Here is a 116,112-nt window from a genome sequence, read left to right as displayed (position 1 = left end):
TGACAACTGAGCTGAGGAGTGCGCTTGCACAGATGCCTCCTTGGCACCTGGCTTGCTAAGGAGGCACCTGAAGGAGGGTCAGCACCAGCAAGGGACTGCCAAAGAGGTAAGGGTAGGGTTGCCACCTCATCCCTTTAAAACCAAACACATATTAATTACACAGGTTCTGTGGCTGATTAAGGTGCTAATTAAACTCACTTGGTGCCTTGTCTGCAATAACTTCGCCTCATAATCTGTGTAATTAACGTGTTCAGCTTTAAAGGATAAGGTGGCAACTCTAGGTAAGGGATGGCTCTGTGTAATTTAATTGTACAGAGCAGGTAAGTATAACATCTTTCCTATTTTAACAAAATAAACAGCCTTTTATATCACTTTAACAGTTTTGAAATGCAAGTGATTTCTAATTTTAAGTGTCATATGGCCAACGGATATAGGAACAAGTCTTGGCATTATCAACAATGAGACTTGGAGACCGATACCCAGATGGAGGCTTGGTCCCTGTTGTCCACATCGAGGCTTGACGCCTATTGTCCAGATCGATGCTTGCCTCATGCTATCCAGATCGAGGCTTGACTCATACTGTCCAGATCGAGGCTTGGCTACTGTTATCCAGATCGAGGCTTGGTTCCTGTTCTTCATATCGAGGCTTGGTTTCTATTCTCCAGATCGAGGTTTGGTTCCTGTTCTCCAGATCGAGGTTTGGTTCCTGTTCTCCAGATCGAGGTTTGGTTCCTGTTCTCCAGATCGAGGTTTGGTTCCTGTTCTCCAGATCGAGGCTTGGTTTCTGTTCTCCAGATCGAGGCTTGGTTTCTGTTCTCCAGATCGAGGCTTGGTTTCTGTTCTCCAGATCGAGGCTTGGTTCCTGTTCTCCAGATTGAGGCTTGACACCTATTGTCCAGACCGAGGCTTGGCTACCGTTACCCACACCGAGGCTAGGCTGTTGCAGAGGAATAGCCCGTTGAGCGGGCTGAACGTTGGGAATGCGGGTGAAGCTCGTGGACTGTCTGTAGGCGGTGATGTTCTGAGGAGTCGGTCACAGAGGAGGTAGTGTGCTGTGTGTACTGTATGAAGCCGCCCGGGTCGGGTGGGATGTGTCTGGGATATTAGTGGGTGTCACGCGGCCGCCATCCATTGAATGCAATAGATCCGGATCAGTGATCTGGGACAGATCTCCTGGACTGTTCTGTCATCCCTGTATGCAGGATTTGTCTGTCCTCTCTGTGTGTGTGGACGTGTCCTGGGTGATGGCTGTGTGCCTCTCACAGATCAGCCCTTCTCTAACCTTGTACTGATGAGATCTGTGATCCCTGATCCAGGACTGCTCTGTACTGCACTGACTTTATAGATCTCCTAGTCTAATCCTGGGATCCAACTATCCTCCATTGTATCCTAAAGATATAGAGTAACCTATGTATAATGAAAGTAGAACTAAAGGCATTTTTGTTTTCGTTTTGTCCTTTTTCTTGCTATCTGTGTCCTTTTGGGGAGATTTCCCTTCACTTCCTGTCCTGTAGCCAAAACAGGAAGTAAGAGACACTGCTGGTTCACATTAGTGCAACTTCTAAAGCAGCTTGAGCTACACAGAATCACATGACAGGGTGAATCTGGGCAGCACAGTGGCTAAATGGTTAGCACTTCCGCCTGGCAGCACTAGGGTCGTTGGTTCGAATCCCAACCATGGCACCACCTGCCTGGAGTTTCAATGTTCTCCCTGTGCCTGTGTGGGTTTCCTCTGGGTACTCTGGTTTCCTCCCACACTCCAAAGACATACTGGTAGGTTAATTGATTCCTGTCTAAATTGTCCCTAGTATGTGTATGTATGAATGTGAGTTAGGGACTTTAGATTGTACACCCCTTGAGGGTTAGGGTCTGATGTGAATGTACAATATATATGTAAAGCGCTGTGTAAATTGACGGCGCTATATAAGTACCTGAAATAAAATAAATCAGATTATTGTCAATGGTGCCTGTAAACATCAATGTGATTCAGCACAGTGCGATTTTGGAAAAGGCTCCTGTGCGGCTTTGGTACAATATACAGTGCGACAAAGCCAAGTTGCATCACATAGATGCAGCAAAATGGCATTGCAGTAGTGTGAACCGAGCCGAAATCCTTCCAAAGTGAGGCAATCTGAGGGTGTCACCAGAACTAATGTCCCCACCAGAAGATTTCTCCATGATTCCTGTTTTAGTGACAACCCACAATTTGGGACTTTCTTTCACTTTGAGTGATAATGATAAACATGACGAATAGGGTGAATTTCCCTAACGGTCGCAGACAACCATACAAACTGACATGGCTTCTAATCGCTCTCCACTATACAAAACAAATGCCTTTAGTTGTGCTTCTAATCTGCCCCAAGAATGACTGGTAGATCTTCTAGTTCGCTCTATCATTTTGTGTTTTGGAGGTGTTGTGTTGGCATGTTACAAAACAATGTGCAGAACAGGGCCTAAAAGAGTAACTCCACAAAAAGCTATCCCCTCTATGCGATCAATGTACATTGCAAGGATTTGTTACAGATTTTTCTGCTGTGAAGAAATGGTTGTTCCACAATGTCTTTTGCATACGGATTCTGAATAGGAGCAACTAATTCACTGTAAGCAGCTGGTGCACTTCCAGTGTCCAAATGAGAAAAGCTACAGGGTCTGCATCCCTTTTTAAAGTAATTAAAGCAGCATCTCCATTGATGTCTATTGAGCCCAAAATTTAGTATTTTGTATCTCAGGTACTTATATAGCGCTGTCAATTTACGCAGTGCTTTACATATATATTGTACATTCACATCAGTCCCTAACCCTCAAGGGGTGTACAATCTAAGGTCCCTAACTTACATTCATACATACACATACTAGGACCAATTTAGACAGGATCCAATTCACCTACCAGCATGTCTGGAGTGTGGGAGGAAACCCAGACAGGCACAGAGAGAACGTGCAAACTCCAGGCAGGTGGTTGGGATTTGAGCCAATGATCCTCGTACTGCCGTGCGGGCTGCGTTTTCTGAAGAAGTTAAGGACTTCCTCCCTGTGTGTCCTGGGGCACAGGAGTCCATTCAAATGAATGGGCTCTCATGCCTGCGCAAAACGCGAACTGCAGCAACGCACATATGTGAACCAGGACTTAACCACTGTGCTGCCCTGCAATATTTTTGCATTTATAAAAGTCCCTGACCCTTTCCAAAAACACAGTGGCTCAAAAATCCATAGATGTTAACATGTCCCATAGGAAATCATGTTTAATGGACTTTAGTGCGTTTCTGCAAAACACACTAAAAAAAACGCATTGGTGTGAACCAGGCCTAAAACAACCCATTCAGTTTAAAATAAATGAAAGGTAAAACATTTGTGTATAGATAAAAAAAACTTTATAAATACCCTTTTCTCTTTTTATATAAGTGATCACATTCCCTCAAGGAGGAAAAACAGCAGCATACTGATCTTCCCAGTGAATGGCTGTGAGGGAGGGGGGAGTGCTAGGATAAGTCTAATCATTGGAAGCATGAGCAGGCTGAGTTCCTAGCACAGCTAGAGAACTGACCACGCTGTGCTGTCATGCCTAGTGTGGTCAGTTTGTAATAGGAAAGCAGAGGGACTGACAGCAACACCAGGGATTTCACACAGAGGAAGCAATACAAAGAGAACAGGATACTTTTCCATACAAATACTTGGTACAGCAGACACATATCAGGAATATGAAATGTTGGGTTTACTTATTCTTTAACCCTTAGGGTTCGCCACACAAGTGGGAATAAACATTTTTAGAGGGGTTCTGTGTACAGAAAGGTTGCCATATTGCATTTAACTTTACAGATAAATACCGCGCTGCAGATTGTAAAGGAATGGAAATTTTTAGTAACTTAAAAACTACAAAATAACTTGTGTTGCCATCCGTTACGGTTGTAAACCTCAGACACAAAATATGAACACAGCATATCCTTCTATAATGTGTACTTGTCTCAATTAGGGACACTAAGGGGTTTATTTACTAAAACTGGAGAGTGCAGAATCTGGTGCAGCTCTGCAAAGAAACCAATCAGCTTCCAGGTTTTATTGTCAAAGTTTAAAGTTCACCTTTTGGACAAAAATAATGAATGCACATTTTTTTTCAGGTAAAAAAATGTGCATTTATTATTTTTGTCCAGAGGAGTCTGGAAAGCATTGCACCAGCGATCAGTAGAGCACTGATGCCATGCAGGTCTCCTGCAGACCTGTCAGAATATCTGCTTGCTGTGCGGGATGTACCAGGAAGCGGATATACTAACAAAAAGCTTCAATGAACTACCATGGTGCTCCACAGCATCTGTAAGAGGTGGGGTGGGGGGGCGTGGCTGCAGCTATAGGAACATGTTACATGTTCCACCCTAAAAACAGGTGGAACGTGTTCCACAGGTGAACTTATCCTTTAATTGAACGAGCTGACGTTAACCCCCCCCCAGTCACACCAATCCCGACTTTGAAATCGTGCGACTTGCATTGAAGCCTCACGATTTCAGGTGCGATTTGCATAGACATCTGGCACAGATGTCTATGAAAATCACACCAAAAGTAGTGCATTCACTACTTCGGAAATCAGTGTGGCTCCGACCAAGTCGGAACTGCACCGATATGACTGCTGTAATTGCGGACAATGGGGTGCGACTTGCCATGCAATTTTCAAGTCTCAGGGCATGCAAATCACAAGCCAAATCGCACCCGATGTGACCGGGGTGTTAGGCTAGGTTCACAACTATCCAGGTTGCATTTTTACACCTCCATTTCTGCAGCGTTTTTGCTGCATTTTTTATGCGTTTTGTTATTTTTTTCGTTTTTTTTTTTTTTTTAACTTTTTCTTGTTGCTAGGCAGATTTAAAAAGCAGCAAAAATGCAATACATGCTTTCCTCCAGCATTTACATTGAAGTCTATAGAACCAAAAACGCTGCTTTTCGACCCTTTCCAAGAAACGCACCGAGTGGAAACACGGAGATGTGAACATGTCCCATAGGAAATCATGTTAAATGGACTGTACTGCATTTTTGAAAAACGCAAAATGCTGCAGAAAACGCTTAGGTGTGAACCTAGTGTAAAACCTGATTGGCTACCATGAACAGCTGCACCAGATTCTGAGTGAACCAGTTTTAGTAAATCAGCCCCTAAGCCCCCGGTCACACTGCCGCGATTTCAGGTGCGATTTGGGAATTGAAATCGTACCTGAAGTCGGATCTAATGAATGTGAATGTCTTAACATACGCGATTTGCTTCAGCGTGATTTCAAAAGTAGTTCTTGTATTTTTCTGCAGTTTGATGCAATTTCACATAGACTACAATAGAAATTTCACTGCAAAAAGCAAGAAATTTTTGGGAAATCTTCATAAAACTCGGCAAACAAAACTCACGATTTTAAATCGCATCCAGTGTGATTGGGGGCTAAGTGTCATTTCTGTCTGCTGCTTTGTTCCTCTGCTGTCAGCATGAATCACTTCTGACAAGTTTTCCTGACACCGAGAGATAAAATGGTGATGGGGGAGAAACCTCCAGCTGATTGACAGCCTCAGCTCTCTTCTAGTATTCTGTGTGGATGAGGGTGTGTCCTTTCCCACCAATCAGCTTTCAGAGGTCTCAATGAGCAGATTGTAACTTCAGCTCTCCGCCCCATTTTTTTCTGACAGCTCAGACAGGCTATATACATTTTGGATTTTGAATGGAAGAGAAGCTTGCAGTTAAACAGATACAACATATATAGGAGGATTTGTTTCATCTCGGTGTATCACCTGAGGCCAGTCACTTCACTGGGTATATGTAAGGGTTTACAACCACTTTAACTTTACCAGATTCATATTATAAAGCGACAGACGTAAACAATCCATTGTGTATTTGTCTCTAATCGGGCAGGCTCTCATACAACCTAGCAGTTGAGAGATCTAAAGATTATATCATCTGATGGTGCATCTAAAAGACATTGTAGCAATTCTGTTGCAATTCCTAAATGCCTCGGTGTGAATGGAGCCTCACGGAGCGGACACTGGAGCTGGCTGCTTAGCAGGCGATAGTACTGAGAACCCAAGTTCTTTAATGTGCAAGGGCAGGGTGGATTTGATTTGAATCACTAGTGAAAAGGTTTGATTTAAATCATAATTTTTAAAGAGCAACTGTCATCTCTGTCCTGCAGCGGCTCCTCCTCTGACCTGCTGTTGACTCACCGACCGTCCCATTCACTTTAATGAGACAGCTGGTGATGCAGCAGTGACACAACAAGGTGAGGGACGTGGCGGCTGCAGGGGAGTGGATACCCGCTAACAGGCGCTGCCATGATGGATCTAAAATGACAGGTGCTCTTTAAATGTAAGGAATCTGACTCATTCTTTCTGGTAGTTAGAATCTGTAATATTTGCAAACCAAATGAAGGTTTCCTTTTTAGAATAATAAGCTGTCAAGTTAGTAAAAAGGCGATATAACCGATTTTAGGTTAATCACACATAGTTGGAGAACTAATCAAATTCTTTTATTTCATATTTTTTCTCATGGTTACTGTGAAATTGTGAGAATGCATCAATGCAGTGCATGTTATCTGCAGAGTTTGGATTCATTGAATGAGTTTACCAAAAATGTAAATATTGCAGAATATACAGCCTCATCCTACTTGTCTAAGCTCCATTTCATGCTGAATAAACTAAATTATTAAATTATTAATGTATCTTAAATAGAAAACTATCTTTAGATAGATTTTTACTCAAAAAGCATTTTATTAAAATATATTTGATAAAAAAAAAAAAAAATCCGATTTAAATAAACTATTTTTTTTTAAATCATTGATTTTTATCCACCCTTTGTGAGGGTAACCTGAAGGAATAATTTTTTTTTCTCATTTGAGCCGGTGCCTCATTTACTTGATGCGCTTTTGCTGAGCGTTAAGAGTTCCTGACGAGCACCCAATTGGTGCTCAGTACACTGCAAGATCTCTCCCCTCCCTGCTAGTCCCCTGATGGCAGTGCTGGAGACAGGCAGGGCGGTGAGGAGATAAACAGCGCAATTTTAACATCTTATTTAACCACTTGCCCTCTAGAGGATTTACCCCCCTTCCTGACCAGGCCATTTTTTTGCAATAACCTCAGTGACACCAATACAGTGATCAGTGCTAATAAAAAGCACTGACACTGTACTAATGGCACTGGGCAGGAAGGGGTTAACATGTGGGGTGATCAAAGGGTTAACTGTGTGCTCTTTCACTGTGTGGTGTTTGTGTGTTTTCCACTGTAAGCACCCTGCTTTGTATAGCTCTTCTATGCAGAACCATACAAAGCAGTGTGCAAGAGCTGACAAACAACACAGATCTCTCCCCCATCGGAGATACTCGCCAATCACTGGCCAGGACCCGGTGATTGACAGCTGAGGCCGCAAATGGTGGCGCGGGTAGGGCACGCGTGCTCCTACCTGGAACTGCAAATTCAGGTATATACATGAATTAGCACACCTGTGCCGCCCTGTAGCAGTATTTCTGCTATAGGGTGGCGCAGAAGCAGTTAAATATGGTTTTGGTTAAAATTATTTATCTTTTTATCAGGATAAGTGAATTGGACCCTGATTTAGTCCCTTGGACAAGTAGTTTTTGTAATACAAATGTTCACACCCCTGTGTGTGGTTAGCTTTAGGATGTTTTCTCCTGTTGGCAGCTAAAGGGAGAGGCAGTGAAAAGAAGGAATGCTGCGTTTGTACCGCTGGTTAGGGGGGTAAATGTGAATCTGTTGCTTTGCCATGCATAGGCAAACATCTGTTTCTTCAGACCAGAGAAAGGGAAAGATCTGCAAAAACAATCGCTAGATTCCCAGCAGGCTATACGGTATATGGTACAGGCCAGTAGGAATGGGGAGGTTGGAAGGGCCAGAAGTGTCAGAATGGCCCACCATTTCACTATACCAATCCGGAGGTTACAGGCCTTGTATGTGCAAGAACCTCTAAGTGCCTGTACTTCATACCTGCAGAGTTTTTCATTATAATGGTGGAATCGAAGTACATTTTTGGTTACCTTCCTAGGCATTACAGAGACTATCCAGCTTTATAATCTTTAAGCTTCAGTGACAAGCCTCTTATAATACTAAAGTAATTAATTTGACTTGAAAAGGGATAATCCCGTACAGTACTCGCTGAGCCAAAGTCCACACCGAAAGGAGACTGGCGTTCCGCTGACAAAAGCCTTCTAGAACCCCTAGCTGGCATTCTTGGCAGCAAGAATCATTTAGGAAATAAGATGTCATTGTGAGATCTTGAATCATGTTTGTTGTCACGCCTGTGTGTCTAAAGCTGCCCTGTGCACATCAGTCAGCAGGATGTCCTGGTTGTCCGTGGATCTGCTGCTGCTTAATTCGAGCTGTCACATGGCAAGGGTCTGTTTTATTCTGAGCTGCATTGTGTGCGATGTGCGAGCAGCACGGGACGTGTGGGGCGTGGGTACAGGAGACATTTACATTGCGTGTTTTTTGGCAAGATCTGTTAAGATTGGCTTTTTCCTATTCCAGGAATTGCTGTACTTTCTCTCTTGAACATCTTAGGTTCTAAATTCTAAAGGTTTTTATTTTACCTTAAAGTGGTTCTAAAGGCAGAAGGTTTTTTACCTTACTGCATTCTATGCTTTAGGTAGGAAACCTTCTGCATGCAGCTTCCCCCACAACCCCCCCTAAATACATACCTGAGCGCGATCTCAATCCTGCGATGTGCACGAGAACTAAAGCCGTCTCAGTTCTCTTGCTCTTTATGGGCTTAGATACAGCAGCAGGACCCATTGGCTCCCACTGCTGTCAATCAGAGCCAGTGACATTTAGTGGGGGGCAGGCCCATACCCTGTTTTGTGTGTCTTATGGGTGTACAGAGCCGAGCTTGGGACTAAGTATGCATAAGTGTCCCCAGAGCAAGTCGCTTGCTCTGGGGGCACTTGGCGGGGGAGGTGGAGCCTCCCCTTTTTTTTTTTTTTTTTTTCTTTTTTGCGAAAATAACAAACCTTTAATATCTCTTTAATGCAGGGCTTGACGAATCCCAAGCATCTGGTCACCATGGTGACTAGAAAATTGTGGTCTGGTGCTTGGGCTTTTGTTAGCCCATTCACTGTTGGCACCAGGTGTGAGCAATTCCTGTTGCTCGACTCCCCGGATAAGCTGTTCCGGCTGCCAGGCAACTGATTGTTTTAACATCTAAAAACAAAAAAAAATAAAACTTTAGCTCTGCTGTTTACCTGCAGCAGGGCTAAAGTATTTTTTTTTCTTTTTCACATATTGGCAGTCTGGGCTGCTGTTTGTGGGGTGTCGATGCTCTTCGGAAACACACTGCTCCCCGCCTCCACCTCTCCATCATCCGCTTCGTGGGGGGGGGGGGTTACAGAGATGTGACAGGACAGCGGACACCAGGGATGGACAAGCCTGACTACTGGCTTCCAACTCCACCAGAGCTGCTCTGGGGCAAAGAGAGAAGATTGATGGCTCTGACCTCCCTCCACTCTCCTTGGAAGCCGTGCCTGGACGCCCATTTGGTTTTTGTTGTCACTTATTAGTTATCGGATCTGGCTCAGCGAGAGATGGGGGCGAGAGATGGGCAGGGTGTGGTGTCAGTCGATCTCGGGGTGTCAGGCTGTGTTGGAGATGTAAGTGAACCATTGACACCAAGAAAAGTCTGTAGTGGGGGTCGCTAAAAAAAATTGTCTTCTAACTTTTTTAGCTGGCTCCTAGATTCAAAGCAAATTTGTCAAGCCCTGCTTTAATGCCTTTTCTGCATTAATGTAATAAACTTTCCAAAGCTTGTTCCCCCCACCCCCTTCCTTAACACTTACCCAGTCCTGTATGGATCCAGCACTGTGTGTGTCCTGCTGTCAATCAAATCATTGGGGGGGGAGGTGTGACCAAGCTTTGGTGTGTGTGTGTGTGTGTGTGTGTGTGTGTGTGTTTATGAACACACACAGTACTGCTCGGGAGCATGCCAGTGTGTGTTCCCCCATAGTCAGCAACTTGCTAAGGGGGCACACGCAGAAGAGGAACACGGTGCTGGCAGGAGACCCAAGGAGTGGGGCTGCTCTGTGTAATGCTGAGCAGGTAAGTAGAACTACTTTTTTTTTTTTTATTGTAAAAACAAAAAAACAAAGGTTTACAATCGTCCTAAGCTGCAGGTAAAATAAATAATTGCAGGCTTTTATAGAAAGAACATATAAACTGATATAAATATATAGTTATCTGTAAATGCATATTGCATGTGATAGCATCACATTACTCTAGGGCCCATTCAGATCTATGTGTATGCATGGAAGTTAGTTTTGTTTGTAGCATATTTTCAATGCCTTTTTCAATGTAGACTTTGGAGCGGATAGGGTTAACAGCCATTAGCCAAAGCTTTTTAATACCTGTTGGCAGCTATGGATGAGATCAGGTGGGTTTGGATCCTGGTCTGAACCCATGTGAGCTATCTGTCAGAAAGCTGCCACTGCGTACCACCAATCATAGGATGCTGAGGCATTCCCTGCCCCGCAGCTACACCTGTACACACCCCTTGTGCACGTGTGTCTGCGGGGCGAGGAATGCCTTGGCTGCTTATGATTGGTGGTAGGCAGTGGCATTGGTGGGATAGTTCAGGCAGGTCCAGAGTAGGATCTGAACACTCCCAAGTTCATCCTTGTAAACACATGTAACATGCCCTACATGCATGTCACACTCTAGCTTGTAGAAACAATGTTTATCACAATTATCTGTGTTACCCATAGACACACAGTGTGCTTTTATTTCAGGGTAAACACTGAAACCTAAAACCTGATTGGTTGCCATGAGCAATGTAAAAGCTTTTCCTGTTGTACAGTTATTTCTTTTTATCTAGGAGGCTCATTAGGCATAAACTGTATTTCCTCTATTTTTGCCAGGACTGGTCTAGAATATATCAATCTGTAGTGTAGCAATCAGTCATTTGCTCTGGCTTTAATTGGCACTATCGATATTGGCGAGCCTTCTTCCATTTTTTTACATTATTCCTTTTGTTTTTAGATCTGTTAATCTGCCAACATTAGCATTTACAGGGGTTGGCCAAAAATATGGGAACACTACATGATTTGCAGGTGTGAAAGTGATGACATGTTTCTCATTGAAAGTGGAAGTGATGTAACATTGTTTTGCTTGTGCTGTGTGATTAGACACCTAGCTAACAAATGGGAAGCCTCACTTTTGTCATTCATTTTGTGCTCTGCTAGTAATATGGAGTCATGTCTGAGCATACTGAGCTTCAAAGAGGGCAAATTGTTGGTGCCTGCTTAGCTGGTGCCTCTGTGATTGAAGTTGCCAATTTGATACTGTATCTCATGACACCGCAAATAAAGGTTATGATAGCATATACAGTTTCTAGGAAAACGTCCTCTGATATACAGTTGCAAGAAAAACATGGCGGAGGGAGCATCATGGTTTGGGGATGCTTTGCTGCCTCAGGGCCTGGATGGATTGTTGTCATTGATGGGTAAATTAATTCCAGAGTTTATCAAGACATTTTGCAGGAAAACGTACGACCATCTGTCCGCCAACTGAAGCTCCGCAGAGGATGGGTGATGCAACAGGACAATGACCCAAAGCATACAAGTAAGTCAACAAAACAATGGCTGCAACAGCACAGAATACGCCTTCTGGAGTGGCCCAGTCAGAGTCCTGACCTCAACCCGATTGAAATGCTGTGGCATGACCTTAAGAGAGCGATTCACACCAGACATTCCAAGAATATTGCTACACTGAAACAGTTCTGTGAAGAGGAGTGGTCCAAAATTACTCCAGATCATTGTGCAGGTCTGATCTGCAATTACAGGAAACGTTTGGTTGAGGTTATTGCTGCCAAAGGAGGGTCAACCAGTTATTAAGTCCAAAGGTTCACATACTTTTTCCTCCCTGCACTGTGAATGTTTACATGTTATGTGCAATTAAACCATGGCAACATCTAATGTTTGTGTAGTATTATGTTCAACAGACTGTGTTCCTCTATTGTTGTGACTTAGATGACGTTCAGAGCACATTTTATGCCCAATTCATGCAAAACTCCACGTAATCCCAAGGGGTTCACATACTTTTTCTTGCAACTGTACATAAGCACGGTTGACATGGTCAACTGACCTAAAGAGAGAAAAGATTGTGACCTGGAGTGAGAAAACAACTGCTGCAAAAGTGACTGCAGAGCTCTTCCAAAGGCCGTGTCCACAAAAACTGTGCGGCGGGAACTCCACAAGCGGAATACTCATGGGTGAGCTGCAATTGCCAAACCACTAGTAACCGATCTTAATTCTCAGAAGAGGTGAGAATGGTGTAACACCCATAAATCATGGACTATCAATCAATGGAAGACTGTAATATGGTCCGATGAATTGACCTTTGCAATATTCCCAACGACCAGATGTATTTACGCATGGTAAACACTGTCCCAAGCTTACGACTAGCACTGTCTTGTGCCAACGGTAAAACATGGTCGCGGTGCAAAGATGGTTTGCGCAGCCATGTCTTGATATTCTGCAGGGCCCATCATCCCCTTGAAAGGTAGTCTTTGCCAGCGACTATGTACAAATTTTGGCCAACATTGTTAGCCAAAGACCGCACCATTTACCAAGATGATAATGCTCCAATTCACACAGCTTGTGTAGCATGCAGACGAAGTCTTCCACCCTCCATGGCCTCCAGTCACCAGACCTCAATATCATAGAGCCACTATGATCAATTTTGGAGAAGAAGGTTCAGGCTTGGCGTTAGATTCCATTATCCACCTTTCAAGACTTTTATATTTGTTAATTCCCAGGATAATTCACGCTGTCCTGGATGCCAAAGGTGGTCCAACACCATATACGGTAACAATTTCAGTCTTTTACCTGGTGTTTCCATAATTTTGTTCAACCCCTGTATATTGATCTTACCCTGACTGAATTATGCTTATCCTGCACATTAACCTCATCGCCATCATCCCATTGGATGGGACCTGTACATTAACGCTTTCACTGCCTCCTCTTTCTGTGTATGACCTATACTTTAATGATGAGCTGTATCTGGTGCACCATTACCAAGCTCCATGTTTTAACCCCCTCAATACCAGCATGTCTCTTCATTTCCAAAAAAAAGTGGCAATTTCCAGAAAGTGATCATTTTGGGGGTATTTGTAGTGTTTTGGTATCTTTCTTTTAACAGACAGTAAGGAAAACATTTATTTTTTCATTTTCCTATATATAGTAAACAGTAAACAGTGGTTATTAAATACCATCGAAATGAAGCTCTATATTTCTCAAATATATATTTGGGTACAGTGTTGGCATGGCTGAGTAATTGTGAGTTAAGCACTGAAAAATGGCCTAGTAATGAAGGGGTAATACAGGCCGGTAGTCAAGTGGTTAAATAGATCTGTGTGACTGTAGGAAGCTACATATGGTCTGTTTAGTATTCCGATTCCACCAGCTTCCAATCTGTAATGGCAGCTACAGCTGCTGCTGCAAGGACACAGCCAAGGGATGAGATGGCTGGAGGGAACACAACGGCATTAATACATCATGTGATTAATAATAGTCCCCGCTTTACTTCTATATCCAAGGGCATGTAAGGTCTACTGCAGCAAGTATGACACATCCTGTTCTAATGGTAAAGGATTTGCCTGTCCCAATGTTTAGAAATCTATTATATTTAAATTTGTTTAAAGGCAATTATTTTGAAGAAATTATTTAATTGGAATGTTTAGTGGTTTTGATTATATTTTATTTGTGCAGGACTAAACAATCAAATCTTAAAGCATTTTTTTTAGGAAATAATTGTTTATGCACATTTCATATGATATTTCCAGTGAGTAGATGGCTAGGCTGCTAATCATTACTGTATTGCTGAAAAAAGTCAGTTTACTCAACTGAATTGCTGAAACTCAAATTACTTTCAGAGCTCTATGAGTTAGAGGGGTGAGCTGTTTATCCTCTCACTGTGAACAGCACCTAAAGCAGCACTCCGCAGAGCTGAGTTTTGGCAGAGAACATGGCTGGAGGCAACTATTGCAGCAAGACTTGCATGTTGTTTTGAAAACGGCTGGGTGATTTTAGTAGTTTTTTTTTTTAATTAAACACCATAAACTAAAGAGATGCTAAGTGAAAAGAACAGCGTCTGCTGTCCTTTCCTTTGAAAACCCATAATGTTTTGTGACTCCAGCACCATGGATGGCCCAGTGTTAATGTTTAAAATTTTATATAAATTGTAAAATGAAGTAAAAAGTAAGTTTAAAAATGTATAAACTCGAAGGGGAATTCCAGGTATGGATATTTTTAAATAGGTACATCGATCTAGCTTGAACCAACTTTGCATATACCATCCCTGGTGGATGCGCCTGGAAGCTGGAAATTACAGACATTGTTACTTAGTGATCTCAATTAGTTTCCGGGTCCTGCTCCAAGCAGCTGCCCTGCTGCCTACTGAACACAGGAGATTGCTTGCTTGGCACAAGCTCCATTCAGGGAACCCTTTGCATTTTCTCAATTTCAGAGTTCTCTCATTGAATGGGGTGGAGAGGCAGGGTGGTGATGTCACTATCTCCACCTTATTCAATCAAGAGTACACTTTACATTCATTGAAAGAATCCTCAACTTTCTTTGAATGGCGCCTGTGCTAAGCATGCCACCGTGTTCATATTGCAGCAGGGCAGCTGCTCAGGACTGAGATAACTATGTAAAAATATCCATACCTGGAATTCATTTTTAAAAATAAAATTAAGCAAAGCTATTAGATTTCCCTTTTAAATGTATTCCATATTAGCTTGTGTATTTGTACAAGTATGTGTGTGTCATTTGGTTCTGTGATGTGTACTGTCGCTGCTTGCAAGATACAGAACAGGGGATTCCAAACTTTCTAAACAAAGGGCCATTTTACAGTTCTTCAGGTTTTAGGGGGGCCGGACTGTGCCTAGTGTGAGTAGAGAATGCCCTGGTGTTGGTGGGAGTAGACCAGCCTTTCTCAACCAGGGTGCCTTGAGGTTTCTTCAGGGCTGCCTTGGCAAAATGTCTACAAATTGCCCAAAACTTGTATACAAACCAGTGGGTGGAACAAGCCTACCTTTTAGTTACACACAGCCACAGGTTTTCATTGTGCACCATTACGACCTTCTAGCTGCCGGTGTCCTGACAACCAATGACATCAGTTGATAAGGATGATGTCAGCTGCCTGCACAGCATCCTAGTTTGACCCCCTGCCCATCTCCATCAGTGCTGGGGTCACTTTAGCTCAGTGTTGGAGAAAAACTGAGGGAGAAGAGAAACATTGGAATACTACTCAGTACCAGTGTACAAAAGTGTATTTGCTTTGGAAGAATAAATCAATGTTGGGTGTCCTACATGTATGGATGTTGCTGCATTATATAAAACTATTAGAATAGTTTTTCACATTTTAGAATGGGGTGCCTTTTTAAAATTGTGGACAGTCTTAAGGCACCCCATTTTAGAATGGGGTGCCTCAAGACTGCCCATAATTTAAAGGGTGCCTTGACTGAAAAAAGGTTGAGAAACACTGGAGTAGACACTGCCCCACCATTGGTTTTAGTGGGAGGAACAGTGCCTCATTGTTGGATTAGGGGGAAGAATAATGCCTCATCGATGGTGTCAGTGGCAGCAATGTTATTGGTGTAAGAGCAAGCAAAGGGCCACATCTGGCCCAGGACCACAGTTTGGAGACCACTGTTAGAGTTTTGCTGTCCGTGCCAAACCATTACATATCCTAAAATATGTGAAAGCAATTTGAACTGTTTTGAATGTGTGCCGGGTAACTTGTCCTAATTTGTCTTTAATTGCTTTGAGAATGTGATGACCTAAAAGGAGAAAGGTCTGTGGTCTCATAAGACACTAAAAGACACCAGCACGCGCAGTGGGCACCCGGCTGTGAAGCCGCAAGCTGTCACAGCCGGGTGCCCACACTAAAGATGCCGGCGCCAGGGAGAGAAGATGGCTGGTGAAACCAGCGGTGGTGAGGACACCGTTGGTCCAAGGAACAGGTAAGTGTCTGTATTTTAAGTCAGCAGCTAGTTTTTTTTGTAGCTGCTGACTTTTTTTTTCTCAGGTGGAACTCCACTTTAAACTCCTTGCAGCACAAGGAAGCAGCAATATAATTTCACTGGTTATGTGACTGTGCTTGGGCCTAGCAACTGGCTCCTGGGCCTGGGCCCTGTTACTGGGGAGCTGGTACCATGCTACCCCATAACCGGACGTTCCTGGTAATTTTTCTCAGCTGCAGGGAGCTACTTGGCAGCTCAGGTTAGGTGAGTACAAGGGGGTCAGGTAATGACCTTTCCTGAAAAATGGTCTCCTTGCCCTGCATGGGCTAGTTGACAGTGTCTCTTTAAAATTCACACATTTGTTTGTGTATCTTTTTTTTTTTTATTTTGTTTTTACATTTTTTCTGTTAATATAAACAGAATCTAAGTCTTTGCGTTTTCACAGTTGTTTGATGCAGAAATCTGAAGGGCAAATATGGTATGTGCTAACAAGGTTGAAATTCTCCACTTACAAAACTGTCAACACAATGGGATCTAGAAATAGATACATTATCTACACAGCATCCTGTGGCTGGCTGTCACTTCTGGCATGGTTCTGACATACTTCTTCTTAACCTTCATACCAGTGCTGATAGGTTAAGGTTAGTGTCATGCTATAAAGTAGTGATACATGCAATAAATTTGACCAGATCTAGTAGACATAATCAGCCAAAGGATGAGAGGGCTGGAGGGGACATTAAAGGATAAGTTTACCTTTTAACAAAAAATAATAAATGCACATTTTTTTGCGAGTAATAAAATGTGCATGTACTATTTTTTTGTTTCTGGAGCCTGTGAAGCATTGCACCAGAGATAAGCAGATTGCTGGCGTCATGCAGGACTCCTGCAGACCTGTCGGTGTATCTGTCTGCTCATACAGGCAAGCAGATACACACTGACAGGAAGAATCAATGAACTACCACAGTGCTCAGCAGCACCATGCTAGTTCATTGAGAACTCCAAGGAACTTGTAGTTTCCCCTTTCACAGAGTACTGTTACAATGGGGGAGGGGGGCAGGGAGTGGGGTCTGGTCCTTTTGTAACATGTTATACCCTGAATATTGATGTACCATGTTACAAAAGGTTAACCTATGCTTTATACAACAGGAATACATGTGAATGAACGAGCTTATCAAGCCTAGACAAACTACAGTGCTCTGGAGTGGTCTGATAAACAAGATGGTAATTGTAGTGAATCTACCAAATGGATGGATTATACAAAATGGATAAAAAAACTAAAAGTACCATATAAGTAATAAGGGATGAAAACTGTGGAAATGTATGATTGGTGAATGACAAGACTAATGATATGTACCAACAGTATTAAATGTTTGTGTAGAATAGCCCAGAAATGTGGAGCTACAGCTAAAGACCAGAGAGGGCGCTCACTTTCCAACCACTGGAAGAACAGCAGCAGCTCAATCCCAGCGTGTAGTAATACATCAGGATTACTAATAGTCCCTGCTTTACTTCTTTATCAGGTCTGTGGCAGCAAACATTAACTGTAAATTCAGCAGAATGTTGTTGCTATTCTTGAGAAATACTCCAATTAACAAAGACATCCTGACACATTCATAAAAGAAATTTATGGTTACAGCATGCACTTTAATTATATATCATCGGCATTCTCATAAAAATATAAACCATAGTTACTTTTGACAGTCAATATAGGCTTACTGAAAGATCTCCTTTTTTGTGTTGTCAGTTCGGCCCCTTTCACATAGGCAATTCGATCAGGTCCACCTACCAGTTTTTCAAGCAGACCTGATCATAAGGTCCATGCATTACTATGAACAGGTGGGTGTAAAAGGACTTGTCCGTTTATACCCACTTACCTCCAGGTCCTACTGTCCGCTAAAAAAAAAAACGGAAGGGGATTTGTTCTCCATTTAGGTGGATTGGATTGGAGGGTAGCTGGATGTAAACAGACAACTTGGTTTACTCCCAGCCACCCATAGAGCAGAGCGGGCTATGCCTATGTCCACTCTGCAAAAACTGAGCGGACGTGGGTATGTCATCTGCCCACTCTGCTCTGATCAGCAGGGGATCTGTGAGTTGATCCCCTGCTGCTCAGAACAGAATCTGCCTCCTATGAATAGGGCCTTCTGCCTGTCTGCTGGCCATATCTTTCCACAACTTCCTGGCTTTGCATCTTCTCTTCTGCTGTTTACATTCAATTTCTATGGGCTACATATCCCATGGTACCTTGCCTGCAAGCATCGATTCCTGTTCTGTCTCTGCCTCCTGAAACTCCTCCTCTCATCACCTCTGTAGTTCAGAAGGCAGGCTCTGTGAAACGTGTGACACAGCAGTGCCTACTCACAGGGCATAGTGCATATGTGTCACAGAATTCAAGGAAAGTAAATGTGTGTGGATCTCCACAAAGGAAGTTTCCAAACTTCACAATCATTCAGATTAATTGATATAGGCTAGAAATAAATGAAATGCAATGTGGAAATTAATATTTTACATTTTGACCATAGATATGCTATAAATCAAGCTTATATTTTAACACAGTTTTAATAAGGCTGTGACCATGTGTATATGCATACTGACCCCTAGCGCCTAAGCTTCATTCCGGTAACCAGGGGTGGACTGACAACTCATGGGGCCCCTGTGTCCTTGCCCAAACTCAAAAAAGCCAATGGAAAAGGTACCAGGGGCATCTCATGGGGCCCCCTACTGACCCCAGGCCCTCGGGCAGTGCCCGAGATTCCAAATGGTCAGTCCGCCCCTGCCGGTAACAGATGATTCCTAACTGGTTGTTATGGGTTAATACACTTTGTGCTTCTTTACACTATTGTACTATGTGTGTATTTTTTTTTTTTCATGTACTCAACCAGTTTTTGCAATTGTTCAAATGTTCCTTTTTAACATTTGAGAGAAAAGGGGAAGGGAAACAATGTTGTCTTGCAAGAGGAAATTAAATTTCAATGGGAAAAAGAAAACAATTAAAACTATTAATAAACTACTTTTGTTGAGACGTGTCGTATAAAAATATAATGTTGGGAGTAGATAAAAGGATAATCCAGTTATCAGTTTGGGCAGTTTCCATGCACTAGACACAGAGCTTTTGAGTCTATGATATCTATATTTATCTAAGCTTTCAACATGTTGTGTTTTTTTTTTTTTTTTAACCTTTTTTTATTTTTTTTAACCACTTGCTATCAGTAGCAATTTTACTGCTGGCCAGCGACTTTGTTATTCCCAGACAACATACTGGAATATTGTCCCGCTCATGCGCCTTCTGAGGTGTGCAGCGGCACAATCTCTGACCACTGGTCCACTGGACACAGCAGATCGTGGAGCTCGGTATTGGGCCTCTGTGATCAGCCTAGATACCACGTGATCGCTATGACCAATCACATGTCACCTAGTAAACAGCAGTCATGAATGAAATCCATTCATGACATTGTTGACTACTGTGTGTGATCTGTGATTGGTCACAGTGATCACATGGTACCTGGGCCACTTACCGTATTCCATACCGTGTGATAGCTGGGGTCATTCACAGCATCACAATAGTAAACAATGAGTCATGAATGAAAGCCATTCATGACAGCTCAAACTACTTCTGTTACAGTGATCATCGCTGTAACAAACAATCATAGTGTTAAAAAAAAAAAATCCTGATCATCTCCCCTCTCATCTAGTTACTATGGTAACACTACACTGCTCTGATCGCAGTATGTAAAAAAAATGTAAGAAGAGAAAAAAAGTCATTAAAATATTAAAAAAAAAAAAAATTTCTTACATACCGACACCAGCTCAAAAGCAGTGCAGCCACCTGGGGATTCTCTCACACGGCTGTGTCATTCACTCCGTTTTCCTGTGAATGCATGAGCTACAACTGCCATCAGCCATTGTGGCTGATGGTTGTTCGTTCCTAATGACCTGCAGATACGCTGATGAGCGCTCTTGTAGTTCATTCACCAGCCCTGCAGCTTGTGAACAGTCAGTCTGTGTGAACGTACAGGCTGAAAGCTGCAGGGCTTGTCCAGGGCTGTGGAAAGTTTTGAAAAAACTACTTGTCCAGGGATTAAATTGGGGTCCCAATCTACTTGTCCCTCATGACAATCTACTTGTCCATATAAAATTCATTTTGACCAAAACCGTATTTAAATTTCAGGTGCTTTTAGGAATGTCTGGGGCTTTTAAAAAGGGGCTTTATAGTGACTTAAACAGGGCAATGTTACAAATATTAAATGTTTATCTCCTCCTCACTTTCCTGCCTCTCTCCAACACTGCACCCGGGGACTAGCAGGGAGGAGAGAGACCTTGCAATACAATGAGCACTGATTGGGTGCTCATCAGGAAAGGGGAGTGTTGGGCGTTTTTTGCACAAGCTGAAAAAATAATTTTAGGCCTGAAGATTACACAAAATCCCCAAACATTTATTTTCTGAAAGCTGAGAGCCTAGAGAATAATATAGTGGTATTTTCAATTTTTTATGTCGCATGATATTAGCAATATTACCTCAAAATGTCAGTAAAAAATACACTTAAGTTCATTTTAGGGTACAAAAAAAGAAATAAATTGCCCTATTTTTAAAGAAAAAAGCATAGGTGCACAACCGTGTGCTTTTGTGTGTGTGTGTGTGTGTTTGTGTGTATATGGGGGTGGGGGACCCTTATTTTTATTTTTTGAGAGGATGTTATGTGCTTGGTTGTAACTTTAATTTTTTACAATTAAAAAAAAAAAAATTTCTTAATTTTTTTTTCAACACATAGGGGACAAAAAGTCCCCTATGTGATGATGTTTGGTGACAGGTTTTCTAAAAGACCCTGGATGTCTCCCCTGTGCTCCACTGTATGTAATGCAGTGCACATCATACTGCATTACATTCTTTCCTGGCCTCGATGGCTGGGAATTCTGTCAACGGGGACCCGGAAGTGAAGACATAATGTCATAACTTCCAGGTCTGCTCTCTCGTCCCTCCCCTCTACCCGACGGTACACGCTGAAGCGGTCCGGGTTAAAAAAAAACAAAAAACTACCTGCCCGGTGTCCAGAACTATATGTACCGGGCATTGGGCAACAATCCTTGTTTGTCTGCAGGAGTCTGACATTGCACTCCTGATACACTTATCACAGATGCACTGCATTCCAGGCTCCTTAGGGAAGAAAAAATAAATGCACATTTTATTCCTGAAAAAATACTGTATGTGCATTTAAATTTTTTTCCCAAAAGGTGAAGCCTTTAATTCCACCACATTTCTAATAAAATGATATACAACCCTGGCCAAAAGATTTGATAATGACACAAATATAAATTTTTACTAAGTCTGTTTTTATGATGGTAATTTTCATATACTCCAGAATCTTATGAAAAGTAATTGGATGAATTGCAATTAATTTCAAAGTCCTTCTTTGCCTTGCAAACGAACTTAATCCCCCAAAAAAACATTTCCACTACATTTCAACCCTGCCACAAAAAGACCATCTGACATCATGTCACAGATTCTCTCGTTAACACAGATGTCAGTGTTGACGAGGACAAAGCTGGATTTAGTTAGAATAACAGACTGGAAGCTTATAAAGGAAGGTGGTGCTTGAAATCATTGTTCTTCCTCTGCTAACCATGGTTATCTGCAAGGAAACACGTGCAGTCATCATTGCTTTGCTCAAAAAGAGATTCCCAGGCAAGGATATTGCTGCTACTAAGATTGCACCTAAATCAACCATTTATCGGATCATCAAGAACTTCAAGGAGATAGGTTCAATTGTGAAGAAAGCTTCAGGGTGTCCCGCAAGTGCAAAGACAGTCTCCTAAAGTTGATTCAGCTGCGGGATCAAGGCACCACCAGTGCAGAGCTTGCTCAGGAATACCAGCAGGCAGGTGTGAGTGCATTTGCATGCACAGTGAGGTCAAGACGTTTGGACAATGGCTTGGTGTCAAAGAGGGCAGCAAAGAAGCCACTTTTCTCCTGGAAGAACATCAGGGACAGACTGATATTCTGCAAAAGGTACAGGGATTGGACTACCGAGGACTGGGGGAGAGTCATTTTCAGATTCTTTGGGACATCCAGAAAAAACCTTGTCCGGAGAAGAAAATGTGAGCGCTACCGTCAGTCCTGTGTCATGCCAGCAGTAAAGCATCCTAAGACCATTCATTCTTCTCAGCTAAGGGAATGGTTTCACTCACAATTTTGCTTTAGAACACATCCATGAATCGTTGTCTTGAGGAACAAACCATTGAAATTTTGGGTCCATGGCCAGGAAACTCCTAGACCTCCCAGATCCCACTGAAAACTTGTGGTCAGTCCTCAAGAGCTGGGTGAACAAAAAAACTGTACAAATTCTGACAAACTCCAAACATTGATTATGCAAGAATGGGCCGCCATCAGTTAGGATGTGGCCCTGAAGTTGATTGACAGCATGCCAGGGCGAATTGCAGAGGTCTTGAAAAGAAGGGTCAACACTGCAAATAATGAGTCTGCATAAACGTAATATAATTGACGATAACAACCTTTGACACTTATGAAATGCTTGCAAATATTCACTATACCATAGTAACATCTGACAAAAAGATATAAAAACACTGAAGCAGCAGAGTTTGTAAAAATTTATATTTGTCATTCTCAAAACTTTTGGCCATGACTGTAAGAATTTACTTGTTTTATGTATGTTATTTACCTGCAAAACCTCCCTTGTGGGGATACCCTGATACTTCCGCTAGGCGTCGCCATCACCTGCAGGTTTTAGGTCGGTGACAGGGTCTCTTTTTGAGTGCCATTGAAAATCTCTATCCAATATCCCCGTGCTGCTTGATCTGATCATGAACACAAACATTTGGCTCAGCTGAATGTATGTTTGTCGTTAGAAGAGGTGAGGTAGGTTTATGGATTTTGTCAGTAAATGTTTATTGAAATACCAGCCTGCTTGGCTGAGCTGTATTCATTTTGGCTGTATATTTTTATGGGCAGTAGCATGAACTCTGCATACAAAAAACAATCTCCTGTCCCCTTAAACAGAGGAATTTTTATATGATATATGCAGCTTAATGATTGGTGAAATATGTAATGTTCAAACAGACATTAACGTTTCTATTATCTTTAATGGCTTAGATAATCCATTGTTTACTGCTGATGTCTGAAAGATAAGAAATACTCTGCTGTTTATGATTCGTTATAATAGGCACAGATGCTATATGCTGAACAATACACAAACATGGATAAGGCTGATTCATTTGGTTGGCCATGTCTTTGTACGTTTGCAATTTTCGGATGATGGATTGAACAGTGATCTGTGAGATGTTCAAAGTTTGGGATATTTTTTCATAACCTAACCCTGCTTTAAACTTCTCCACAACTTGATCCCTGACCTGTCTGGTGTGTTTCTTGGCTTTCATGATGCTGTTTGTTCACTAATGTTCCCTAACAAACCTCTGAGGACTTCACAGAACAGCTGTATTTATACTGTGGTTAAATTACACATGTGGACTCGTTAAGTGACTTCTGAAGGCAATTGGTACCACTAGATTTTAGTTAGGGCTATCAGAGTAAAGGGGGCTGAATACAAATGTACGCCACACTTTTCAGATATTTATTTGTAAGAAACGTTGAAAACCATTTATCATTTTCCTTTCACGTCACAATTATATGCCACTTTGTATTGGTCTATCACATAAAATCTCAATAAAATACATTTATGTTTTCGGTTGTAACATGACATGACAAAATGTGGAAAATTTCAAGGGGTATGAATACTTTTTCAAGGCACTGTATATCCGACAATGTACATGCTGCTGGATTTTAAGAAATCTTCACTGCAGGGCTGTCCTGTCCTCTTCCTGCTGCTGAACCTCAAATGTGGCTGAGCCCAGATACCCAAAGCTGTTAACCCCACCAAAGGTGATCTGATGGAGACACGACCCCTTCTGCCCTTTCTTCTTATGAGAAAATTTCTTTCACGGATCACGCTGCCTATAACATGATCTGTGAATGGAGGAGAGAATCTTGTGACTGGTCAGACTCTGCCCCATTCACAGATTATGTTACAAGTATTTTTAGGGAGAGAAGCAGTGTATACAGTGACTGGCTGTCACTATATGTCAGTGCCGGTTTTACATGTAATTACTGGCTTTTTTCTTCTTCACTATATCTCACAGAATGAGCTATCACTTTCCCCCCAGCGAAAAGAAACAAAGTTTCCTTTTAGTGCCTCTCCGGAGCTAAAAGAAACAATGTTTCAAATTGACAGCTCATTGAGCTATAATGAAGAAAAAAAAAAACAAGAAACGGCAATTGCATTTAAAAACTGGCACGGACATATAGTGGGAGCCTCTCTGTATACACTGCTCCCTCACTGTATACACTGCTCCTCTCCTGCTCCCTCCTTGCACACACTGCCCCCCACCCCCTCCCCCCTACAAAGATGGCCTGTCACTCATATGCTATCACATAGGGGACTATTGGTCCCCTATGTGATTAGCAACAAAATCATAAGTTAAAAAAAATAAATTTAAAAAAAAAAAAACATAAAAAAAAAATTGGAGCCTCCCCACTCCCACATACGCAGACATTTCAGTTTCGGTTTGGTTTTCGGCCACATGCATTCTGAATTTTCGGTATCGGTTTCTGCACCAGAATTTTCATTTCGGTGCACCACGAGTATTTTTGGCTGTAAAACTACTTGAAGTGGTTGTAAAGGCTGAAGGTTTTTTATATTCATGCATTCTATACATGAAGGTAAAAAACCTTCTGTGTGTAGCAGCCCACCCGGACACCTACCTCAGCCCCATCCTGATCCAGCAATGTCCACGAGAGACTCTCACTGCTTATTGGTTGAAGTAGCAGCGGGAGCCATTGACTAACAAGCCAATCAGAAGAGGGAGGGGGCAGGGAAAAGCAACTGCTCTGTGTATGAATGGTCATGCAAAGCCGCGGCTACTTGATGTAGGGGCACGCGATGGGAGGGGAGGTGCCAGGAGTGCCGGCATGGGACCCGAGAAGAGAAGGATCCAGGCTGCTCTGTGCAAAACCACTGTACAGAGCAGGTAAGTAAAACATGTTTGTTATTTTAAAAAAAAAAAAAAAAGAAGACTTTAGTGTCAATTTAACCAGTTCCCTACCGCACTATAGCCAAAGGGCAGCTACAGCACAGTTGTCTGGTTCTGGGACGATGTCCATGGACGTCATTCCAGAACACACCTCCTGTGTGCCCCAGCGGTGCTACAGACACAGCTGATCACAGGATACGGTAAATGGCCAATCATGGCGGCCTTTAACCATGTGATCAGCTGTGTCCAATGACACAGCAGATCACCGGGTAAATACAGTTGCCGGTTATCGGCTGCACTTTCCTCACGCTGTCATAGCACGAGGAAAGTACTGCTGATAACCGGAAATTGTCAGAGAAGTGATCGGCACCGATCATCAGGGCGCTGATGATCAGTGCCCAGAAGTGCCACCCACCTGTGCTGCCCAGCAGTACCACCTATCAGTGTGTCATCAGTGCTGCCTATCTGTGCCACCTCCTCAGTGCAGCTTCATCAACGGACATCAATAAAGGAGAAAAATGTACCGGTTTACAAAATTTTATAATAGAAACAAAGAAACTTTTTTTTTTCAAATTTTTTTGCTTTTTTTTGTATATAGCGCAAAAAATAAAACACCCAGCGGCGATTAACCACCAAAAGAAAGCTCTATTTGTGTCAAAAAAATTATTAAAATTTCATATGGATACAGTGTCGCATGACTGCGCAATTGTCATTCAAAAGTGCGACAGCACTGAAAGCTGAAAATTGGCCTGGTCAGGAAGGGGGTATAAGTGCCCGGTAGGCAAGTGGTTAAGGAGGTACTAAAGCCAAAACCAAAAGTGTAATATTGTGTATATTGAACCTAACCAATTAGATATAGTGGCTGCATTAGTTTTCTTTATTATGTTTTTTCCCCTCTGTTTTCACCTAGTGATCTGGCCAGAAATATACCTCCTGTATTAACAGTGCTCCCACTCTGGATGAAAGAGCACAGGGGACACCTTTGGACAGCAGCATTGTCTGTATGGGAGGAGGGGTTGTCGGATGTACTAGAGGATTTAACAACACGAACATACTGAAGCTATATTCCAGCTTTGTTTTCATTTAGGGATAAAGGTTTAACAAATCAATAAATAAAACTGATCATTGTAAGCACCCCTCTCAGTTTTTAATGGTTTGTCCCATCCCTGTAACTGATACATCTGCAAGAGAGCTTGTTTTTTTTAAAAACCACATACTTACTGGTTGGATCATGAAATTAAAACAAAAGAAGTGCAGAAAAAGAAAACTAATGCTGCCATTACATGTAAGAATTGGTAAGCTGCAATATAATAAATGTTTGCCTCTGGGGTTAATACCTTTTTAAAGCCCCTAGAACATAACATATTTTCTGAATTCAGAGGCCCTGCAGGATAAAAATATGATAGTTGCAAATTTTTATGTTGCACAACTGTTTATGAAATCTGTGTTTTCAGGAAAAATGAACTAAGATTAATTTTAGGGCACTCTTACACAATTTAATCTGCTTTTTTTTGTACAAAATAAAAGATGAAGTTGTGTCGAGTAAATAGATACCAAATATGTCAGGCTTCACTTCACTGCAGTCCTGAGCTTATTTTAACCAGTTCAGATGTTAATGTACTTGACACATCCAAAATGCTGAAGAGGTTAATGATATGAACAAAGAGGTTCCCTGTGAAGATAAGGAATATAGAGATTTTTTTTTTCTTCATTAAGAATACTGACTTGTTGAGGGAATTCTTTAACATGTTGTAAATAGTTATCTATGTAACAACATCATATGTTCTACACATATTTATATTGTACAGTGAGATTGTTGTCTCTGCTGTGAGCAGAGACCTATGTTGTAAAACAGTAATAATGCTTTGTGACAAACTGCAGTGCATATATGCATCCAATGGTTATTGTACACTAAAAGCAACCCGGTCACTGAATTATTTTTTAGTAAGTGCTGCTTTAAAAAAAAAGTTACTATCTACCTGTTCTGCTCCCCACTCCACCGATTTTTGCTCTGTTGCAGAGCTAAGCTGGCTGAAAAATCTTTTACATGTTACACATTTCTGGGTGTGTTGCATGCATGATCCCCCGCTGTGCTCTGTGAGTTCATCTTCTGACCCCTATGTCACTACTATGGCTGTGTAAAAATGTAGCAGCTGGCAGGTGAGAGCCCAGTGCACAAAGGGGACCAAGCTTTTGACACTCCTGGAAGTGTCAGGTGCTGAAAATTGTTTAGCCACCACAACTCGGCATTTGAGTAAATGGTAACAAGACCAGGGGAGGATGACCATATGGAAACTCGGGCGCTGCCCGAGGGCCCGGGATCAGTAGGGGGCCCCATAAGATGCCCCTGGTACCTTTTTTTTTTTTTTCATAGGCTTTTTTGGGCAAGGACACAGGGGCCCCATGATTCCCTATTGCCCGGGGGCCCCGTGAGTTGTCAGTCCGCCCCTGAACAAGACTGACAGGTATTCTTTTCTTTACAGGCAGCAATTAAAGTATAACTAAAGGTAAAACTTTTTTTAGTTTTTGATAGAGTTCAGAGAGAATAGAATGCCTGTCAGGTTTTTTTTGCTGTCTTTACCCTCAGAGATTCACCCTCTCTATTTGTCCTGTTTACCATTATTACTGAAAGTAAATTGCTGTACAGGCGATATAAAAAGTCTACACACCCCTGTTAAAATGTCGGGTTTCTGTGATGTAAAAAAATTAGACAAAGATAAATCATTTCAGAACTTTTTCCACCTTTTAATGTGACCTATAAACTGTACAACTCCATTGAAAAACAGACTGAAATCTTTTGGGGGGACGGACGGACATAAAAAACTAAAATAATGTGATTGCATAGGTGTGCACACCCTCTTATAACTGGGGATGTAGATGTGTTCAGAATTAAGCAATCACATTCAAAATCGTATTAAATAGGAGTCAGTACACACCTGTCTCCATTTAAAGTGCCTCTGATTAACTTCAAATAAAGTTCAGCTGTCCTAGTAGGTCTTTCCTGACATTTTTTTAGTCGCATCCTACAGCAAAAGCCATGGTCCTCAGAGAGCTTCCGAAGCATCAGAGGGATCTTATTGTAAAAAGGTATCATTCAGGAAAAGGGTTCAAAAGAATTTCTGAGGCATTAGATATACCATGGAACACAGTGAAGACAGTGACCCTCCTACATCACAGAAACCTGACATTTTAACAGGGGTGTGTAGACTATATCCACTGTATGTGTTCTCATGGTGAGAATATTGGACAAATGTTTTGCATACTAGTCCTATATCGAAAATGAATAGGTTACTAGAGTTATGAAAATTCTCATAAGACAGAATACATCTGCAATGATGCAATGTATTGTATTGATTTGTAATGTATTCTTTGGTTTCCGAGCATGCGCGGTCTTTGTTCCTCAGTACTGTACTGATTAAATAAAAATCGTTCCTTCTGTTATCTTACAAGACTTTTTGTGCTTGACCCTTTGGATAATGTCCTATGAACTGTTGTGGACGGCTCTCGAAAGTTGTGTACTAACGATCAATCATTCCGAAAGCAGCATTTTTCATCCGATTTTTATTTTTTTCATCGTGTGTATTAGGCTTTAGAGAGATTCACCCTCTCTATATGTTCTGTTTACCATTAACCACTTCCATACTGGGCACTTTTACCCTTTTTAAGATTTTTTTTTTTTCCATATTGCACTATGACCAAAGTAGTATAACGTTACTATAGTAACAAAGAATTACTTTGCTATAAGCAAGCATTTACCTGAATGAAATCGATTCATTCAGGGTTTTTTTTTGTGATTAGCTATGATTTGGCCATGGCTAATCACATGACACAGCTGGGCTGTGATTGGCCCAGCTTGTGCATGTCATCGTTGTGACCATTCACAGCTAGACACACTTGTATACAATGGATGGCATGAAAGGAAACCATCCATTGTATACAACTGTCATGTGACCTGCTGTGATTGGTCACAGCAGGTCACATGGTACTGGCAAAGGGGCCGGTACACAGATCGGTCATCGGCCGTGTCCGAGGTATACGGCCGGTGACGAATCCCGCCACAGCGCGGCCCTGCGGGCATGCGCAATGTGCATTCCGGAAAGGACGCCATATGGCATCCACCCGGAGGGATGAGCTGTTCGCCCGACTGCCATCTGGCTATAGGCCAGGTGGCAACTGGTTAACATTGAAAGTTAATGAAAATCCCTAATTTTGTGCTGTCCCCAGAAACATAATAGAGGGGAACTCTTCCAATGGGGACACTAGTTCTGGTGACCTGGGGTTCCCCAAGGAATCCCCTTAATTTGCAGGGATTTCCTCTCACTTCCTGGTTTGGCTATGGGACAGGAAGTGAAGAGCAATTTCCACAATGGGACACCGATGGCGTAAAAAAAATTTGATGGGTCATAACCCTCCCTTTGTCCTTGTTCACACTGAATGCGATTTTAAAAGTGATGCGATTTGGTCCCATTTAAAGCGCGATTTTTAAAGTCGTTCTAATATAGACACAGGTGCAATTTCAGTGCCACTTACCTTAGATTTTGTGAGTTAAATTGCAATTTAGTGGTGAAAAAGTAATGCAGGAACTGTTTTTCAAATTGTTCTACTTGAAATCACACCTATTTAGACCGTGCCATAGAAATATATTAGATGGAACTTTAGGTGCGATTTGTAAATCGCATGTCGCGCCTGTAGTTGCAGTGATATGAACCAGGACTTGATTGAAAATGAAAAAAAGTTTTGCCTATAGTTCTACTCTTTAAATAATTTCATCTAATCACAGACACTTTTAGGGCTAATTCACACTATGTGCAGTGGCAGACGTCTTACTGCATTGTAAAACGTCTGATTGCAAGGACACCAGAAAAGAGGAAACAATTCCTGTGTCCTATTCACACTGCAGCACAACGTATGGCTGTGCTAAAATGCAGACATGCTGTAGTTTATTGCAGCACACCGTGCCGAATCGCATAGGAATGTACATTGCTATGAATGAAGTTCATTTTCTACACTTCATTGCCATGGCTGTCCTCACCATTTTAATAGTTGAAATGCTAGGTTCCTGGTTGGCATTATGATCCAGTTTCTTCAGTACTTTGAGTTAGTGATCTATAAGAATGCAGATCAAGCTGTGATTTTCCTAATCTGCATCCTAGTTCAGGTCAGTGTCTCGGGAAGTATTTTGGTTGGTTTTAGCCAGACAATTCTCATTTTCAGAGGGATGTTGGCAATTAAAATCCCTGTATTTGACTGTACAGGTTTTCTCTACAGCAAGTCATGCCACTTGTGAGCCATTTGCAGGATTAGCCTCCATGCACACGGGGTGTTTTTATAACGCTTGGTAACGTTAGCTGTGTAAAGTCACGTTAAAAACTTGAGTTTTTCAGCTTTTTTGTAGCATTTTTGCATTAGCGTTTAGCGGCGTTTTCCCGCGTTTGCGCTTTTAGTAGTTTTATTTTTACAAAAAAAATTTTTTTTTTGGTCAAAAAAAGTCCAAAAACACCAGTTTGTGGCGTTTTACCGTGTTTTTCAGCGTTAGAGCGTTTTTCCAGCTAAAAAACTCCTCTACAAATCCACTAGTCCTGTTTTTTTTTTTCCAGCCAAAAAATGTCCCAGCCAAAAAACATTATTACATGTGCATGGACACACAGGATAACATGCTGGTGGGTTTATTGGCTGTAGAAAAAAACTTCAAAAACCAAAAACAGCCGCTGTAAAAACATCCAGTGTGCATGAGGACTTAAACTACTGTTCACAATCACTGCAATGAAAAGAAGTCTGAGTCCTTTATGACCCTTTTATATGTAACTGGCACCAGTGACAGTCTTATAGATTGACATTTTCCTAGGAATCATAAATTGATGCAAATCTGTGTGACATTTAATACTATTATAAAAGGAAGACCTTTGTTTTGTGATTTGGGGCAAGCAGGGTGGATTTGATTTAAATCACTAGTGAAAAGGCTCGATTTAAATCATCATTTTTAAAGAGCAACTGTCATCTCGGTCCCACAGCGGCTCCTCCTCTGACCTGCTGTTGACTCACTGACAGTCCCATTCACTTTAATGAGACGGCTGATGATGCAGCAGTGACACAACAAGGTAAGGGACGTGGCGGCAGCAGGGGAGTGGATACCCGCTAACAGGCGCTGCCATGATGGATCTAAAATGACAGGTGCTCTTTAAATGGAAGGACTCCGACTCAGCCTTGCTGGTAGTTAGAATCATTAATATTTGCAAACCAAGTGAAAGTTTCCTTTTTAGAATAATAAGCTGTCAGGTTAGTAAAACAGCGATATCAGAACCGATTTTAGGTTAATCACACATAATTGGAGAACTACTTAAATTCTTTTATTTCATGTTTTTTTCTCATGGTTACTGTGGAATTGTGTGGATGCATCAATGCAGTGCATGTTATCTCACCTTGCAGAGCTTGGATTCATTGAATGAGTTTTCCAAAAATGTAAATATTGCAGAATATACAGCCTCATGCTATATATCTAAGCTCCATTTCATGCTGAATAAACTAAATCAAGGCTTGAAATTTCCACCCGCCTGCTTGCCAATGGTGAGTGGAATTTATGGTGGGGGCGAGTGTGTCCCCCGGGGCCGTCTTGCTGAGCAGGCTCGGAGCTCTGGCTGGATCTGTCAGTGGCACTGGGAGCCGTCAGACTTCTCAATAGCTGAGCACAGTGAAAGCAAAGGAAGGAGTGTGTGCTGTGCTCTCTGCCCCCCCCTAGAGTGCAGTACCCGGCTCTGTGAGTGAACAACGAAGTACTGCAACTTTTTATTGGGGGGGGGTGTACATGTGTGTGTGTTTGTGTATGCATGTACATGTGTGTGTTTGTGTATGCATGTACATGTGTGTGTTTGTGTATGCATGTACATGTGTCTGTGTATGTATGCATGTACATGTGTGTGTTTGTGTATGCATGTACATGTGTCTGTGTATGCATGCATGTACATGTGTCTGTGTATGCATGCATGCATGTACATGTGTCTGTGTATGCATGCATGTACATGTGTCTGTGTATGCATGCATGTACATGTGTCTGTGTATGCATGCACGTACATGTGTCTGTGTATGCATGCACATACATGTGTCTGTGTATGCATGCACGTACATGTGTCTGTGTATGCATGCACGTACATGTGTCTGTGTATGCATGCACGTACATGTGTCTGTGTATGCATGCACGTACATGTGTCTGTGTATGCATGCACGTACATGTGTCTGTGTATGCATGCATGTACATGTGTCTGCGTATGTGTGTGTATGTACATGTCTGTGTGTACATGTGTCTGTGCGTGTGTATGTATCTGTGTGTATGCGTGTCTGTACATGCCTGTGTCGGTATGTGTGTGTACATGTGTCTCTGTGCGTGTGTGTACATGTGTCTCTGTGCGTGTGTGTACATGTTTCTGTATGCGTGTGTGTGTGTACATGTTTCTGTATGTGTGTGTACAGGTGTCTCTGTTTGTGTGTGTTTGTTGGTGGCGAGTAACTCTTAAGGCCTGGTTAGTAGCTCAGGACTTGAAATTTTAAGCCCTGAACTAAATTATTAATGTATCTTAAAATGTTTTTGGAGTAAAAATCTATCTAAAGATAGTTTCTATTTATTAAAATAAATTTTGATAAAAATAAAAAAAAAATCCCATTGATATAACAAAAAATCCAATTTAAATAAAAAGATTTGATTTAAAAAAAAAATCGATTTTTATCCACCATGGGTGCAAGTATAAATATTTCAGTGTTTATCCAAAAATGTCCACGTCTCCTATGCAATGTAATATGGTAATGTTTATGTGATGTGCAAGTGCCAAATGTTTTGTGGCCCAAAACAGAGATGTCTTTCTGAAAACATTTTACAAAGCAAATAATGTCTCTATGGGAGCAAGTTTAGCTGTGTTTGTTTCCTATGCGGAAAATGTATAGAAATTAACTTGGGGTTGGCAACAATAGGTTGTTGTGTTGCATTTTTAGACTCTGCTGATTCCACCCCCCCCCCCCCCAGCTGAATTGGGGGTGTACTCATGCTGCAGCCATGATGCTTTGTTTCATGCCATAATAAAAATGATCCCCCTCTCTGGTTCTGCGGGTAGTAGTGCCAGCTAATGCGACATATTCAAGTGATGAGGCCTTGTTGCAACTGAAAACCCTCATGGTCACAGTGCGATATTCTGATTTAAAAACCCTGTTCAGCTGTCAAAAAAAAAAAGAAAATGGGCATTCAGGAAGCATCAGTATTGCCTCCTATATGGCTGTCAGTAGCTCCTGCACTGCTCTCTGAAAAGCAATCCACCTTGGATCTTTCATCAGTGACAAGTACATTACCTTTACTTGCCAGTAGATGGGGATTTTAGATACGGTCATCTCCTGAATGCTCATTAATGCTCCAAACAAATGGGTGATTAGTCTGATAAAAATCAATAATAAATTATCATTATAATCCGCAATCCTCTTTTTTTTACAACTTCAAGAATTGCTATATTTTGACAACTGTTATAGGAATGTGAAATCAATAATTTATTTGAATGGCAGCTAAAATAACTTGTTTAGTGAATGGCCATATCCAGCCTTTGAGTAGGCTTTATAAACACAGCAGATCTATGGACGAGTGTTCAGCGGGGAAAAATGGGAGTGCTTTTGAAGACATTTACATTTCGTTACCAGCACAAATGTACGGGGTGTATGAACGTGCATTGGAGGAGGAGTACTCTTGAGAATCATTTAGCCATTACAGACCTAAATTTTATTTTGACAATCATTTAGCTGTAACAGATCTAGATTGTAGCTCAGATCTCTAGATTGCAACTTTCCAAGTCTCTTCACAAAGGTTAAAGTATAATAACGATTTAACCTATGGTGGGACCAATTGTCCCAGACCTGCTTCTCTGTATGCCACAGATACATATATTAAAGGTGAATTCCAGGATAAGTCCTGTATTTGTTATTTCAGAATAAGCACTCAGTCTTTAACACATTGGCCACCATATATAAGATGTTGGATCTGAAGGTTGCTGTCCATAAATGGAAGAGATTACTTGCCAACAGTGAAAACGTACTATTTGAGGTGTGACCGTTTAATTCCCAAAATTCCTTCGGCATAGCACTATGGTGGTTAGTCAAACAGCCAACTGCACTTGAGCATGTTCTGGAATGTTCTAACTTGCACTCTTCTGGGTCACAGACCGGTTGACTCGGTCTTTACGGAGTAATAGAAGAAATAGTACGTGTGTGCGTTGCAATGTTGGTGCAAATTGAGACAGGAATCTGGAGCGGTGGATTAACATCAAATTTTACGTAAAAATTGGCAAAAGTGAGGGTGAAACGTTAGCACTGTTACAACAGGCTTATGGAGAACTTCCCAGGAAGAAATCAAATGTTTTTGAACAGCATAAGTTTTTTCAAGGGTGGGCTGGAAGATGTCCATGATGACGCAAGAAGTAGGCAGCCAGAAACACACAGGGCTAATGCAAATGTGGACAAAGTGCTAACCCTCGTACGCTCAAATTGAAGATTTAGTGTGGGAATGATGGCAGAAGAATTGAACATGAACAGGGAAAGAGCGCGGCAGATTCTAAAGGAAGATTTGGGAATTAAAAATATTTCCACAAAGATGGTGCCTCAAATCTTAGCTGAAGATCATAAAGAACATCATATTTCATCTGATCTTTTGAAGAATGCAGAGGTGTTTGATAGGGTTAGTATCAGTCCATTCTGGGAATTAAATTGCCACACCTCGCACTTCATTAGACTCCATGCACACTGGGCATTTTAATAATACTGGTAATGTTAACTGTGAAAAGTCACATTAAAAACGTGAGTTTTTCAGCATTTTTGTATTAGCGTTTAGCGGCCTTTTGACGGTTTTTTTGCATTTTTTAGTGGTTTTTTTTTTTTGGTCCAAAACTCCTCTAGAAACCCAGTAGTTCTGGGGTTTTTTTCCAGCCAAAAAACGTACTTGCCAAAAAAAGTTGATTACAGTCTATGTGTGCATGAACACATAGGATAACATGTTGGTGGGTTTACTGGATGTAGAAAAAAAACGTCAAAAGCCAAAAACAGCAGCTGTAAAAACATCCAGTGTGCATGAGGACTAAATGTGAGCCTTTTGCCTGTATCCACTGTGGTAGCAAAGGGCTCACTTCAGCAACATATTTTACCAGCACAAGGAATGCTTCCCATGAAAGTTACACAAGGGCAAGTATATAAGAATTGGTGTCCTCACTACACAGTAGAAAAGCCAGTTCATACCTGTGCTGCACAGAACCTGATTTCATATTGTTTGGTGGTTTGCATGCTTATCACTATTGTAGCTCCAGGTATTCAGACAAATAACACCAGAGGGAACTGTGAGCTCATGCGGTTAACATGCTTCTAGAATCACTACCTAAAAATACTACCATTGCATACATACACCCAGTGAAGGAGTCAGTTTTGTTCCTTCATCTCCATTTTTTAGGTTCCTAGTAATACATTCTACCCCCATCTCTTACTGTCTGAACATGGATATGCAGGACATACCAGGGTGGCTAGTACAAATAATGATTGCGGTACAATTTAAAAATACAGTGAGATAATTTAATGAATGCATAACTAAATTGAATAAACATCTTTTTATAACTGTCTATTAAAAAGTATATCTAAAGCCTTTTTTCCATTCTGGATTAGAAATAGTAAAGATTTAAAGTAGACCTAAAGGCAAAACTTTTTTTTTTTTTCATTTCAGATACAGTAAAGGAGGGTTATAACCACTGTCAATGGGTTTTTTTTTTGTTTTTTTTTGCTGTCTGTGTCCCATTGGGGAGATTTACTTTCACTTCCAGTCCCATACCCTAAACAGGAAGTGAGAGGAAATCCCTGCAAATGAAGGGAATCCCTTGGGGTCTCTCAGGTCACCAGAACTAATGTCCCCCTATATTTCCCCTCTATTATCTTTCTGGGGACAACCCAAAATATGTGATTTTCTTTTACTTTAACTTTCAATGTTAATGGTACACAAAACCTACAGAGAGGGTGAATCACCCTAAAGCCTAGTACACACGATGAGAAAATCGGATGAAAAATGCTGCTTTCGGAATGATTGTCTGATTGTTAGTACACAATTTTTGAGAGCCATGCATGACAGTTCATGGGAAATTATTCAAAGGGACAAGCACAAAAATTCTTCTCGTACGATAACAGAAGGAACAATTTTTGTGTAATCAGTACAGTATTCATCCGTAAAAAATTGTGACCAAGACCGCACATGCTCGAAAATGAAAGAATACATTACAAAACAATACGATACATTACATCATCGCAGGAGATGTATATTGTCTTACGATAATTTTCGTAACTCTAGTAACCTATTCATTTTCGATATGAGTCTAGCATGCAAAAAAAACGGACGATCATTTGTCCGATATACTCATCGTGTCATACATCACCATACAAGGCTTAATGAGAACACATACAGCAATAAAAACCTGACAGGGGTTCTAATTCCTCTTCACTCTGTCCAAAACGAAGAAAAAACTGTTTTGTCTTTAATTATACTTTAATACCTCTGTCAATTTTTGTTCTATCTGTATCCCATTTAGGAAATGTTCCTTCACTTCCTGCCTTGTTGACAATACTAATAGCAAGGCAAGTTCTCTCCAGAAGTGAGGTAAAGTCACTTTTTGACATTTGACACTAGAACAAATGTCTCCAATTGAATATTTCAAATCTTTTTCTGTTCTGGCGAAAACTGAAATTTTTGAACTCTGTCATATTCAGTCCCAGTGACGAAAGCTCCATTGTCACCTTTTCCCATGCTCACCTCGAGGACTTCTCACGAGCCTCTCCCATCCTATGGAACTCCCTACCACAGTCTGTGTCCGACTGTCTCCTACTCTGTCTACTTTTAGATGATCCCTGGAAACCCTTTTCTTCAGAATAGGCTATCACACCTCCTCCTAACACTTTCTCTTTCCACCACAGTTTTCATCCCCCACAGTTATTACCTTGTTATTTCTTGACCCTCCCTCCTAGATTGTAAACTCTAACCAAACGGGCCTTCTGATTCCTCCTGTATTGAATTGTGTTGTAGCTGTACTGTCTGCCCTCATGTTGTGAAGCACTGCACAAACTGTCGGAGCTATATAAATCCTGTATAATAATAGTAAAGGCCTGTGTTGATGGGTTTCGTTAGGCAAATTCACAATGTTTTTCTACATTAGTTTTACAGAGTTCTTTGCAGGTTCATTTAGCCTGCAGCTAAGCTGCCTCAAGCTGCTTCTGCATTGCCATAGACTTACAGGAAGAGAAGCAGTCCTGAAGCAAATAGAAACCTGTCAACACAGGCCCTAAACCTCCCTAGCCATGCAAATAATTTAGTTCAGTCTGTGTCCCCAGAGGGGTGGTTTATTCTCAGTTACTATCCCAGAATCTGGTGACATCAAGAACAACTTCCTAAAAAAAAAAAAGCATACTAAAATAACCGTTTCAGCAACTGTTAAGAAAAAAAAAAGTTTCTGACCTCTCCAAGAAACTAAATGAAAAAATGTTGGCATAACTTCTGCTTAAATATGTGTCACATGTACAGTATGTTGTGTTTCCTCCCTCAGGTGACATGAAGAAAGAAAGGTGAAGTCCAGCATTTGCCCTGAACCAGCACGTGTGTCTATTGCAAACGTGTTCACAACCAAATAGAACATTACTGAAGTCTCACAGCTTTCTGCCTCCCTGTTAAACCTAAACTATAATCTAGAGCCAATGCTCACCAGACATCACAGCAGATGCTAGAATCAACCACCTGAACCCAAAAAATAACTCATGAATATCCAATGTGGAGATAAAGCCCCAGGCAATGGTAGGTACAATGCAAAACAAGGAAACATTTCTGACAGAATATTACAAAAATGTCAAATTTGAAAATGGGTAGGAATTTTCAGCTCACTTTTATATAACCAGTCAACAGATTTTTCTGCTCTGTTGTAGCAGTGCCTATCTGTGGTTCAATGAGAACGGGGAGTTTGTTTGACAAATATAAAGGTGTTTAGTTTTACCATGCAACATAATTTAGCTCTGTAGTGGATACAGCGGTCATTTCATGCACCATCCCAACTCCAGACAAACGTTTTCTTCACTTCTTTTCAGCAAAGGAAGTTGTATAAAATCTCTCCATAGACAAATACTGATTTTTTTTATTAGAATTATAAAGAGTCATAATTTACTGCCTCTGCTTTCCTGTTCTAGTAACAGTTTCATACCCATGTTGTACACGAGCTACAGGGACAGGAAGTGATGGAAAATCATTCCAATGGCGTAACAAACTGAAACATAATTTAAAACTCTCCCTCTTTTGCCAAAACATCAACAAAATGTTGCCTGGAGTTCGGCTAGGTTTATATCAGTGTTGTATGGTTTGGGTGCAGCGTGAATATTTTCTCGTTTTACACGCGGTTTTAGGTGCGCTCCCATTGACTTCTGTTAGACCGCGCGTTTTCATGAAAGCTCATGAAAGTCTCCTGCTTGCCGCATCTTTGATGTGCTTTCAGAAATTTCATGGTCTAATAGAAGTTAATCAGAGCATACCTAAAACTGTGTGTAAAGCGCATATACAATCACGCTGAACCCAAAACATAGTGCACCGATGTGAACCTGGCCTTCAGCTTCAAAATGAATGAGGAGCTTCAGGCAACAAGTAAAATCTGTCATTATGATTTCCTGGAAACATTGCCCTTATAGTGAAGACAGAAAATCCCTTTAATTTACACTTGGGATTCGGCCTTTCTATTATTTTAAGGTGGGGTTGTAGTTTCTTCTCTACCACACTTTGTGTATACAAGACTGCAGAGAAGGATAAAGCCCAAAGCAAATTCTTGGCCTGAGTGTCCTGATTCAGCTCAGAAACTAAGGATTCTAGGAAATCAGCATGGCAGCCAGATGCTGAAGATGAACACTAGAGTGAAAATGAAATCAACTTCGCAGATATTCTGTGCCCCTCTGAGTCTAAATTGAAATGCAAAAACTTTAGTATTCGACTGAACGTGCATGTATAGTCCTCCAGTACAGAACAAAGAACCTTTAGTCTTCAATTGTGGGTTGTATGCAGCTACATTAAGGTAAGCCGTAGTTTGTTGCCAATACCTTTTAGGTGATTGACCTCTTTCTTTTACTGAGAGAGGTTTACGTTTTGCCTATAGAGGTCTTTTTTCCAAAGATGCTTTCTCTAAAACGATTCTCCTATCAAGATTCCTGGCTGCATCATAGCCACTGTGGTTTCTTATGCTTTTAGATTTATTGACTCCTCAGTTGAGCCTTAGGGAGCATACTTGGGATTTCACCTGAATAAAGATGTGGGACTGGCCTGTAATGTTGCTTCAGGCATTGGATCATGTGTGGGTGCTCACCTTGGCATGTGGTGCATCTCGTTGCATTAGCCTCAGGATGCTATACAGGTCCAGGACTGTGACCTTGCCAGTGATGGTGCCCTGAAGACACTTTCAGGGTCATCGATCCCACTGTAAAGGGCAAAGCCAGGATGGAATCTCATCCCTTGTATTCTGTCACTTTAAATGGTGTGTCGCAGACTTTTACATTTTCCCTCAATCTGGCACGTGTCTGTCGTATCTGGCGCTACAGTGCCTGCATGGGCTCATTCTCAGCCATTTTTTTTCTCTGAGTGCGCTTTCTTTTGACCACTACCATCAAGGCTGCCTCCAAGAAGAACACCTGTTTGGCCCCTCCTTAGATGAGTATTTCAAGGAGATCACGGGGTAAAAGTACTCTCCTCCCCTTCCTTCTACCAGTAGACTTTTTACTCCTGAGGTTGAAAATACATTTGTTTTGTCCTCTCAGGCCTCCAGCTCCAACGTGTCTGAAACAAACATTTGTCAAAAGACATGGTTCTCCATCCCCTCTTCCTAATGAAGTAATGCCTACACTTGTCAGTGGGGGATGTCTATCAGCCTTTTGATCCCAAAAATCTCAGATGTCTGAATCCAGAGTGTCAGTAAACATCTGCTTATTTGCACAGTCACATCTTTCCACCTCAACAACATGATCCACTTTACCAATTTGTTGCCCTTTCCTTTTTGCCTATTGGTGGTCCCCAGGTTTTCACCAAGGTGTTTGCTCGGGTCTTAACTTTGCTCCGTTTCCAGGGGATACACATTGTGGGTTGCCTGGAGAATCTCATGCTAAATGATCAGTCTTCCCTGTCAGGCAATGTCCAGCTGACATTATAGACACTGCAGAAGTTCGGTTGGATCCTCAACCAATGGAAGTAATCACTGGCAAAAGTAGTACAGTGCAAGATCCCATGTCCTGTAGTGTAGAACTAAGAACATAGGATTTTTTGTTTTGACCTGTAAAATTAATTTCTTGGGAGTACAGTGTAGGGCACAAGTCCCTTCCCTCTGTTCTCCCTATTGCTTGCTACAAAACTGAGTTTAGATGGGAGTTGGAGGGGTTATATAGGGTAAGTCCCTGACGTTTTTTTCTTCCTTTTTAAAACCTTTTTTTTTAACAGTGTTGGATCACCTGAAGGCAACTTATATAGAACTCATGACTAAAGAAACTGTGTCCTGTACTGTAATCCAATAAAGAGATTTTATGGTAAAATGATATTTTTAGATAACAGATATTTAGTTGCAGAATGCTTTTAGCTGTTTGCTTACCCAAGACATTTCCTGTAATTTATTTGGTGTTATGGGGGGAGTTGTTTAGTGGTTTATAGTATTTTTAAAATAAAGATTTTAAAAAAGAGAACCATTTACATTGTAGCTAACTCTTCTTTATCTCTTCACTAGAGGTCTATCATAGCCAAGATGTCCCTGAAATGGAACTGGTGAACATGTTAGAGGATCAACTACCCCAGTACAGGTTACGAGTGGACTCTTTATTCCTTTATGACCACCAAGACTGGATCCAGTCCCCAACAAAACACAGCAATGGGCCAGGCAGTCTTTCTCCTGTCCTGGCTGAAGAGACTTTCCGTTACATGAGTAAGTGTCACACTGTATGCAGAATGCTGGTAATGCCTCCTTACTAGTCTGCTTTTAAGTACACTTATCCCAGTGTTCAAATAGCTAACTGGACTTTTTAAGCACTTGCAAATACTTTTAGATGCTTTCTCAGGCAAATGGGATGCTCTGGGTCTCATGTCAGTCTCCTATGTAAATATTTACACAAGGTTGAGAGATGAGCCTCCCTGTAATATAACATCTTATTGGTCAGTAAGCCTGCCCGTCATAATAATGAACTAATACAAAGTTACATGGGGTTGGGGGTCTGTCAAAGTATACCAAGAATTCAGGCACACCAGCGCTTGAGTAGACATACAAAGGTATAAGTACCTAAGGATTTCTACTTTTTCTACATTTCTGGGGTATTTTAGTAATACATTGTGGGCAGTGTACTTAAGCCTTTACTATCTATACCCATGATTTCACGCCCTAGTACTCTTTAAAGTGGCCAAAGAGTTAATATTGTGCTGATGACATGCTGGAAAGCTGCGCTGTATTCAAAACATACCTGCTAGGCATGCAAAAAATATGTAAACAGTACAGTGCTAGCATCAAATGAATATATACCATATATCCAAGCCATGTAATAATGACAAAAAATATATAAAAGTCCTCCACAGTAGATTATAATAAAGCATCCTTTGCCTCTAAATATATGCCACCTTCTGTGCTCAAATTCAGATTCAGTCGAGTTACATGCATATAACCACCACCAGATGTAGTCTCACCTTCCTTAAGTGACCTCACAATAATGTTTGGTCAAACTGCGCTTTTGTCTCGTAGATGGACCATGTTACATCCATTGATACTACTGATGTTAGTCTCCGCAGCTTTAAAATCACCTCCTCCTTTAACTCCGCTCCACACCATGCAGACAAAAACGCTACAAATAGTGCTTTATTCTTTATAAGATTTATTCTTTGTAAAAAAATATATATATACATACTTGCATTAAAGGGGTCCTGAATCGCACTAGATAGAAACACCTTAAACTCTCAGATACGGCAATCTTGTGCAACGTTGCCCCTTAAAAATGGTACTGGTTACCACACTTCTGCCTTCGAACGAGTGTCGTGATGTCATCCAAGGTTCTGCCTTGGATGACGTCTCAACGCTCATTCGAAGATGGAAATTGTGGTAACCTGTAGTGTTTTTTTGGGGCGATGTTGCACTAGATTGCCAAATCTACACTTGCCAACACCACACCTTTCACTAGGTGAAACCACACTTCTGTACTAGCTGACACCACACCTAAACACACTTTTGCATTCACAAACAGTGCATCAACATGCTTTAGAATGCAACGAAGCACTTTTTTGACTCACTAACAATGCAACAAGATGCACTTTTGCAATCATTAACACCACACACTTCTGAATTTACCAACAATGTATTAACACACACTTTTGCACTGACCAACACCACATTGCTGTTCACTTCTGTAATAACTCTACTAGTGGTGCACCGAAATGAAAATTCTAGTGCTGAAACCGATACCGAAAATTCAGAATGCACGCTGCCAAAAAACAAACCAATAGTCCCCTATGTGATAGCATTTGAGTGACAGGCCATCTTTGTGGGGGGGGGGGGGCAGTGTGTGCAAGGAGGGGGCAGGAGAGGAGCAGTGTATGCAGTGTGGGAGCAGTGTATATAGAGAGGCTCCCTCACTGGCTGTCACTATGTGTCAGTGCTAATTTTTAAATGCAATTGCCAGTTTTTTTTCAATATGAGCTGTTACTTTCCCTGGAGCTATAGGAAACTGTTTCTTTTAGCTCAGAAAAGAAACTAAAAGGAAAGGAAACTTTGTTTCTTTTAACTGGGTGGAAGTGACAGTTCATTCTGTGAGCTATAGCGAAGAAAACAAAAAGCCGGTAATTACATTAAACCGGCACTGACATATAGTGACAGCTAGTCACTGTATACACTGCTCCTCTCCTGCCTTTCTCATCTGCAGTTCACACAGTCCACTGTATCGGAAATGTTCGGCCGATATGTTTTGGTGGATGAAATTTCGGTGCATCCCTAAACTCCACACCACATGTAGTCCAGTGCGCTTTTTTTCTGCATAAAAAATGCATGGAGAGTAGGTTACATGGATTCCAAAGTTCACACCATTGCAGTGTGTTCCAGTACAGTCAACAAAAGTAGAAAAAGTAGAACGTGCCGCATGTTTCTGCAAGGAATTATGCTGGAACGTGGCAAAACTCATCAAAGATGTACCGGAACACATGACACCAAAAAAAAAAAAAGTAAAATGCATCTGGAACGAATCAAAAACGTCAAAAATGCACCAGAACGCATTACACCAAAAAAAAAAAGGAAAATGAAGAAAAATGTAACATAAAAAAATTGAGGAAAACCATTTAAAAAAACATGAAAAATGTGCTTGCAGAAATGCATCCGGAATGCATCTGGACTGCGTTTCTTTGGTGTAAATCGGCTCCAAACACCACACACTCGCACACAAAGAGATTTATCTTATGAGTTGGAATATGGATTAAGGGCTTGTTCATACCATGGTGCAGTGACGTCTTTTTCTCTGCATGTGTTCTGTAAAGTCACAAAACAATTGTTCTCTGTGTGCCCTGTTCACACCACAACACTGGTATCATGTGCAGATTTTTTCTGCAGAGGAATCTGCAACATGTATGTGTATGCAGTTTTCTGCATGGAAAAAAAATGATATGACATCAACACTGTCGTGTGAACAGGGCACATACCTGCCACGCATTAAAACTGATGTCAACGTGCATAAAAATTCACTGAAATGTGCATGAAAACGGATATAAACTCATGTATTTGCAAGTGAAATCTGTGCGTTTTTCCCATCAGTTTTCATGGACGTGTGGAGTGAATGAGGTTAAGTGTCTGGGGTTAATTTTAGGTAGTTACTTTCGGTGTTAGGAGGTAGGCTGTTAAAGGTTATTTTTAGGGTGTGGGTTTAGGGTTTAGGGAAGGGACAACAATAAAGTTGGTATTATATGGGGAAGGAAGTACACTATCTCACAGAAAAGAGTACACCCCTCACATTTTTGTAAATATTTTATCATATCTTTTCATGTGACAACACTGAAGAAATGACACTTTGCTACAATGTAAAGTAGTGAGTGTACAGCTTGTATAACAGTGTAAATTTGCTGTCCCCTCAAAATAACTCAACACACAGCCATTAATGTCTAAAATGCTGGCAACAAAAGTGAGTACACCCCTAGGTGAAAATGTCCAAATTGGGCCCAATTAGCCATTTTCCCTTCCCGATGTCATGTGACTCCTTAGTGTTACAAGGTCTCAGGTGTGAATGGGGAGCAGGTGTGTTAAATTTGGTGTTATCGCTCTCTCTCATACTGGTCACTGGAAGTTTAACATGGCACCTCATGGCAAAGAACTCTCTGAGGATCTGAAAAAAAGAATTGCTGCTCTACATAAAGATGGCCTAGGCTATAAGAAGATTGCCAAGACCCTGAAACTGAGGTGCAGCATGTTGGCCAAGACCATTCAGCGGTTTAACAGGACAGGTTCCACTCAGAACAGGTCTGGCAATGGTCGACAAAAGAAGTTGAGTGCACGTGCTCCGCATCATATCCAGAGGTTGTCTTTGGGAAAAAGATGTATGAGTGCTGCCAGCATTGCTGCAGAGGTTGAAGGGGTGGGGGGGTCAGCCTGTCAGTGCTCAGACCACACGCCACACACTGCATCAAATTGGTCTGCATGGTTGTCGTCCCAGAAGGAAGCCTCTTCTAAAGATGATGCACAAGAAAGCCAGCAAACAGTTTGCTGAAGACAAGCAGACTAAGGACATGGATTACTGGAACCATGTCCTGTGATCTGATGAGACCAAGAAAAACTTATTTGGTTCAGATGGTGTCAGGCGTGTGGCGGCAACCAGGTGAGGAGTACAAAGACAAGTGTGTCTTGGCTACAGTCAAGCATGGTGGTGGAAGTGTCATGGTCTGGGACTGCCTAAGTGCTGCCGGCACTGGGGAGCTTCAGTTCATTGAGGGAACCATGAATGCCAACATGTCCTGTGACATACTGAAGCAGAGGATGATCCCCTCCCTTCGGAGACTGTGCCGCAGAGCAGTATTCCAACATAACGACCCCAAACACACCTCCAAGACGACCACTGCCTTGCTAATGAAGCTGAGGGTAAAGGTGATGGACTGGCCAAGTATGTCTCCAGACCTAAACCCTATTCAGCATCTGTGGGGCATCCTCAAACGGAAGGTGGAGGAGCTCAAGGTCTCTAACATCCACCAGCTCCGTGATGTTGTCATGGAGGAGTGGAAGAGGACTCCAGTGGCAACCTGTGAAGCTCTGGTGAACTCCATGCCCAAGAGGGTTAAGGCAGTGCTGGAAATAATGGTGGCCACACAAAATATTGACACTTTGGGCCCAATTTGGACATTTTCACTTAGGGGTGTACTCACTTTTGTTGCCAGCAGTTTAGACATTAATGGCTGTGTGTTGAGTTATTTTAAGGGGACAGCAAATTTACACTGTTATACAAGCTGCAACGAAGTACTGCAACTTTTTATAGGGTTTTGTGTGTGTGTGTGTCTACCTAATTTCAGCTCACTCTGGTCACATGATCCTCTATGTCAGCCAGTGGTGGCTTCAGGGGAGAGGAGAGAGCACTTAACTGCGTGTGTGTGTACATGTGTGTGTGTGTGTGTGTGTGTATGCATGCACATGTGTGTATCTGTACATGTGTCTGTGTGTATGTACATGTATATGTGTGTGTACATGTGTGTGTGTGTTTTGTGTGTATGTACGTACATGTGTCTGTGTGTACATTTGTCTGTGTATGTATGTACATGTGTCTGTGCATGTGTATTTCTGTGTATGTACATGTATCTGTGTATATGCGTGTCTGTACGTGCCTGTCTGTCTATACATGTGTCTGTATGTGTGTGTGTGTGTGTACGTGTCTCTGTGCATGTGTGTACATGTTTCTGTGTGTGTATATGTACATTTCTGTGTGTGTATATGTGTATACATGTCTGTGTGTGTGTACAGCTGTCTCTGTGTGTGTTTGTTGGTAGCAAGTAACTCTTAAGACCTAGTTAGTAGCTCGGAACTTGAAATTTTAAGCCCTGCTTTAGAGTGCAGCTTTACTCACATGTTAAAATTGACCAGAAGGGGGCGTTAACTCACATGTTAACATACTGTAAAACTGTGTTACCAGAATTGTTGGGGTGGCTACGTATTATGCAATAAAAGCACTTGGACTGCCATGTTTATTAAGCAGCCCTTCCATACATATGAATGCCTGAGACTATCTTTTCTATATAGCATAGGTTACCCTGACTTGCTCAAGCAGTATTTGGTTTCTTGGCTTAGTTGACTAAGTGCAACTGTGCCCAGACTATGGGCTTTAATGTTTATATTTTGTTAACAAGCAGTAAAAGAGATCATAACATAGACTCCAAACAGTCCGTTTTAACAGCCTACAAGCACTTGAGATTCACACTGGAACGCTGCAGGGCTGACACCACTGCTTCCATATAAAATATGAGAAGAGGAGCTGTGTTCTGAATACCTCTGTTGTGCACTTTAAAGATGCATTTCTCCACAATGTCTATAGCTACGGAGGTGGATTATGGATTTTTTAAAGTGATTTTACTGCTTGTTCAGAATATGTAAATACGGTACTTTAATGTGCATAGTCTAGATACAAATTCACATTAGGTTCCACAATCACTCTTTTTGTAGCAAGATATGACTGTGGTTACTGCATACATGGGTACAAGTTACACCTTATAGCTGAATTCTAGATGTGCATATTTTTGGATAGTTTCATTGGTCCAGCTTGGACCAATGTAAGTATGCATATGTCATACCTGGCCTATCCCCATGGAAGCTGAAAATCATGGGAACCATGGGGATTGGACAGATATGACACATTCATACATACATTGGTTCAAGCTGGACCAATGTAACTATGCACAAATAGGCATACCTAGAAATCAGTTTTAAAGCTAAAGTTTATGTATGGCTATTTTTACTTAGTTACATTGGTCCAGCTGGACAAATATAAGAATCTATATGCCATTCCTTTGGGGGCTCTGTGGTAGCTGGAAATCACTGTAGTAGGCATGACTACTATAGTGACCTTCACTAGTTTCAGAGTCCTGTGCTGAGCTGCTGCACCGATGCATTTTGAACACATGAGGTCACTTGCTCATTGCAGGCACCATTCAGGCTACTATACAGACATATAGTATATCTTGCATTTCCTCAATTAATCCAAAGCATTCTCTAATTGGACGAGGTGGATATTGTGGCACCATAGCCCTGCCTCTCCACCTTGTGCAACTAGGCACAAGACCCAGAAGTTAGTGGAGATCATTGTGGTAGCAGTGCCTACTACAGTGACTTCCAACTTCTACAGGGATCAGACAAGTATAGCACATACTGTACATACAGTATCTCCCAGAAGTGAGTACACCCCTCACATTTTGGTAAATATTTTATTATATCTTTTCATTTGACAACACTGAAGAAATGACACTTTGCTACAATGTGAAGTAGTGAGTGTACAGCTTGCATAACAGTGTAAATTTGCTGTCCCCTCAAAATAACTCAACACACAGCCATTAATGTCTAAACCGCTGGCAACAAAAGTGAGTACACCCCTAAGTGAAATTGTCCAAATTGGGCCCAAAGTGTCAATATTTGGTGTGGCCACCATTATTTTCCAGCACTGCCTTAACCCTCTTGGGCATGGAGCTCACCAGAGCTTTATAGGTTGCCACTGGATTCCTCTTCCACTCCTCCATGATGACATAACAGAGCTGGTGGATGTTAGAGACCTTACGCTTCTCCGCCTTCCATTTGAGGATGCCCCACAGATGCTCAATAGGGTTTAGGTCTGGAGACATGCTTGGCCAGTCCATCACCTTTACCCTCAGCTTCTTAAGCAAGGCAGTGGTCATGTTGGTGGTGTGTTTGGGGTCGTTATCATGTTGGAATAGTGCCCTGCGGCCCAGTCTCCAAAGGGAGGGGATCTTGCTCTGCTTTAGTATGTCACATTACATTTTGGCATTCATGGTTCCCTAAATGAACTGTAGCTCCCCAGTGCTCATGCAGCCCCAAACTATGACATTCCCACCACCATTCTTGACTGTAGGCAAGACACACTTCTCTTTGTACTCCTCACCTGGTTGCAGCCACACATGCTTGACACCATCTGAATCAAATACGTTTATCTTGGTCTCATCAGACCACAGGACATGGTTCCAGTAATCCATGTCTGCTTGTCTTTAGCAAACTGTTTGCGGGCTTTCTTGTGCATCGTCTTTAGAAGAGGCTTCCTTCTGGGACGACAGCCATGTAAACCAATTTGATGCAGTGTGCAGCGTATTGTCTGAGCACTGACAGGCTGACCCCCCCCCCAACCCTTCATTCTCTGCAGCAATTCTGGCAGCACTCATACGTTTTCTCAAAGACAACCTCTGGATATGACGCTGAGCACGTGCACTCAATTCCTTGGTCGACCATGGCAAGGCCTGTTCTGAGTGGAACCTGTCCTGTTAAACCGCTGTATGATCTTGGCCACCATGCTGCAGCTCAGTTTCAGGGTCTTGGCAATCTTCTTATACCCTAATCTTTATGTAGAGCAACAATTCTTTTTTTCAGATCCTTAGAGAGTTCTTTGCCATGAGGTGCCATGTTGAACTTCCAGTGACCAGTGAGAGCAATAACACCAAATTTAACACACCTTCTCCCCATTCACATCTGAGGCCTTGTAACACTAACAAGTCGCGTGACACCGGGGAAGGAAAATGGCTTATTGGGCCCAATTTGGACATTTTCACTTAGGGGTGTACTCACTGTTGTTGCCAGCGGTTTAGACATTAATGGCTGTGTGTTGAGTTATTTTGAGGGGACAGCAAATTTACACTGTTATACAAGCTGTACACTCACTACTTTACATTGTAGCAAAGTGTCATTTCTTCTGTTGTCACATGAAAAGATAGAATAAAATATGTACAAAAATGTGAGGGTTGTACTCACTTCTGTGAGATACTGTATGTGATAGTTGGTTGGGTATCTTTCCTAAAGTGATTATTAGCTTTGTTCTTGCCACCAGAACGTCCAACTTCAGGTTGCCAGTGCCTGAAATTCATATACTATATGGCATCAATACCAGAGACATCAATAAACTATATATGAAGGATCTGCAGGTTTTGCTTGGTATGTGGGTTACACAATAGCTGACCTAAAGGTGTTGTTGCTGACAATAAAAGCAGAAGTGTTCACAAGGTAATATTGATGTTTTTATCTGAGCTGAGCTGGGTTGGGCTCGTGTTTTTTATTGCACTGGCGTGCCCGAGGGAAAGTGTGCACGACTCTGTACATAGGTTTCACCCAGCACCTTGCTAATCACACAATGCAGGAGCCAGGACTGGTTACACCACCTCAGGTCTGACAGCTCTGTACTGCTTCGTACACTAATAGCGATGGACAACGGTGATCTGGATTTTAACCAGAACGAGGATGTTCTTAACTCCATTAGCCTGCAAGGTGAGTTGCTTTGAATGCTCCAGTTTGTCCCTTTTAGAGTGCTAGTGGTGGAATCTCCCATTTGTAAGAATTGACCAGATCACAGCATTGAACATTGCAAACTTTTTAGGATTTTAAAGTGTTTTTTCTTTAACAGCTAGCTCTGAAATGTTTTTATTTTTGTTTGCTGATATGCCTGATGTTTGCAATAGAGCACAAAAAATTAGACATGTAGAGAGAGAGTATGGAGGCTGCCATTGCGAACCTCTTGTGACTAGTTCACACTAGATGCAGACCAGTGCGTTTTTTTTATCTGCATCAAGAATGCATGTACAGTGTTTTCCATGTATTCCAATGACCCTAGTTCACACTAGTACAGTCAGTTCCAGTCAATTTCCAGTGCAGAAAAAAGTAGAACATGCTGCATTTTTTTATGCACAGAACTGTACAGGAACATAGCAAACTGCATCAGAACGGAGTGTGGCGTGAACTGTGAGCAATAATGTATCCGGAGTGCATTTTTGTGGTGTTAACTGGCCCTTAGTCTAGGTTCACGCCTATGCATTTTCCGCTGCGTTTTGCAGAAACACACAGCAGTCCATTTAACATGATTTCCTATGGGAAAGGTTCACATCTCCGCATTTTCACCCAGTGCATTTTTTGGAAAGGGTCAGGGAATTTTTTAAACTCAAACCATTACGTTTTTAGTTCTATTGTCTTCATGCAGAAAAGCATGTAGTGCGTTTTTGATGCGGTTTATTCTGCCCAACAACAAGTTGAAAACAAAGTGCGTCAAACGCATGGGCAAAAACACAAAAAGCACTGGAGAAATGGATCAAACGCAAACTGCTTAGTTGTGAACCTTAAAGCTGTTTTAAATTAGAATTACCCCAGAGATGGGGCTGAACAGCGTCTGCAGCTCAGCAGTTCCTGATCAGCAACTACTGGGTAACACACAGGATGGAAAAAAATCTGACAACATAGAATGGCAAAGGCAGTCTATACGTAATGTGCTAAGTAATGACCAAAGAATAAAGTGTTGTTTGCCTCTTATCTAGATGTTCTAATTCAGTGGTTCTCAACCTTTCTAATGCCGCGACCCCTTAATACAGTTCCTCATGTTGTGGTGACCCCCAACCATAAAATTATTTTCGTTGCTACTTCATAACTGTAATTTTGCAGTGGGAGGAGTAGTGCCACATCATTGGTGTCAGTGGAAGGAGTAGTGCCCCATCACTGATGTCAGTGGGATGAATAGTGCCCCATCGTTGGTATCAGTGGGAGGAATAGTGCCCCATCACTGGTGTCAGTGGGAGGAATAGTGCCCCATCACTGGTGTCAGTGGGAGGAATAGTGCCCCATCACTGGTGTCAGTGGGAGGAATAGTGCCCCATCACTGGTGTCAGTGGGAGGAATAGTGCCCCATCGTTGGTATCAGTGGGAGGAATAGTGCCCCATCGTTGGTGTCAGTGGGAGGAATAGTGCCCCATCGTTGGTGTCAGTGGGAGGAATAGTGCCCCATCGTTGGTGTCAGTGGGAGGAATAGTGCCCCATCGTTGGTGTCAGTGGGAGGAATAGTGCCCAATCGTTGGTATCAGTGGGAGGAATAGTGCCCCATCGTTGGTGTCAGTGGGAGGAATAGTTCCCCATCATTGGTGTCAGTGGGAGGAATAGTGCCCCATCATTGGTGTCAGTGGGAGGAATAGTGCCTCATCATTGGTGTCAGTGGGGGGAGTAGTGCCCCATCATTGGTGTCAGTGGGGGGAGTAGTGCCCCATCATTGGTGTCAGTGGGGGGAGTAGTGCCCCATCATTGGTGTCAGTGGGGGGAGTAGTGCCCCATCACTGGTGTCAGTGGGGGGAGTAGTGCCCCATCACTGGTGTCAGTGGGGGGAGTAGTGCCCCATCATTGGTGTCGGTGGGAGGAGTAGTGCCCCATCATTGGTGTCGGTGGGAGGAGTAGTGCCCCATCACTGGTGTCGGTGGGAGGAGTAGTGCCCCATCACTGGTGTCGGTGGGGGGAGTAGTGCCCCATCATTGGTGTCGGTGGGGGGAGTAGTGCCCCATCATTGGTGTCAGTGGGGGGAGTAGTGCCCCATCATTGGTGTCAGTGGGGGGAGTAGTGCCCCATCACTGGTGTCAGTGGGGGGAGTAGTGCCCCATCACTGGTGTCAGTGGGGGGAGTAGTGCCCCATCACTGGTGTCAGTGGGGGGAGTAGTGCCCCATCACTGGTGTCAGTGGGAGGAATAGTGCCACATCATTGGTGTCAGTGGGGGGAGGAATAGTGCCCCATCATTGGTGTCAGTGGGGGGAGGAATAGTGCCCCATCATTGGTGTCAGTGGGGGGAGGAATAGTGCCCCATCATTGGTGTCAGTGGGAGGAATAGTGCCCCATCATTGATGTCAGTGTGGTGGAGGGGAGAATAGTGCCCCATCATTGGGGTCAGGGGGGGGGGAAATAGTGTCCCATCGTTGGTGTCAGTGGGGGGGAAAATAGTGTCCCATCGTTGGTGTCAGTGGGGGGAGGAATAGTGCCCCATCGTTGGTGTCAGTGGGGGGAGGAATAGTGCCCCATCGTTGGTGTCAGTGGGGGGAGGAATAGTGCCCCATCGTTGGTGTCAGTGGGGAGAGGAATAGTGCCCCATCGTTGGTATTAGTGACAGCCTGGGCTCGCTCTCTCACTTACCTGTCAGCTGTCTTCCTTCTCTGGCCGCTCTCCTCTTCACTCGCTCCGGCAGCTCCCTCGATCTTCTTTGATGTACGCGCGCTGCCGCTCGGTTCCTCCTCTCCAAGCTCCACCTCCTCGCCGGTGATTGGCCGCCTGTGTGCCTCTCCTGAGCTACAGTTCCGGTGGCCAATCAGCGGCGAGGAGGCGGAGCTGCTGAGCGATCCCGGAGGTGTGGCCAGGTGACAGGAGCAGTGTATCATCCCGCCCACACATCGCCGGAGAGAGGAGCGGTGTCTCGGTTCCTAAGACCATCGGAAATATGTGTTTTCCGATGGTCTTAGGCGACCCCTGGGAAATGGTCGTTCGACCCCCAGGTTGAGAACCGCTGACCTACAGCAATTCATTAAAATCCTCATTCCGTCACTCTCTGATGTAGAAATGGCGATTGATCGAGCTCACCGGTTGCCTAAACCCTCATTCTTGGCGGCATCTATCCCAAGCGATGTACTAGCCCGGATACATTTCTACCACGTCAAAGAGAAAATTATGGCAACGGCCAGAAACCCTCCACCATTACCGCCATCTCACACAAATCTCAGATTGTATGCAGACCTGTCCAAAGCCACGCTTCTTAACAGGAAAAAAATGGTTTCTATAACTAAAGCTTTGAGAAACCATGGTATAGCATACCAATGGGGCTTCCCCACAAAATTAACAGTACGACAACAAGGCAGGATCTATACTATCAAATCCCTAGAAGCAGGCTTAGGCTGGCCATACATTATACAATTATCTGCAGATTTTTGGTTTAGATTTACCAAAAACCATATAATAGGAGGACAAACCTAAACAACACTTTCAGTTGTATCCAATTAGGCAGGCCCTTGCACTACATAGTTGAAGGTAAATCTAAAGGAAATTGGGCAGAAAATCTGCAGATAATTGTATAATGTATGGCCAGCCTTAGATCTACTCAAAGTCTGGAATATCTTACCCGCAGACCCACAAGAAAATGCACCTGGCTCTATTCAAAACATGGAGGCATCATAACGGGCACCATGGCAGTTTCTATCCTCAAGCGCTTCTGCATCTCCCTCCAGAGGCCACCTTTCGATATATCAATATCTGGCGATCGGCCTAGACCTGACGAAGATTATTACACCAGTTTACAGTTGGCATGACCCTTCAAGAGGTCAAAGCCTGTTCATACCCCCCATCTTTGTAGTAGCAATGCATGCTACTCGGTTTACTTGCGTTTTACGCAAGTGGTTTTTTATCGTTCCTTACCCTTCTCCCATTAAGGCACAATCAGCTACTCATCTATGCCACAAGTTCCACAACCCTCAAATTTACAAGGAAAATACACTCTGCCTCTCCAATCGAGCCTATTTCATACCATAGCTACACTATCACTTTCCTCCTCAGAAAGACATTTACTGAATCAATAATCTCTCAAACAACAACCCGACTAAACAGATACCCAGTAAAAAGATTTATTAATGATTAACATTACATCTCTTAACGTACGAGGCCTAAACTCTCCATTCAAGAGATCGATGCTTTCCAGAGAAGCCCGGAAATCCCAAGCCGATATTCTTTTCATATAAGAGTCCCATTTTGCTACTGAGAAGACCCCTAAGCTATATCTCCACCGTTTCTCTCAATTGTTCATGGCAACCAACACCAAAAAGAAAAATGGAGTTATTACTGCCATTAATGACTCTCTCTCGTTTCGCACTATTTCCAGCATAGCCGACCCACAAGGAAGCTACCATATCTTGATTTGCCAAATAAATGACATAACCCACACCCTGGTGAACATATACGGTCCAAATAGTAAACAGATGCAATTCTACCGCAAACTCTACAAAGTTTTCTCGCAGTATAAACAAGGCAGACTCATCATAGGTGGTGATTTTAATGTTCTGGGTAACCCACTTATAGACTCATCTTCCAACAAAAAACCTACCAAACTTAATTTTAACCAGTTCCTGCATGACCATGACTTGTACGACATCTGGAGATGTCAACACGGAACCGAGAAGGATTATACCTACTACTCACCCCCACACCTATCATACTCAAGAATTGATATGTTCGTTACCGATAAATGGACATTACAACAAGTGACATCCTCCACTATTGGAACTATAACATGGTCGGACCACGCTCCAATCAACATAACCTTAGACGACAATCGACGCACAACGCTCCCGCCTATTTGGAGACTTGATTCTTCAATCCTGAAATCTCCAGAAAATCAGAAACATATCCTTGAGGCTCATAATCTCTTTTTTTAAACTAATGCCACCCCTGATATCTCTATTACTACACTTTGGCTAACATACAAAGCTTACATGAGAGGTATCCTCATACAACTAAACTCTCGTATCAAAAGACAACGGTCCCAACAAATTGACCAACTATTGACCTCCATACACATAAATGAAGAGATTAACAAAAAGAACCCAAACTCTTCCACATCCGCAGCCCTAAACACAGACAGAAATAAATTGCGCACCATTTTACTACACACATATGACGCTAATCTCCAAAAAACGAAAACCAAATTTTACTCGCTTGGCAACAAACCAAACTCATTAAAATTATCAAACAAAGACGACTCAAATCTAAAATATTCAGGATTCATCATCCTGCCACACACTCTCCAGTGACAAACCCACTAGATATAGCCAACCCTTTTGCATCTTACTATCAGAACCTATACAATATAAAAGACGATCCGAACACTATCCAACCAACAATAACCTCTATTGAAAAATTTCTACAGACCACGAATCTCCCCCAGCTTACATTATCACAACTTGAATCTCTCTCTGTGCCGATTTCACCCACAGAGATTGAAAAAACCATACACTCCCTACCTCTAAACAAATCGCCAGGGAATGATGGATTCACTAACGAATTTTACAAAATATTTGCATCTAACCTTACATCACACCTCTCTGTCCTATATAACCATGTTTCCTCTAATGGGAAATTCCCCTCGGACATGCTACAATCATTAATCGCCACTATTCCAAAACCGGGCAAAGACCCCCAATTAGTCCAGAATTACAGACCGATCTCATTACTCAATACGGATATAAAAATATATGCCAAAATAATTGCCATGCGTCTACTCCCATATCTATCCACACTAATTCACCCAGACCAAGTGGGATTTATACCTGGTAGACAGGCCCCTGACGCTACTAGACGAATTATATCCCTAGTACACCACCTAGAATCTGATAACCAACCTTCACTTTTCCTATCACTCGATGCGGAAAAGGCATTTGATCGAATACACTGGCAATTCATGACACTTACACTTCGGAAATACGGAATAACAGACTGGATGCTATCGGCGATACTATCCCTTTACTCTAACCCCACCGCTAGAGTACTGACCAATGGCACACTTTCAAAGCCCTTCTGCATATCAAACGGAACCAGGCAAGGTTGCCCTCTTTCCCCTATAATTTTTGCCTTACTCATTGAACCACTAGCATCCAATCTTAGAGACGACCCAAATTTTACTGGAATTAAATTTCTTAAAAATGAACACAAAATTAGTCTCTTTGCAGACGATATTATTCTAATGATCACAAACCCATATAAATCGCTCCAATCAATACGCACGCATATCCACAACTACGCAGTAGTCTCGTACTACAAACTGAATCTAAATCAACTATGCTAAATCTCTATACGCCCATAGTAACCCAGAACTTACTCTCTAAACATTTCCCCTTTACTTGGGAAAAACATAGTATCCCCTACCTGGGGATTAAAATTACAGCCAAAACTAACCAACTTTACACTTCTAACTTCAAACCACTACTTGACACTATCCCTCAGGACCTTAAGAGCTTACGCACTACTACTCTGTCGTCACTAGGCAGAGTGGCTACCATAAAAATGTGCATACTACCTAAAATACTTTATATTTTTCGTACACTCCCTATACCAGTTCCTTACTCTTTCTTCTCTAAACTTCAAAAAATACTGAACAAATTTCTTTGGAATGCAAAAAGACCCAGGTACAATACGAATCTCCTAATACGTCCGCCCTCCAGAGGTGGAGCTGGTCTTCCTCATTTAAAGTCGTATTACCAAGCCGCCTTACTGGACCAGCTCTTCTTCTGGTGGCATCCTACTATTGAAAAAACCTGGACTACCATGGAGACCTCCTTATACCTACCTCATTCATTAACAGATATACTATTTATACCTCGAACATTTCAGTCCCACTCTTTGCATAAACACCCCTGCATACAAGCCTCTTTGATGGCCTGGCATGACTTCCTAGCCTGTAATCAAACACATAAAGACAACATACATATTCTGTCCCCACTTTCATCCCTGCACCTCATCTCTCCTCATTTAAATCTGACATCATGGAATGCTCTTGGCATACATTACATCCAAGATCTTTATACTATACATGAACTAAACTCCTTCCATACAGCCCAAGAGAAATTTCACCTTCCGGACAAGGAATTATTCACTTATATGCGTATAACACACGCACTTTACAAAACAAATATACCATTCGAAATAGAAATTCCTGCAACTGCACACCAATTCTTTCATAGGACAAACCACCCTAAGAAAGGAATCTCAACTTTCTACACACTTATAACTGTAACGCTATTCACCACACATACCTCATCCTTAATTAATTGGGAAAAAAACTTTATTCAACCAATAACCCAGCATACCTGGGAAAAAACATTCACAATTACCTTTAAAGCTTCAAAGTGTAGCTCCCATTGGGAAACGTACCTTAAAATTCTCCACCAATGGTATCTAACCCCCACTAAACTATCCATATATTACCCTCAGTGCTCCCAGACCTGTTGGAGACACTGCGGAGAAACTGGCTCACTCCTTCATTTACTATGGACATGTAAGTCTCTCAAATCCTACTGGAACAAAGTGTTCCAAATAATTTCCTCAGTTACAAGAATTCCAGTCTCCCCAAATCCTGCCTTAGCCCTCCTCCACATCGGAATAGATAAATTCCCCATAAACTCACGCACCATCATCATACATATTCTAGCAGCTGCAAAGACTAATATTACTAAACTATGGCGATCCCCTACCATTCCACTCCTGTCCCGCCTCATGGCTGATCTCAATTTTCAGTGCGAGATGGAAAGAACAGCCCTTCAAAATTCCTCATACCAGAAATTTGCAATACAATGGTCTCGATGGTTGAAAAATCCTAATTGCTCAATGAACTGAATACTACCCTATAATATTATAAGGTACTTATCTATGCTGCAAGTGTGTCTTCCCTCCCTCCTCCTCCCCCCACTTCGTATTCCTCCCCCACCTACAATTTATTGGCTCTCAAAAAGGTTCACAGGACACCGAGCATACTTCTCATGTAAGCATAACTAAGACTTACAGTTTCTCCGGCCACATGGTGGGGAACCTCCACTCTTACATGTTTCCTGTATTACTGCTCTCTAATGTGAACCATTCATAGCTATTGTTTGTATATTCCCTTGTTATGTTATAATCTTGCAATAAAAACCATTTAAACATAAAAATTATTTTCGTTGCTACTTCATAACTGTAATTTTGCAGTGGGAGGAGTAGTGCCACGTCATTGATGGCAGTGGGATGAATAGTGTCCCATCATTGGTATCAGTGGGATGAATAGTGCCCCATCATTGGTGTCAGTGGGAGGAATAGTGCCCCATCGTTGGTGTCAGTGGGAGGAATAGTGTCCCATCGTTGGTGTCAGTGGGAGGAATAGTGCCCCATCATTGGTATCAGTGGGAGGAATAGTGCCCCATCATTGGCATTAGTGGGAGGAATAGTGTCCCATCATTGGTATCAGTGGGAGGAATAGTGCCCCATCATTGGTATCAGTGGGAGGAATAGTGCCCCATCATTGGTATCAGTGGGAGGAATAGTGCCCCATCATTGGTATCAGTGGGAGGAATAGTGCCCCATCATTGGTATCAGTGGGGGAATAGTGCCCCATCATTGGTGTCAGTGGAAGGAATAGTGCCCCATCATTGGTGTCACAGGGAGGAATAGTGCCCCATCATTGGTGTCAGTGGGAGGAATAGTGCCCCATCGTTGGTGTCAGTGGGAGGAATAGTGCCCCATCGTTGGTGTCAGTGGGCGGACTAGTGCCCCATCGTGGGTGTCAGTGGGCGGACTAGTGCCCCATCATTGGCTTCAGTGGGAGGAATAGTGCTCCATCATTGGCATCAGTGGGAGGAATAGTGCCCCATCATTGGCGTCAGTGGGAGGAATAGTGCCCCATCATTGGCGTCAGTGGGAGGAATAGTGCCCCATCATTGGCGTCAGTGGGAGGAATAGTGTACAATCATTGGCGTCAGTGGGAGGAATAGTGCCCAATCATTGGCGTCAGTGAGAGGAATAGTGCCCAATCATTGGCGTCAGTGGGAGGAATAGTGCCCAATCATTGGTGTCAGTGGGAGGAATAGTGCCCCATTGTGGGTGTCAGTGGGAGGAATAGTGCCCCATTGTGGGTGTCAGTGGGAGGAATAGTGCCCCATTGTGGGTGTCAGTGGGAGGAATAGTGCCCCTTTGTGGGTGTCAGTGGGAGGAATAGTGCCCCATTGTGGGTGTCAGTGGGAGGAATAGTGCCCCATTGTGGGTGTCATTGGGAGGAATAGTGCCTCATCATTGGTGTCAGTGGGAGGAATAGTGCCCCATTGTGGGTGTCAGTGGGAGGAATAGTGCCCCATTGTGGGTGTCAGTGGGAGGAATAGTGCCCCATTGTAGGTGTCAGTGGGAGGAATAGTGCCCCATTGTGGGTGTCATTGGGAGGAATAGTGCCCCATCATTGGTGTCAGTGGGAGGAATAGTGCCCCATCATTGGTGTCAGTGGGAGGAATAGTGCCCCATCGTGGGTGTCAGTGGGAGGAATAGTGCCCCATTGTGGGTGTCAGTGGGAGGAATAGTGCCCCATTGTGGGTGTCATTGGGAGGAATAGTGCCCCATCATTGGTGTCAGTGGGAGGAATAGTGCCCCATTGTGGGTGTCAGTGGGAGGAATAGTGCCCCATCATTGGTGTCAGTGGGAGGAATAGTGCCCCATTGTGGGTGTCAGTGGGAGGAATAGTGCCCCATTGTGGGTGTCATTGGGAGGAATAGTGCCCCATCATTGGTGTCAGTGGGAGGAATAGTGCCCCATCATTGGTGTCAGTGGGAGGAATAGTGCCCCATCGTTGGTGTCAGTGGGGGGAGGAATAGTGCCTCATCGTTGGTGTCAGTGGGGGGAGGAATAGTGCCCCATCGTTGGTATTAGTGACACAAATGATGGGGCACTATCCCTTCCACTGACACCAATGATACTTACCTTGCTGACTCCTGCTCCAGCCTGGGCTCGCTCTCTCCCTCTCCCATCTACAGGCAGCATACCTGGCTGCAGCAGCAAAATTTGCACTTACCTGTCAGCTGTCTTCCTTCTCTGGCCTCTCTCTTCACTCGCTCCTGCAGCTCCCTCGATCTTCTTCGATCTCCGTGCGCTGCCGCTCGACTCCTCCTCTCCAAGCTCCACCTCCTCGCCGGTGATTGGCCGCCTGTGTGCCTCTCCTGAGCTACAGTTCCGGTGGCCAATCAGCGGCGAGGAGGCGGAGCTGTTGAGTGATCCCGGAGGTGTGGCCAGGTTACAGGGGCAGCATATCATCCCGCCCACAGATCGCCTGAGACAGGAGCGGTGTCTCGGTTCCTAAGACCATCGGAAATATGTGTTTTCCGATGGTCTTAGACGACCCCTGTGAAATGGTCGTTCGACCCCCAAAGGGGTCGCGACCCCCAGGTTGAGAACCGCTGCCCTAGAGAATAAAACAGTGGTAGTTCCAATTTTTTATGTTGCATGATTTTACCGCAAAATTTTAGTAAAAAATTCAAGTACGTTAATTTTAGGGCACAAAAAAGCAATAAATTACCCTATTTTTTTGTAAAATATAAAAGATGAGGTTGCAGCGCGTAAATAGATATCCAACTTGTCAAACCTTGAAATGGCGATTAACTCCAGTACCCTATATTTTCTATAGGTCAACACTTTTAAAGCTCCTTATAGGTCACCAGTATAGTGTACGGAGGAGGTCTGGTGCTAGAATTATCGCTCTCATCCTGGCGTGCGCAGCGATATGTAACGTGTATTGTAATCAAGATTTCACGCGTAGGCGCTGCAGTGTGTGCTTTTACGTTTGTACGGGTGTAGTTGTGGGGGTGGGGGCCCTCAATATTTTTATGGTGGGGATGGTATGTGCTTGAGTGTAACTTTAAATTTTTATAGTTAAAAAAAAAAAAAACCTGAGACATCCAAGATCTAAAAGACCCTGCAAGTCTCCCCTCTGCTCCACTGAATGTAATGTAGTGCACATTGCACCATATTACATTTTTTCCCGGGGATTGTATTGCAATCTCTCATCAGGGACCCGCAAGTGACATTGTAACGCCACTTCCTTGTCAGCACAAAAAGGGGAGGGGACCTGAGCGGACTTCTCTGCTCTTCTTTCTCCCCTCTAGCTGACGGCGAGCCGGGCCCGCAGATGGGCAAGCAGAGCCCAGGAAACCTCATACTGGGGACATGGAGAGGCTGGCACTGTGTGAAAGCAATTGGCGGCAGCGCTGCCGCCGATTGCTTCACCTGACAGGTGAGCCCACTGCTTGCCTGCAGCAGGGCTAAAGGAGGAAAAAAAACTACCTGCCCAACACCTGGAACTACATGTCCCGGGCGTCGGGTGGTAGGAATCCAATATCCCTGCATCTTGAAGTGTGGGGTCTTGTGAGCTACTATGGTGTATGCTAAGTGTTAATAAATATTTAAATATTATCAGTAATAAAATTGTATACAAAATCAATACAATAGTGAAAATAAAATTATAATAAAAATTGGTTAAAAATACTCATACCATTGTGTCATAGAGAATAAAATAAAATCAGAAATGGTGTCGTGCTCCACTAACAATTGCTAAAATGTGCATAAATAAATATTAAATAACAGTCCAGCTTTGAAAGAGTGCATATCAATATCTCTGCAATTATATTACTGCTGGAAACATGTCTTCATTAAGTCTGTTACCTTGATACCACTTCTAGTGCTGTGATACGAAATAATAACCATACAGTTCACCAATCAGGTATACCGAATATTCTTTCTACGCATCAACTCTAGCAATGGTTTCAAAGTTCTTCTTGCCAATGTCTCTGGTGCTATGTCCGCAAAAATTTGCAGGTTTGCTTCCCCATATTTTACTTCTGGGATTCCACGTATGTTTGCCTTATCTTCATAATGGTGAAATCTCTCTATTACATCTCTTGGGGCCTCCAGTGTCCTGCCTTGGGGACTTTTTATCCAGTGTACTGTCTATCTTTAGTTCTGTCGCTGGTCTACCCATTATTGAGTTAAACATTTTCCTCATTTCATCCCATAGATCTTCTCCTGGCTGTGCTTCAGGTAACCCCGGATCCTCACGTTGTACCTTTTATCTCTGTTTTCTTGGTCTTCTAATTTATATGCCAACTTCCTTTGCTCTCTACGCATTTTCTCAACCTGCGTTTCTAGCGTCATAATTACTTGCGCGTTTCTTAATTTTTCTTCTGTTTCTTCAACACGAGATAGAACTTGTCCCAAATCTTTATGTAATACCGCCATTTCATTCTTTATGGAATACTCTATTTTCATAAACATCTCTGCAATTTTTGTTTTTGTGGGCATTTGCAATTAGTTAATCCTTGTTCTTCAGTTTTTCTAGGGTCTATTCCACTTTCTGTATTGATTCTTTGATCTGATACAAATTCTGAACTCCTAATGACAGTCTAGTTTGATCTCCATTATTATTTCTCAACTCTTGGCTTCTTCTTGCTCCTTGCTGTCTCTCTGGGGTATGACACTTTGGGCTTTTTACCTGCGGGGTCATGTACTTCTTTATTGTGCTTGATTGAGGAGTTTTTCTTCTACCCTTTGTAGATCTACTCTTCATTTTATTAATTCTTTCCTTATTTCCAGGTCAAAAGTTAATAATTAGACTTAACTCTTAATCTTCTTATAGATATTTTCCTCTTCTTAGGGCTCAATGTTTTTGTAATGTATCTAAGGGTAATTAGCTTCTGTTTCGTTTTTTTTCCTTTTTTCCTTTTTTTTCAGTCCCCCAGGGTGACCCTCTCCTCTCTTTTTTATCTTTTCCTCATTTCAGTTAGTCCCAATGACCCCCTCCTCGTAGCCTCCCATGGAAAAGTTCTTTACCTCCACTCCTTTTTTTAGTAGACTTATAATATAATAATATAGTATACTGCAACCACTCACCCCCTCACTTCCCGGTCCTGTTTGTAGGGCTTCAACTCCATTGTCAGACCTCAGTACGAGGTCCTACTGAAGTCCTGCTCAAGACCCACTCACGTTGTAATTACCTTGGTCGAAGTTGGGGTCACCTTTTGCCTGGAGCGGTCACTCTTCTAGTGTATCGAGATCCTGGTGCTCTGTATCCTTTAGTTGACTCTTCCTCTATTGGCCCTGTGTCTTCCTAAAACAGCCTGACACTGTGTTCATCAGCATGTCACCTCCGTTCCAGTCACCTGTCACTTGCGGTTGTCTCTGGAGTTCCAGGCGGATAGTTCTTCCACCACACTCTGGCGTCCACACTGGGTTCTCCTCCAGAACGAGGCTGCAGCTATGAAGACAATGCTTCGCTGTCACGTGGGTGCTCGCCACCTTCCAGCGCTCTGCCGACTGGCCACCTTCTTCACTCCGCCGAGGGATCAGGGGATCAGGACAAAGCAGCCACCCCCACACCTCCTGCACCTCGCACCGCTCCACCCCACTGACAGAAGCACAGAGAATAGGTAAGGAGAGGGGCTTCAGCACGACTCCATTCCTAAAAGTTCACAGGTGCCATGTTCCAGCCCCTCCCCTTCCTGTGATGTATGCTGATTTACATCAATAGACAGCAGTTACAAACATGTATATAGAGACAAATACCTCCCTCATCCATAAAGCTGCTTGGAGCTTGATTTGTTCCTGCTTGAATGGGTATCACCAATGCAGGTGTAAATAGCAAACACGTTTACCATTAGTGGTGCAGAAATGGTGGCCATCATTCCATTGATCAAAAGTTTCCCTCCACTGGCTCCCCATTGCCCAACTAATAAAATTCAAAACATTAACAATAACATTTATAACTCTGCCCCCAATTACATCACCAATCTTGTCTCCAAATATCACCCGAACTGTCCTCACTCCTCCCACGACCTCCTGCTTTCTAGCTCCCTTGTCTCCTCCTCCCATGCCCATCTTCAAGACTTCTCCAGAGCTTCCTCCATCCTCTGGAACTCTCTACCCCAATCTATCCGACTATTGGCCTACTCTGCTCACTTTTAGGCAATCTCTGAAAACCTATCTCTTCAGGGAAGCCTATCTTGCCATCCTCTAATAATCAAATCTTCCATTTCTCCCATCAGTTTATCCTCCGCAGTTATTACCGTTTGTACCACTAGCCCCTCCCTCTTAGATTGTAAGCTCCAAGGAGCCGGGCCCTTCTAACCCTCTTGTATTGAACTGTATCATTCTGTATTGTTTCCCTTTATATTGTAAAGTTCTGAGCAAACTGTTGGCGCTATCTAAATCCTGTATTATAATAATCATTGTATTTTATCTCTTTAACTCATGTTGCAATGGCATTAATTGGCATTGTGCATGGTAAAGCAGACATTTTGCTAGTCTTGTAACAAAGTGAAAGTGTATTCTGTTTTGATGCACCTACAGCAAACAGATACAGCTGACCTCTCTTTGCTCATAGCTAAGAAAAGCTTACTGATAGACTGCTAGACGTAGACTGTGGATATTCAAATACAGTATTTACATATACTTGCAGGCAAATATAGCTTTAAAACAAAGCACCTCTCTAGCTGCTTGTACTGTGAAGTCATTCTTTCTCACAAATTACAACAAAAGTCTCTGAGGTCAGCTTTCAATTGATTTCTGAGGCTCCATGCACACTGGCTTAGAAACAATTCTGCTCCTAGAGGCGTTTAGCATTTGCCTGTAGAAGCAACTAATGTTATCCTATGTTTCCATGCACATTAGATAGTCTAGAGGCATTTTTTTAAGCTCAGCGTTTGAAAGGAAAACCTTTCTGATTTGCCGTTTTTTAAAGAGCAAAACGCTCCTAAATACTAATACAAAAAAACATTCAGAATTAGTGTTGATTACTCCGTTTTGGACTCAGCTCCGATACTATGAACTGCCTTTATTTTGAGGAATTCATGCATTATCATGTTCTAAAGCAGTGTTTCTCAACCTTTTTTCAGTCAAGGCATCCTTTAAAATTATGGACGGTCCCGAGACACCCTTTAAAATTATGGACAGTCTTGAGGCACCCCTAGATTGTCCATAATTTTAAAAGGGCACCCCATTCTAAATTGTGAAAAACTATTCTAATAGTTTTACATAACGCAGCAACATCCACACATGTAGGGCACCCAAAATTAGAGGTGATTTATTCTTCCAAAGCAAATACACTTTTCCATACTGGTACTGACTAGTATTCCATTGTTTCTCTCCTCCCTCAGTTTTTCTCCATCACTGAGCTAATGTTACCCCAGCACTGAATGAAAGCGTCAGGGGAGGACCAAACCATTATGCTGTAAAAGCAACTAACTTACTCTTTATCTTTAACTAATGATGTCATTGTTTGTCAGGACGCTGGTGGCTAGAAGGTCATAATGGTGCACAATGAAAACCTGTGCCTTTGCGTAACTAAAGTGTAGGCTTGTTCCACCCGCTGGCTTGTATACAAGTTTGGGGCAATTTTTAGACATTGCCAAGGCACCCCTGTAGAAACCTCAAGGTACCCCAGGGTTTTACCTCTGTGCCCATTTGGTTGCTATTTGAGAAAATCCTGCACATGTATGAGGGAGGTCTGTTTATCTAACCCTCCCTGGGACGGCACCCGTACATCATTGGGTGCTAGAGGGAGGTGAAGATCTGTATCATCCATTTTGCATAAAAGCACAGTTTGCTTCCTCCTCTGGACTCTGTTGTCTTCCACTTGGGCTTTCAATTTTCTACCACAAGACGCTATGGATCATCTGTACAGTGCATGAGGGAGGTTGATGCTGGTTTAAAATTCCTCCTCTGGACTGCACGTTATGTGAATATATTACCTTTCCTCTAACGAGGGCTGTATGTGCTTTACCCTTTAATAAGGAGCTTTGCTGGCCATTATGGGACTATATATATTTCAACATATGGCCCACCTTATCCCCCAAAATTGAGGGGGAATAGTATGAGATCTGTGGAGTGTGGTGCTTTTTTGTTTTTAAAGATAAATGGGAGTATCCTCCTGCGCTTTATATAAATAAAATCCCTATAATAATAGCTGCTGTCACTCGACTTAAACCAATAAGTGATCAATGTGTATACATAAATTAGTGAAGCGCTGTAAATTTATTAACAATAAATAAATACTATAGTGCCTTTTATAACGAACTACTAGTGCTCTGTGCTAATAAACTCATATACATATATATATCCTTATAGTGAAAAATGCACAAACCTAAAGTGAATGGTGGTAACAACTATACCAGGGGAAACCAATAGGGCCGCTGCGTCCGGACATGCGTCACCACGTGACCGGAAATGATGTAACTTGAAACCGGATATGGCATACTGACGCGTTGCGTCACGTGCGTCGTGACTTCATCAGGATTCATGAAGTCAAGACGCACGTGACGCAACGCGTCGCTACGCCATATCCGGTTTCGAGTTACGTCATTTCCGGTCACGTGGTGACGCACGTTCGGAGGAGCGCCCTTTTTGGTTTCCCTTGGTTTCATGCAATACACCCATGGGATGGGGTGAAACGCTGATGTAACAAGGAATATATGTGAGTGCAATTTTTGTCTTTTATGCTGTCCTTATTAAACATTATTGCACTATGGAAGGATTTTTCTTGTGTCTTGTATACTATTGAGTGGAGGTGGAGTGGAATAAAGAAGTCTCCATTTATCCTGTGATCCCTGGATGAGCAATCTGCATATGAGGATCTGATACAGAGGAGAGTAATAGCCTTTTGGCCCTGTGTGGGTCACTGTGTGGGTCAGTGTGGGGAGGTGAGCAGGCAATGCTGCCATTTAAGGATTTATACACTAGAAGTGAAGATCACTCTTTCACGAAGTTTCACTTGCATGGACTTGTTCTCATATATTCATTATTCACGGATGTTTTTTTTATTTTTGTGATTCACAGTTATGTTAATTCATTGTATAATAATTTCATTGAATATTATTTATACACATGGTATAGTTGTTACCACCATTCACTTTAAGTTTGTGCATTTTTCACTATAAGGATATATTCCTTGTTACATCAGCGTTTCACCCCATCCCATGGGTGTATTGCATGAAACCAGGGGAAACCAATATGGCCGCTGCGTCCGGACGTGCGTCACCACGTGACCGGAAATGACGTAACTCGAAACCGAATATGGCGTACCGACACGCTGCATCACGTGCGTCGTGACTTCATGAACCCTGATGAAGTCACGACGCACGTGACACAACGCGTCGGTACGCCATATGGACTTGTTCTCATATATTGATTATTCACGGATCTTTTTTTTATTTTTGTGATTCACAGTTATATGTTAATTCATTGTATAATAATTTGATTGAATATTATTTATACACATGGTATAGTTGTGACCACCATTCACTTTAAGTTTGTGCATTTTTCACTATAAGGATATATATATGTATATGTGTTTTTTATCACAGAGCACTAGTAGTTAGTTATAAAAGGCACTATAGTATTTATTTATTGTTAATTTACAGCGCTTCACTAATTTATGTATACACATGTTTTTAAAGATGTTTTCATTAAAGAAGTCGTTCATGAATTTGTTTTGACCATCAGCCCATTTATCTATGTTAGTACAACAAAAACAGATATATAAAAAAAAAACATGAGTCCTTGTTGAATCCATAACTAATCATTTTAGTTTGGTTCACGTATAGATTTTTGATTGGAGATTCCCGGACTATTTATAATTTTGAGACCTTGAGGCCTTTCTTGGGAGGTGGTATTCAAAAAAATAAACTGGCAGAGGTTTTTCTTTAATTATACAAGGTTAGTGAAGGGCTCAGCATGTTCTGTTTTACTTATAAAGACCATTAGTAAACTATTTCTTTCTAAAACTGATTGTTATGCATATTGCCTTTGTGTTCTAGCACATTCTTCTGTTCATTCTGTTTTATTTCCGTTTATTCTCTTCTCTTTTCCTTCCTATCTTTCTAAAAGCTTTTGTTGAACTTCCAACTACGTCGTTTGATGACTCTTGTAAATCAAGTCAGAGTTCGCAAGGTAAACTTGAATTGATTCTTTAACCACTTTGCCCTCCAGAGGATTTACCCCCCTTCCTGACCAGGCCATTTTTTGCATTATGGCGCTGCATTAGTTTAACTGACAATTGCGCGTTCATGTAATGCTGCACCCAAATGAATTTTAAGTCCTTTTTTCCCCAAACAAATTGATCTGTCTTTTGGTGGTATTTGTTCGTTTGTGCGTTTTTTCATTTTTTACCCTATTAAAAAAAAAGACAATTTTGAGAAAAAAAACATTTTTGACTTTTTTGCTATTAAACATGTCGAGTAAAAAATTTTTAAAAAACCAAATGTCATAAATTTAGGCCAATACGTGTAAATGAATTGGTTTACGTGAATGTTATAGCCTTTACAAATGGCTGTATATATATACTGGGATTTTTTTTTTTTTGTACTAGTAATGATGGCGATCAGCGACTTATAGCGGGACTGCGGCAGGCATTCTGACGCGGGGGGGGAAACTGACTTGGTGTAACTGACATCCCTAGTGACACCAATACAGTGATCAGTGCTAAAAAAGAAAAAAAAAAGCACTGACACTGTACTAATGGCACTGGGCAGGAAGGGGTTAACATGAGGGGCGATCAAAGGGATAACCGTGTGCTGTTTTACTATTTGCAGTGTGTCTGTGCTTCACTGTAAGCACACTGCTTTGCATGGCTGTGTTGTGCACAGCCATGCAAAGCAGTGTGCATGAGCTGACCGGGTTTGTTGTTTACAAACTCGGCAATCACTGGGCGCTGGCGAATAATCACCAGCCGGAGCCCAGTGATTGATAGCTGCAGCCGCGAGTGGCGGCGCAGGTAGGGCTCGTGTGCACCACCCGGTTATTTTGTGCACCCATGCTGCCCTGTAGCAGTATTTCTGCTATAGGGCGGTCGGGAAAATGGTTAACAAGAACTACATTGCTGGAATTGATTGAGTCTCCTTGGAAAATGTGTTTTGTTATTACCAGCTTTGCAAATTACATAATTAGGTTGTCTGAGTGACCATACCTAGGAAGTAGCTAAACAGTGCACTGAAGGTGGTACAAGTTAGATGATCACTGTGCCGCCTTGGAGGCAATCAATATTCCTAATTAGAAAGCTATTAAATGCTTGGAACCTACGACAAGACATAACTAGAGCCACAGTGTGCAGGAAGGTGACAGCCATGTACGAATAGATTCATAATGTGACCATGCATGGCTTCCACAAACAGATACACTTCTGCACTCGTATTTGCCGTTATATACAGTGTTAGGTGCTACATATCTGGTTGGTCTCTAACACCTATGTATATTCTTTATTTTTCCAGTTCTCAGCTCAGAACGAATAGATCAGATGACTAGGAGTTATAATGACACAGATATGCTAAGCCACTTACTGACAGAGGTAAGTCTACTTATTCTTTATCAGTGGTTGTAAATTATTATTGTATCTGTAACGGCAACATTCTATACCTTAAGTCTGAACCTGTTGTTGTTTGTCAAACATAAACTGTAATAAAGAACAATGTGGGATGGAGAGGTGGGGTCAGTACAGTTATGTAAAAATAACGTACCTTTGCTCACATATTACTGTTTCAATGCATTAAGAGAACCAGTCATAATAGCAGTGCAGGACCTGTCAATACTAACTTGTGTTTTATTGTGAAAATTTTGGAGCGGTCCTCCAAATACTTATTCACTACTGTACTTCACTAATAATGAGTCACTGACTTGGAACAGAGGCAGCTCCTGTGTTGCTGTTCTCTTTCACCGCCTCCCGTCCGCCATATAAGTAAATGATGGACGCGAGGTGGTTCTCTCGTTTTTGGAGGATGTCATGTGACATCCTCCCACTCTAACCCGCATGCGCGCCCCTGGGGGCGCATAGCACGGCGATCGGTGGCGCACTGTGTCCCTGGGACTCAGTGGAAAGAGCCAATGACGTCGGCTCTGCCATGTGATCAGCTGTGTCCAGTCACAGCTGATCGCATGTAAATAAGGAAATACCTGTTATCGGCATTCCTCTCCTCACGAGCTGTCACTCTGACAGCTTGTGAGGAGAGGAGAGCTGGTAATCGGCATTACTCAGAGGGGACATGTACACTGATCATCAGGGCACTGATGATCAGTGTAGCCCCATCAATGCCACATATCAGTGCCCATTGTAGCTGACTTTCAGTGCCACCTATCAGTGCCAGTCAGTGTCACCTATCCGTGCCATATGAGCATTGCCTTTCAGTGCCCATCAGTGATGCCTGTCAATGCCCATCAGTGCCTATCAGTGCAGTCTATCAGTGCCCATCACTGCAGCCTCATTTGCGCACATCAGTGAAGGAGAAAAATCACTTATTTACAAAATTTTATAACAGAATCTAAGAAAAAACATTTTTTTTCAAAATTTTCAGGTATTTTTGGTTTGTTTAGCAACAACTAAAAAACCCAGAGGTGATTAAATACCACGAAAAGAAAGCTCTATCTGTCTCAAAAAAATGCAAAAAATTTCATATGAGTGCAATGTTGCATGACCGCGCAATTGTCATTCAAAGTGTGAGAGCGCTGAAAGCTGAAAATTGGCCTGGGCAGGAAAGGGGTAAAAGTGCCCAGTAGACAAGTTGTTAAAAGCCCCTGCAGTGCATTTGCAAGTCAAGCTTCAAGAGGTACCCAAAAGCAAACATTTATTATATTGCAGATTACCATTTCTTAGATGTAGTGGCTGTACTGGTTTTCTTTTTAGGCTTTTTTTCCTTTCCTTTCACCAGGTAATCTAGCCTGTACGTCTGTTGTTTTTCAACAGAACAAGCTCTCTATCAGAGTATTGAGACAAACCATTTACCACTGACAGGGTTACTTAAAATGATCAGCTTTTTTTTATTCACGTAAAACCTTTATCCCAAAAGAAAAAAAAAATCGGTTATAACTGCTTGTGCAACTGCAGTACGAGCTGGAGTTTGGCTTTAATTTGTTAGTGTATCTAAATCTGCTAGTATATTTAACACTCCCTTCCCCCAGACTGACCATGCTGCTGTTCAAAGGTGCTACTTCACAGTAACTGGGACTGTAGCTGAATAATGATGAAAGAGCAGCAGCACACTGATTATGGCGTCCCTGTGCTCTACCCTTCTGTAAAGCTTGCCAAACACATTACAATCTGACTGTACAATTTTTGTACAATCTCCTTTTATGTTTACTAAAACGGCGTAATATCCAGACCTTGTTAAACTATCCAATCAATTTGTATCAAATCTTGCAAGCACTCATTCTACATAGTTGTTGGTAGATCTGAAGAGTTTTGTACAGTTATATTGTAACATGTGGCGGGCTTAAACTGTAACTCAGCTTTTGTGGGGGAAACACGGAAAATAAAAAAAAAATGACACACATGTACAACTACTACACTAGCCATATTGTAATTAAATGTTATTAAAATTACCTTTTCAATCTGCAGACCTGTAATTTTCTGTAAAATTCAATGCAATATGGCAACCTGGAGGCATTCTGCATACAATTGGTGGGTAAAATTCAATGCAATATGGCAACCTGGAGGCATTCTGCATACAATTGGTGGATAAAACATCCCCAGAAATTTAACTTCCTGTTTGTGCGATTGGCCCACTGAATTTCCCAAAAGTCTTCGCTAAGATGCAAATTAGATTTTGGGCATCCAATTATAATTTTTGGTGAGATACTCCCAAAGGATTAGTCACTTCTAAAGGGATTCAAACCCTGCACCTTTCCTCATTAGAATACTGTAAGTGCATCAGCTGATTACTGATGAAAAAGTCACTCCTATTCTGGTTCACTTTGCACACAGCAAACAGCCTTTTCTTCAGAGCATAAACAGGGTGGAATCTGCAACAAAGTTTGATCAAATCCTTGCGATGTAATTTGATCACACATAGGGGATTATATTTTTCTCGACACAAGTGAAGTTACTCTTTAAAGCTGAACTTTGGCCTAAACAAATATTGTCTACATACAAGAGGCATGTGTATTCTTACTTGAATCTTGGTGCGGTTCATGTATTTCTTTCAGATCTGTGCAGTAATCAAGTGTGAAACCTTGCCTCTGTACAGGAGCTTCCTATAATAAAGACCGGTCACTGCTGCTCTCTCTTCTTGCACAAGGTGACTGGTCTTGTCTCCGCCCCTCCTGTAGCTTTCTGTAGGAAGTCTGTAGTGGATGGAGCCTGCTGGACCCCTCTCCCAGCTATGCTCTCTGCAAAGACTATGTACAGCACAGTGATGATGTCACTGCTATTTTTACTAAGTAATATCTGGGTTTGAAAAGCCATTTAGTGCACACAAAATGGACTTCTATCCTATGTGGCTATTGAGAAATATCATTAAAGATTTTGTGCCCAGAGTTCAGGTTTAAGTATGTTGTGTATGCTGGTGTGACAGCAATATGCAAAGCAGAAAAGCACTAATTGGCTGAGTATTGATCCTTTCTCAAAGGCTGCTGTACAGAGGATTACAGGAGTCTGACATTAACACAGATCAAGGTTCTTTGTAAAATAATTCTCTATTTTTGGTGTATGTATAACCAGATTTAATGGTGTTTTATAATTCTGCCTTTCAATATAGGCTAGGGGAGTTAAATGTCGTTGTGTGTGAAAGTGTCAATCAAGACATCACCATAGTTGAATAGAGAGGTAGAGTTAAGGTTTTAATTTCAGTAGTCACATAGCCAATATGCTTTACAAAATTACAGCCAGTGCTACATTTTTCAAATCCATTTTCTATATTAGTTTATGAAAACACGTCTTTTCTTTTATCTGAAATGTGCCTGTCTATTCTTAGACCGCTTAGTAACTCCTAAGCTTTTCTGAAATTGTTCTACCCTCCAAGAAGCCCTTAAACAGACCACACCCCCAACCCATGTTCACTGAGAAATATGATATGTGCCTGCTCTACCATGTACTTGTATGAAAAAGTATCCTGTTCTCTTTATATTACTTCCTTTGTATAAAATCCCTGGTGTTCCTGCCAGTCCCCCTGCTTTCCTATTAAAAACTGGCCACACTAAGCATGAGAGCACAGCGTGGTCAGTTCTCTAGCTGTGCTGAGTAGTTGTACTGACATGCCCCATCCTGCATAGCCATTCACTAGAAAGATTAGTGTGCTGCTGTTTCTCCTTTCCTAGCTCTCATGCAGCTGAGAACAGAGGGCATGTGATCACTTATAAAAAAGAGGAAGAAGTGTTCATAGTATTTTGTTTTGTTTTTTTTATATATCTATACACAAATATTTTGCCTTTCATTTTTATTTTAAACTGAATGGGTTGTTTTACAAGATGAGGATTTACATATACTTTAATGCATATTAATTTATTTATGCATTGAAAATAGATTTACTTTACAGGCACCTTTGAACAAGTCATATCAGTTGCTATTGTTGAAGAAATTGCAGTCTATTATTCTTACGTCTATTGTCTGCATACATTGTAGATAATTATATCTAGCGATGGAATGGTGAACCACAATGCATAGACACAGGCTAAACATATGAGTACCATGTCAATTGTGCGTTGATTGAAACTGAACAAAGGGGTCTGGAAAAACTCTTGTAATAATCAGGACAGTGTTTATTATCATCAAATGATTGTTCTCAGCTTCTGAGATATGTCATCTCCTTTGTGTTCACATATTAAGACTGTTTCCAATTTCTACAAAGATATAAAAGACACAGCTCTTCAGGGAATCCACTCCTAGGCTTCCTACACACTAGCGGTTTTTTAAACTCCTAGAAGCTGTTATCAGCATATTTATTTTCTGCTCCCAGAAGCTAAATCGTTTTTTTCAGGGATGCACAAATTATATCGCCCGACGCCTGGGGCATGCAGTTCCGGCCTCCAGGCAGGTGTTTTTCTTGTACTGTTAGCCCTGTTGTAGGCAAACAGCAGGGTTTACTTTTTTTTTGCCCAGGCAATTCATTGCGATTCCCGTTCTAAGCAGCAGTGATCGAGTCACTTCTGCAGGCAGCAAAAGCCCCCCCTGAAGTCCTGCTGTGGGTCCTTGTAGAGGATGTCCGCTCTGCGCCGACCCAGGGAGAGTTCCATAGTGCAGGCTGGATGGAGGAGATCAGAGCTGCGGGAGGCCGGGCTTTGGGACATGTCTGCCTACTGAACTAGGGACAGAGGAAGAGATCTGGGAGGAGGAGGATAGAGAGAGCACTGTCCGCTGGACCTCCACCAGAACAAAAAGGTCTTATCTTCACCTGCAGGACCGAAATCTGGACTGGACCTCTGGTCCACCAGTGGTTAGTGATACCTACCCAGGGCTTGAGACATCTTGATAACATATGTGAAGATGACTTCCACATGAGCCTAAATGTCATCTTGATAACCTGTGGGAATATAACTTTCCCATGAATTAAGTACACACATACCTGTAGTGACCCCTAATATCACTTACTACTGGGTACATTGATCACTGACCCCTACCCTCCAAACCTATATGGGGGACTCTGACCCAATATATCACTTATGCTGCAGAGGATGATGACACCTACCTGATACCCCTTATATAACCTCTGATTTTTTTTTTTTTTTACATTTAGGCGTTAATTTTTTTTTGCCCCGGTTATTCTCTTCTAAGTAGAAGTGATCGAGTGGCTGAACAGCCACTTGATCACTTCTATGGATGGCGGTACTATACAGAGGCAGAGAAGCCAACGTTGTTCCTCCCTCTCTGTTACCCTGGAAACTGGAAGGTTCTTTTTTACATGGCCTTTAGCAGCCAGGAAAGCAGTCAGTCAGACTAATATGTGTCTGATCTGCTGCATTGAAGCCTAGAGGAGAGATCTGGGGTGTAATAGACCCCAGATCTCTCCATAAAGAGGACCTGTCACGGCCCATAGTATCACAACAGATGCTCCTCATCCCTTGTGATAACGTAATACAAAAGAAATTATAGAGACCGTGAAAAAAAAAAAACTTTTAGATAAAATGATTAAACTGTCCCTATTTCCCCATGCTTACTTGCACATGTGAACGCATATGTAAGCCCTAGACCAAACTTGTGACGTATTGTGAGTGTCAGAGCAAAAATTCTAGTGCCAAACCTCCTGTGTAACTCAACTGGTAACCTGTAAAAGGCATTTAAGGCGTCACCTATGGAGAACTACCACAGTTTGGCGCCATTCCACGGGCATACACAATTTTAAAGTGTGACCTGTTGAGTATCTATTTACTTGGCTTAACACCAAATTTTACATAAAAAATGGGCAGTATATTGTGTTTGTATGCAATAAAATTCATTAAAGTGCATTTGAAAAACCACAAAACATATTGCAACACCCATCATATATACAGTATGTTTGGGGGTTCTAACTAATTTTCTAGCTAACAAAAGGCTGATTTTTACATGTAGGAGAGGAAAGTTAGAATCGGCCTGGTAGGCAAATTGTTAATGGAGCATACACCGGAGCTTGATTTGGTTGCTCAGCATTTGTTTGTGCTCAGCACCCGAATGATTCCATGTGCAAGGGCATCCTGAAAGGTTTTTTTTTTTTTTTGTTTTTTCTTCTATTTTTGTTTTTTCTTCTATTTCTCATTGGAGCCTGCGCCTCATTTGCTTGCTCAATAGATGCCCTTCTGGTGAGCATTAAGAGAGCCTGACACTGCCCCGATCAGTGCTCATCACACTCCAAGGACTCTCCCCTCCCTACTAGTCCTTGGGTGTGGGGAGGAGAGGAGGAAATAAACAGTCCATTGTTAAATGGTTTTGGTTAAAAAATAAATTATAATTTTAATCAAGACCAGTAGATCGAGACCCTGATTTAGTCCCTTGGGCAAGTAGTGTAAAGGCATCCTGAAAGTTCCTTCTTTTTTTTTTTTTTTTTTTTACTCATTTGGGCCAGCACCTCATTTAGTTACTCGGCAGATGCACTTCTGGTGAGCGTTAAGAGAGCCTGACACCCCTTTTCCTGACAAGCACCCAATTGTTGCTCGTCACACTACAAGGTCTCTCCCCTCCCTGCTAGTGAGGAAGAGTAGGTAAACTGCGCAATTTTAAAAACATGAAAAGTTTGTCACCATAAAGCCCCTTTCATTTTTTAAAAGGACCAGACATTCCTAAAAGCACATCTGTCTAGTGAAAAAAATTACCCTTCTTGCTGTCAATAAATACCTTATTAAAACATCAACCCTTCTTGCTGTCAATAAATATTTTATTAAAACATCAACCCTTCTTGCTGTCAAATATTTTATTAAAACATCAACCCTTCTTGCTGTCAATAAATACCTTATTTAAATACGGTTTTGGTTAAAATTATCTTTTTTTTTTTTTCTTTTTTTTTTCACGACAAGCAGATTGTCATAAGGGACAAGTAGATTGCGAAAACGATTTTGGTCCCTTTTGGCAAGTAGTTTTTTGTTTTTTTTTAAATTTCCACACCCCTGTTATCCTTTGTGTCCATGGACACTGTTTTAGGCTAGTAGCATTTTTCATGCTTCAACGTTTAGGAGCAGAAAAAGTCTTTGGGAGCCTTTTTTTCCGACAGTATAAAACTATAAATGCTCCTAATTACTCCTAAAATACTCCTAACAGCTTTTTTCTACTTTTTTTTTTCCATTACATGTACAGTAAAAACACTAATAAAATGTTATCACTACTAAAATGCTGCTAAAATACAATATTACCAACATTGTTTTTCCAGCTTTTTTTGCTTAAAAAAATTCTAGTGTGCATTGAGCCTAAATATACTTATACTTGTGCATGAGTTTAGATGTCCCCACATAAAGCTGCACAATAATGGCAAGCAGAATTAACTTTATGTAACTAGTGCAGATTACGTGGGGACATCTAAACTCATGCACAAGTATAAGTATATTTAGGCTCAATGCACACTAGAATTTTTTTAAGCAAAAAAAGCTGGAAAAACAATGTTGGTAATATTTTTTTTTAGCAGCATTTTAACTGTGGCAATACATATAAATATGATCCTACTGTCAAATGAGCTTTCTTATAAAACTTCATTCTATAGACGTGAATGTCTTGCAAATTTTTGCGGCAAGACGAAGCAAAATCAGAAGAGCATATTAATAGAATATTAATATTAAAGAATATGTAAACCCAACATTTGATATTCTTGATATGTGCCTGTTGTACCATGTACTTGTGTGAGAAAGTATCTTGGTATATTGTATTGCTCCCTTTTGTGTTAAATCCTTGGTGTTCTTATGAGTCCTGCTTTTCTGTTGAAAGCTGACCACAGTAGGCATGAGAGCACAGCATGGTCAGTTTCTAGCAGTGTTGAAACTGACCTTTCCTTTTCCAATGATCAGATGTCTGCTGACATGCCCTCTCCTGCACAGCCATTTACTGAAAAGACCACTGTTCTGCTGTTTCTCTTTTCCCAGCTTATGCAATTGAGAACACAGGGTATGTGATCACTTATAAAAAAAAAAAGGTGTTTATAATGTTTTCTATATCTATACAAATGTGTTACCTTTTATTTCTGTTTTAAACAGAATGGATTGTTCAAATATACTTTACAGCGCAGCTTCACCTAAAAGATAGGGGTATATGGTTTTGACAGGTAGCCGCTCCCACTTCCACTCAGACCACCAGTTCTCCTCTCCCCTTCCTTCCCACAGACTTCTGGAACACGTGACAGGTTCCAGAAGACTGCGGGACCATTCACAGTGCGCAGCACAAATCGTGCATGCGCAATGGGCACCCGGCTGTGAAGCCATAAGCTGGCACATTTGGACACCCACAGCTTAGATGCCATTGCCAGGGACCAAAGATGGGTGGAGAAAACGGCTCTGGTGAGCACAGTGCCAGATAGGTTGAGTGTCTGTTTATTAAAAGTCAACAGCTACAATTTTTGTAGCTGCTGACTTTTAATTTTTATGAATATCACTGGAGCTCCTCTTTAAATTGAGGTTTATTTCTGGGGAAGACAATAGCAATATATTGATAAAATGCAGCCCAGTTGATTCTTCTTTGAAGGAGTTTGCAGGATTTTCAGACTGCCCAGAAACATGTAATTTCCTGATGTCGCAGCAACTGAACAGATTAGACATTAATCATTTTATGGTATCCATGTTTGAAAAAATGTACATATTCTCTCATTGTTTTTAACAGAGGGACAGGGATCTGGAACTAGCTGCTCGTATTGGCCAGGCTCTCCTGAAAAGGAACCACATACTGACAGAGCAGAATGAGTCTTTAGAGGAACAGCTGACCCAAGCACTGGACCATGTGAGTTCTTTTCAAAGCATTTAATGTTTGGCTTTTGGTGAGATTCTTCTTCAGCATAGCTGTGCGTTTTTTTTTAGTAAAATAAAAAAATGCTGAAACCGTGTTTACCATACTTTTTAATTACACTACAGTTTACTGATAAGAGCATATCCAGAGTTGCCCATTTTGTCATATTTGAGGTCATATTGCAGTCAGAGAGTCGATTTGTTTCTGCTGATTTTTCCATTTAAATGAATTGGAAAATCTAATGCTAGTTTGTTGACTAGCTTATTGAATTCGAGCACAGTATGATAAGAGGGTACTCATAACCAGTCATATTGAAAGATGGGTACATAAAGTAGTATAATCTGATCTAAAAATCCGTTCATAAGCAAAATAGTCCAAACAGATTTCCTTTTCTTACATTTTTATACTTCCATCTTTATTATTTTTTCTTTTTTGTTATGTAAGCATGACTCTTATGTGACATCCTGTACATACCATAGCTGCCTTTTTTTTTGTAAGATTGCCTTCATTCCACATTTATCATTATTTATTGACCATATTTTATAACTTTATGATAAGCATTATCATGTTTCTTATCGCATACAGTACAAGGCAACATATGATTCAACCTTTCATTCTAAATTATGCAATTTATGTGTGTATGTATGTGTGTATATATATATATATATATATATGTGTGTGTGTGTATATAAAAGATCTTTTAATTTCTTCATCTCTACAAATTATGTCTCTGCTACTGAACATTGTTAGTGATACAAATAAAAAATTGGAAAAAGAGGAATCTATGCAACATCATTCATTCTATTGGTATCTTAACTTTTTAATGCTAGTTACTTACAAGAAATGTAATGTATTCCCCTCTTAACAGGTAAACCAACTCCAACATGAGTTAGCTAAGAAGGATGACTTGCTTAGGGTGGTATCTATTGCCTCAGAAGAGAGTGAGACTGACTCCAGCTGTTCAACCCCTTTGAGGTCCAATGACTCTTTCACCCTCACACATGGCCTGCTTCAGCTTGATAACTTGCACGGGAAACTTCGAGAACTGGAGGAGGAAAATCTTGCCCTGCGCTCCCAGGTAATAAAAAACATCTGTTAAAAAATATAAACCAGGATTACTCTTGTTAAATCACAGAATCCTTTTTTTTTTTTTATGTCAAATTTTTTATTGATTTAAAGCAGTTTTTGTACATACAAAATAAATGTAGTACAAAAAGAACACAGAAGAGAAAGTCTACAAATAAAATAGACTACAAACCCCAACTTCTTCGACTAGTACAGCCTAACCTTCTACCAAAATACAGGTCAAAATGCCAGATAATTCTACCCCACACCAAAGATCTCAGTCCTATAAATTTATATTAGATCAAGCAGAGAAAAGAAATAACCCAATCCAAGGCCATCCACAAGGAATTGGATACCAGAGTTACAGGTTCTAAACATCATATTACGAAATAACGAACAAGATTTAAAGCCGTTACATAAACCAGTGGGCATTAAAACTAAACAACCAGAGTGAAGGAGCATGTGATTGACTCTAATCAGAGGTGGTTGCTGCTGTAGATGACAGTTTTATGTGAACAGGGCTTCAGGGATTATTGCCAAGTGTGCACCCCTTGGGGATATTCACCCTCTATTTGTCCTTTTTACTGATAAAAGTGAGTGAAAGTGAAAAAAATCTAAAATTTTGGTCTGTCACCAGAACAGGAATAGAGGGGAAATCTTCCAATGGGAACACTAGTTCTGGTGACATTGCTGACAACCAGGGATTAGCTCACTTTGGAGGGTCCTCTTCTCATTTCCTGTTTTGGCTGTGGGACAGCAAGTGAATGGAAATATCCTCAAGGGGACTCTAATGGCAAAAAAGCAAGGCTTATAAACCCTCCTTTTCTGTCCAAAATGGAAAAAAGGTTCTGCTTTAAAACACAGGCAAACCTATTCCTATATATAGAGCAAAATGCAAATGGGTTTCCAATGGATTCGGTCTAAGTTATGGTTTTATTCACACATAAACCTTCCTCTAAATCTGACAAACAAATTTAAATCACATTCTCGGCATGCGTGCCTCTTGGAAGGCATAACCTAGATTTTATAGCTCACTTACAAGTCCAGACTGACAGTCTGTCAGAATTGGCTGTTGTGTGCATTGCTGCTGTAGATGACAGTGTTACTGAACTCAAAGTTTTAGTAGATAGCTTAGCTTCACTGCCGATTTCAACATTTTTAGCTCCCTTGGGGTTCCTGCATTCCTAAATAAAGCTTTTTTTTTTTTTTTTTTTTTCGTCTGGTACTAGACAGTATATTTAGCAGTGCATAACAATGGTTATCCAGCTAGCAAAATGCTTTTATAGTAATCATATTTACTTAATGACAGGTACATACTAAAGGAACATATGAGCGAGGTACAAGGTTATGGCACAGCAGTTAGAGTACTTGCTGGCCCTTGTGGCTTTTTTTTCATTAACACTAGATGTCAAGCAGGTTTTATTTATAAAAGTTTAAGGTGGTTCTAAAGGCAAAAGGTTTTTTAACTTCATGCGTTTTATGCATGAAAGTAAAAAACCTTCCGGCTGCAGCTACCCCCAAGCCCCCCCTTATACTTACCTGAGCCCTATCTCGATCCAGCGATGTGCATGAGAGCTCTCCTGGTTCTCTCTCTCCTCACTGGCTCACACAGCAGCGGGAGCCATTGGCTCCCGCTGCTGTCAATCACAGCCAGTGAGCCAATTAGGAGAGAGCGAGGGAGGGCAGTGTCTATTCACAGGAGTGCGGCTCAGGAGCGAGCCTGCTCGAGTGTCCCCATAGCAAGAGGCTTGCTATTGGGGGTACTCGGCAGGGGGGAGGAGCCAGGACCACCAGCAGGGGGCCCAAAAAGAAGAGGATCCGGGCTGCTCTGTGCAAAACCACTGCACACAGCAGGTAAGTATGATATGTTTGTTATTTTTAAATAATAAATAATTACAACCTTTAGAATCACGTTTATATCTTAGTTTTATTCTAGTATTTTATTTCTGAACAATAACATGGAGTTATTCCTTCTTGTGCTCATTAGGCGTAGTAGATCCAGACTGATTCAGAGGAAAGGGAAGAACATACACAAAGCATGTTTAGTTTATGGGAGCAGTGTGCAAAGAAACAAGTGAAAAACACGAACTTTGTACAAGTGCTTTCAAGACCTGTACATACTAGCGCTGGATATAGTGACTACATATGTACATATATATAATATACATATGTGTAGCTATACTATGCAGTATACATACAGTTGTGTCCAAAATTATTCAACCCCCAATGCTGTAAAGGGGTTTAGGGACTATAGTGTACATTTGGAATTGTATTCAGAATCAAATCCTACAAGGACGTTGTAACTACCCAAATGCAACTAAAATGACATCAATTGTTTATGTAATACAGTAGTAAATGGTTCTTATGTGGTTTCTTCATTGCCACAATTATTCAACCCCTTAAAGACTACCACTCTGAAGAACAGAGGTTCATACAGGTGCTTTCCATCAGGTATTGAAAACACCTGTGGATGTCACCGAGCAGCAATCAAGCATAATAAGCACCAATTAGGCAGCTTTAAAATGACTGTGATACTCAGCTCCTTCTAGACATTTACTGGTGTGGTTACAAACATGGTGAAGGCAAGAGAATGGTCCAGGAAGACAAGAGAAGAGGTGATTTCTCTTCACAGGAAGGGCAATGGCTATAAGAAGATTGCAAAGATGTTAAACATACCAAGAGACACCTTAGGAAGCATCATTCGCAAATTCAAGGCAAAGGGCACTGTTGAAACGCTACCTGGTCGTGGCAGAAAGAAGATGCTGACTTCGACTGCTGTGCGCTACCTGAAGCGTAGAGTGGAGAGAAGTCCCCGTGTGACTGCTGAGGAACTGAGAAAAGATTTGTCAGATGTGGGTACAGAAGTTTCAGCCCAGACAATAAGACGCACACTGCGTAATGAAGGCCTCCGTGCCAGAACTCCCAGGCGTACCCCCTTGCTGTCTCCAAAGAATAAGAAGAGTCGACTGCAGTATGCCAAAAGCCATGTGGACAAACCACAAAAGTTGTGGGATAGTGTTCTGTGGACTGATGAAACAAAATTAGAACTGTTTGGGCCCATGGATCAACGCTATGTTTGGAGGAGGAAGAACAAGGCCTATGATGAAAAGAACACCTTGCCTACTGTGAAGCATGGTGGAGGGTCAATCATGCTTTGGGGCTGTTTTGCTTCTGCAGGTACAGGGAAGCTTCAGCGTGTGCAAGGTACCATGAATTCTCTTCAGTACCAGGAGATATTGGATGGAAACGTGATGCAGTCCGTCACACACCTGAGGCTTGGGAGACGTTGGACCTTTCAACAGGACAATGATCCCAAGCATACCTCCAAGTCCACTAGAGCATGGTTGCAGAGGAAAGGCTGGAACATTTTGGAGTGGCCATCGCAGTCACCAGACTTAAATCCGATTGAGAACCTCTGGTGGGACTTAAAGAAAGCAGTTGCAGTGCGCAAGCCTAAGAATGTGACTGAACTGGAGGCCTTTGCCCATGAAGAATGGGCGAAGATACCCGTAGATCGCTGCAAGACACTTGTGTCAAGCTATGCTTCACGTTTAAAAGCTGTTATAACTGTAAAAGGATGCTGTACTAAGTACTAAGATTGAATGTCACTTGGGGGTTGAATAAAACTGATAATGCTGTGAGCACAGAAAAGACATTTGTGGTTATTTCATTATAACTGTTATGTTATATTTGTCTGACCTACAAGTGCCTCTTTAATGTAAATGTAAGCAAGATGACTGAATGATCAAAAGCAATGTCAAACTGGCCAAAACACTCAATTTCAGTGGGGGTTGAATAATTTTGGACACAACTGTATATGTGACTTCTTTTTAACACACATCCCCGGTGCACAGCCTGCAGCTCAGGGGCTTTTTGGCACTAATTGTGCTGCAGTCTGGGCGGTTGAACTCAGTAATTTGTGTTTTCTTTTTTTCTGAGCTGTTTATCCATTTCTTTCTTTTTAATGTTTTTTTTTCCTTTCATTTTTTTATGATGGATCTTGCTGAGAAAAATCTCAAATGTGGCACAAGTAATTTTGAAGGGGCTGTAGTAAGCACTAAAGTGGAAACATTGATGTGTAAAGGGGTTTTAATATCTGTAATCTCTAGCAGTCTCTTGTAACCTAAATTCCTCTAAGTGATTCAGTAGTGCAAAATATCATAAACAAGTGTAAAAGAGAAAACTCGTACAAGTGAAAAAAGTCCAAGAAAAGTCCTTATTTATCCCAAGATAATTCAGACTCTCCAAATGAAGTCACCACGTGTGCAAATAATGTACTGTCCCCCTCTCGGGTGTGCACTCCCCACATGAACATGCCTCCCATTCTTATGGTTGGCTAAATTGCTAAAAAGATGTTATTCACAAGAAGATCAACTTTCATACTCGATGACAATCGCCTCCTCCAATTCACCACAATCTCCCTTGTTCCAGGGTATCCCAATGGCATAGCACTGTATGCCTGAGCACTATAATGTGACATGTAGTGGCATCTTCTGACCCAAGAACAGATATTGAGCTGTCACTTGGAGTAGTAGCAGCCAATTCCCTTTGATGAATGTACAAACAACCTTTAGGTCCAAATATCTGTAATGGTTGACTGGTTAACTCTTGGGCTCGCTCCTTTATCTTCCCATGCATCTGTATAATCCAGGAAATAGGCTGGCTGACATCGAGCCTCTGACTCCCAATTAAAACCGGCAATCTGTCTCCCATCTATGACGGTCTCCCGTAGCATGTCCCTAGTTTCCATCAACACCTACAGTCTGTCTGCAGTCTCTGACCGTATCCTTTAGCATGTCTGCAGTCTCTGAGACCCTTCTGTAGCATTAACAGTGTGTTACAGTAACCTGTTACATGTTATACCCTGAATATGGGTGTAACATATTATGAAAGGTGAACTTCTATCCCTGACACTGACTTAGAGCTGGTTCACATGAGATGCAGTCCAGTGTGTTTTTAATCTGCATCAGAAATGCATGCACAGTGTTTTCCTTGTATTCCAAAGGCATAGTTCACACTAGTTCAGTGTATTCCAGTGTATTCAACAATAGGAGAACATCCGGCATTTTTTTTCTGTATGGAATGTGGCAAGTCACGCACTGGAACACAAATGTCCTATATTGAGATGAAGAAAAAAAAAAGGGGGGGGGGGGGGGAAACACATCTGGAAAGCAGAAATAGCGGTGTGAACTGGCCCTTAAAGCAGATCTAAAGTCTCAGAAGGGCCTTGGTTATTCACAACTCTTCTGTTTGGATATGCTCATCCGATAGTATACTCACATAAAACCGACTCCAGCTGCAGTGCCCAGTGAATGCTGGCATCATACCAGGATTGTATTAAATGACAGGGTTTGGGCTTTTTTTTCTCAAATTAGGCATAGATTGAGCTCCTTTTTACACTTTTTTCAAGGGGAGACAAAAACAGGTAACTGGTCTCTGCACTGTATTGTTATCTTGGGCATTTTAGGATAGGTCAGGTTAATTGTAATCCCTGGAATGCCATATTCACTTTATTAGGCATCAGAGCTAAAAGTACCTCGAGTCAGAGGTTGGCGCCAGAACTAGCGATTCGTGTGTACTGCTGTTCCATTTATTCAGAACTCTGGCCAGGTAGCTAAATGGTGTATTTGAATTTCATGTTTGTAAATTGTTTCCCTTACTGAAAATGTTAATACTGACCACATGTTGTGATTTACCCACATCTGCCACACTGTGTCACCAGGTGTTTATATTCTGTGGTTTGTGTCGCCTCCTATTCTCCAGCCTTTCATTGCCCTTCACTACTATGCAAGGTCAGCTTATAATGTATGGGCCCCTTCTCCTATAAGCATCACCTTCTGAAAGTATGTGCAAAATGTGCCTTTTAGATCTTTTGATATGTATTTGGGTGATCCCCATCTTCTGCACTGCTGGGCATACAATTACCATCCTTTCTGGAAGATTTCTGAGGAATGCAGAGTAGGCCAAATCTTAGTTGACACTCCAGCCAATTACAGCAGCACCTTCTCGTGAGATTTTGGCTGCTCTATATCGCACAGGATCTCTCTGGATGCAGTGTGACTTCACCCTCGCCTAAGCGTCACAGGCAGGAGATGGGGTCAGGGTAAGTATAGTAGATACATTTTTCTTTCTTCACAAATTTTTTGCACATACTTTTAGCAGGTGTGTTTTTTGTTTTTTTTTCTTTTCTTTTTTTAAGGAGGGGTTCTGGACATTCTAAGCAGATATTTCATCGTACTTCAAGGTCTGTAGCAAGTTTATTTGGCCTAGATTTTCCTTTTTACCATAAAAAACATTTCAGATATCTAGACCAATAATATGGGTGTATTTGGTTATTGATGTAAAATTTGGCACAAGATATGCTGGTTTGCCTGTCATTAAATCTGCATTCTTTTGATCTTTTTTTTAAAAATATATGTGAATCAGCATTAATTGTTAATCTAAAACTACAGGTTAAAGTTCTGCTAAATAAAGTTCAGCTAGGTCACCGTTATTTACATAGTTGCCTCCGTCATAAAATTTCTGGTGTGATTTATGACAGCCAGATTTAACACATACTTCCATAGAATAATCTTAATGTTCTTTATCTAGCTGATTTCATAGGAATTTGACATGTGATTTGACCTTGATCTCTGAATGAAAATAATATGAAACCCCTACTACAGCCTCTCAATAAAGGGGACACATGGAAAACTTTCTTTTCATATTATAATCTAGAATAAAAATTAAGAAAAATCCTAAAATATATATTTTTAGTGAATTTCCAGTAAATGTTTACCCAGGGATCAATGTTAGCTTGCATTGCGTGTATACCAGCTAGTGACTATGCTATCTCAACTATATATTGTTTTTAGGGCCTATTCATACCTATCAGTTGTCATTTATTAAATGAATGGCACCACAGTGTGGGCAGGTTGCATTGTGATTCCATTTATTCTCAATAACACCACCATGCACTAAGGCAACATACCTTCAACATGCATTTTAGCGCGCTGCATCTAAAGAACTGGGGCTTGAAAGTTTCTTGGTCTGTTTTGGTGCTTTTGAAAGCTCAGTGAAATGATAGGCTACAACGAAAATAATGTGTGACAGAACCCACATGCTTTATCACGTCACAGTGGATTGACTAGGTGGTGTTACGCTGCAGGGACATCCGAGTATTGAGGCGTGGAATGTTAACTAGTGTGAATGGGCCGCCAGTACACCAAAATGGCAAGCCAGATTTTTTTCTGATGTCAGCACATCAAAATGGACAGCCCCATTTTCTCTATTGCAGCAAACCATTGCCATGTGTTGTGCTGTGCAATGTACATGTATGAAATATGTACTTCCTTAGTACCCTGGGGTGCAATAAAGCAAAGCATTAGCACGACGCACCATATACTCACTGCGACCGAAATGTGTGTATGGGCACTTAGTCATTTGTCAGATAAAGTTTGAGAAACACCTACTGGTCTAAGTTGACATTCACATTTTTCTGTTGTCTTAAGGCTACACATCTGAAAACAGAAACAATAACTTATGAAGAAAAAGAACAGCAACTGGTCATCGACTGTGTGAAGGAGATTCGTAAGTGTTAAAAAGTACTTAATTATTTCGGTTTTTATAAATGGAAAAGTATTTCCTTCTAGGATAATTTCTTAGCAAAGCCCGGACAGTATAGGGAGCTGTGGTGGGCAAGATTAAGGTTAGTCCACCAAAAATGATTTTAAATGATGGCTCGATTTTGTTAGTCTGAATTACTCTGGCTTCATATATATTGTGGGGGGTTGCCACTTAGATCTGTGTCAATCTGCTCCTGTGTTGTGCTCTTAATATAAAAGAGATGAGAAGTCTACCAAGTTGTAGACCACCCACTTTCTCTTTGTAGCAGGTGGCAGACATGGGAACCAGCTACATCTCATGGATTTTTCTGGCTCATTCACACCACATGCTCAGTTTTAGCTTTCATGCTGTTGTCAGTTCAGGGGCAGCAAGGTTGCAGCATAATGCATGTTTCATCACACTGCACATGTACCTTCATACATGTCGACAGTTCACCTCACCGCACCTCTCGGCTGGTGTTGCAGTGTAAACGTGGCACATAGAAAACAATGGTTTTCTATGTGCCCTTGAAATGACTTGTGTCAGTCCAGTGTGGAAAAATGCATGTCACCGCACTATGTGTTCCCTAGTGTTGCACTTTGGCACGCATTCCTTCTCTCTTCCTAAAGTAATGGTAATCTGATAACTACTGCCCCCTCTGCTGAAGGTAGTGTCCTAGGGTTCTGTTTAAGCCCTTTTGCACACTTGATGTTTTTACAGCTGCTGTTTTTGGCGTTTGACGTTTTTTTCTACAGTCAATGAACTCCCCAGCATGTTATCCTTTGTGTCCATGCACACATAGGCTGTAATCTACGCTTTTTAGCTGAAAAAAACCCCCTAAACTTGTGGGTTTCTAGAGGAGATTTTCAGCTGTAAAAACGCTCTAACACTGACAAACGCGGTAAAGCGCTGCAAACCAGTCAAAAAGAACCGCTAAAAATTGGAAACGTGGGAAAACGCTACTAATCGCAACAAAATGCTGCTAAACACTAATGCAAAAACACTGAAAAAAACTGAAAAACTCACGTTTGTAATGTGACTTTACACAGCTAACGTTACCAGCGTTGTCAAAACGTCAAGTGTGCATGGAGGCTTATACCGGATGATTGTGGCTGGTGTATGAATTGTAGTAATCATTGAGCACCTTCACAGCCTTGTTTACTGGTCTACTGGTATCAGTAGAGATGAACCTGAACATCCTCTGAACCCATCTCTATCCTGAACTCAAAACTCACAATTGATCAGGTAGTCTGAAATTCAGGTAGAGATGAGTTTAGAGGACTCATGAGCCCATCTCTACTCATCCACCCTGTATATCTCTAAGGTTGAGCAAGCAGATTGCCTGTCTAGTGGGGAAAGAGGGTTCTTAATGGGCAGCTAATGCTCCCTGTAAGAACAGTATAGTTAAGTGTAAATGTACATCAACAACAAATTAGTGGCTGTCCCTTTTTTAATGATGGTCTATGTAAAGTGTAACTTTGGCCAGCCTATTGACATTCTAGTTTTTACATATCCTTCACGTTACATGAGTGTTAAAAACAAACCCTCACTAACTTCTAGCTGCTTGCACTGTGGAACAAATAACCAACAAAGTTCAAAGCCAAAGCACTGAAGTCATTTTAGTGGGCTCTCTCACCAACCTCATTAACCATTTCCTTCCTCCCTAGAGCACCTGTTGAGATTAGAGAATTACTGCTTGTTAAGACTGTGTAAATAATTCAATATCCATAGGCCAGCCATAGTTATAGTAAGACTGATTTGCTGAAATTGACTGTTCAGATATCTTTCATACCATAGGGTATAGAAAATAAATAATTAAACTGGAATTTTTTGTTAACCTTTTTATATTTCTTGTAGAGCTATTTAGTAGATTGGAAACTATAGGTGAACAGACATCTTTAAATGTTGAACTGGCTGTCATTACAGGTGAATCAAATGCCCAGATTAGCAGACTCACTGACGAGCTTTCCACAAAGTCAGAGGAGATCATACATTACCAGGAGCAGGCCTCTACTTTGCTGTTACAAATTGTTGACCTTCAGCACAAACTGAAAGAGGTATATGTGTTGGCATGGTTTTAGCATTTATCCCATTAAATTAGCCTGACTAGGAGTGCCATTAGAATAACTACACTGGATAGTTACCAGTGACATAAGATGGACACCAAGAAATGTTTTCTTTTGGGAAGGATTGTGAAAAGATCTGCTTAATAATTAACTGTTCAGTTCCACAATGTCTCTGGGATGCGTCGAGCCCACCTTATTGACTTTTTATGCAAAAACATCTAAATGATTTGCATTCTATTTTTCTTTGATTTAGAGGAAAGTTGGTGTCAGAGCTCCACTCTCAGAGCTACCATGAGATATTGTTAGGTTTCAGTTTTCCATTATTTTAAAAAAGCCAGCTTTGAAATTATTTACCTATAATAAATCTCTGGAATGTTTTCAAATATCTTGCACATCGACCCCCTGGTTAATGCACAATTGGGCTAAAATATTGAAAAAATATTTAAGTATATGTAAAATATATATCCCCTCATGCTTTACTCAACAGAGTGCAATCGAAAAGGAGGAACTAAGAATTCATTTACAAGCATCTAAGGAAGCACAGAGACAGTTGACTGCTGAAGTAAGTTATTGTGACTTTATTTCCAACTAATTTTATTTTCTTGAAAGTTTCTTGGTTACTTTTAGTTTGCTTTTGTTTTTTGTGCCTACGTTGCTGTCCCAATAGCCCCAGTATTACAATAAGGAAAAGAGTTGCTTATTTTCTCACAGGTCCCTGTAAATTATTTGATTTTGCAAGGGAAATTGGGTAACACTCTTAACCAAAGCAAATATAATGAGAGAAAATTTACGAAAATCCAGAGCAGCTGGAATCTAGAGCAGCTCTGCATGGCATCCAGTCATCTTCTATCTTTCATTGTCAAAGTTTAACTGAACAATATAACGTTAATAGCTGATTGCGCAAATTGATTTTTTTTTTAACCACTTCAAGTCCGGACACTTTTACCCCCTTCCTATCCAGGCCAATTTTCAGCTTTCAGCGCTGTCACACTTTGAATGACAATTGCGTGGTCATGCAACACTGTACCCATATGAGTTTTTTTAGCATTTTTTTGAGACAGATAAAACTTTATTTTGTTGGTATTTATTCACCACTGGGATTTTTATTTTTTTTTTTGCTATATAAATGAAAAAGTCCAAACATTTTGAAAAAAAGTGTTTTTCTTATAAAATTTTGCAAATAAATAATCTTTCATCATAAATCTTGGCCAATATGTATTCAGCTATCTTTTAGTAAAAAAGAAATAACCCAAATGAATTTATAACCAAAAATTAATATTTTTAACATTTTTATTTAATTTTTTAATATAATTTTTTTTTTTTAACATACTGTCACCCTAGCAGTACAATGTCACCATAGTGATACTGTACTACTTGTGGGGGGCAATGAAGATTTTTTGTGTTTTTACACTGATTGCTTTTACACCCATAATGGCTGTAAAAGCAATAATTTCTCTTTCTCTCTGGCTGCATGAGAAATACTGTGAGAGCTGTGGTTGGTCACAGCTTGTCACATGGTACAAGGCTGTTGTGAATAGCCTTGTACCATGTGATCTCCGTGATCATTCACTGATTTCACAAGCAGGGAAGCAATGATGTCAGAAGTGACATCTTGCTTACTACTATTCATATGATCACTGATTGGCCAATCAGTGATCACATGATCAGGACCTCACACAGAGGTCCCGTACAGCGATCAGATAGCGGTGCCGCGCGCTCCCAGGGAGCATGCACAGGCTAAAATGGTGGGCGCTGTTTATGAACAATAACCCGCTCCTGCACTACTCCCGTCTGGCCGTTTTATATACATGGGCCAGATAGGAAGTGGTTAAAGTAACAAACATGTTATACTTGCTCTGTGCAATGGCTTTGCACAGAGCAGTCCCTATCCTCTTCTTTTTGGGTTCCATGGCGGCAGTCCTGACTCCACCTCCCTGCTGGCTCACTGTCTGTGATTGACAGCAGCAGGAGCCAATGGCTTCAGCTGCTGTGTGAGACAGTGAGGACAGAGAGACCCAGGAGAACCACTGCTCTCATGCACATCCCCAGTTTGGGATGGGGCTCAGATAAGTATAAGGGAGGGGGGGGGGCTGAGGGGCTGCACCCAGAAGGTTATTTACCTCAATGCATATAATACATTAAGGTAAAAAACCTTGAGCCTTTAGAACCACTTTAACGCCTTCATTCCGGCACCTCTTAACCCTTTCAGGGGTTTATATTTCATATTCAAGCTATAGATATATAGTCGATATGGGCTGAAAGTGCACACTCTCAGGTTTTATTTGAAGGTATGTACATCCAAATTGGAGGAAGGGTTTAGGAATTACAGCTCTTAAGAGTAGCCATACCCCCTTTTTCAAAGGGCCAAAAGTATTTGGACTATTGAATCAAAAGCTGTTCCATGGCCAGGTGTGGGCTACTCTTTCGTTATTTCTTCATCAGTTAAGCAGGTAAAAGGTCTGAAGTTGATTCTAAGTTGGTATTTGCATTTGTAATCTATTGCTGTGAACCTACATCATGCGTTCAAAGGAGCTGTCCATGTAAGTGAAACAGTCCATTGTAAGGCTTCAAAAACAAAACAAATCCATCAGAGATAGCAGCAACATTAGTAGTGGCCAAATCAACAGTTTGGTACATTCTGAAGAAAGAAGAACGCACTGGTGAGCTCAGCAACATAAATAGACATGGACGTCCACAGAAGACAACAGTGGTGGATGATCGCAGGATCCTCTCTATTGTAAAAAGAAAAATCTATTCACAACATCCAGACAAGTGAAGGACACTGTCCAGGAGATGGGTGTATCATTGTCAAAGTCTACAATTAAGAGACGACTTCACGAGAGCAAATACAGACGGTTCACCACAAGGTGCAATCCATTTATAAGCCTGAAGAATAGAAAAGCCAGATTAAATTTTGCCAAAAAAAATCTAAAAAATCCAGACCAGTTCTGGAAAAGCATTCTTTGGATGGATGAAACTAAGATTAATTTGTACCAGAATGACGGGAAGAAAAAAGTGTGAAGAAGTCTTGGAACAGCTCATGATCCAAAGCACACAACGTCATCTGTAAAACATGGTAGAGGCAGTGTGATGGCATGGGCATGCATGGCTTCCAGTGGCACTGGGTCATTGGTGTTTATTGATGATGTGACAGAATACAGAAGCAGCCAGATGAATTCAGTGTTTAGAGATATACTGTCAGCTCAGATTCAGCCAAATGCAGCAAAGTTGATTGGACGGCGCTTCACAATACAGATGGACAATGATCCAAAACACAGTGCAAAAGCAACCCAGGAGCTTCTGAAGGAAAAGCCGTGGAATATTCTACAATGGCCGAGTCAATCACCTAATCTCAACCCAATTGAGCATGCATTTCACTTGCTGAAGGCAGAACTAAAGGCAGAAAGACCCCAGAACAACCGAAGACAGGTGCAGTTAGAGCCTGGAAAAGCATCAGAAAGGAGCAAACGCAGTCTTTGCTAATGTCCATGGGTTCCAGACTTCAGACAGTCATTGCCAGTAAAGGATTCTCAACAAAATATTAAAAATTAACATTTTATTTATGATTATATTCATTTGTCCAATTACATTTGAGCCCCTGAAAATGGAGGGTATATAAATATAGTTGTAGTTCCTAAAATTTGTACTTGATATTTATTTTCAACCCCTTGAATTGGCTGAAAGTCTGCACTTCAAATTAATTTGGATTGTTTGGACCTAACTGTAGCTAAAAAGGGGGGAGGGGTGCAACAAAGAGATGTAGGCACACGGCACATTATTTTTGTACCCCTCCTGGGGGTCTGCTCAAGTCTTAGCTTGCAAACAAAAATCCTCTGACAAACCAGAATGCTTAGTTGTTGGGATAAGAGTCATAGCTTCACCCTAGAGAGGTGATGTATTTACCAAAAATTCAAGATTGTTTGACAAAAATTATTTTAGTGAAATATTTTAAATGGGGCTATATTATGACAATTTTCCAGTAGTACAAACTTTATTAGTGCAGGGTAATTTTGTCTCTTAATATTTTATGGTTTCATGTACTTAAAGAATATTTTTTTTTTCCTCCCTGTTTAATCTTCCTTTTTTTGGGTTCATTGGCAGTATAAGCACCATTGGGTACATGTCTTACTTATAAGAGAAGATCCTCTTTTAGTCAGTGAATAGTTCCCAGAGTTCTGTATCCTGCAATGAATGCAAGAAAAAAAAATGTAGTTTGAATAACTATGTAGCTTTTCCTTACAGCTTCACGAATTACAAGATCGCAATGCAGAATGTCAGGGGATACTGCAGGAGACTCAGGATGAATTAAAAATGCTGCGGTGCAAAGCCAGTCCTTCTGCACTTCTTAGGAGACCCCAGTCATGCAGTGTTTTCCCTGTGGTAAGATCACTTTACTGCTAAACAGCACCCCACTTATCTACGAAGATCATAGATACAGTAAAATTTATCTTAATTTGTATATGCTTTATTAACTGAATTTGTTCTTTTAACCTAAAGTAATTTTCCTATTTATCATTCAGTAATTAACAAAATATCCCATAGGTGTGCAATTGGTAACGTGTATCTCTAGCCAATTCTTTTTTGGATAGAGTACAGAAGGATTCAAACTTCTGTCATTTTGTTTCTGCTTTCCGGGCCTCTGTTAGAGAGATTTCCCCTCACTTACTGTCACAGTAGTTTCACAAGAAGGAAAGTGAGGGAAAATCTGCAACTGTGACTCAAACAGCAATAAAAAGCTGAGAGGTGTTCTGGCCTTCTCATATTTTATAGAAAATACATTTTATTTGATGGAGACTTTGCCTCACTTTCTGTTTGGTAAAACTGTTGTCATATTCTGATGTATATTCTTTTCTGTTAGGATTCTTTGGCAGCAGAGATTGAAGGTACTATGCGGAGAGAACTGAGTTTGGAAGAAGATTCAAACTTTGGAGAAAGAAAGTAAGACATTTTCTGATTAACCCATTATATCTCATAACAATATTAGAGAACAGTGTGATACTTGTGCAGTTAAAAATCCAGGTATTTAGTAAGTAAGCCACTGTTCATTATCAATAATACACATATCAGAAACAAAAAGGCAGAAACGGGTGGCCCTAGACAGTTTGTTTTTTTGCAGACACTGTGCTGGGAGTATAGGTGGGGAGCTAGGTCCTTGACCCTGAATCCCATGTCAAAATAAAAGATAAAACATACTGAGAAATGCTTGGTCAGAAAATGGAAGATGCCATGTTAAATAGAGATGAGCGAATCGAACTTGGCGAAGTGGAATTCGTTTCGAAGATTAGGAAAAATTTGCGCCGAATCCAAAAATTAGCAGACTTCGGATGCGCGAATCGAAATTTTCCAAAAATGGCGGCGACATGTGTAGCGACGGAGCGGGGATCTCTGGGAAGGCGCGCAGACAAGGCGCGCTGACCCATAATGCATTCATTCATGACATGTGATCGCATTAGCCAATCAGCAGCCAGCCAGCCAGCACTGTGTAATGGTCGAGCTATAAATTGCGGCCATCTTAGAATTCTCCATTAGCCTCCGGTCATTCAAGAGAGACAGACCTCTCTGTATTAGGGACAGAGTTAGGGCCAAAGAGACTTTAGGGCCACAGAATCGTTACTTAGGGACACAGAATTGTTACTCAGGGACACAGAATTGTTACTCAGGGACACAGAACTGTTACCCAGGGACACAGAATTGTTACTGAGGGACAGACACAGAATTGTTACTGAGGGACACAGAATTGTTACTGAGGGACACAGAATTGTTACTGAGGGACACAGAATTGTTACTCAGGGACACAGAATTGTTACTGAGGGACACAGAATTGTTACTCAGGGACAGACACAGAATTGTTACTGAGGGACACAGAATTGTTACTGAGGGACACAGAATTGTTACTGAGGGACAGACACAGAATTGTTACTGAGGGACAGACACAGAATTGTTACTGAGGGACACAGAATTGTTACTGAGGGACACAGAATTGTTACTGAGGGACACAGAATTGTTACTGAGGGACACAGAATTGTTACTGAGGGACACAGAATTGTTACTGAGGGACACAGAACTGTTACTCAGGGACACAGAACTGTTACTCAGGGACACAGAACTGTTACTCAGGGACACAGAACTGTTACTCAGGGACACAGAACTGTTACTCAGGGACACAGAACTGTTACTCAGGGACACAGAACTGTTACTCAGGGACAGACACAGAATTGTTACTCAGGGACACAGAATTGTTACTCAGGGACACAGAATTGTTACTGAGGGACACAGAATTGTTACTGAGGGACACAGAATTGTTACTCAGGGACAGACACAGTAACAATTCTGTGTCCCTCAGTAACAATTCTGTGTCCCTCAGTAACAATTCTGTGTCCCTCAGTAACAATTCTGAGGGACACAGAATTGTTACTGAGGGACACAGAATTGTTACTGAGGGACACAGAATTGTTACTGAGGGACACAGAATTGTTACTCAGGGACACAGAACTGTTACTCAGGGACACAGAACTGTTACTCAGGGACACAGAACTGTTACTCAGGGACACAGAACTGTTACTCAGGGACACAAAACTGTTACTCAGGGACACAAAACTGTTACTCAGGGACACAAAACTGTTACTCAGGGACACAAAACTGTTACTCAGGGACACAGAATTGTTACTCAGGGACAGACACAGAATTGTTACTGAGGGACACAGAATTGTTACTGAGGGACACAGAATTGTTACTGAGGGACACAGAATTGTTACTGAGGGACACAGAATTGTTACTGAGGGACACAGAATTGTTACTGAGGGACACAGAATTGTTACTGAGGGACACAGAATTGTTACTGAGGGACACAGAATTGTTACTCAGGGACAGACACAGAATTGTTACTGAAGGACACAGAATTGTTACTGAAGGACACAGAATTGTTACTGAGGGACACAGAATTGTTACTGAGGGACACAGAATTGTTACTCAGGGACAGACACAGAATTGTTACTCAGGGACAGACACAGAATTGTTACTCAGGGACAGACACAGAATTGTTACTCAGGGACAGACACAGAATTGTTACTCAGGGACAGACACAGAATTGTTACTGAGGGACACAGAATTGTTACTGAGGGACACAGAATTGTTACTGAGGGACACAGAATTGTTACTGAGGGACACAGAATTGTTACTGAGGGACACAGAATTGTTACTGAGGGACACAGAATTGTTACTGAGGGACACAGAATTGTTACTGAGGGACACAGAATTGTTACTGAGGGACACAGAATTGTTACTCAGGGACACAGAACTGTTACTCAGGGACACAGAACTGTTACTCAGGGACACAGAACTGTTACTCAGGGACACAGAACTGTTACTCAGGGACACAGAACTGTTACTCAGGGACACAGAACTGTTACTCAGGGACACAGAACTGTTACTCAGGGACACAGAACTGTTACTGAGGGACACAGAACTGTTACTGAGGGACACAGAACTGTTACTGAGGGACACAGAACTGTTACTGAGGGACACAGAACTGTTACTGAGGGACACAGAACTGTTACTCAGGGACACAGAACTGTTACTCAGGGACACAGAACTGTTACTCAGGGACACAGAATCGTTGAATTAAAGAGTATGTCAGACAACACGCAGAGGAGTGGCAGAGGAGGCAATGTTTCAGGAGCGAGCAGACGTGGCAGCAGAGGAAGGGGTCGAGGCAGCACTAGTCGCAGCCAGAGGCCAGTGCTCCCGGTGTCATCCAGCGGTCGTGTCTCCACCGACAACCCTGCCGTCATCGATTGGTTGGCTCGGTCGTCTTCCTCTTCCCAGGTCACCTCTGACACCTACAGCCAACGGTCGGTGGGTACGTCAGACACAACCGTTAGTTGGCATGGCCCGGGAGCAAGCCCACTGAAATCACGTGTCCTCTACCTGCCCCTGTCCTTTGGTGTTCCCTCACCAAGCGAAGTATCGCATGCTGTGGGCTCAGCCCCACTGTACAGTGAGGAAGAGCTAACAGAGGGCGGTCAGGAACGGGGGGAGACATCCGCCTCTTCAGCAGCCAGGCGAAGAAGTACTGGCGAGGAGAGTGGCTCGGTAGCCGGTCTAGAGACAGGTCTGTCTCCTGACCCACACGCATCCGAGGGGGCTAGTAGTGAGGCGGAGACCCTAATTGATGATGATGAGGCTGATCGCACTTGGCAGCCTCGTCGTCATCAGGCTATTGCTTCCGCATCATCAGGAGAAGAGGGTGCCAGCTTAGCAGCGAGCAAAACAGTCGGTGGGTTGCCCAGGAGGCAGCAGGGTCGCAGCAGTGTCAGTGGAGGCAAACGGCCACGGAGTAGAGCACCAGCTCCACTGCAGCCTACCACCACGGCCAGTAGTGGTGCCGGTGTGCACGGAGGAAAAAGCACTCAGCCAGTGAGGAGTAGCGGGGGCAAAGTTTCCTACTCGGCGGTGTGGCAATTTTTCGTCAAGCCGCCCGAGGAAGTAAACGTAGCCGTATGTCGACTATGTGGCCAGAAAGTCAAGCGTGGCCAGAGGGCCCATGTCTCCATCGCCACACTCTGCCATGTGCCACTTTCAGGTCTCCTCACACTGCTGGTGGGTTCCATTTTGTCATAGGGTGCTGGCAGATTACGGGCCTCCCATTGCTGCTGCCAGGCCCGTAATCTGCCATGGGCCCCCGTACCGCCTCCTCATGCTGCTGCCAGGTCCAGAGTGTCTCATGGGTCCCTGTACGGCCTCCCATTGCTGCTGTCTCCATCGCCACACTCTGCCATGTGCCACTTTCAGGTCTCCTCACACTGCTGGTGGGTTCCATTTTGTCATAGGGTGCTGGCAGATTACGGGCCTCCCATTGCTGCTGCCAGGCCCGTAATCTGCCATGGGCCCCCGTACCTCCTCCTCATGCTGCTGCCAGGTCCAGAGTGTCTCATGGGTTCCTGTACGGCCTCCCATTGCTGCTGTCTCCATCGCCACACTCTGCCATGTGCCACTTTCAGGTCTCCTCACACTGCTGGTGGGTTCCATTTTGTCATAGGGTGCTGGCAGATTACGGGCCTCCCATTGCTGCTGCCAGGCCCGTAATCTGCCATGGGCCCCCATACCAACTCCTCATGCTGCTGCCAGGCCCGTAATCTGCCATGGGCCCCCGTACCGCATCCTCATGCTGCTGCCAGGTCCAGAGTGTCTCATGGGTCCCTGTACGGCCTCCCATTGCTGCTGTCTCCATCGCCACACTCTGCCATGTGCCACTTTCAGGTCTCCTCACACTGCTGGTGGGTTCCATTTTGTCATAGGGTGCTGTATGGCCTCCGATTGCTGCTGCCTCCACCGCCACACTGTGGCTCCACACTCTGGTTTTGGCCCCGTGACTGCCCAAATGAGTGAAGTGTGCGGTGATTCTAAGATCGACGGCACTCATCTGCATGTCATACTGACTGACAGTATTATTTCTCTTCCCCAGCAGACTCCAAGGGCATTTAAATTAAAGGTACAGTGTTCTGCACTAATATAAAGGCTCTCTGAAGCCTAGAAACACCCTTTTTATAAGTTAAATTCGCAGCGAATATATTCGCCTCAAATCGAATTTATTCCTCGAATTCGCCGAATAAGCCGAATCGAATTTTTGAATACTTCGCTCATCTCTAATGTTAAACAGAAAATGTTCATGATGTAAATATTACACGGACTGTAGCCTTTTTTTATGCACAAGCTTACAGCACTCAGTGGTCAGAAGTATGTACAGTGTCTCTTACATTGCTGATTGGCAAGTGCAGAAATCAGTTCTATATTTGCTGTCCTTGTGCATAAAAATAAACCATTGTTGCCAACATCTGAACAGAATTAGGAGCAACACTTTAAAGCAGGGATGGGCAATTAATTTTCTAAGGGGCCACATGAGAAACTGGGACTGTTGTGGAGGGCTGGACTAAAGTTTAGTGTATAATAAAGAAACTATTTTGAATAAACCAGCTTTCTTAGGTGAACAACACTGGACTGGGAAGGTCCTTCACCCCTTAACACCAGCGCCTCTTAGCCTTCAGGAGGCTTCTGATTCCAGGAGGCAAGACAGGGTTTCTGATCATGTGATCACTGTGATTGGCTGTCACATGTTCGGAAAGCTCTGTGTCGCAAGTAGAGATAGCGAGCCTTTCATTAGCCGTCGTTAACTGTGTCAGGTACATGCTCTCGGCACAGCTCTGTTTACATTATGGTCCGCATATATGCGGCCTTTCAGTGTTCAGGCCCACCCGCTGAGAGGCCGGATATATGTCTACAGCCGGCGGCAACAGGTTAAGTATGTAAACCTAAAGAACAAACACCTGGAGCTAGGAATAATAAGTACAACTGCTCATGAAATAGTATGCATACTCTTGATTATTAGAGGGAGTAATGTCCACTGATGATCTTCTGGTCACAATGTTGGTGTAGGGTAGACTGGTAAAAGCAGTGAGGGAGCTGACTGGCACAGTGGTTAATTAACTGATCTGCCATTCTGAATGCCAATGTGTGACTGACAGGCTTCGGGAGATAGCTGGCAGTGGCAGAGCTACAAGCACTGTGACTGGAAGGAGAGGATCTGAGATTGTTAGAGGAATTCTGCAGATCCTGACCTGGAGTGAAGAACAGATGCATGGCTCCTGGGGTTTGCAGTTTGCAGGCACTAACACAGGAAGAATTTGGCTGGATAGCGGGAGAGCGTTGGCAGTCTCCTAGGCAATGCTCTAATGCCAGAACTGCGCCTCCCTGCTCATCCTTTATTTTCAGCTCTACAGCTGTCCACACGGACACCTGTCAGCATGAATCTCTGCGTTCAGCTTCCTCAGAGAGGAATGCTGACAGTGGAGGCATCACAGACTGGATAGAGAAAGCCAAAGAGCTGCATGTGGCCCTGCCCACGTCTGGACAAGTAGTAAGCACTAGCTATAACTCTCAGAATTGGTACTTAGTAGGACAGGAAATCACTGTGCCTGATAGAGCAATGCAGCATCATTGAAGGCAGTGTGCTGGAACGCATAGCTTTCCTTGCACTTTTTGTTTGTGGAGGCAGCAGGGACCCACTGGATTATCCTATGGCCCTCTGGAGGTTCAGCCCCAGCCTGATGGTAGCCGCCGGAAGTGCTTTAGGAGTGTTTGATGAAATTTTGGGGGTGCTATAGCACTTCCAAGCACCCCCCTGGTACTGCTCCTGTGCAAAAAGCAGAAAATTCCATTTCTTGTATATGTTAGTTTAAGAGTATTTTTTATTTTATTCCACATACCTTCTTAATTTTTTTTTAAGTATTTTTTATAGCTTTTAAAAAGGTTCCAATGCTGTTTCACGGATTGTTTTAGGAGCAGATATAAATACCTCTTGTAAGATCTTTTTGTCGGAATGTCTGAAAAACCTTCAACCATTTTTGATGAACCCTTTGTCCATTCTGTGTATTCATACATCAATGTTTTCTGCATTCAATCTGCACCTTTTTCTGGTGTGTTGGAATATAGCAAGTAAGTAGGAATTATTGCACTCTCCACTAGAGTAACTTATAGGCAAGTGTTAAACAATAAGTGCTGATCATATGACGTTAGTTTATGTCTGTTTTATGGAGATAGTATAGATTTCTACAGCTGTTGAAGGTCACCAAAATAAGTTAGCTGGCTAAAATATTTTACTATCCTGGGCCTCACAAAATTAGGAGACAATTCCATGTTTTCTTTTTTTTATTGATCGCTCATGCAGAAAATAAATTTGACTTTTTCTTGTTAGGAGGCAACCAAAACGGGTGTTTGATACAGTGAAAGTGGCGAATGAACTGCGCTGCCGATCTTCTGTTGCATCGATACCTGGCTCCAACCGTTCTGGAGTAGTGATGACTGCCCTTCCTTTTGAATCTGGGGCAAAGTTTGAGCAGAACAAGCCTAATGTCTATCCAACTGAACAAGGCACAAAGGAGAAGTAAGTGAGAAACAAAGTGTTAAGTTATTTCTGTGCCTGTATGATGTATGATTTCTGTGGCGGTCTTTTAAAACCTACTCTAAAATGTTATGGATATAGAAGACATGAAATTAAATGCAGTGATTTAACTAATGGTGGCCAAGAGATGGGTTGCAGCATACATTTTGTTCCAAAGTAAACTGTAATTGAAGCTGTCAGAGGTATGACCATTTTCCATCTCCTCTTTCAGGTGAGTGTAGTGCTGCATAGTGGTTATCATCCCACAATGCCAAAACTATACATTTTCTAAGTCCACTGAAAACAATGCTTTCTCTGTGTGAAATATACCCTATATCTTAGTTGCTAAGCAGGGAGGCCAAGTGATTGCAGTGAAATACAAAGCTCCCAAAGGTATCTAGCCTTGAAATCCTTATTTAATGCTGTAACAAATTTATGAAGAGTGAGCATGTAAAATGAAAGTGAACAATGGACGTCAAACTCCCCTTCAACATCCTGGAGCTCAGAACAATAAAAAAGACTCTGCAGTTCTGGACCCCCCTTCTGCAAAGACAGCCATTCAGGGTGTAGTCCAACAATGCTATGCCCATGGCCTACATCAATTGTCAAGGGGGCATCAGATGTTATGCAGCATTGAAGGAAGCAAGTCTAACAATGTCATGAACAGAGGCTCATTGTCAAGTGATCCCTGCAGTCCACATCCCAGAGTAAAAAACTGAAAGCAGATTACCTCAGTTGCAGCTGCCTTGGTCCTTCACCCAGACTTGTTCAACATGGTATGTCAAAGATAAGGTACACCAGATGTGGACATTCTGGCCTCCAGATTCAACAACAGACTACTTCTGTTGTGTCTTTCTGTTTAGCACTGACATCACATGCCTTAATAATCTCCTGGTCTCAGTTCAGCCTAATCTGTGCCTCCCCCCAGTGTGAATTCTACCTCATTTGCTCCAATAAGATGGAAGAGGAGAAGAATCCAGTGATTCTCATTGCCCCAGATTTGCCCAGTAGAACCTGATACACAGACATACTCAGACTTCTAGCAGACAATCCCTTGCCTCTTCCCGCCAGGCCCGCTGCCTTCAGGGCCTTCTGTTCTATCCTGCTTCTTAGCCTCTGGCTTTAACAGCATGGCTGTTGAATCACAGGTCTTTAGAGACAGAGGGGTGTTTGAGACTGTTATTCTTATCTTGCAAAAAGTATGTACCATTTCCAGAAAGATCTGCCATCATACCTGGAAATCCTTTTTTGCCTGGTGTGAACACCGACACATATTCTGTCTTTTCTACAATTAGGTCTTGACCAGAACTTTGCCTTAAGCACTCTGAGAGGACTGGTTTCCACATTGTCCATTTATTTTCTAAAGCCACTGGCTTCGATCTCCATTTTCAATACTGTTATTCAAGGTGTATCCCACATCAAGGCCCCGTTGTACCATCCTGCACTTCCTTGGAATCTCAACATGGTTTTCTCTGCCCTGCAGAAATCACCCTTTGAACCTATCCGGAATATCCCCTTAGATGATCTCTCGTGCAAAAGGTCCCTTTTGGTCACTTACACATCTATCTGACATGTCTCTGAGTTGGTCTCTCTCTCATAAGGAGCCATTTCTCATTCTTCACAATGATAAGGTAGTCTTTGGCCCAAAACCATCCTTTCTTCCTAAAGTGGTATCAGCATTTCATGTCAATGAAGACCTTGTCCTCCCATCTTTATGCCCTGCTCCAAAGCACCCAAAGAAAATTTCTCTTTACTACCTAGACATAGTCTGAGCCCTAATAGTCTACTTTAAAGCAATAGTTTCAGTCAGAAAAACAGATTTGCTATTTGTCCTTTTCTCAGGACCTTGCACACCCTGGTTCCAAGTCCACAATCGCTTGATGGATTATAAATCTGAATGGAAGAGCTTACACTCTCACGGCCAGATCTCCTACAAATCTATGTGCCCATTCCACCAGATCAGTGGGGCTTGCCTGGGCATTCCATCAACAGACCTCTTTAGCCCAGCTTTGTAATGTAATCACATGGTCCATTGTTCTTTTTTGTTTCAAAGATCTTCTAGTGGACTTCTAGTCTTCTGCAGATGCAGACTGTCCGAAGCTGGTTCTATTGACCCTTGTGGGTAATGTTGGCACAGTTTTGTTTGCCTAGTTGTGCACCCTTCTCATTCATTACTTGGGGACATCTTAGGGTGTGTGAATACATTGCCAGTGTTCTGTATTGTACAATAAGGATAAGAGGAATTTTGACCTATCTGTAATTTGCATAGCTTGGAATACAGTACATGATTTCTTTGTGTTCATTTCTTGGTTACTTAGCATTGCTTGCTACAAAACTGATGATTCACAGAGTAGGGTAGGGTTATAGGGAGGGCACCCAGGGGATGAATCCTCAAAAGCATCCAGTGTCCAATCACCTGAAGGTAAAAGCCTATAACCCAGGGTCCATGAATATTTTGCCTGTGTGCTGTATTGTTCTCCAAGATATGTAATTTACAGGTTAGTCAAAACTCCTCTGTTAGTTTTGTTTGTACCAAAAAAAATTGTAGCAACTTTCATTTTAGTCTAAATTGTATGAAGAAAGGCTATATATTTGATATAATAGTAAGAGAAAGTAAAGTGTTTTTAAATTTTTTACGTCTTTTATTCATTTACAAAGGTAAAACAAAACACTAAAAACTGGTTACTAAATGCCACCAAAAGAAAGCTTTAGCTGATTATAAAATGATGAAAAAAATTATTTTGGGTACCCATATTACATAACCAAGTAAACTATTACAGCACAGAAAATAGGAAAATAGTTATCCGCACTCCAATTAGCTTTTCTTGCAGTATTTTTAAAAATACTGCAAGAAGAGCTAATTGGAGTGCGGCTGATTTTTTTTTTCCAATTTTCAGTGAAGATGTACTGTGATGGCCGGCACCCAGGTTGTCCACATGCAGAAAAGGCCAGTCTTCAGCAGAGCTATGAATCTGTGTGTTTCTATTACAGCACTGAAATCGGACCTGGTTACATGCTGGTATTGAGATGGTTAAAAACATGGTGCAAATAACTCAAAATATGTGATCACTGGAAATACACCATATTTTCCCTTTAGCTTCACAAGTTAAAATTTGACTTAAAGCAGCTGTAAACCCTTACATATACCCAGTGAAGTGGCTGGCCTCAGGTGATACACAGAGATTAAACAAATCCTCTTACATAAGTTCTACATGTTATCTGCAGTCTTCTCTTTTCCACAGTCGTTCAAAGTGAAGAATTTATACAGCTTGTCTGAGCTTTCAGAAATAAGGGGGCGGGGAGCTGAAGTTACACTCTGCAGATGCCACACTTACCTTTAACGCAGATGTTCCTAGATTGTAAGCTCTAATGAGCAGGGCCCTCTGTTTCCTCTTGTACCAAATTGTATTGTAACTGTAATGTCTACCTTCATTTTGTAAAGCGCTTCGCAAACTGTTGGCGCTATATAAATCCTGTATAATAATAATGGTCAGCCACTATAGCTAACTTCTGTGTTCTTCACCAATAGCAGCCCCCTTTCCCATAAAGCAAGCAGGCCTAGCAGTACTTGGTTGCCCCCAGGACTTGTACACAACGCTTTCGTGCCTAGTCACCACCCTGAGGCATGCGCAAACTGAGCACAGCAAACATGTACTTGCGGTTGGCAGACAGAGTAGTTCAATGACAGTCCAGGTCAAAAGGCAGGCAGATTTTAGAGAATAGTTGATACCTGATCTGAGGTTGTCAGTGACAGAATCTAGACAGCAGAGCAGGACAGTCAAATGAGGAGCTTGTAGCACATTTTACAAACACAATATCACACACATGAGACTGCAGGCTTGACTGGCTTAAATTTAAATCAGGTTTGCTCTCCACCCAGAGACTGTCCACATCAATCACATTACATGCGGACAGGCAGGGAGAACGTAACACTGCCAAAACCAGGATTCTGCAATGAGACCAGCAGCTGTGTTGGATCAGGAGCTCTAGACTCTCCTGACAGCAGAGCTCAGTGAGGATAGCTGAGAGGTGGGAAAACACCCCACTTCAAACAGCACTCAGGAATAGAGCTGAGGCTGTCAATCGCAAGCTGTGTATTAGTGCTCCCTCTTCTGTCACCCTCTTTCTCTTAGTGTCAGGGAAACCTGCTGATAGTAGAGGAACAAGGTAGCAGAGAGAAATGACACTTAGTGCCCTGGACTGAGACAGGTACACACTATGGAAAGATATGATTTGTTCTGAGATTTACAATCGCTTTAATCTCTACATTTTACAAATCAGAACATTTTTTAAATCTTTTCTTCTACTTTTACAGGGAACACTCAAAAGTGGGAGATGATAACTTGGAAACTGCATTGCACAGGCTCCACCTTCGAAGACAAAACTATTTAAGTGAGAAGCAGTTTTTCAAGGAAGAGTGTGAAAGGAGGTTGAAATATCTAGAAGATGAACTGGACCAGAGTGGCTGTAGCAGTCCCAATGGAAGTAACTTGTCTATGTCAACCCACTTGTCAGATTTCACAGACTCTTCAGCTACCTCTAGTACCCTGCGCAGCCTTCTGCCAGAGAAACTGCAGATCGTCAAGCCACTGGAGGGTGTGTATCTGTGGTAACTTTTTTTTAGGCACTTTTGAATTTAATGAAACACATCTTGTAATGCTTTATGCGCTATATTATGAGCATATTCTACTATGCTCCCAAAGCTTGGTCCTTTTTATATGAAAAAGCTGGTGACGTGTATGGGTATTTAAATATGTTTTCTTTATTTAATGCATGACCGTCTGAATTTTCATCTTTAACCAGTATGTAATCCACCTTTTTAAATATTTGTTCAGGTTCTCAAACCCTCCACCAGTGGCAACAGCTAGCACAGCCAAACCTGGGTACCATTCTAGATCCTCGTCCTGGTGTAATGACCAAAGGATTTAAGCCTCTTCCTGAAGATGCCGAATACCACTTATGTGACTTAGAAGAGGATGAAAAGGAGGACGAGGATGAAGATGAAGAAGGGATAACTTTTAAAGTGCAGGAAAGAAAGGAAGAAGTGCCACAACCTACCTTAAGCATCTTCTTGCCATCCATTTCTGTATCATCAGCTCCAAGTTCTGGTTAGTGCTCAGTGCCTTTTAAGTTTTGGACATTAGGGCATGTCATGGTACCACAACAACCTATGAATAGCCATCCTGTTATAGCTTTTACTTTACCTAACCACTTCTTAGAGCCTTTGCAGTCCTCCACAGTGGGAAAGAACTGCCTGCAAATTGAGGCCAAACCCATCCAGTCCTTGAGCCCTGAGAACAGTTGCTGTCTTAAAAGTTCCAAAATTGATGTCTCTAAACTATTGTTTTTTAAATCCTAAAACATTTCACTACAGCTTTTCTTAATTTCTGCAGTTTTATCTTGTTAAAGGATAAGTTTACCTTTTGTAACATGTTACATGTCACACCCATATTCAGGGTGTAACATGTTACTGTAGCCTTGGCTCCCATACCCCCACCCCTACCTGCAAAGAAATGTGCTTTTTATTTATTTAAATTTGAACTTCTCCTTTAACATTGTAAATTTTATCTTTGTTTATAGATGTGCACACTGCATCTTTCTTCACCTCTGTACACTGTAGCCTGTGGCACATTTCCATCTATAAACCTTTCATATTTTGCAAAACATGGTATAAAACAATTGTACTTCTCCGTATGTTAAGGCGTTGGCTTGGTTTTCTTTAACCCCTTCGCTCCGGGGCGCCTCCCAGCCCTTTAAGGGTTTCAGAAGTTTAGGGTCATGTGACACGCCATCACGGCAGTCACATGATCGGGAAAGGTCCCAATCGAAAGAGGAGATCGGGACCTTTCCCTGAGTACTGGACACGTGTGCTGGGAGCGCGCAGAGCGTGCGCTCTCAGCACATATGTTCTTTTTTTTAATAGACCGCAAATGTGCGGCCACTCGGGGTCTAGGCCCAGACGCCGGGAGCCACACATTTGCGCTCGGCCGGCGTGAAGAGGTTAACGTTGCTTTCATAGTTATGTGTATTCTGCATTTTGTGTCTACATAGTGTACAAATAACTTGCCGTTTCTGATTATTTACATTGCAGCAACAAACCCTGGCAAGTGCCTGGGCAGCACAAACTCAACTTTTACCTTCACCACTTGCCGAATCCTACATCCCTCTGACATCACTCAGGTCACTCCCAGGTAAGCTTATCCCAGCTATTGGTACAGTCTTTCAGATCACCCTGATTGAGTCTCTGAACCAGAATAATGGTTTAGAATATGTTTTTTATATACCAGGTATTGTTTTAGTATCTAATAATTCTTTCAGACACCAACATTTGCCATGCTTTACCTTTTGAAATTGTATAGTGTTGGTATCATAGAAACGTAAGTCATTGAAATATTTCTAAAGCCAAAACACTTTTTTAAGTTTTGGATGGAGTGGGTAATGGTTAAATGTCATGTCATATAGTGTTTTTGTTTTGTTGCTCTGTGTCCCATTGGTGAGATTTCCCTTAAAGCATAAACGCAAAAAATAACATTTGATCCACTATAAAGAAAAAATATCCTTACAATGCCACTTTTTTCCTTTCCTTTGGCTTTAAATACACAAATACTTGATCATCTCATCTGTTTCCTTCCTAGTTCCAAAGTTGCCAGCGCTATCCATGAGTTCAGACGTGGCAGTGTTGACACAGATGCAAAGTTCCGTTTTCAAAGGGAACAGCAGTATGCTGTGCATAAGCACAGCAATCTTGCAGTTTCCTAGTCAGCCTTTGTCATCACAAGCTGACACACCCATAGCCCTGCCCTCTCTATAGTTTGTGACAGCAGCTCCCATGTGGAGAATCGGCAGAAGGTAAAACAGTAGTCATACCTCAGGTAGCCCTGGTCGTGGATAATCCATGCAGCAGTGGCAACATAACTGCATTACAAATATAAAAAAAATGCTATTTACAGAGCTATTTTTTTATAATTTAATTAACAAGGTTGTTACTATGTTGAGTACTTTAGTGCACTGAGCATTTTTTGCATGGTAAAGTTGAAATTGGGGCACAAAAACTTTAATCTAAATATATTCCTTAATGGCCACAAAAGATATACAGTGGATATAAAAAGTCTACACACCCCTGTTCAATGTCAGGTATATGTGATGTAAAAAAATGAGACAAAGATAAATCATTTCAGAACTTTTTCCACCTTTAATGTGACCTATACATTGTACAACTCATTGTACATGATCAATTTATTTAGACAATATTTATTTGGAGTTCCGTTTTAAGGATTTACATACACTTTAATCCTCTGTCTAGGGACACAACTGGAAGGAGTAAGAAAACTTTGTAAAGTCACCATTGGAAGATTGTCCCTCTTTAACTCTCCTCAGAGAGACCGCAATAAAAACTTTGAATGAGCTGTAATACGGTTGGCAGCACACCCCTTTTGCGGGGAGAAAAGCTTTTGGTGCTGAGTGGATTGGACTACAGCAAAAAAAAAAAAAATCTGAGTTCTAATCCTTCCCCACTCTAGCCACAAGAGTTTTGACTTTAGAAACACTTTAAGTACTGTATATTTTGTGTTATCAAGTATAAGAGAATGTTATTTTTTTTTCACTGGGGACACAGGGTTAATTCTGATACAAGAGGGTTATACTGCTTTTTACAGGATATTGGACACTAGCAAACAAAGCTGTTAGACAGTATATTTCCTCACCCATTATGCAGTTTTTTTTGGGGTTTTTTTTAGCTAATGTCTTATGAGAATGTATGTCTTCTCTCTGTAAAAAGAAATCTGGTTGCTCACGAATCCAGCATTGAAGTCGGGGAAATCTGGCAGTCTTTCATGATGGCTTGACAGGGTGTCTTGGAAACTCTTTCTGTGCAAGGGACTTGGTTGCCAGAAGCTGCTCACCTCAATCAACTTATTGGAATTCTGAGTGCTTTGGTCATCTGAACCTGATTCAATGGTGACATATATCAAATCAAAGTGAGAACAGAAGCTTCATGGCTCAGAGATGCTAACCAGATTATGGCTTGTTCCTGCCCTGTTTGCTGTGCACATCCCAGGCTTGGAAAACTGGCAGGAAGACTTTTTCAGTCACCAATGCCCGGACTCCAGAGAGTGGTCTCTTCACCTGGAGATGTTTCAATGCCATTGTTGCAGGTGAAAACATCTGACATGGACCTTCTGCCATCCAGATGCAAAAAAAGAAAAAACTGAGCTGGTTTGTCTGTTGGTTCAGGGACCCTCTGTGTCTTTGTGGATCAGTTCAATCTGATCTATGCCTTTCTTCCTATGAAGTGCCCTCCTCATCTCCTTCACAGAATCATGAGTAATACTCATCACACTTAGCTGGCCTAGGTGGATGTATTACTCAGACTCCTGGCAGATTCGCAATGGTCTTTCACAGATCACCCAAGACTTCTGTCCCAAGTACCAATTTACCACCCTGCTTCATGGTTGCTGAGTTTAATGGCATGACTGTTAAAGCTCCTGTCTTAAAAAATATGATTTGGTCCTGTGCTGCTAAAGACTAGGAAAAGCATCTCTTTCACAGTCTTATCACACCCAGTAGCTGTATTTTGCATGAGGGGAGGCAAGGAATTTCTATCCCAAGAAGTACTCCATAGGACGCTTGGCCATGATCAGCATTTGGCTTTGAGTACCTTCAAATGTCAGATCATGGATCTTGTAGTTCCTCTTGAGGTCTAAGACCTCCCTTCTCGCTGGTGATTTCTCTTATTCACCTTTACCAGCACATTGTGCTTCTATGTCTCTGTTTTGTGCCGGTACACCCCAAGGGGATAACCCCCAATTTTTGGATGTGGTAAAAGCAGTCCAGGTTCACTCTAGGCGCTATCAGACACTGTTAATTGATGGATAAAGTAGACAAGTGATTAAGGATAAGGTTCTGCCATTTCTGCCAACATGCACTACACTAGATCATTGAGTGCCTCTTGAGGCCTTCAGCATTTGCAAGGCTGCCACCTGGTCTTCGGTTCACACATTTTCTAAATTCTACCAGGTACATTTTCAGGCCTCTTCTGAAGCTGGTTTGGACGTGAGATTCTTCAGGAAGTTGACTTAACTTCAAGTAACCCCAGTTGTAGACTGTTGCTTTGTTGCCTGCCCCTAAGTTGAACAAAACTGAAGGTTTACGGGAATGGGAAGTACTATAAATTGGCTGACTTACTGCTTTATTTTCTAGTATCCAGTCTTCTGTAGGCAGCAGTTTTAAACCTCTTGTTTCTGAATTAACCCTCTGTCCATTAATAAACTCCATGAAAAGGTTATTCATTTATACAGCCTATTGTGTTGAGTCAGTGTGTGAAATGTTTCATTTTCTTGTTTCTTTCAGTTCTATGTACACTTCGTCATCTTTTGGAAGTAGCAGCACTTCTACCACCAGCACATTGGTGAATTCTCCTGCTGTGTCGTGTCGGCTAAGTGTCGGGGAATATTTTAGCAAGGCAGTAGATTCCAGCTTAAACAGTACAGGTAACTTAACCAAACTTCTTCAAGAACAAGGGATTTCTGCCAAGGTGAATAGCAATAAGGATCCAGAGAAGCCACCACGCCCACAAAATTTACTTCTTCCCTCCACACCACCCAATTCTCCCACACGGTCTCCATGTGTTTCTCCTCTTCCATTTGAACCAAGACCAAATCCATCAGAAAACTTCCTCGCAGTTTCCAGACCGGCAGAGAGTTTTCTTCAAGAAATGTATGGTTTGAAGTCCATACGAAACCAAGCTGACTTGGGTCAACTGAAGATGAATTTGGTGGATCGATTGAAGCGGTTAGGAATCGCAAGAGTAGTTAACCAGCCAGATCAGACGGACCAAATGCAGACCACAGTACTGAACAATGGGTTAAAGCGACAAGAGTCTGCTATGTTTGTTGCAACAAGCAGCAGTCTCTTTGGTGGTCTAAGAAGGAACCAGAGTCTTCCGGCTATTATTGGTGGACTTGCACCTCCAGTTTGCACGTATCCTCCAAAAATGGGTAGTTTAAAAGAAGATTGAGCATAGATAAAGAATAAAAAAAGACTGCTTTGATTAAATGTTCTCTGTTCAAAGAAGGAGTATTTGTATGTTTGTGAAAGGCTGTAGAAGGTTTGTGTAAGTGAAGGAGGAGAAAAAAGGTTATAAAAAGAACGACTGTGAAGAAGGACCTTGGAAAGTGATACAAAACGACTGAAAAGTAGGATTCAAATGTAGACAAAATACGATGACTGCTGTAGATCTGAGCTGACCAGGAGCAGCGGAATTATACTGGTCAGCTTTGCATCCAAAGATATTCCTCAAGCAGTCCCCTATTTTGCCACCAATTTTTAAGCTTGTTTACAGATAATTGATCCATAGAACGTAGACATGACTGAAGGTTTGATACAGAGGTCATTTAATAAATCAAAGCTAAAACTGTTACATGAAGTGTTAAACATTGTGAAGATCAACTGTATATGATATTGAGTATTCCAGCCAACTTTATATAAATATAAATGAATGTAAGAAATATATGGCCAGTTCAGAAACAAAGGACATAAGAATGATAGCCCACCAAAAGAAATTGGCAAAGCAAATGCAACTACAGAAAAATAACACCAATTAAGCTTTATTCATTTTCTTTTGTTAATATGTAGTTATCCTAATTACCTAGATTGCTGTTACCTACCCTCATCTTCCCATTACTTTAATTTATTAACTACATAATATACCTAGATCATACAGTTGGTGTTTTTCAGATAGTGTGGCATGCCCTCCTCAGAATACTGTGCAGATTGTTGAAATTCACTTTGGTTGGTCCATTCCTGGGTTTCACGTGCCTAACTGCCCCTGACTGTTGTCTTCCGGCTTGGTTTGTTAGTGTAAGGCAGTGTTTCTCAACTCCAGTCCTCATGGACCCCCAACAGGTCATGTTTTCAGGATTTCCCTCAGATGAAACAGCTGTGGTAATTACTAAGGCAGTGAAACTGATCAAATCACCTGTGCAAAATAATGGAAATCCTGAAAACATGACCTGTTGGGGGGTCCATGAGGACTGGAGTTGAGAAACACTGGTGTAAGGGCTCATGTACACGGGACGTTTGGAAAACTCTTCTGAACAATGGAAACTGACTGCTGGAAAACATAGGTTAAAAAACGTCTGTTTAGCCATGTTTGCATACCCGTTTATGCGCATTTGCGGTTAGAAGCGTTTTCTTAAGATAACCTCAGAAGACCTTCAAAAATGCCCAGAATGCACTGAAAAACAGTAAAAAAATTAACTATTTCAGACATTTTGAGAGAAATAGAGCAGAAGCAAAGAGAGCAGTATGTGTTGAGATTATCTGTCTTTTCTGTTTTTTTTCACTATGGATCCCATCATGAACATAATGCGGCACGTTTTATCATGTTTTCCTTCACGCAAAACCTGGAATTGACTGCACTGGTGTACCGGGTCCATTTGAATACATGGAAAACACTTTGCATGTATTTCTAATGCTCTGGACAGCATCTGGATAAGGAACAATTAAAAAACGCTTCTAAACGCAAACGCTTATAAACGTGGTTAGCCGTGTTTACAAGCGTTTGGCGTTTGAAACGCAGGTAAAAGTTTGGTGCATTCAAATAAATGACTGTAAACTCAACTGCCTGTAAACGACTGTAAAAGACTATGTGTACATGGACACATAGGAAAACATTTGGGAGAGTTCAGGAGCTGCTAAAAAAAAAAAACGCAGAAAAGCTCCTGAACGTGAGTTTATCAGCTGCAGTGTATATGAGCCCTTAGGCCTCATGTACACTGCTGCTCCTAAATATGAGTTTACAAGCTTTTGGCCATTTTTTGCCAAAGCCCCTAGATGCAACTCAATAAAAGCCAATGTGTCCATGCACACATAGGCTTTTTTCTTTGATTAGCAGCAGCCTTTATGGGCAGTTAAATGTCCCTTTTCTGAACGCAGAAGACTCACTTCAGGAGAGGAATGTTTTGGACAGCAAAGCACAAGTAAGCACGCCTAAGCGCTAGCCGCGTTTATTCATTTCAGTGGCAAGTACTCTGGCTAATAAAACAAGTAAATGCCCATGCACTAAACGTGACTAACTGCGTTTACACGCGTTTTTGCCACGTTTAGCTTTTTTCAGCATCCAGGAGAGCTTCCGTCCAGGCGAGCTTAGCGTACATGCAGCTTTGAACATATGGTAGGTTTTCTTTTTTATGTATATGGATTGCCACAACAATAACATGAAAGAAAAACATAAAACCGCAGAGATTAACCAGTAGGGATCAATAGGCTGGATCCCAGGAAAGTCACAACTAGGATAAGTAATGTTTTGGTGTAATGCTGAACATTGCTTGTTTAGTTAACATGTTGAGAGTAAAACTTTTCGGGTCCATGCACACGAGCGCAAAAAAACTAACATTGAGCATTTTTTGTACTAGATTTAGGAGCATTTTGCAGCATTTAGGAGCATTTAGCATTTTTTTACTGCCAGAAAACTGCTCCCAAAAATGCAAATCAGAAGGGTTTTTTTTTTTTTTTCTCTGCCTCTAAACGCTGAGCTTAAAACATGTTTCTAAGCGACCTAATGTGCATGGACACCTAGGATAACAGTTGTTTCTCCAGGCAAACCGCTAAACTCAAGGAGCAACATTTTTAAACCAGTGTTCATAGAACCTTATTGCTTAAATTGCTCCAACTTCTTTTGGTGGAAAACATTCAGCCATTAATAAAGGCATCTGCTGGAAGAACACCTTTTTAAAAGACAAAAAAAAAAGCACAAAATTTATAAATAATGAAGGTTTTATGTACTGTGAAGGAATACAAAAGGGATGTTTATAGTTCATTCTCGTAACAGCATTAAAACAGAGGATTTTTCACTTTGCTAAAATAAAGGTCACAAGCCTTTTTTTTCATTTTCCAGGTATTGTTATCAGCTAACAGTTAATCTGGTGCAACAAGTTTTGTGCAATATGTCAGAATTCTTTACTAATGTTGGTCTATTTAAATATTAACCTGTTGTTGATTAACTTCATTTTCTTACCTTGCTTATGGATAATCTACAGCTGACATCTTAGTGTACAGGCAAATACATTTTTCAATTCTTGTTTGTGAACTAACAAAGATAGATGCATGCAATATGTATTTGTCTGTGTATGCAGCCCTGCCTACTTTATCTTAAAAAAACTTTCTCATGTCAACATTAACAGTCAGCTATATAAATGGTTGGGATAACTTGATAATACTCATTGTAGGTGTAGATTTTATATGTTTTATTCTTGTCACTTAACCAGCTCAAAAAAAAAATCTTAATCTTAGGGTATGATAAACACCCTTTAATGCTACCAAATGATACCTGTTCATAAAGGCCTTATATAGTTCTTAAAATGATCAGACCAATTTAAGATTTTAAAAGCAATTTTAGCCGATGCCAGCAGGTTTGCTAGGTGAATATGGTCTTCATCACAGAGTCTGGCACCTGAAGATCCCACTCCCTTTTTATTTTCAGCTTAATTCATATTACAAAGAATGTAATCATATTAGGTCTCTTCCAGCTGCATCGGGGCTTTGAGACTTTTTGACAGGATTAAACAGGTGATCCAAACAATACACTAAAAGCAGACTTTCCATGAAAATGGAAGGTATGCTTAGATGACAGCCCTGCACCGCTTGTAAAGGAAGAAAGGGTACATCAACAGTTGCCATATACATTGTTTTATGGGGAAAAAAAAAAACGCATCTGCCTCAGTACTTGGCTTCTTACAGTTCCTGGAGGTGTCGGTGACATCACTGCACCTCACCACTGCATGCGGGGATAGCTGTGTGCACAAAATCCTGTGCAAATGCGCACCCAGCTTTCTTCTCCGTATCCAGCAAGTTGACATCACCTCATCGACTAGGTCCTAAGATAGGTTTGTTAACGTTTTCAAAACGCTGTATTTTTGGCCAATATTTACGCCCATTTCTTAATACCTGGTACGGGGCTGTCAGTCCAATTTTTACAGAAGGTCCACATGAAAATGATAAATGTTGTGTTTTGGTGGACTGAACCTTTATAACCGTTTATTCTTTTTAGATACACTTTTGTGCAATACTCCTGAAACAGTAGTCTGATGTTTATGAGCAGTGTTCAATAAACATTTTACTTTTTTTTTTTTAATTTGTGTGTATGGTTTCTTTGCTGAACCATCCATTCATTCATGATAAGAAATACAAATTACTTCTTTGCCTTTTTTTTTTTCTTTTTAACAGCAAAGCTTTTTGCACTAAAGTTTATAAATGCATTGTTTTATGCTTTTAGCTATATATTGTGGAATACTTGATATTTTTATGACTGTATTTTGGCCTTTGCAGACTGCCTCAGGATTATATGTATATGGACATAGTTTAGCTCCTAACAAGTGACAGAAGTTGTTACTGTGGTTTGAAAATGTGTTTAAAAGGTTCCATGAAGTTAATAGAGACACTGAGTCATATTTAAAAAGCCACTGATATACAATAACCCACAGCAGCCAGTCAGAGCAATGGAAGATTATTGCTGGCTCGTTATGAGTTAGTAGACTTGTTGCCCTTTAACTTATTAATAATCAGTGCCAGTAAGTCATTTATAAAGAACTTTTGGCTTTAAGGTTTATTCCCCATGGGTTAATATTAGTATCTAGTTAAAAAAAAAAAATAGGTAATGTTAGCGTCGTCTTCCCCATAATTCCACTGTTTTGCTTTGCCCACTCGTCTTCCTTGAGGTTCACTCCCTTTTTTTTTTTTTTTTTTTTTCTAATCACGTTTTTTTTTATTCATGTAATATTTGGTATCTTGTATCACTAAGTTATACCAGTCACATACAATTTCTACAGGAGGAACTATTGATTATGTAATAAAAGCTACCCACTTTATGTCCTGTGTCATGATTTCATCATTTGCTAAAATTCCAGGAGCAGGGATTTTTTTTTTTTTTTTAATACTTACAGAAATTCTTCAGGAAATGAATCACTTGCTGACCTGTGTACACATTGATCAAACTTCTTGCTACATTTTCCTTAGCCTGTTGCTTTTCTCATTACTTCCTATCCTGTGTATATTTTAAAAACAAAAACAAGAGATCCTGAAAATACTTTAAAATGGTAGCTGTCTAAATGAGGATCTGGCTTGGTTTTAAGCTATTTGTGTATATATCATATTGCATTGTTGTTAAATATGTTGAGTATATAATATTGTATACCTTGTTTTTATGTTTCCACCAATAAACATTTTTGATCTTTGTACATTTTACATGATGATGAGTATCCTTTTTTTTTCCACAAATGGCACATTTGTCTGCTCATTATTACTATAAATATATATTTTTTAATTGAATTATGTTAGGTAAATGGACTAATAGGGGGTTTTTGTATTCTATATTGATGCTGTGATCCCCCAAAGCACTGATTTTCTGGATATTGCACAATGTGGCCACATAAGCAGAATGCAGGTTGAAACTTAGGGCCTCATGCACACTGGGCTCAAAAAACTCACTTGTAAAGCTGCTTGGCGTTTTTTTTTCTGCCTCTAAACGCACCACTATGTTAGCCTATGTGTCCATGCCCACACAGGCTCTTAAGGGCAGAAAAAAGGTATACAGTGCGTTCAGAAGAGGAGCATTGGGTCAGAAAAAACATGAAACTCCTATTAATGCATGTAAACGCTAGACATGTTTATGCACGTTAATGCATTCTATTGGCCAGAAAAAAAACAATATATTGTTGCCAAT

At 41.7% G+C, this 116,112-nt stretch overlaps 1 protein-coding gene across 3 annotated transcripts; it reads left to right on the top strand.

Moving 5' to 3' along the window:
* The first annotated feature begins 875 nt into the window (after nucleotides 1-875).
* TRAK2 (trafficking kinesin protein 2) lies at nucleotides 876-115,634 on the top strand. 3 transcript variants are annotated; one of them, XM_089670372.1, is made up of 17 exons: nucleotides 876-1,044; nucleotides 37,603-37,847; nucleotides 40,792-40,986; nucleotides 67,481-67,543; nucleotides 68,860-68,936; nucleotides 77,622-77,738; nucleotides 78,613-78,822; nucleotides 86,300-86,378; nucleotides 88,320-88,450; nucleotides 88,947-89,021; nucleotides 92,702-92,839; nucleotides 93,318-93,397; nucleotides 100,209-100,397; nucleotides 104,710-104,990; nucleotides 105,230-105,502; nucleotides 106,486-106,585; nucleotides 109,743-115,634. In XM_089670372.1, the coding sequence occupies exons 2-17, from the start codon at nucleotides 37,811-37,813 to the stop codon at nucleotides 110,407-110,409; spliced, it is 2,712 nt and encodes a 903-aa protein (XP_089526498.1). In that variant the 5' UTR covers nucleotides 876-1,044; nucleotides 37,603-37,810; the 3' UTR covers nucleotides 110,410-115,634. The 3 variants fall into 3 exon arrangements, with proteins under 3 accessions (XP_089526498.1, XP_089526507.1, XP_089526519.1); XM_089670381.1 differs by lacking the exon at nucleotides 67,481-67,543; XM_089670393.1 differs by lacking the exons at nucleotides 876-1,044; nucleotides 37,603-37,847; nucleotides 40,792-40,986; nucleotides 67,481-67,543 and adding an exon at nucleotides 49,009-49,533.
* The last annotated feature ends 478 nt before the right edge of the window (nucleotides 115,635-116,112 follow it).

The sequence above is a fragment of the Staurois parvus genome, unplaced genomic scaffold (genome assembly GCF_062004578.1).
Source record: "Staurois parvus isolate SC_StPar_1 unplaced genomic scaffold, SC_StPar_1.0 ptg000011l, whole genome shotgun sequence".
NCBI lineage: Eukaryota > Metazoa > Chordata > Amphibia > Anura > Ranidae > Staurois > Staurois parvus.
This window is presented reverse-complemented; position numbering and strand designations above follow the sequence as displayed.

Coding starts and splice junctions, on each gene's coding strand:
- TRAK2 (XM_089670372.1), top strand. CDS start 37,811: ATGAATATCCAATGTGGAGATAAAGCCCCAGGCAATG. Junction 77,739..78,612: donor TGACCCAAGCACTGGACCAT/GTGAGTTCTTTT, acceptor CCCTCTTAACAG/GTAAACCAACTCCAACATGA. Junction 106,586..109,742: donor ATCACTCAGGTCACTCCCAG/GTAAGCTTATCC, acceptor TGTTTCTTTCAG/TTCTATGTACACTTCGTCAT.